The sequence below is a fragment of the Gymnodraco acuticeps genome, unplaced genomic scaffold (genome assembly GCF_902827175.1).
Source record: "Gymnodraco acuticeps unplaced genomic scaffold, fGymAcu1.1, whole genome shotgun sequence".
In the NCBI taxonomy this organism is placed as follows: Eukaryota; Metazoa; Chordata; class Actinopteri; order Perciformes; family Bathydraconidae; genus Gymnodraco; species Gymnodraco acuticeps.
Window position 1 is genome coordinate 157472 of NW_022990612.1, and position 144179 is coordinate 301650.

At 40.8% G+C, this 144179-nt stretch overlaps 2 protein-coding genes and 1 long non-coding RNA gene across 3 annotated transcripts; 1 reads left to right on the forward strand and 2 right to left on the reverse strand.

Annotated features, from left to right (window-relative positions):
• The first annotated feature begins 45769 nt into the window (after nucleotides 1-45769).
• On the forward strand, nucleotides 45770-51025 carry abraa (actin binding Rho activating protein a). The gene is made up of 2 exons (XM_034228970.1): nucleotides 45770-46719; nucleotides 49919-51025. The coding sequence occupies exons 1-2, from the start codon at nucleotides 46117-46119 to the stop codon at nucleotides 50354-50356; spliced, it is 1041 nt and encodes a 346-aa protein (XP_034084861.1). The 5' UTR covers nucleotides 45770-46116; the 3' UTR covers nucleotides 50357-51025.
• A 5993-nt stretch (nucleotides 51026-57018) lies between these two features.
• rims4 (regulating synaptic membrane exocytosis 4) lies at nucleotides 57019-115659 on the reverse strand. Its single transcript, XM_034228971.1, has 5 exons — nucleotides 115402-115659; nucleotides 76649-76761; nucleotides 73329-73430; nucleotides 70380-70519; nucleotides 57019-61820 (listed from the first exon to the last, which is right to left on the reverse strand). Exons 1-5 carry the CDS (start codon nucleotides 115572-115574, stop codon nucleotides 61602-61604), a joined length of 747 nt encoding a protein of 248 aa, XP_034084862.1. The 5' UTR covers nucleotides 115575-115659; the 3' UTR covers nucleotides 57019-61601.
• LOC117554544 lies at nucleotides 98346-100284 on the reverse strand. The gene is made up of 3 exons (XR_004570282.1): nucleotides 100224-100284; nucleotides 99161-99250; nucleotides 98346-98620 (listed from the first exon to the last, which is right to left on the reverse strand). It is a non-coding gene; the product is annotated as an uncharacterized LOC117554544 (long non-coding RNA).
• Nucleotides 115660-144179: the final 28520 nt, after the last annotated feature.

The following is a 144179-nucleotide window of genomic DNA, read 5'->3' on the forward strand; positions in this document are numbered from 1 at the left end:
GCTTTCAAATGTTTTATTCTTCCCCATTCAGGCTTTAACAGATGGTGGCAACTCCACACATTCCATGATCACAGCAGTAAAAGGTATTTTTACACACTACACAATTCCTCTCTGATCGTTTGTATTTTTTCTATGAGCAGCGGCGTAAGAGCTTTATGTTAAAGAGCCCATGTCATGCTTTTCCGGTTCTTACCCGTCCCCTTGTGTGATGAAGATTTTTCTGCATGTAAACGGTCTGCAGAGTCACAAACCCTTAAAGTACACCCTGTAGCGAGTAAAACTCTAACACAGAAAATACCTCCCCAAAACGCCTCGTTGGAGATTTCTAATTTTCCAATTTTTTCTTCCTGGCCGTTATGACGTGTGAACACCCAGTTGCCCCACCCAGAGCCTTGACGTGCATAGAGCTCCGTGAGCGCTGACAGACGAGTTGGAATCTCACAGCGTTTATCAACCTTTTTCTTACTCAATATCAAGCCACACTTATTGTTTTTACTTCGGCTGTGAGTGTTTGTGTGTGCTCAGGATGAGTTTGGCTGTGTTTAGGTGTGTATCGCCAATCAGAAAACCACACCGCCACGGAGAGCACACTGCAGCTCAGACTGCAGCTGGGAGCTTCTCAACGTCCCGACCAATCAGGGCACACTGGGCTCACAGGGAGGGGAGGGGGGGGGGAGCTTTAGGACAGAGTGAAATTCAGTGAATACACGTAGTTTAGAGATGCTGTATGAGAAACCAATGTGATTTTGGAACATTGCACAATATAAATCTATTCTAGTAGACCTTAACAATGGAATTATGTGGAAATGGCCATGACATGGGCCCTTTAACATCACTAGAATTTGATCACAACAATAGCATGGATGCAATTTAGTCCTCTTCTCATTTTCACTTATTTCATAATACACGTTTTGCATTCTAAATCAGGTAAATACAACACTGTCGTTTCTAAATTGCTGTATATGTGATGTTTGATTATTTTTTATTGGTTTGTCGTTCTTGATTTTCAGATTTGCCAAGCAGATCGAAAACCTTCGATGCAGTGGACCTGTAAGTTCTGCTCATTTTTCATTATCATAACATTTGGCAAATATTATTGTTCTAATTTTTTGATCGACTAATCAATTAGTAAACAAAACGTTGCAGCAATAAATCAAAACAATATTATATTAATTATAGAGGCCTGAAATCTCAGCATACAATATTATATTGTTGATGGCTAGACGTGTACCCTGCCTTTCTATCTAAGCCATAGTGGTTGCCTGCTTGCACAATTGTTATGATTTAAACTAATGTCTTCCTAATGTGCTGGCTTTCCATCTCCTACCCCACCCCCTTCTCTACTTTTTCAGGTATTTGCCGAATTTAATCGGATTACCAGTCGGAACCTCGAGGCAGACTTCTTTGAGGCTCTGGGCCAGCACACCCCACGTTTCATCCAACTGTTCAAGTCAAAAAAAGGATCGGTGGGACAGAAACTGCAGAGCATCAACTGGCCGGTAAGTAATATAACTTAGCAACTTTTTGTCACATACATTGATGACGATATGGTACTACTTCAAAAGCCTTCTAAAATAATTAAAACAACCCCTCCAAAAGATGGAAAAGGCCAAAATGTTTCATCTTGTGAGTTTGTCATTTAACCTTTATCTTCTTTATCTCTATCATTAGACACCGGACGTGACTGAACAGCGCTCTGTTGTCCTCAAAGGCATTCCGATTGTTCTTGGCGACGACTCCAAGGATTTCTTTAAGACATGCTTTGTAAGTACTTGGACACAAAAAAACTGTTTGATTTGCATTTATTGAAAAGTCATATCCCTTATTTACACAAACTTGCAACCAAAAGATTTAATTTGGTGTGTTCAAAATACTGTACACTAAATTCCATGACCAGGAGTCTAGATTAGAAATGAGGTGTAAAATAAATGCACGTTCCTAGCTGTATTTGCATCCATAGCATTAGTTTCCTCATACCACATTTACAGAACCTTTTTGGATATAATGTTACAACGCAGTTTGAGTGTGTACTTCAGCTACATTTTTTAGCGAAGACTTTAATGCAAATGCAACATGAATGTTTTCATAGGAAGACCTACTCTAATAGGTAGCGATGATAGTCTAAATAACGTGTTTTTCTTTTCAGGATACAACGAGAGATGAGGCCCTATCATCCGTCACTGTTGGTGTGCTGACTGTTCTCAGCGAAGACAGTCCTCAGGAGGGTCCGAGCTCAATGCAACTCGAGCCCATCTCCACTGACATTGTGCTTGAGGGAGGTATTGTCATGGAAAAGATCAAAAACTTTCCACAGGCCTGTTATTTGGCCTGATATATATTTTGCATTTAGATCACCCAAAATGCATGGCAAATACTCTGAGGTTCGTTCAAACAGTGATGCTTGGACTGGGAACCAAAGCTCTCTCACCTAAACTATTAACTTTGAGAAACGCTCTACTGGATTAGACCTTAGTCAAGATAGTCATCAGCTATCAGATAGAACTTGGCGCTTAAAAAAGTTGCACCGTTAAACGTTATGACAAAAGTTTGTTACTCTGGGGAAACTGTTATAACTCTGTCAATTGTTGAGAGCAAAGTACAATGTACTCTTCTTCATAGTGATCATTATATATTTTTTATTTTTACAATTGGTGTGTTGTGCACTGCTGTTTTTATTAAGATAAGGGTTTTGAGTACTTAAAAAGCACTGTTTGTTGGCACTTGAAAATAAATGTTATATTGCAATTGAATCAATTTGTGTTTTTAATGCATTATCTTTGGAGATTGTTGGAGTTTACACAACGTGTTTAGAGATTTGTTGTAGTACAATTATCTTAGTTAGCAGGAATTAGTTTGTTTAATTTAATAGTAAACCTTAGAAATTACGAGTTAGTAGAATTTAAAAGGGTTAAGTTCTGGTGATTTGTATATTTAAGTAGGGTTTAATTTGTTCATTGAGTTCACACAAATAAAAAAAAATAGGTTAATGCAAAGCATGCCTTTTAAGTTTACATAACTTAGTTTACATAAGTTGGCATAACTTAGTTTACATAAGTTTACATAACTTAGTTTACATAAGTTTACATAACTTAAAAGGTTTGTGTCAGCTGTACTTCTCAAAATTAATTGAAGCACACTTAGAATACACAAGTTGTTCATACTCACCATTCTAAGTTAAGTTAACTTACTTATTGTGAGGCAACGAGTTTGCATACTTTTTCTAAGTTGGAGTTGGACTTATTAAGTTTTACAGTGAAAAAACTCCATCACGATATTTCCAGTAATATGGGGAATTCTAAGCTGCAGCTTAGAATTCCCCATATTACTGGAAATATCGTGATGGAGTTTTTTCACTTCAGTCAGAATATTCATGTGTATGCTGCTTTCGACACAAAGATGCATTACATCTACAAACAGAGTATACAATGAGAGCACATGATACACTTTCGATGTTTGTTTCATTTCTGAGATAATGTTACAGAATGTTTCGGAACATGAAGATTCCAGGACCACTTTAAATGTTTCGTTTACAATCGTTTCCCAATGACCCGGAATAGTACTGCCAGAACGAACGATATCCAAAATGTCTTCCAGTTTACAAACTTCAGCCATTCTTTTTACACTGGGGTCACTACTCGTTCTGTTTTCAATCGTCCTCATCACTACACTTATTAAAAGGGTATTGACTACATTCTGATCAATATATACAGAGCGTTTTGCATAGTAGTTTCCCATTTTTATTTTACTTTAAAGAAAAAGTCTTCCTTACCAAGTACTTCATATTATACCCTTTTGTTAAGTGTTGCGTACATCAAGGTGTATCTTAAAGTATCTTGGTAGCAGAAAATAACTAAAATATGTAAGGTTATCAGAAAAGAAAAAACCTTGTTTAACTGAACAAGTGTTGCATACGCCAAAAGTGTGTCTAAAAGTATCTTAGTAACACAGTGTATAGCCTTTGTTGTCTAATTCTTTGATCTCGCATGCTGTCTGCGTTTTCTTTGCTTTTTACTGCAAATATCTTATGTCACCATATGTGACGTATGAGGCCCCGGTTGTAGAGCGTCCCGAATGGCCGTATTGAAGCGAATGAACGCCAAGTTGTTGATTCCCCTGGAGACTCGGATGGAGTAGATGGAGGTTGATACATATCAATGTCAGCCATATCAATGTCAGTCATAGCGCAAGCATTGATGTTAACAAAAACTGGACTGTTCCACTGAAATAACAAATAAATAATTTCAAAAAGTGCGCTTAAAAAAGAAAAAATGTATTCAGATAAAGTATTTTGTTAGACTATTAAGTCCAAGATGGTTACATTTACCCCCTAAACCATTTGTATTATATTTTTGTTTTCCTAATAAAGACAGAGTCACCTGAATTAATTTAGTCTCCAGACCTTTTATTTTTATTTTTTACATTTTGTAACAATCTTAAAACATTTGTAGAGAACAAACACTGTGGTTAAAATGAGTGTCTTTATGACGTCTCTCACACAGTTGGTATTTTTCACAAAATTCATTTTTAAACACATCATCTTGATACAGAGATAACACATTTTCGTAAGACAACCCCCGACGCTCTTTTTACATTGGTAACACACTGCTTTTCTTTGAGGGGTTCTTAGTTTTAAATGATCTGGTGAGGAGGGTGTGACTTGTTATGTTGATTGGGAGGCGGAGTCCTCTGCAAAAGTGAGAGTCTTTTTCACCAGTATAATGTCAATCGATGTCTGACTCTGTTTAAAAAGTTCTTTAAGCTTTGTAGCTTTTCCATCAATCATTTTCAGCCAAGCAGTCAGAGGCACCCACAAGGATGTCTGAAAAACCCCGCATGTAGAGTTGAAATACTCCAAAACAAAATCATCAGAGGGGTCCTTCCCCAGCGTCACAATACGGCTTGCGCGGTAATACCATCGCCCCGATGGTCCGCTTTTAGTTTCCCAGACGGTGCTTGTCAGGACTCTTCTCACTTCTGGCGGCGGGGAAATATCTCCTTCTTCTTCCTCCACCTTGAGGGGTAGCGGTGAAAACTCTTCTTTGATCTCGCATGCTGTCTGCGTTTCTTTGCTTTTCTTTGCAAATATCTTGTACACCGCTGGTTCCACGCCTGTTTCTTGATGCACTACTTCTTCCGATACAGTGGTTGCTTGGAGATCTCTGGAGGACACCAGAGTTAACACAGCCCAATCTGTTGAGGTCAGTGTCGCTTTAACACTACGGGGTCCATACGTTTCTCCATTCTTCAGATTGTAGAAATGCAGTTCATTCGCCATATAGTTGAATACATAACCCCAAACATCGCCATTTTTCAGAGTCCATTCTTCATGAAGTTCTTCAGCTGGAGGCGTCTGAACCCGGCCCAGATACTGCATTCGTTTCTTGATTGGCGCTCAGGACGGGTGGCGGTAAGTTGTCACAGGCGTCTCACTGATTAAACCCATATCGAGGCTTCTCTTGGCCATTTTTCTTTTTTGAAAGGTGACTTGATGAGTGGAAATGACTGGCTTGTATTTAGTTTGAGCGTATTTATTTTTTCATCTATTTCCATCCCCTTACTTTTAAATGATCTGGTGAGGAGGGCGGGACTTGTTATGTTGAGGGGGAGGCGGAGCCCTCTGTAAAAGCTGGAGCCGCCAATGTGTGTGTGTGTGTGTGTGTGTGTGTGTGTGTGTGTTAATTGTTCTTAAAGTAGGGGGGTAGGTCATTTTGGAGAAAGTGAGAGTCTTTTGCAGTCAAACCGGGGGGGAAATCTGCCACTTCCTCACAGAGCCCCTCCTCCAACACACATGAACGTGTGCATGACCAAAAGAGGTCACGAGATAAGTTTGTGCACAGGCTATAGGCGTCTGACCCCCGCACTGCTGCTGCATTCGTTTCTTGACTGACGGACGCCATCTACGGACGGATGGCGGTAAGTTGTCACAGGCTGATTAAACCCCATTCGAGGCGTCTCTTGCCATTTTTCCTTTTTGAAAAGGTGACTGGGTAAATGGAATTGCTGTCTTGTTATTTAGTTTGAGCATATTTCTATCTTCACCTAATTCCACCCCCCACTATCTGCTTACGTCATAGCCCCAGGAAGGGGGTAGAAAAGGGGGGAGAGGCTGGGAGGGGGGCTGGGTAGACAGTCTCACACATAACTTCAAAGAGACACCTAGATTAACATCAAAGGTTTATAGCACACCAGTGTGACTTCACACCGGCCTGTTATAACACCTCACATCAAAGGGCAAACACCAAAGGCTAATTAGATTAGACATCATAATTAGATTAGACATCATAACTTCAAAGAGTCTGCCTTAATCAACACATCAAAGAATTAGACTACAAAAGGGCTCTGAGGGGGGCCATACAATACAACTTCAAAGAGACTTAATCAACACATCAAAGAATTAGACAACAAAGGCGCTAGCCAGGGGGCTTTTCACATAACACACATCAAAAGGATCTCGAACAAAGGCGCTACACAGGAGGGCATTTCACCCCTACGGGTGATGACCCCTCACCCCCACATCAAAGGATCTCGAACAATGGGAGGCGGGACTTAGCTCATTTGCATAATTGGGGGCGTGTCCATCTGTCACTTTGTATGCATACTAATGAGACGAAAGCGGCATGTGTACTACTACTTACAGTATTTATTTTTGGCCAGAAGGAAGTGAAAACTAAAGGAAACTAATGTGAGGAAAACTTCTGTGCAGAAAGGATAGAAGCTGGATTCGCCTTAGCCAAAACACTGAAAGTTTATTAAAGAGTACGAAAATACGGCCGGAGAGATCACAGAGTATCTCACACTTTCTTTATGAGACACTAAGCAAACTCTCGAGACAAAGGACCACAGCACAGACATACATTAAAAGAGGAGGGATCTATATTCCCGCCTTTTCCCTAATCAGTACCAGACATCGGAACAAAGGCACCTTTGTGTTGCAACTTCTCATGTCCCCAAACCCCTCACCCCACAGGAAGTCAGATGACCTCTTGACCTGTCCTCCTGTAGGTTACACGCAGGATCACATTACAGGCAGGAGTATATGCGGTTTAACGAAAAGCATTACTTTGTGATTAACAGTTTTCCAGAAAGACTGAGAACCTCTAAATACACAGATTGGATTAAAAATATTCTCTCACAACTAACACTATGTTTACATTGGGTAAAAAGGAAAAAAACTAACATCAAATAAAAAGGTACACATTTCCAGTAAATGCAGCTTTTTAGGGCAAAATTACTATTTATTTACAGTTGTATAATTTTGCAAAAAGTATAAGTTTAAGATAATAATGTGCATGCAGCATCTTTATGGTCATAAGCTTTGAAGCATTGAATTTTGATAGCATGTTTGTCGTAGTGTATTTATTTTGCTCATTGTTCATTATGCTGTTGCGATGGACCCTTCTGCAGGGATAATGCTGTAAAATAAAAATGTTTCCTGTATGCATAAAGTCAGTATAATGAGCCCCGAGCATGACATTTGGGTTGAGTTTAGTATGTGAGATTTTCAGAAATTGCTATTGAGTAGTAAACACAAAGCACACTATGTTGCAAATGTATTATCTTTTCAATTTACACACGGCATCTATTGCACGTCTGTCCGTCCTGGGAGAGGGATCCCTCCTCTGTTGCTCTCCCTGAGGTTTCTCCCATTTTTCCCTTTAAACTGTGGGTTTTCTCTGGAAGTTTTTCCTTGTATGATGTGAGGGTCTAAGGACAGAGGGTGTCGTATTGTCATACTGATATGCTGTACAAACTGTGAAGTCCACTGAGACAAATGTAACATTTGTGATATTGGGCTATATAAATAAACATTGATTGATTGATTGATTGACACCTCAGGCCGATGGGAATTTCATTAGTTTTGCAAAACCAAAGTCCTGTGCAAAGGGATTATTTTAAGTGACTACAGTATGGTGCTGTGTGACGGTTATTTTGTCGCCAAAGGTTATCCTGACTGGTATATTTTCTGGCTCTCCATCCAGAAACGCCATCAAAGTCAATAGGATTCATCCTCTGGGATCATGAATGTCTGTACACATTTTAGAACAATCCATCCAATAGAGTGGTGCACTGATGACATCTTTTTTGTAGGCTGGCCAGGAAGTTGTCTCTCCACAAAATGTTGGTATATGGCAGAAAATGAAGTTGTGGCAAACAAGGTTTACGATTCTTAACACATTTTGTTCAGCAAATCGATAATCTCCACACATGAAGTCAGTAGTAGAAGTAAAAAGCTAATGTAATGCGATAAGCAAACTACATCACAGTCGCGTGGCTGTGCATCACCATTGCTAAGCTAAAGCCATCTTGTGTCAGCGTGATTATGTCAAAACGAGAAAATCTCTTCAGCTTGTGTTAACCACAGGTCTTAATTCAGGCTTCTAACCATAAACACGTTAAAAAAAAACATTGTCTTCAAGACAAAGGAACGAGACCACTATAGTTGTTGACCAAAGTTGTGCACTTCTATTGCCATCCAAAATGCCAAAGTTGTCTAAAAACACCCTTTACTTCTCATCTGACAACAGCAATATATCAAACAACAAATTACAGAAGCACTATTTTTCTATTGATGTTAACAAAGTCATCATTTATCTCAGAGCTTGTTAAATGTAGCCCATCTTGCAACCAAACAATGAGGCACCCTGATCCAGAAGACCTGATCTCTGACTTATATGATTCTGTTTTCTTCAAGGTTGTGTCTTCCTGGTCGAATGTACTTATTGTAAGTCGCTTTGGATAAAAGCGTCAGCCAAATGCAATGTAATGTAATGACATGAGCTCCTTATTATAACTGAGAGATGGTAACCAATAAGTACCACCAACAAAAAAGAGGCTTCACATCACCGTGGTGGCTGCACATGATGAATATATTAAAAGCAGATTTGACAGCAGCAATATTTTTCTGTGCAGTGGAGCTTGTTGCATAATGAAGGGGTAATTTATTACACAGCTTGAGCAGTTTTTCTACTATCCGCCATGCGTGTAATTAGCATATTTGTGGTAAAAGTGTTGTATACTGTGAGCCACAGCAGACATTTTCAAGTGTGCAAATGTCCTGCATTATAGGCCAACACATTTAAATTAAAGAGAAAGGTAGGCCGCAGCTGTGGGAAGACGATGAGTCAGCCTTCTTTCTTGCTTTTTACCAATTTCTGTCAGCTTTTCAAAGAAAATGCAATGGTAAGATGTTTTGAATTGAACTAACATTGAAATATAGTAGATGCTTTTGTGGTGCAGTGTCAGGGAAATGTATTCAATCCATATATTCCACATAGTGGAAAGGAAGTGGAGCAAAGGGCATTATCTGCTCCATCACCATATTAGCACCATTATCTAATGGACTCGGATATGACTGCACTGCTGCCAAAACACTGTGTGTCATTAAATATCTTCCGCCATTACACACTCACTTATTGGGTTGATTATCACAATGGAAGAAGGGAAGAAACTAGAGAATGCAATTCCTGAAGAAATTGCTAGTGGGAATGCTTTATGCTGAAAAGCTGACGCTAAACTGCTATGCTGAAATGTAATGTGTAAGAAGAAAGTGAAGAATTTAGATTGAAATGATACATGAACACTGGGGGCTTGAATGTGATAAGAGAAGAAAATAAAGTAAAAAGGCTTGGAAAAGCAGCAGACTATTTGAACTGCAATCTTTTGAACTAACTTGATGGCGAATGATCTGTCGCCATGGCAACGGTATTTGATGACACCCCATAATACGCTTAGATGTGTTGATGGCTGCATCGTTACCAAACCTGTGAAGTTTTGGGCCATTTGGAGCATTTTCACTGAAGTTATGAGAAAACCGTGTTTCATGGCGAGCATTGTGTTGCCATGGCAACGGCATTTGAAGAAATCTGAAAACTGTCATGTAGATGTCTTCACGGCTGAACTGTTAGCACACATGTGAAGTTTGAGCACTTTTTGAACATTTTCATAGGAGTTATAGCAATATCGTGTTTTATGGCGACGGATGTGTTGCTCTGGCAACAGCTTTTGAGGAAAACTCAATAATCTTCCCTAACTGATTGATATATATATTAAAAAAAAAAACTGAATTAGAACACAGATGTTCTATAGTCAACCATGATTAACATGTATCTCGACCTTGTCATGTTTTTTTTGTTTTTTTTAATGTGTGCTGTGTTTTCAACCACCTGTTTGTTTATTATTTAAAAATATTTTTGTACAATTAATCTTGTCTTATTCTGTAGGGGGGTGGGGTTAACAAAAAAAAAATCTGCCTTCAGCCTCAGCATATCAAACACCTCCCCCAACACTCCTGGCTCCAGTTTGACGTGCTGCATCCTCCTCTGAATGGTACGGTGGCCCTGAAGTGCAAGACACCACAGCATTTCACAAAACACAACAGCATTTCACAAAACACAACAGCATTTCACAAAACGCCACAGCATTTCACAAAACACAACAGCATTTCACAAAACACAACAGCATTTCACAAAACGCCACAGCATTTCAGAAAACACAACAGCATTTCAGAAAACACAACAGCATTTCACAAAACGCCGCAGCTTTTCACAAAACGCCGCAGCTTTTCACAAAACACCACAGCATTTCACAAAATGCCGCAGCATTTCAGAAAACACAACAGCATTTATAGCTCGCTGTTGAAATAAAAAAAATAATTACAATTACAAAATAATTATATCTACAGCCCCTAAACACACAAACACACCGCTTTCATAAATAACACACTTGTTCTGCAATAATATGTTTTATGTTTCCTGTCATTTTTGTTAGGAAAGGACATGCCTGAAAGACACGACATGTTCTCCTTCTCTGAGGGTCAAGAAGAACATCCAAGAGGAACATTAAAAGCTGATGTTATGAGATTTTAAGACCAGTACAGGACATTCACTAAGAAACTACTTTTATTGTGAAAACGCAGTCAGCTGATCGAATGCAGCTATTTCCACATCTACACTCCATCAGCTGATTATTTCTATTTGCCTCGCTTTATGAGCTTCACATCACCTGTACCTTGTACCGCAGAGTTTGCAACGTCACAAATAAATGGGGCCAATCTTCAGTCAGATGTGAATGTGTAATCTAACATTTTCAACACATTTAGTCAAATAACGTGACAGACTAGGCCTGTGCAGTTGGTATCAGCTGTGCCCAGCATGGGCTCCTCCATCAGGCCTGGTCCTCCTCGCTGAGGAAAGACCCTCAGTCCTCTCCAAACCAACAGACAGGACGTCCATCTCACGGAGGTTTCTCCCTGAAGTCTCTGCAGCTCTCTGGACACCATGCTGTCTCAATCCGTCCACACTGAATATGAGAGGGGGAAAAAATGAAAATAATAAATGCTTTAGACAATAAGAAATATAAAGTTGACTGTTGAGTTGCTCAGTTTTTTTAGATTGTCGATACTATTACTGTATAACTAATATCTCAGGTTAAGAGGCACATTCAAATAAAGATTGGTCTTTAAATACATGTTGTCTTTTGAATTGTTTGTCTAAAGTCAAGGATCTGGTTATTATGCTGTTTGGAGGAGGCCTCACAGGTAAGAGCACTAACTAGCTACCATCACATGTACCGTAGCTTGACTTGAATGTATTAAACGTATAATTAAGTGATATCAAAATATAAATAACTAATGTCATGCAAACATATTAATATGTGCTTGATTCCAGTGTTGAATTTAGCACAATTGCATACAAACGTTAAGGGATTTTAAGATTCTGAAGTATTATGCTAAAAACTCAATAACTTAGATTATTATTTATAGTTTTGCTGAATAGTTTAATGTCCGCTTACCTTATAAACGTAAAATGCCATGGCAGTGTGCAGATGGGGAGCATGTTAGCTTAGCTTGGTAGCTTCAGCTAGCTCTGGAACTTCCAGCTCGGTGGCAGCAGGTCCCGCCTCAGCTCCGCCTCTTTGTCCTTATTTGGAGCAGGCGGGAGTTGAACTCTGACGTCACTGTCGAGCCGTCAGTGGCCGACTCCGCCTACTAAGGGCTTCTCTGCAACTCTGCAGAATCCTATGGGTGACGTCACGGACCCTACGTCCATTTATATATACAGTCTATGGTCTGAACAGATCACAAGAGAGCACGCTCGTGAACTGTCAACGGGGGGGGGGGGGGGGCGGTGTTATGCCGTGTGTGCATGCACCTCGCGGGAGCGCGCACAGCGTAAAGCAAAACCTCTCAGACATGTATTGATCTGTACGGCAAAGTACGGTTTGGAAACTATATCATTTCCTTTTGGAGGGCATGCATAACTCGTCATAACACCAGAGCCTCGCTGTGGGGAAACGTTGGCGCTGTTCCGAGTTTGTTCTAATCTGTCAAAATGACGGACTGCTTTCAGATTTTTCCGTCATTGTTAAATAAAATATTCGGTTAACGCGACCACTGCTTTCCCAGCAATATGGAGTCAGATTTGGGTCAATATTCTAGCGCGTAAAACAAGCTACTCACGAGCGGGAAATGTGCTTTTACACGCGCATAAAATGACCCTCGCACGCAGATTAAACCAGGTTTAAGAGAGACAGCCCTCTTGCTCGCGGAGTCTGTCTGTATACGCGCGTGAAAAGTTTCTGGCACTTTGGGGCGGAGCCACTGGACTTTGATTGACAGCTGCAAGGAAGCCCGTAGTTGCCAGGTTTGATAAATGCCTGAACTACCAAGAGCCGAGGAGTGACAGCTGCAAGATCAGTTGGACGAGATTGAATGGTAAAGTTGTCCATAAAAAACTAATATATTCGTAAAGTGTACAGCTAATATATATATATATTAATTAATTTTATATAAAACAATATATTTTTGAGTGGGCTGTATCTGTCGAAAACTGCTAGCTACTGTCTGCTGTATGCACCTCCCTTATGAAATGAACTATAGTATTACTATAGTATACTATAAGAGTTGTATAGTATCCTATAGTAAGTTTGTAGTGTTCTGTAGTATTTTTCACCAGCTATTGTATTACTATAGTTTTTTCTGTAGTGCCATTTTATTAGCTATAGTAGCCCTATAATATTTCAATAGTAATACTATGTATCTAGATCTTTGTAGTATTCCTATATTATTTTAAATAGTATAACTATAGTATACCGAACTGCACCACTGCTTTTTGCAGATGATGTGGTTCTAATGGCTTCATCGGTCTGCAACCTTCAGTACTCACTGGATCGGTTCGCAACCGAGTGTGAAGCGGCTGGGATGAGGATCAGCACCTCCAAATCTGAGGCCATGGTTCTCAGCAGGAAACCGATGGACTGTCCACTCCAAGTAGGGAATGAGTCCTTACCCCAAGTGAAGGAGTTCAAGTATCTCGGGGTCTTGTTCTCGAGTGAGGGAACAATGGAGCGTGAGATGGGCCGCAGAATCGGAGCAGCGGGAGCGGTACTGCAGTCGCTTTACCGCACCGTTGTGACGAAAAGGGAGCTGAGCCAGAAGGCAAAGCTCTCTGTCTTCCGGGCCATCTTCGTTCCTACCCTCACCTATGGTCATGAAGGATGGGTCATGACCGAAAGAACGAGATCGTGGATACAAGCGGCCGAGATGGGTTTTCTCCGCAGGGTGGCTGGTGTCTCCCTTAGGGATAAGGTGAGAAGTTCGGTCATCAGGGAGGGACTCGGAGTTGAGCCGCTCCTCCTTCGCGTCGAAAGGAGCCAGTTGAGGTGGTTCGGGCACCTAGTTAGGATGCCACCTGGGCGCCTCCCTAGGGAGGTGTTCCAGGCACGTCCAGCTGGGAAGAGACCAAGGGGTAGACCTAGGACCAGGTGGAGGGATTATATCTCTTCGCTGGCCTGGGAGCGCCTTGGGATCCCCCAGGCAGAGCTGGTTGATGTCGCCAGGGAAAAGAAAGTTTGGGGCTCTCTGCTGGAACTGCTACCCCTGCGACCCGACCACGGATAAGCGGGAGAAGATGGATGGATGGATGAACTATAGTATAATATATAGTGTTTCAGTAGTTGTTTATAGAACACTCCTAATAGCATGATATTGTCATAGTGAATGCATATTATTACTATAGTGTTTGTAAAAGTATTACTATAGTGTTTTTGTTGGTGTTTCCGTATTAAGACTATATTATTTTAAATAGTACTACTATAGTATAATATATAGTGTTTCTGTAGTTCTATTTTTAACACACTATAGAACACTCCTATAGTAATAGTATGATATTGTCATAATGAATGCATATTATTACTATAGTGTTTGTAAAAGTATTGCACTCCTAGAATTAATGTGTCATTTATTTTATATCAAATTAATTGATATATAAATATATATATATATATATATATATTAGCTGTACACTTTACGAATATATTAGTTTTTTATGGACAACTTTACCATTCAATCTCGTCCAACTGATCTTGCAGCTGTCACTCCTCGGCTCTTGGTAGTTCAGGCATTTATCAAACCTGGCAACTCCGGGCTTCCTGGCAGCTGTCAATCAAAGTCCAGTGGCTCCGCCCCAAAGTGTCAGAAACTTTTCACGCGCGCGTAGACAGACTCCGCGAGCAAGTGAGGCTGACACTCCCGCGAGGGAGCAAGAGGGCTGTCTCTCTCGCTCGCGAGCGCATAGTCGCTCGCGGGGGTTTAATCTGCGTGCAAGGGTCATTTCATGCGCGTGTAAAAGCACATTTTCTGCTCGTGAGTAGCTTGTTTTACGCGCTAGAATATTGACCCAAATCTGACTCCATACAGCAACATCAGTACCAAGCGAGAGAGTTTTTTCCAGAGCAGGGGATATTGTAAATGCCCAAACATCCCAGCTTATAAATACCTGGAAATGTGGACATTCTCATATTTCTAAAAACCTGTCTGATGATGCTGAGTGAGTGACTAGTGAGTTTGAGTTGAGTTACTTGAAAAACTAAAGTGAAACTTGATTTATTTTATTGCAGGGTCTGATTATTAAATGTCCTTGTTTATTTGTGAGATGCAGTGGCACAAAGAAAATGCCTACTTTGTTTGTTAGTACTAGTAGCCTAGGTACAAACACACTGGTTTTCTTGTTCCAGTCTGTTACTGTCACTTTGTTTTTGACACTTTAAAATACTGCTATCCTACTAAAATGCTGTACAAATCAGATTTATTATTTAATAAAGAAACATTTTCCGAGTAAAAAAATTTTTTTCCCCCCCCTTTATTATTCAATATCGCGATAAATACCGTACCGTGGACTTGTTATCGCGATATTATCGTACCGTGAGCTTTTGGTATCGTTACATCCCTAATGCCTACAGTTCCTACCTACATAATAAAATATCTCTCTAAGTTACAAGGATGACCTTATTTTATCAACCTCAAACAGAAGCCGTTTGTTGTACAGTATTATCCCACTTAACGCTTAACACTTGTCTATTTCGTTTTAACCTTTATATATATAGTCTATGATTTTAACTTCGAGGCTACTATTAGCATAGTTAGCACCGATGTAGCTACCACTCGCTTACACGCTAACCCAAGCCTTAACATTCATTACGTAGCTGATTAAAATCATTAACACATAAATAAAGTACTCACATTTCACTTACCACAAAACCGCATTCATGCACTGTCTGTTTTAACCGCAGAGCGAGTCATAATAGTCCGATATATAAGCATGAAGAACAAACAACCACGGCCGGCTTCAAGTTGTGTTCCCTGGATGAACCGAGCAGGAAGAGTCCCTGTAGCTAGGTTCACGGAGCAGGTAGCAGAGAGACAAGAAGCTAACAGCAGCAGTCACTTGACAGAGCTGTCACTCAATGTGACCACGCCCTAATAATTGAGGAATTGAGGGAAAACTCAAGTAACTTGAAAGTTTGAAGTGAAAGTTTGATACAGCGTATTTTTGGTATATTCATCTTAATGTCCCCTGATATATAAGAAGTGTGTTTTTATATATTCATGTGCGTACTTAATTACTTTGTATTTAATAATAGCAGTCTGTGTAAACAAAAGCTGGAAATATGAGAAATGAAATGATTATCTTTGTGAGCAAGGGGATATTCTTTGGACACAGCTCAGGCCTCTAGAATGCTGCAGAAAAGGGTGTGTGTGAAAGTCTATGTAAGAATGTGAAGATAACGGACACCAGATGTATTTTGCTACCACCTCAGAGACACTTGTTTATTATCTGGCTGGCTCGCGCTGATTCGCTAAGAGACGCCATCTTTTTACATCTCCCAATGAGATAACCTTACCACAGCTCCTCCTGTTTTGTTTTTTGCATGTAAGCCTGTTCTGTCTTTGGGTCGGTCTCTTTTTCTCCTGCCGTCAAGATGACAAGGTTCTCCCGGCATTTGGACCAGAGCAGGGGTTGGGCCCACTGTTAGTGTATTCTAGAACCCTGAAGGCAGGAGAGACTGAAAAGAGTCAAGGGAAGCTTATAAAAGTTAACAGCATTTAATTACACAAAAGATGCGGTGGTGTACAAATGAAATGTGCGAGTGGAGGAGCTCTCCTCATCCGACCGGTCAGTCCAGGTCAGCAGGTGGAAGAGGTCAATTATTGGCTTTATCTTCCTGTTGTCATCTGAGGTCTTCTCCTATTGGCCGGCGTCGTCGGGGGCGGGTCCAATGCAATTCCTGCCTTTTTCTGTTGTTAAATTATATCATTCAGGTGGCTGTGGTTATTTAAACATTCCCTAATAAACGTTATTCAGCGGTAATAAATGAGTGGTAAACCCAGTGTGCTCAGTGTACAACATCACATGTCATTTCACCTTTGATTCACGGTTTGAAAATGCAGCATTTCGCCCCATGCTAATGCTAACCGGAAGTGAATCATTTTCAGAATAAAAGTATTAAGTTAATAGTTAGTGAACTTCCGGTTTTTCAGAATAAAACTGATTTAAATTAAATAGTGTATTTAATTCAAATTACGCCATATCAACATTGATTTTAATTTCTAACAATCCCTCCTTACATACCCTTTAAGGTATGTAAATCATATTGAAATCAATTAGTTCTTCATCCGAACATTGCATGGTACATAACTCATAAAAGTAAAAAAAATACAAATAAGAATACATATTCATCATAAATATGAAGTTTTTCATTTGTGCATAACTTCTAGCTTAAACCTTTAATGTCACTTTGTAAAATAGCAGCAATTAGCTTGGTATGTATGGAAAACGTCTAACTCCCTCCTTTCACATCATAAATCATCTTCTTACTGTATCTGGTGTAAAGGCACTTGTTCTTTTACAAAGTATAAGAAGGATTAAACTATCTGAAAATAGCTAAATATTACTCTTTATTTACTTGTACTGTGTCTCTGGTGTAATTTATGAATCTCTGCTGGTTCTAGTAGATATAGTTCTCCCCATCCACATGCTTGTTGGTTGTGGGACAGAGGAATAATAATTCAGAACCTGCTGATATTTGAATCTTACTACTGGGCATATGTTACAAACAAAAAACATCTTCATGGTGAACTAAATAAAAACCTTGTAATCTTTCTCAAATCTAAATATAACAATGAACTATTCCTGTTTGTGGTAAAGACACACTAACGTTATGTAATACAATTTCATTATGGATTCAAAAACAACTAAAGTCATGATGCTGTCAGAGTGAATGATTTCCTGAGTGTATCTGTCCTGTAAGGTACGTCATTCTCTGCTTGGATCGTGTGCAGAAATCCCATGGATTGCACCTGGCAATACGGCTTCGACCTGTCTATTATCAAGCTGAAAAATGAATACAGAATTCCAACATACTGTCATCAAATATCTTTCTATTATGAATTTAAATTAAATGTATATCCCCATAATTAACTAAACAATAAAGTCTATGGCTTTTACTTCTAATTCTTTAACAGGCTAGTTACAATATGTTGTCTAAATTAAATTCGGTCTCATTACATTACTATGTTTTAGTTTAACTTAACTGTAATATGTTCTTTCTACATTTCAAACCTCAGTTACTCTAATGTCTGTTAAAATATTACAAAATGGTTTCATTATCACAGGTCAACTTCTTCAGTATTCTATTCTGGAATTACATCTCTCACAGTAGCCCCTTGGCCACTGCTTCTGCATATGTGTTACCTGTTATAATTCAATCAATATTTAGAAACATGTCAACATTCATCAAACAGTATCTTATCCCCAGGTTAATTATAAAACTATCATTCAATGCTCAGTTTGAACATCTGGGTTGGGGCGGAAGGTTTCTGTCAATCCTTAAAAGAAAAATTGTAATTGTGAATTTTACAGACATGTTGACATTATACACACTCCCCCCTTTTTACACATGAACTCATGTGTAACAAAACCCTGTAATGGGGAGGGGGGAAAAAACTGTCAGGTTTGGTTAGGGACATAACGAACATTATTTACAATTTTACATCCATTATCATTATTTCCACAATAAACACTTCAGTGAAAATAAGTGTTTCTCTCTGTCCTTCAGATTTTAGTTTGAGTTTTACATTTGCAAACCGCCAACTCCTGTGGGAGTAAAATATCAAGTGGATTAGAAACGGGTCACATGTGCGGTTTCCATTTTTGTGGAATTTTTAGGAAACCTCTCGTTTCCCTTGGAGCTCCAAAATAATATGTTAGTCCAAAAACATGCTTGGTTAGTTATTGTTTTAGAATCATGCAGTTACACTGATCACATGCCGGCATTCATTCACACTCACACTGTCTGGTTGTCTGGTTTGTCAGGTTTGGTCAGGTACACCCCAGAGTCAGTCATGGACAGTGCTTTTGTCACACTGTCAGTCAGGGTCAAAGGTCATTTGGTCTCGGTCTTTTGGCCATGTCGTGCTCTGCAGAGTCTTTTCGGAGGTAATTCAGCATAGGCGGGTACCTTTTATCTACAAAAATATGTCATATGCGGAGCGCCATTCCTTATTCATTCACGATTTCAACTATGATTTTCAAGATGATTCTAACTTTTCATTGGGACTTCTGCCTCCCACCTTTCCTTAAACTTGGTACAAAACTCACTTCCTTATAGTACTACAACTGCAATTCATTTAGTATTAAAGTAGTATTAAAATGTCTAATAGATCTATTTCAGAAACTTGTGTACATCACTATTATCTTGTGTCAAAACATTACTAGGATCTGTGTAGCTCTGCTATGCATTTCATAGCTCATCTTCAATTCTGGTCCACCAAAAAAACAATGTTAAACTCTTTAGCAGTGTGTGGAACCTTGGGTGTCCGAACATGCAACAATTACTCCCTCCTTTATCAAGGATTTAAAACAGAAGTCATTTTATATTTCCATCTTAAAGCCCTCCTATGGTAATAACTATGCTACAATGGGGAAATCAATACTTTAGATTGGAATTTTATATGTGGCTTGGCACCAGCTCTCCCTTTAACATTGTTAGTCATATAGAGTGGTTCCTAAAACTATCCTTTTAATGGTGATCAATATTGTAACAAATGAGATCACTACTTTATTCACACGTGAATAAAAATCTCTTAAAGAATGATTTGTGAAATGAAATATTGAAGAATATGGTTCTACTCTGTCATGTCTCCCCCTTTATCCCTCAGTGTGTTTAGGATGATTCTCATTTTACTTTAATAGTTTCCTCTTTACTGCTATTTTTTATTTACCAATTGATTGATTCATGGTTAATAAATCTTTCTGTCTTTACATATTTATGAAGTTAATTCAAGTTATTTAAATGTGCGTTTTGTGAATAAGTGTGTTTATGTGTAAACTCACTCATTCCCGTTCTCCTTTTCTCCTCCCCTGGTTTTCTCAAGCCGTGACCCCGGCCTCCTCACTTCTAATCGACCATGCCAACTCCTCTGATTCTGTCTTCTCTTCAGTCCATCAGCTGTTGAATCCATCCGCTGTAACTCTTTTAGGCAGCCATTGGCCCAGTCACATCTGCAGCCCCCATCATGCCACTGTTGTTGCACTGCTATGCATTTCATCTCCTCCTTTACAGTCTCTCTGCTGTTCTTATGGAGGGCGGATTCCGCTCTCATGTCCCACACCTTGCTCTTGTGCCAAATCTCGTGGCTCAGCTTGGAACTTCATGCCCTGTCTGAGGGACTGATGAGAGTATCTCTCTGTATGTCAGCATGCTGTTTGGTTCTGGATGCCACAGGTGGAGATAGTTCTGGCTGCAGTTCTGGATGTAGTCTTGTTGTTGTTGTTGTTGTTGTTGTTGTTGTTGTTGTTTCAGCTCTGATTCTCTGTCTGTTCGATGGAGAAGGAGGAGTCTCCTGTTGGGTTAGGTATTTTGTCTGCTTGGAGGGTCGGGATCATAGCCTTTCTAACTCAGAGGGGGAGTCCAGGTCTCGGGACACATTACCTATAAGAAGTCTAGCACACTGAGGTTAAATAAATCCAACCCTTTCCACTCTGTCTCTTTCTAATCATACTTTCTGTCTTAGTTGTTAAATGCCATCTAAACAACATAATTAATGTCTACTAATGATATTACAAAAACTCACTCTAAAAATTGTTTCATCCATTGCTACATATTTACCCAACACAACTCTGAAATACTTACATGTTTACAGCATCACATATTCCACACACTACGAAAGAACATCTCCATATTTTCTCCAATATTTTAAATCCCACTGTTATTTAGAACAATAGTAAACCTGCAGAGCACACCAATCGGATCACAGTAATGACATTTGAATCAAGTGTAGGCCTATGTCTACTTTCCATTATACTTATTACTTGTGCTGAACATTTATTTATATTGTCTAAATTCCTTGTCTATGATGTGCAAACAGTTTGAGTGTAAAATGTGTTTCTCAATGTATTTACACTCTACAGATTCTTGAGTTTACTCATCTCCTGGTGCTGTCGTTGTAAAAAATGTTCAATTCCTTATTGTTTTGTACTAGTTTTCCAAAATCAGTTCTAACTGCCGTGCCGTTTCAGGAAAGGTGGCGGTACGGCTACACAATGTGTAAGTGGGTGCTGATGTGGAATATTTTCCAAGGCCCATAACTTTGACCCAGTGTATCAGTTCAAACTGTCCTGACTGAGCACAGGCACCTGTAACCTTGGCTGCTGTGCTCTCAGTGTTTTGTCTCCCTGTTCCTGCCTGTTGGCGTCAGCTGATAGAGGTGTTATCATTCTATCTTGTTATGCAGCATGTTGATGATGCTCTCTGAACTAGCTAAATACATGGGTCTGGGGTAGAGTTCTTCAGAATTGACGTGGCAACTCTACCGTGGAGTCAGAACCTCTGACTCTTGGACTTGTGATGTGAATCCTCCGGCCGTAACTCCAAATAAACCATCATGTGTTTGACATCAAAGCTACTGCTCCTACCGTGTCTCCTTCCTGAGTCGGTGACTCCCACTGCATAGCTACACAGAAGTTTCCTCTACAGGTGCCAACATGTTCCTTTTTTAACTTTGATCCGGAGTGCATCTGCAGTGCGTTCTACAACTTCCCATGGTCCACTCCATACAGGTTGCAACAAGTTAATCTTGTGGTCTTTTACATTTACCCAATCACCTGATCCAACAGAAATATTCGTCATGGCCCTGGCATATTTTTCCGCCTCAATATTTCTAATATCTAACACTGGTTCTCCTCTGTATTGTGAGGCACTACCTTGTGGTGGATATTGCTGAGTGGGGCAATCTCTGGCCAGATGTCTACAATCTCCACATATGAAAGAGCCATCATCCCTTCTTCCTCTCCATTGTCCCTTTTGTTGATGCTGTATGGGAGTGTATACCTGTGCTTGCGGCTGTACTTGCGTAGGAAGATACACAGGTGTCTGCTGAACCTGGTTTTGTGGACATACACTTCCTCCTCCGCTTTGTTGAACTGTTGGAGGTGTCCGCCCTGCCTTCTCTGCTAGTATGGCCATCTGCTTTGTTGATTTCTTGTTTTTATTAGCTTTGGCATCTTTCTCAGCTACTTGTATCTTCAAAAGTCTTAGTTGTAGTGTTTTAATTTCTTCGTCATTTTCCCACTTTGTTGCCTGGTATTTCATATCGTGGTGAATGAGATGTAGTCTCCATTCTTCAATGGGTTTAGCGACTAATCCCACCACGTCTCCCAGGCCTGCCTGCACTGATCGGGGAAGGGCTTTAATGACCGCATCCTTCCACAACATTACAACAGCCGGAGAAACGTCATGCCGTTCTCCAGTGTAGTCCTCCCACACTCCTTCACATCTCTTCAAGAAGGCATGCATGTCTTCCCCCAGTTCTTTTCTCAGGCTGTTGAGGGCATGTAAACTGCGTGTTGTCGGGTAGATGTGACGAATAGCAGCCCAATAATTCGACCTGATATTGTTGAATGAAGTTTAATCTGGGTCGTGCGTGCAATTGGCCTCGGAATCTACTGCTCTTGCCTCTAGTATTCCTTCTATCCGTCCAAGCAGGGCTCTCATGTCTCCCAAGCACAGGTGGTCTTGGACAGTGTTCTTCTCCAGATCATTCACCCACTTCTGACCTCCTTTCGTGAGTGGAGGTAGCTTTGACACTAATGCTTCCATGTCCCTGTGAGTCCATGATTGGTATTGAAATCCTCCTCTTCCAGCCGCTATCAATGGCATGCAGGTATGTGCACCGGTCTTGGTTCTTTTAGTTGTCTTGGTTCTTCTAGTTTTGGGGCATGTCCCAGGGTAATGTTGCTTGTTTTCGTCGCTACTATTATTCTCAGGAGGAGATGCAAAACTGCGTTGTTGCTGTGACTGTTCATGGTATGGGGAGTGTCTACTGGTTTCAGACTGTGTACCGCCGTCGTCATCTTCATCTCCCCGTCCTTTGGAATAATCAGGAGAGTAGTTTGTTCGGCGTGCTCTTTGAGTTCTTTGTTCTTCTCTCCTTTGTCTATCTGCCATCATGTCCTGGAATCTTACATCAGCTTGTCGTCTCTCCGTCAGAAGTTGTTGGTATTTATCTTCCTCCCTTTGTCTTTCTGCAATAATGTCATTATGGGCTTCAACTGCCTTCCGTCTTTCTTCAATAATGTCATTATGGGCTTCATCTGCCTTTCGTCTCTCTTCCATTCCTCTGATGAGTTCTGCTTCCATTCTTCTGTTGAGCTCCTCTTCCATTCTTCTGTCGAGTTCTTCCATTCTTCTGTTGAGTTCTTCCATTCTTCTGTCGAGTTCTTCCTGTCTTCTGCCGAGTTCTGCTTCCATTCTTCTGCTGAGTGCTTCCTCTCTTCTGCCGAGTTCTGCTTCCATTCTTCTGCTGAGTTCTTCCATTACTGGCAGTTCTTCTGCTGCTACCACATGTAAGCTGTTTGTCAATCCCTGGCTGGTGTACAAAATGAAATGTGCGAGTGGAGGCGCTCTCCTCATCCGACCGGTCAGTCCAGGTCAGCAGGTCGAAGAGGTCAATTATTGGCTTGCTCTTCCTGTTGTCATCTGAGGTCTTCTCCTATTGGCCGGCGTCGTCGGGGGCGGGTCCAATGCAATTCCTGCCTTTTTCTGTTGTTAAATTATATCATTCTGGTGTCTGTGGTTATTTAAACATTCCCTAATAAACGTTATTCAGCGGTAATACATGAGTGATAAACCCAGTGTGCTCAGTGTACAACATCACATGTCATTTCACCTTTGATTCACGGTTTGAAAATGCAGCATTTCGCCACATGCTAATGCTAACCGGAAGTGAATAATTTTCAGAATAAAAGTATTAAGTTAATAGTTAGTGAACTTCCGGTTTTTCAGAATAAAACTGATTTAAATTAAATAGTGTATTTAATTCAAATTACGCCATATCAACATTGATTTTCATTTCTAACACCACCCCTTTGAAAGTGTAATGTATTCTTACCGTTTATCATTAAAACAGATTATTGTTTAACCCCTATCCTGGTTGTTTTGAGTTTTCCTTCTTTTAAAGCAAACTCATATAGGATCGGCGCGGAGCAGAGATATCTGCTGCAACAATATGCAACAACTTTAAGACCTAATATAAATAAAAGGGTCGCGTTAGAAAACTATTCACTCACAGGTCCATAATCATGAAGGTGGAATCTAACTATATGCATAATAATATTTATTGCAGCCAGGGGTAGAAACATGTTTTTTTCTGCTGTAAAGTTGGGCATTTTAACATGGGGTCTATGGAAATGGCTCCTTTCTGCAGTCATGGCCTATCGGCCAATATATGAACTGCAGTGTGTGGCACTTCCGTATTGGCGTCCCGGCTCTTCCCCAGATCGCTTGCTCTCAACCCATGCTCTCAACATGGGGGGGGCGGCTTCCGTCTAACTTCAGCGTGGTGCTGTGGTTAACAGACATATTCATTATTGTAGCGAATACACATAACTGTAAGTACAGAAAGATATTGGAAACAAAGATTATGCCTCAACTTCATTTTAACGCGATACAGAAGGAGACAGTTAAACTTCTAATAAAGTGACTCTTGTCCCAGTAGTCTTCCTGGTTCACCCTTTTCCTTTAGACTGCAGTGAAACAGGCCGCATCACAGACTGGCCCACAGAGGCAGTGAATGTGACATACCCTTTTTTTAGGAATCTGGTGCCGCTATCTGTCTCAGTGTACACAGGAAATAAAAGCACACATGTGCATCACACACAGTCGGATGCATGTGAGTGAATTGACTTGACTCCCACAGTAAAGGAAAACTCAGTTTGGCACCACACTGCTTAACTACAGAGCAGCATTTGAAAATGTAGCACGAACACCACCAACAAAAAAACTCTTCTGAACTACTTGCCCCACTGCCACATGTTTTATTCAAAACGGTGAATTTCGCCAGCTGTTAACTAATTTGAATCAACTACTAAACCACTAAGTATTACATGTTGTGTGTAGGGGTGCAACAACTAATCGACTTAATCAATTAAAATCGATGACCGAATTAGTTGCCAACTAATTCAGTCGTCGATTCGTTGGTGACGTCATCACGTGTGTTTTACGCGCCGTTAAGCTCCAACGTTATCGGTCTTTTTATCGGTACTGGAGACATTTAAAAAATATGTCATATGTATTATTGCTACATAAACATTATCTCACAGTCTTAGTGTCGCCAACTCGTTTCTAAAATGCAAAAAGACAAACAAAATCGTCTATGGTGTATTTTCGATCTTTCCAATCGAGAAGAGATCTCTCTCCCCCGTCTGTGTGCGAGGGGGGCGGGGCAGTTTACACACACGCAGCTGCTACATGCAGCAACACACGGCGGGGATGGCGGAGAGAAGCGCTCCAAGGTGTGGTTAAATGTTACCCGTCTTGAGGTGGACAATGCTCGTTGCCAAAAGTGCAATAAGAGTTTAGCATGTAAGGGCGGTAACACGAGCAATTTGTCTAAACATTTATCAAAAGTGCACCACATTCAGACGGAGGAATGCACCGGGTTCCACTGTCTTTCTAGTAGCGCTGTAGCCCCGTCCACGAGTAACGTTTCCACGTCAGGTGTTATGTATGCTAGCAGCAACACACGGAGTTAGCTCAATGATACAAACATGGGTTAATGATTAGAGTTATTTATTTTGTTAAAGTTTCAGCTATTCTGTTTACAATTATGTTATCACATTATACGATTTGTTAAAACATTGTTGTTTCTTTTGTTTTCTTTTGAAATATTATTTATTTTTATTTAAATATTATGTATTTAATTTAAATAAAAAGCTATGTTAATTTTGTTCACAATTTGTTTAGTTTAATAATATATATTTTTGAATCAAGTATTCATCTTTATTGTCTTCATTGTTAGTTTCCACATGCCTAAAACAACCTCAAGCTAAATCTAAAAGTTGATGGCTAAATAAGAGCGTTTGAGAAATTGTGCAAGGCATAATAGTCCGAATAGTCGATTAATCGTTTCATTAATCGATAGATTAATCGATTATCAAATTAGTCGTTTGTTGCAGCCCTAGTTGTGTGTGCCTCGTCCATGAAAGCAGGCTACATTTGCTAGCACGCTAACTAGCTAAATTGCTAAGCTTAAACACTGACGTTAGCTAACGTTTGTTTGATATCCACATTAAGCTGACAAGCTAACAGGGGTTAATAAAGTACAAAAATATACTTACATGATTCAAAATCCACGAGTATTCATATTAGACGAGGGTCCATGCTCTCTCTTCTCTTCAACTGTAACCGTCTGCTTTTTTTTCAAATGTCTGTACCTTGCGCAAACTCCTCTGACGTCATCGGGGGGGTCGCCCACCTTTACTCACATTGCCCAGGTATATTTTACTTGTTTTTCACAGGTTGTAGGTCAACCCATTACTTTAGTTACCATTTACTTGGTGCTATGATTTAGATGTACAAATCAAAATGAAGATACAAAATTACTTGCAAATTCAAGTAACACATTAAATAAAAGGAGAGATTTGGAGTAAAAGAAAATTATTAGTAATTTCTTGTATAATTTAAACACGTAATCCTAGCATCATCTGATATCGTTTTTATTAGTGTGTATTTTTTGTACATAAATTAATAATTTATCTAATTTGTCCAATGTTAGACCTGAAAGTATAGAATTACGTATGTGTTTGAGAATGTGTGTGACTGAGTAAGTGTTTGAGTGTGTGTGTGAGTATGTGTGTAAGTGTGTGTGTGTCACAGGCTGTGTGTTTCTCACTCTGCCAGGACTGGCACTCGGTCCAGCCAATAATGAGATCACTCCTGGCTCGCTCTGCTGCAGCAATGGCGTCAGCAGACACAGAAAAAGACATCCTCCAGTACACAAATATATCTATTATGTAGAGATGGAAGAAGTACTCAGATCTTGTACTTACAGTAATTAAAGTTAAAGTACCAGAGTGTAGGAATACTCTGTTACAAGTAAAAGTCCTGCATTCAAAATGTTACTCAAGTAAAAGTAAAAAGTATTGGCATTTAAATGTACTTTAAGTACCAAAAGTAAAGTACTCATTATGCAGATTGGTGCATTTCAGAGTCATATATTCTTTATGTTTTGGTTATAATTATTGATGTATTGTTGTGTTTATCAAACTGGTAAAACTAGAACTCATTTCAATCACTTTATGTGAAGTCAATCCAGGTATTGATCTTAATGTTTATCATTAAGCTATATCTGCAAAGTAAATAAATGTAGTAGAGTAAAAGTACAATATTGACCTAAATATATTGAATATACCCTAACCCTAACCCTCAGATAAAAGAAGATACAAGTTTACTGGCATGTTAATAAAAAATCATCAAAAGATCACAGTAGAGGAATATTATACCCAGGCCTGTGGAGTATGAGATGTACGGAGCCCCTAAAGGTTTATGGAGAAAAAAAAAAGTATCTTGTGCGCACAATATACTTTCTCGTTCGCACGAAATACTATTTTGTGCGCACGAGATAGTATTTCGTTGAAGTTACCAGTGCGCCAAGTAGGAAGTGGAGCACAGAGGAGACAACCGTTTAATTCCAGACTGTTATGTTTATATGGAGAAATGGCAGTGTATACATTATTTGAGATATATTTCAAACTCAGACTTCATTTCGGGACATTTTGGCCAGGGGTGTAGAGCTATTTGTTTAAGCACCGGATTCGCAAAACAGAAGAGTCTGTAAACCAGTCTGCTTTGATCTATGAATTCCTGTCCGTGACTCTCACAGTATCTGCTGCCCACAGCTGTTTTATAGAAGGAAAACCTCCTTCACTGTACTATGAAGCAGGATTTGTTATTTACTATTCATTCATGAAGTATGATGATGCGCTGTCAACACGCTTCTCCATGTTTGTGATTGGTCAAATGTTAATAACCCCGTCCCTTTCACATGAACGCGCTCTCAGCCGGACAGAGATTTACTGAGTTGATAACCAGCTTCGTAGGACCGCTTAGCGACATCGCGTTGTTTGTTAGGGTTAGTTAAGCCGGGTAACTCAAACATATCCAGGGTCTGTTGAACTGGCTTCGTCGTACAGGGCACTGGAGGCAGTAACGTGTAACTCACCTCATCAGTATTCAACTGCCTACTGTAACTCCCTCATGTCATTTTTTAATGACAAAATAGAAAACATTCACCAGCAACTAACTCCTAACACCACCTGCAGTATATCTCTCCCTGTTTTCACCGACCATCTCTCTCATTCTCTTTCAAGTTTCACACTTCCCTCTGCTGTTGTAATATCTGACCTCATCAGTAAATCCAAGCCATCTACCTGTCAGTTAGACCCTCTTCCTACCCCATTGGTAAAAGCCTGTCTACCTTCATTGTCCTCCCTTATAACTGTCATCATACACTCTGTTACGCTCCCTATTGGGCTAGGGGAACCAAAAGGGAAGCGACACAACCAGATTGGAATTGGTAATAATCATAAATGGGTTTATTATAAAGCAAGGTGAACAAAAATGGCAGGCAAGCAGCCTGAACAAACAAAAAGACCAAAAGGGCACCGGTTGACAATAACCGAACAAAAGGAGAACTCAAAAGGAGTCTAACGGATTATACAGAGTAATAGTTAAATAAAAGGGAAACAAAACCTCACGTTAACGTGGTACATGTAATTGAAAGGGCTCTGCAAAAACCACAGCTGCTGGTGATTGACAGGTGCTAATCACCTGGGTCCAACCAATACTCATACAAGTGCTGATCTACAGGCGCTAAGCTAACCTGGGTCTAAGCCATACACACACACACCCTATACTAAACACAAAACACTACGACACACTGCTAATCAGTGTACTAAACACAGAAACTCTACTCAACACACTGCTGGGCAGTCTACGAGTCACAGAATATGGCAATAACAGAATGAGAGGCTTGAGGCGTCTGTCCCACAATACAGAGCCTCTCGAATGATGTCCTTGCCCGGCCTTTGTACTCCTCCCCCGGGTGACGTGGCAGAAGCGGGCAGGGATTAGATGACGTCAGTCCAATCACCGCGGATGTTGCGAGGGCGGGAAGGCCAATAACAGCCGATGAACTGCACAGCTCATTCACATATACACACAAAACAGAGTTAACGGCACAAGGTAAACAGCGGCTGTAACACACTCCTCCCTTACCTCTGGTCTTGTTCCCTCACTTTTCAAATCAGCCGCCATCACGCCCATACTGAAGAAACCTGGTGCAGACCCCAACAATTTTAATAACTACCGTCCCATATCTAACCTACCATTTCTCTCAAAAATCCTGGAAAAAACTGTTGCATCCCAGATCCATACCCACTTGTCTGACAATAACCTGTACGAACAATTTCAATCTGGTTTCCGCCCCCATCACAGCACAGAAACAGCACTGGTGAAAATCACTAACGACCTCCTCATAGCAGCTGAATCCGGACTATTAACTATCCTCATCCTCCTTGATCTTAGTGCAGCTTTTGACACCATTTCCCACAGCATCCTCATTGACAGACTGACCTCCATCGGGATCACTGACACACCGCTCCTCTGGTTTAAATCATATATCTCTGGCCGCACTCAGTTCATCCAACTCAAAACCTTCAACTCACAGCCACTTCCAGTCACGACCGGTGTTCCCCAGGGCTCTGTCCTGGGGCCTCTTCTTTTTATCATCTATTTACTTCCTCTTGGCAATGTCTTCCGTAAATACAACATCCACTTTCATTGCTACGTGGATGACACCCAGCTCTACTTGTCCTCCACACCAACCACCATCCTCCCTCCATCCTCCCTGTCTGACTGCTTACAGGACATCAAATCCTGGTTCTCCTCTAACTTTCTCAAACTTAACGACAGTAAAACCGAGGTTCTCCTCATTGGCACAAAATCCACCCTAACCAAACCTGACAGTTTCTCCATTACTATAGACAACTCTTCAGTCTCCCCCTCCCCTCAGGTTAAGAGTCTGGGTGCTGGGTGTCATCCTCGACGGCACACTTTCATTCAAATCTCACATCAGTAATATCACTCGGTCTGCCTATTTCCATCTACGCAACATCAACCGCCTCCGCCCGTCCCTTAACCCTAAGACCACCGCCATTCTTGTTCACACCCTGGTCACTTCCCGCATCGACTACTGCAACTCCCTTCTCTTTGGTCTCCCTCTCAAATCCATCCACAGACTTCAACTGGTCCAGAACTCTGCCGCCCGCATCATCACCAGAACCCCCTCCATTAACCACATCACTCCTGTTCTTCAGCAGCTTCACTGGCTCCCCGTCAAATCCTGTATCGTTTTTAAGATTCTGCTCCTCGCCTTTAAGGCCATCCATAACCTCACTACTCTGTACCTCTCCGACCTCCTCCACATCAACACACCCATATATTTAATATATAGTAATAGTATTGTAAACGAAACATTTAAAGTGTATCATGTGCTCTCATTGTATGCTACATCTAAAAAGCATACAATGAGAGCACATGATACACTTTAAATGTCGGTTAGCGGTAGATGATCTATAAGATTATTATGATCCGGTAATGGCTCTACAACACCATCAGCATCCTCTAGTTTACATTTCTTCACTTTGTTCCTTTTTCTTTTCACCTTCCTTCTTTTTGTCTTTTTGGTTTTCCGTCCTATGGTCCCTTTTCTTTTCATTCGCATTCTACGTTTGCTTTTCATTTTTCTTCTCCTTTTCATTTTTCCTTTTCTTCGTTTTTCTTTACTTTTTCTTTTCTTTTCTGCTAATTGTCGTTTGCGATCTTGGCGAGTGGTATGAGATATACTGTTTCTATAAAGGTTATCTATAATACCATCTTTTAAAGAAAGATATTCTTCATATGTCATGTTATCATGGTCCTCTTTTGTCCTAAAGACCTTACATGGATATGATATAGAGGAGAGCTCTTCTTCGGGAACATCCTCTCCCCTACTTTGTAACATCCAGTCATTAAGCCCATATCCGTTATCCTGGTGATAATAAGGGGAGGCTACATCAGACTTGGTTTTTCTCAGATTCATGGCTAGTTTTCAACGGTCGTCTTAGTGGGGGTCCTTAGTTTTATATGATTTGCTGAGTGGGGTGGGACTTATTGCGTTGAGTGGGAGGAGTCATCTGTAGAAAGTACTCTGTTTTATTAGATTTCGTAAAGCATCTGACTCTTAATGGCAGTTTGTGATTTTGAGGCTATTTCAGTGAAACAAGGCAGTTTTGAACATTTGACAGATTTACACTTAATTCTCTCAAAAAGATACTGAAAGATACACTTTTATGTTTAAAAGCTGACCACTACCATGAAAGCACTCTGTTTTATTAGATTTCGTCAAGCATCTGACTCTTAATGGCAGTTTGTGATTTTGAGGCTATTTCAGTGAAACAAGGCTGTTTTGAACATTTGACAGATTTACGCTTAATTCTCTGAGAAAGTTACTGAAAGATACACTTTGTGTATAAAAAAGCTGACCACTACCATGAAGTACTCTGTTTGAGTAGATTTCGTTAGGATTCTGACTCTTAATGGTCCTCTCTAAATTTGATTCAGGGTTTGTTTTAAATGATTTGTGCTTTGTGTGTACAGACACACAGAAAACACTGAAAAACACAAAAAGAAGGACTGTAATACACATGTATCAGACACGCTCCCCTTGCTATAATGAAGACAACAGTTTTTAAATGTAAAAAACCACTTTTTTTATTTTTTCACACACAAAAATCAAATAGTTATACTGATTGCAACATCCCCAGGACCGTCTCCAGCTTAGAATTCCCCATATTACTGGAGATATCGTGATGGAGTTTTTTCACTTCAGTCAGAATATTCATGTGTATGCTGCTTTCGACACAAAGATGCATTACATCTACAAACAGAGCATACAATGAGAGCACATGATACACTTTTGATGTTTGTTTCATTTCTGAGATAATGTTACAGAATGTTTCGGAAAATGAAGATTCCAGGACCACTTTAAATGTTTCGTTTACAATCGTTTCCCAATGACCCGGAATAGTACTGCCAGAATGAACGATATCCAAAATGTCTTCCAGTTTACAAACTTCAGCCATTCTTTTTACACAGGGGTCACTACTCGTTCTGTTTTCAATCGTCCTCATCACCACACTTATTAAAAGGGTATTGACTACATTCTGATCAATATATACAGAGCGTTTTGCATAGTAGTTTCCCATTTTTATTTTACTTTAAAGAAAAAAGTCAATGTATCGAACAAGTCCCTGGCTTCAGTCAACTGCTGGTTATTAGTCTTCTTCTTCTCCATCCAACTTGGCATGGATCTTTTCAAGTCTCTCCTTGAGGCGTCTGCAATTTTTGAGATTGTGAAGAAAAGCCTCCGAATCGCCTTGGATCCTCCAATCATCCGTGAAAATGTCTTTATCAATAAGAGTCTGGTCGATCTCAGTAATGAAGTCGGTGAGCCAGAGTCTTTTCATGAACGCGTTGTAATTGTTTCTGAAGTAAAAATCGGACATGTCATTCAGAAAATCGTGTTGCCTCTGGCCGGGGTGACTGACTCGGCACGTTTTGGCCCAAGGAGCAAAATCAGCAGCAGTAGTATTGCAAGATTCGGGTGTCCAAAATGGTGGTGATGATGGTAGTCCAGGAGTCTGTTCCTGGCTGCAACTCGTGGGGGGAGTCTTGGTTTTTCTCAGCTCCATGGCTAGTTTACAACGGTCGTCTTAGTGGGGTCCTTCGTTTTAGATGATTTGCTGAGTGGAGGGTGGGGCTTATTGCGTTGAATGGGGGTAGTCATTTATAGAATTGAGAGTTTTAAAAAAAAAGTTCTTTAAGCGTTGTAGCTTTTTCATCTATCATCTCCAACCAAGCAGCAATAGGTCAACATTTAAGAATAAGTAATAGTTTGTCAAGATTTTACGGAAAAAGTCAAAAAAGTATAGTTTGTCAGAAATATGGAAAAGTCATTGTGTACAAATAGTATGTTGAAGATCAAAATAAAGAAAACTCAATTCATTACAAATTAATGAATATTTTACCCTGTTCGAAAGTTTTGCACCCCTTAAAGAAAAACCCATTCCTTACCAAGTACTTCATATTATATCCTTTTGTTAAGTGTTGCGTACATCAAGGTGTATCTTAAAGTATCTTGGTAGCAGAAAATAACTAAAAATGTAAGGTTATCAGAAAAGAAAAAACCTTGTTTAACTGAACAAGTGTTGCATACGCCAAAGTGTGTCTAAAAGTATCTTAGTAACACACGAAAAGAGAAAAAAGCATTGATGTTAACAAAAACTGGATTGTTCCACTGAAATAACAAAATAAATAATTTCAAAAAGTGCGCTTAAAAAGAAAAAATGTATTCAGATAAAGTATTTTGTTAGACTATTAAGTCCAAGATGGTTACATTTACCCCTAAACCATTTGTATTATATTTTTGTTTTCCTAATAAAGACAGAGTCACCTGAATTAATTTAGTCTCCAGACCTTTTTATTTTTATTTTTTACATTTTGTAACAATCTTTAAACATTTGTAGAGAACAAAACACTGTGGTTAAAATGAGTGTCTTTATGACGTCTCTCACACAGTTGGTATTTTTCACAAAATTCATTTTTAAACACATCATCTTGATACAGAGATAACACATTTTCGTAAGACAACCCCGACACTCTTTTTACATTGGTAGAAAACACAATGCTTTTCTTTGAGGGGTCCTTAGTTTTAAATGATCTGGTGAGGAGGGTGTGACTTGTTATGTTGATTGGGAGGCGGAGTCCTCTGCAAAAGTGAGAGTCTTTTTCACCAGTATAATGTCGATCGATGTCTGACTCTGTTTAAAAAGTTATTTAAGCTTTGTAGCTTTTCCATCAATCATTTTCAGCCAAGCAGTCAGAGGCACCCACAAGGATGTCTGAAAAACCCCGCATGTAGAGTTGAAATACTCCAAAACAAAATCATCAGAGGGGTCCTTCCCCAGCGTCACCATACGGCTTGCGCGGTAATACCATCGCCCCGATGGTCAGCTTTTAGTTTCCCAGACGGTGCTTGTCAGGACTCTTCTCACTTCTGGCGGCAGGGAAATATCTCCTTCTTCTTCCTCCACCTTGAGGGGCAGCGGTGCAAACTCTTCTTTGATCTCGCATGCTGTCTGCGTTTCTTTGCTTTTCTTTGCAAATATCTTGAACACCGCGGGTTCCACGCCTGTTTCTTGATGCACTACTTCTTCCGATACAGTGGTTGCGTGGAGATCTCTGGAGGACACCAGAGTTAACACAGCCCAATCTGTTGAGGTCAGTGTCGCTTTAACACTACAGGGTCCATACGTTTCTCCATTCTTCAGATTGTAGAAATGCAGTTCATTCGCCATATAGTTGAATACATAACCCCAAACATCGCCATTTTTCAGAGTCCATTCTTCATGAAGTTCTTCGGCTGGAGGCGTCTGAACCCGGCCCAGATACTGCATTCGTTTCTTGATTGGCGCTCCGGACGGATGGCGGTAAGTTGTCACAGGCGTCTCACTGATTAAACCTATATCGAGGTGTCTCTTGGCCATTTTTCTTTTTTAAAAAGGTGACTTGGCGAGTGGAAATGACTGTCTTTTTATTTAGTTTGAGCGTATTTCTTTTTTTCATCTATTTCCATCCCCTTACTTTTAAATGATCTGGTGAGGAGGGCGGGACTTATTATGTTGAGGGGGAGGCGGAGTCATGCTGAGTGGGATGATGACGATGAGGAGGAGGAGGAAGAGCTAGGATTGGGAGGATTAAGACGCATTTCTAAGATTCCTAGTTCAAGAGATTTAAGAATGATTGACAGCATACCCTTTGACAGATCACCCATTAAAAGAAAGAAAAAGACCCCTCCCAAAGTCCCAATAAGGACGAGTTCGATTCCTTCGGACAAAAGATTTAGATTGAGCGTATTTCCTCACAGAGCCCCTCCTCCAACACACATGAAACGCGCGCACATGATCAAAAGAGGGGACGAGATAAGTTTGTGCACAGGCTGGAGGCATCTGAACCCGGCCCAGATACTGCAATCGTTTCTTGATTGGCGCTCCGAACGGATGGCGGTAAGTTGTCACAGGCTGATTAAACCCAATTCGAGGCGTCTCTTGGCCATTTTTCTTTTTTAAAAAGGTGACTTGGTAAGTGGAAATGACTGTCTTTTTATTTAGTTTGAGCATATTTCTATCTTCACCTAATTCCACCCCCCACTATCTGCTGGCGTCATAGCCACATGAAGCGGTGGAGAAAAGGGGGGAGAGGCCTGGGCTGGGAGGGGGCGGGTAGACAGTCTCACGCATAACTTCAAAGAGATTAACATCAAAGGCTTATAACACACCAGTGTGAAGTCACACCTGCCTGTTATAACACCTCACATCAAAAGGGCAAACACCAAAGGCTAATTAGATTAGACAACAAAGGGCTCTGAGGGGCAGGGGCCATACATCATAACTTCAAAGAGTCTGCCTTAATCAACACCTAGATTAACATCAAAGGCGTATATCACACCTACCTGCTATAACACCTCCCATCAAAGGACTAGACTACAAAGGCACTACACAGGGGGGCATTTCACACCTATGTGTGATGACCCCTCACATCAGAGGATCTCACACCTACGTGTGAATTCACACCTAGGTGTGACATCCACCTCGAACAAAAGGAGGCGGGACTTAGCTCATTAACATAAGTAGGGAGAGGTGTGACCTGTCACACCACCTGTCACTTTTCATGCATACTAATGTAATTGAAACAGCATCCTTATAACTACTTGTGTGTTTGTGCTCAGCTCCGCTCTGTGTGTGTTCGGTGTGTTTGTGTGTGTCCGACACCACCGGCATTTGTTTTCAAATGACCATGAACACATCTGGTTCTCCATAGTTATATGTGTATTCCCAAGTAAAAGAAATTAGTTTAATCTTAATCTCAATGTAGTGCTATAGTCCTGCCGGAGTGCACCGAACGACACTATCATAAACAAATGCCCACACACACACACACACACACACACACACACACACACACACACACACACACACACACACACACACACACACACACACACAGGCGACCGGACATATTCTTCATAAAACTATTATGGCGTAATAATCGAGCAGTTCGATGTGTTTTACCATAAGAGAGTATCTTGTGCGCGTGACCTCGTTTTATTTAAATGGAGGACACAAATTACATCTCATGCGCACAAATTAATAAAACGTGGCCTCGTTTTATTTATTTTTCTCTCTATGAACCCTCCAGGGCTCTGTAGAGATGACATGTAATGACAAAATGTAATAAGAGGAGGCAAATCCTACTTTGATTGAGCTAAGTATCGTTGGCGTTTTTAATTTTTACTTTTGTTGTTTAGCCCCTCATGCTATAATCATGTGTATTTTCTCCATTCCTGTTCATGTGTCTTCTCGCAATTATCACTGGCCCCGTGTATCTCGTAATCAATATAACCGGCCTGCTCTCGTCTATCCCACGTGCTCCACTGAGATCCAACATCTAGTTTCAGGTGGCCTGTGGAACTGCCAGTCAGCTGTTCCTAAGGCTGACTTCATCTCTGGCTACACCTCCCTGCAGTCTCTGGATTTCCTTGCTCTCACTGAGACCTGGATTACTCCATCCAACACATCCACCCCAGCAGCTCTCTCCACTGCATATTCCTTCTCCCATACACCCAGACCCACTGGCAGAGGAGGTGGCACTGGTCTCCTGCTCTCTCCCAAATGGAGCTTTTCCCTCTTCAAGCTACCTAACTTTACTCCTTCCACCTTTGAGTTCCATGCCGTCACAGTAACCCATCCTATACAGTTAACCATTGTTGTTCTCTACCGTCCACCAGGCGCCTTGGGGGACTTCTTGGAGGAATTAGATCATCTCCTCTCACACATCCCTGAAACTGGCCCTCCCGCTGTACTTCTCGGAGACTTCAACCTCCAGATGGGGAAGATAGACGAACTAACATCTCTGTTAACCGCCTTTGCTTTCTCACTCTCTCCGTCCCCACCGACTCATAAAGCTGGCAATGTCCTTGATCTCATATTCTCAAGGAACTGCGCTACTTCTAACCTCTCTGTAAACCCGCTCCACACATCCGATCACTTCTTCATTTCATTCTCTCTATCCCTTTCCAAACATAACAAACTAATCTCTTCCCATCCTACACTTGTCCGCCGTAACCTTCGCTCCCTCTCTCCCTCTACCTTTGCCTCGTCGGTGCTCTCAGCCCTCCCTTCCTCTGATTCGTTCCAACTACTGCCTCCAAACTCTGCTGCAGAAACTCTCCTCTCTACTCTCTCATCCACTCTGGACTCGCTCTGTCCTCTGACATCTCGGCAGGCTCGTCAGTCCCCTCCGGCTCCCTGGCTAAATGATGCACTGCGTGCTAATAGAACCGTCCTTAGGGCAGCAGAGCGGAAATGGTGGAAATCCAAACACCGTGACGACCCTCCTAACCTATCAAGCTCTCCTCTCCTCTTTCTCTGCTTCGATCTCTCAGGCAAAAAGCACTTTCTTTCAAGATAAGATCCAATCTTCCTATTCCAATCCTAAAAAACTATTTCCATCTTCTCCACCCTCTTGGACCCTCCAAAAGCTCCTCCCCCCTCCTCACTTCTGTCAAGCGACTTTGTTACCCACTTTGAAAAAAAGGTTAATGATATTCGCTCTTCTTTTTCTGACTCACCTTTACTCACCGCTGGGTCACCAGACCTTCCTTCCACCAACACACTAACCTCCTTTTCCCCTCTCTCTCCAAGTGAGGTTCTTACCCTCATTACCTCTGCCCCGCCCTACCACCTGTCCTCTGGACCCTATCCCTTCAAACCTCCTTCAGACTATCGCTCCTGATATTCTACCGTTTCTCACCCATTTCATCAACACTTCTCTAACTTCTGGTCACTTTCCAAACAGTCTCAAGGAGGCAAGAGTAAACCCTCTCCTAAAGAAACCCACTCTCAACCCGTCTGATGTTATAAACTACAGGCCTGTCTCTCTCCTCCCGTTCCTGTCTAAATCACTTGAACGCGCTGTCTTTAAACAACTCTCCTGTTATCTCAATCAGAACAACCTTCTGGATCCGCACCAGTCTGGTTTCAAGGCAGGTCACTCCACAGAAACTGCTCTCATTGCTGTCACGGAGGAACTGCACACTGCCAAAACTGCATCCCTCTCCTCTGTCATCATCCTGTTGGACCTGTCTGCTGCATTCGACACGGTGAATCATCAGATCCTCCTTCGCACTCTCCAAAAACTTGGAGTTTCAGGCTCTGCACTTTCCCTCCTCACCTCATACCTGAAAGACCGTACCTACAGGGTGACTTGGAGAGGGTCTGAGTCCGACCCTTGTCAATTAACTACGGGGGTCCCTCAGGGCTCTGTTCTTGGTCCCCTCCTCTTCTCCTTGTACACAAACTCGCTCGGATCAGTCATTAGCCCGCATGGTTTTTCTTACCACTGCTACGCTGACGACACCCAATTAATTCTGTCCTTTCCCCGCTCAGAGACCCAGGTCGTCGCACGCATCTCTGCTTGTCTAGCTGACATCTCTCAGTGGATGTCTGCTCACCACCTCAAGCTCAACCTTGACAAGACTGAGCTGCTCTTCCTCCCGGGAAAAGATTGTCCAACTCTTGACCTGACAATCAACATCGGCACCTCAGTTGTTTCCCCGACTCAGACTGCAAGGAATCTGGGTGTGACCCTAGATAACAACCTGTCCTTCACTGCAAACATCGCTGCTACAACCCGCTGCTGCAGATACACGCTTTACAACATCAGGAAGATACGTCCCCAGCTGACTCAGAAAGCGACTCAGGTTCTGGTCCAGGCTCTCGTCATCTCACGCCTAGACTACTGCAACTCCCTCCTGGCTGGTCTACCTGCATGTGCCATCCGACCTCTGCAGCTCATCCAGAATGCAGCGGCTCGTCTGGTTTTCAACCTTCCTAAATTCTCCCACACCACTCCGCTCCTCCGCTCCCTTCACTGGCTTCCGGTAACTGCTAGAATCCACTTCAAGACACTGGTACTTGCTTACCGTGCTGCGAATGGATCTGGCCCTTCCTACATCCAGGACATGGTTAAACCGTACACCCCAGCGCGTGCACTACGCTCTGCATCAGCCAAACTACTCGTTGCGCCCTCGCTGCGAGGGGGACCCAAGTTCCCATCGGCGAAAACACGTGGGTTTGCTATCCTGGCTCCAAGATGGTGGAATGAGCTCCCCATTGACATCAGGACGGCAGATAGCTTGCACATCTTCCGGCGCAAACTGAAAACTCATCTCTTTCGACTCCACTTCGAGCGTTAGAACGATTAACGAAGCACTTTTATACCAATAAAGGACTGGATTACCTAAAGCCAGTTGAGTAGCACTTGAAATGTTTGGCTCTATGAAGCCTGATGTACTTATATGATTCTGTTTTCTTCAAGGTTGTGTCTTCCTGGTCGAATGTACTTATTGTAAGTCGCTTTGGACAAAAGCGTCAGCTAAATGCAATGTAATGTAATGTAATGTAATGTAATAAGGATAACAAATAAAAAAACTGTATTCGATTACAATTACATTTAAAAAATAAGTAATCAGATTACTGTTATATTCATTAAAAAAAAGATGATATATTGCATTTAGAATTGCTTGGGAGTCATGAGTTTTCACTGTAGCTTAGAACCCTTAGATGCATAAGTGGGTCTTTGTGGACCCGGTGTGGTGGTTTTCTTGAAGTATCTTTGTAATTAAAATGTGTTATCATTTCGTATTCCAGCTATTCCTCAAAAAACATGTTTTGGATATCATGCCATTCACATTTTTAATTTACATTTTAAGAAATTGTAGTTTTTGTATTACTACCCCAAGCTTCCATAAGTGGGTCAAAAATGACCCGCATGCATTTTCTATGGAATCCTCTGGGAACCTTTGATTCTTATCACCTGTGGCTGTCAGGACTACATTCACTGTAGACCACACAGACGACATCACAAGTGACACCTCTCAGGAAGATTATTTTACACAGCAAGATCTGATACCTGTCAGTATAATAATAATAATAATTATAATAATACATTATATTTGTATAGGGCTTTTCAAGGACTCAAAATCGCTTTACAATATAAGGGAAGGTTAGGGTGGGGGGTATGGGACTATCAAACTTGATCAACTGGCATGGATTGATGGGGGGGGGCTATGAGCAGACAGAGAAGAGATGAGTTTTGAAAAGGGACTGGAATACTGTGAGGGTCTCAGAATAGGGTCTCAGAATAGCGGAGATCTTTGGGACAATATGTTCAAAACGTTTTTTTTCTAAATGTAAAACAAATGTCTAAAATTATAAATTGTGAAAAATTAAATATAAAATATTTCTAATGTGTACCAAAATATAATAGTAAATATTATACAAGTGATTTTTCTCAACCAAACATTTCATAAAAACACATATTATTCTAATACGGGTCCTTTAGACCCACTTATGGACGAGTTAAAACAAGTCCATTTTTGAGATTCCATGTGATCCGAACAATGTCCCAAAAAACTATCTCAGATGTTTTATTTACATTATTGGAGAAAGATCCTGTTTTTCCTGTTAATTGAGATTTTTGAACCTGCACAGTTTTCCATCACAGGCTCGTTTCTGACTCCACAGTAACATGAAAAAAGGGTTAGTATTTTTTCAATTGTATATTCACATTTAGGATCTAGACATTTCTTAAAAATGAAACGCATTATGTCCAGAGAGAGACTGCAGAGGGCCTTCACATACTTTTCACATCTCGATATTTATTCATTTATGTAGAGAAAACCTCATTAAATCTCATCAATCCATCTCTAAAAACTTCAAATTCTGCAAACTACAGAGAATAACTGACACTTTTAACGTTTTATTTGCAATAAATGTTGTTTTACTTGTTATGTACAGTTTATCGTCATGAGTCTGACCAGAGGAGGCTCTGAGAGATTAGATCAACAGAAACACTTTAAATGAAACACAGATTTTAAATATTATATTATTCTCTTTACAAAATAAACTTTGATGTCATTTCATTATTACAGACAAGTCTGCAGACTGTGCATAAAGATGATGATCAGTAGAAAAGTGGATTACAATCTCAATCAAACAAATGTGAACATTAAATGGACTTTGCAGCCACAATAGTTATTCAACTCCCTAAATCAATAGGCTTGAATTGCAAAAGAAAAATAACGTTAATTTAAAACTATGAAGTGAGGTCTGTATGGCATTTAAAGGTACCCTATTATGCAAAATGCACTTTTGTATGTCTTTTATACATGAACATGTGTCCCCGGTGTGTCAGGGAACTCACAAAGTGTCAGAAAAGAAAACCCTCTCTCTTTTCCTCCGTTCCCAAATCTCTAAAAACGGGGGTACAACGGGGCTGATCCAGATTTGCGGCTAACATGACGTGATATCTGAAATGTGGGCTGGCTTTACGCCCACGGCCCTATCAGAAACGTCACTATCAGAAACAATGCGCTACGTTTTTTGGAAGTAATATGGTCTTTGTTTACATCAGCAAGCATCGCTAACACTCAGAGCTAACCTGTACTGGAGAGAGTATGTGTAAAAAAGCAAGATATAAAAAGTAACTCATCTTGTAGTAAACCCGCACGAGAAAAAGCATTTGAGCTCCATACTGTTTCAGAAATAATGCTTGATGTGGTTTGGAACATGATATGGCGTTTAATCACGGCAGCGTTTAGCTGAGTATCTGGGTAGAATTCTCCTGCATGAGCTCTGTCTTCTTTTTTTAAAGCTACGGACCCAGAATCAGCACTTCTCTAACAGGGCTGAAATAGAGGGGTATGAGGGATGTCTAGAATGGGTGATGACTTCAGAGACATGTTATTTATATATCTGAGACCTATAATATATGCCTAAAAATAGTATAATAGGAGACTTGTCTATCCCCTTTATGTAGTCATGGTAGATAATATATTTGTTTATGAGCACAGTGGGAGAAATTGCGTTTATTTTTATTTTCTAAATACATATATTCATGTATTTATGTTATAATATTGCTCCTGGGACAATTTATTTAAGATTTGTTGGGGTTACTTTGTTACCGAAATCCAAAACTAACTAAGATAGTCCTAATTTCAGTATGCTTACAAAAGCAGGAATCAGCATTATTATCCATGAAGTAGCTCATGACTCACAAACCTAAAGTATAAGAAGTATTTCCTCTGATGAAGTCATGTATAAATACTTATCGTTACTCTCTGTGCGTACACCTTCATCACAGCTTTCAAGTGCCGCCATGTCTATTTCTGTGCAAGCCTGCCGTGCACAGTGAGCTGTGGGAGCGTGCACGCGAGGCAGCGGCTGGCATGAGGTCGGGAAACTGAAACGCACGCACGCACGCACGCACGCACGCACGCACGCACGCACGCACACACACACCAGGAACCTGAGCTGGTGACTGCTTGGCCCCTGCTTGGTCGGTTATTTTAGTCCTCAGACATGCAGAACACTCATTGGGCTTTATCTATCTGCGACACAGATACAAATGTTTAAGCAAGACTGATAATTCACTCTCACGAACAGCATCATACTCAACATTTTCTATAATTATGCTTTGGTTTATCAGATAAATCTATAGCACCTAAAAGGATAATCTTTAGGATGCATTATATGTCTGATGCTGATGCAATAAGGTCAAAGGAAATGTCATAAACAACACCAAACGCTTTATGTTATTATATTTCATTTATGTTTTTATATTTTAATATGGCTTGAAAAACTCCCCAGCCCTGTACATGAAAGAGAAAGGATTAAGTGTTATTATGGGCGTAAGAAATATAACAATAAGTTCTCACATTGGGTAAAAGCATAAAGTGAAGCCTTATTTAGTGACTGCGTATATTTTGGCTTTTGGGTTGTTGCTTTTTTTGGTTTGTGTTGTCTTTAGAGTAGGTGTTTGTAATGTATAATCTTGTTTGTTGAAAATAAAAAGAATATTAAAACAGATGTGTTTTGGCTTTACATGAATATCAAAATGTTTCAGCTATATTTACTTTTAAGGAGGAATATATGTGGAAGTATTCAGAACTCTTACTTATAGCAAAGTATAATATCAAACCTCAAAAATATCAAGACTTGCATTCAAACTTACTATGGCCCATTTGAGAATAATATATATGACAGGATTGTATTATAATTATTGGTGAATTAATGTGTTCATCACATCTCCTACAGAAATATTTTATTTCTTTGATTACTCTTTATGTGAAGCGTCATTTTTGAATGTTACTAATGTGGCAATAGTTGTATCTTACCTATGAAATACAACAACAAACAAATGTTGATTATATTTTGCATAAACGAATGTGAATATTTAAATAAACTACAGCTGTTAAATGAAAATGTACAATATGTACAGATCAAGAAGAAATACCACTCAATCTTAAAGCTCTACATCTCTACATGTGTGGCAGCGATTCTATTCCAGTGTCTGTTGAATTCCAACACAGAGAAATGTTGTCAGTAGTTTGTAGAATAAATAAAAATTCATTTTACTCCAACACATACCGATAAATAGGAGATCCAGAGAAACTGATACTGCTGCGGTGGTCTTTTTATTTTTTAATTAACATGACTTAGTATTGTGTGTATATATGTATAATGACAACAGCAGCAATAACAAAGAATTAAAGAGATTACAGTAGAACCATAGTTTAATGACACAACCTAATACAATATGAACACTAATAACTGCATGTGGTTTATTAATCATTCATTGCACCATAAATCTCTCCGTCAATCTGTCACTCAATCCATATTAATGTTGCTGTTTTTAACACACTTTCCCCTGTGCTCATTATAATGACTGTCGCTAATGAGTTCTTCCAAGGAGAAACTTAGATCGCCATTTACATATTATGTAACAAGCCGTATGAGAGCAAATCTCTGGGGTATGTGCTGAAAAATAAATCATTAGTTCATTAGATTTATGGAAAAGTATAGCTTCTTTGTTCATTACAAACGCAAACAAACTAATTTCACATTAACATAGAGATGCAGTCAGTTTATTAAAATAACAGTAGAGATGCGTCTGATTATCTACTGGGAGAAATGCACTATTTGAGATAACTTGAATACAAAATCTTTGAAAACATGTTGAAAAGTCTGAATATTCAGGGATTTAACAATCAATAGTAACAGGATTTTTTTTATTTACCATGTTCATGATTTAGCTCAGAAAGTGTATTGTAAATATGGATGATGCTCAAAGACTTATTTTAGTATTATTATAAGAAACATTTAATTTTGCCGGTACTTTTAAAACCATGGGAGATGAGATAATACAACTTTATAAAGATAAACCTAAGGCCAATAGCTTTTTTTTTTTTCCCCCTGCTGTTTATTGTCCAACCTTCTACGGGGGCCGACACGTGCAAAAGCGCCACAACGGCCCAAAACACTTACATTAGGAGAAACGCGCTGCAGTTTCAAAAACGATGCAAATATAAAAACACAAATGTGCCATACAAATTGCAAATGAAGAAACATCTTCATAACCCCTGGAATAAAAGCGCTGCATTAACAAAACGCTACAAATGAAAAAACGCTGCAAGAAGCTCAAAACACAACGGTAACCAGGGGACACTAAAAAGCTGTGGCGAACCGTCAGGGCCTTCAAGGTATTCAGAGAATACCCTGGAACACTCAGATAAAACAAACAATGTGGGGTGTGTGTGTCTACAGAAGGTCCAGCCACTGCTAAAAAGTGACGCACAAAGCTAGGACCGGAGCGCTTATTGACGTTCGGGGGCTTTAAAGTTGGCCAACTGTCCCTGTTGGCAGAGTCAGTCTGTTACATATTTTATAACTAAGTATTTTGTCAGTTTATTTGAAATAACTAGTTTAGCTACAATAGCTAGCAGATCTGCAATCATATCATAAGGAATCATGTGATCACATTGTTAAATAAGCCGATAAGACATTTTAAATACGTTTTCAGTGACAGAGATTGTTGTGCAGCGTGTTTCTACCGATGTCAGTGTTTTAGGCCATTGTAGCGCGTTTGCCCGTGATGGCCACCATCATTATTTGATCTTTAGCCCATTGAAATGTAGTTTTAAAGTTATCATCAGCATGTAATAATAGGCTAAATTAAATGTTAAATGTATTCATTTTTGAATGATGTGTATTGGCAATGATTGCCGTTATATTAAATAATAATAATAATGTGGCATGGGCCAAATGCTCAGCATGACACATAAGTAAAAAATAATAACTGATTGATGACATGGCAAATAATATACCAAGACCCCAGCAAAACAATATTCAGTGAAACCAGCCAACAAGCAACACAAATATAATTAATGAAAAAAATGAGCTACGTCGTATTCAGATAAGGGCTGAGAGCAAATGAGTAATTTTGCTTTTGAAGCCAATATTGAGTCACTTTAATTGCATCCATCACCGAGAGCCATGAGCCAGAATGTCTCACTCACATACTCACAGATAAACACAGACTGAACGCTTCACATGCATACACACACACACACACACACACACACACACACACACACACACACACACACACACACACACACACACACACACACACACACACGCACACACACACACACACACACACACACACACACACACACACACACACACACACACACACACACACACATTTCATGTGACCCGCAATCTAGAAATTCACACTGACAATGCCATCAAAGTGATTAAAGTATTTTTTCGTTCCATAAAGGAAAATTGCATATTTGAATGAAAACATCGCTATATATACATAATGAACACACACACACTCTGACTCAGAGCAAAAGCCTGTTTGACAGAAACCCCAGTCGCTAAAAACACTGGCACCTGTTCCCTGGGAGAAATTCCACTCCTCAGTGTGTGTGTGTGTGTGTGTGTGTGTGTGTGTGGGAACTTGTGAGAATGTTGACACTGGACTTTCCTGTCTCACGTGGCCATGGTGCAGCATCACTTCCTTTACGACCCTCACCCTATTTAAAGGCCGGTGTTGGGCTTCAGCGGGGATTAAAGTCAAAGTCTTTGCACTCTTCACACCAGCAGCTCACCCACTGACCGACTGACAATCTGGAAAGGGTCGTGGAGCTTCTGTGGACGTCCACAACGGTTTTAAAGGCTACGTTTTTGTCTGTGATCACCTGGAAGTTTCAAGCGATGAGTTTCCAATATTGAAGTCTTCATTTGGAACCAATAACTGAGTATTTGCTCAGAGAAAAGCAAGATTTACGTCAACTATTTTCACCCAAAAGAGATTCAAAAACTTTGAAGACAACTCCAGGAATTGCCACAATACCCCCTGCAAGACTTTACCAATCGGAAAAACACCAAGAGAAATACCAATTTCTGGAAGCTCTTCTGGTATCCTGTCACAATGAGCAGCGGTGGGACCAGCACAGTTTCCCCACAGGAGCCCCAGGCTTTCAAAAGGGCCGTACGGAAAATAAAATGTGCCGCTATGGTGGCCAACTTAGCTAAGAGTTGGCAGGGCTGGGCCACCGAACACTCCGACATACAGGACGCCATCCCCAGCGGCTGGATGCCGGACTCTGTCGAAGGGGTTGACGAAAAAGCGCGCAGCCGGGAGGTCAAGCTCACCAACCCTCCTCGAGTGTTCACAGCCGATGCTAGCGACAGCAGTGGTATCCGGACCGGTTCTGTGGCCAAGTCCGTGCAGCCGAAACGCAGCGAGTGCAGCAGCAGCTCCGTGGTAAACGCCATCCGAGGGAAGATGGAAGCAGGGCCTGAAGAAAGCAAGCCTTTCCTGGGTAATGAGTCGCCGACAAGGAGGCGCCAGATGAGGGCGCTGCAGACCGCTGCTGACGGAAGCATCCGGGACAAGAAACTGGGGTCGAGGAGCAGCAGTTTGGACACGGAGGACAGCGGGCTGGGAGAGGAGGCGGGGCTCAGCGACAACAACGAATCAAAAACTGAGCTGGGCGACATCCTGAGCAAGAAACAGACCAACAGGCCCAAGGTAGAGTGCTTAATCACAAAGATTGGAAAGTGGATGCAAACACATTACCAAAGTTACCAAATATCAAGCTACCAAAATAATTCAACATTGAAATGTAAAACTGCACCAAGCATTGTTTTTGATATTAACCATGGATCGTCTAAGGAGAAGGGGTCCCTCACAGTAATGAACAGATCATATAAACCCATCTTTTAGCCCCTGTTATCCTATTGTTTTAGGTAAACAGTCTCTACAATTTAAACCAAGTCTTCAGCAAGTTGTATACAAATGTTCCTGCCCAGTATAGTTAGCCGAACATAATGGAGAAATTAGCCACTTAAACCAAAACATCAGTGAATTGAAAACATACAACGAATGTTGGAATACAATGTGTCAGGTAACAAAAACCCAACTCCAATATAAATGTATGGTATTCCCGTAGCAAGATTGGCAGTTGTTTGCTTACACATTAACAACTTTTAAAAGTGATGAATATCTGGGTCAAAGCTGCTAGAGGTCCCTTCTCCAGGTTTGTGCAGAAAATAACATGAATACAGGCAGATTGTGGAAAAGACCACACACTTCAATATCTCTGGCCAACACATAAACCTATTATTTTGTGATAGAGGTCGTGAGAGAATTGGTCATTTGCACATGTTATTGTTGTTGGTGACAGGCTTGTATAAAACCTTATAAGAGCAGATTACAGTTGTACTAACCTTTAATTAAACCCTTACGAGTTTATCCTGCCTGCATTTCATACAACCACAATGTTCCTGTCCCTGAATAAAATACAAAGTGGAGGACCAATACCCTAAAATTAGAGCGTACATGTTCCCACACAAGTCCCACAGCGTGAATAAACAAGTTTAAGCAGAGATCGCATTGATGTCAAGACATCCGACTCCCTCATGGACACCAAACTGAAAAACAGTTGCATAACTCTGATGCTAAACATCTTTCCTATAAAGGGCAAAGGAGGCGGCCCGAGGCTCCCTTGACTTGTTGAGGGGGCCGCCAGAGAGTGCGGCCAACCCATAAAAACACAAGCTGGAACACTGCGCAATGGAATATATGAAAAATAATTATAGTCATGCTCTGCAACGTGCTACCTGACCTTCAGGTCTGAAGAGCCGGGGAGGGGGAAATGAGGTGAAGGGACACGGAGAGAAGTGAGAGGCACACACTGTTACACAAACATTAAGAGAACAATTATAAATGAGACAGAGAGAAAAGATTTGATTTCAATAACTGTATTGATCTTTATTTGGATTAATTGGCAATGGTCATGTAATGTCAATTCCAACTGAATTAAACTAGTTTGATTTTATTTATTTTTTTGTTACAGGAAAACTGATATGTTGGTTGAATGCAGATTTGCACTGAAAAACTGAAACGTTAACTTTAATTAAATGTATTATGTCAACACATTTTACATTACTGCATTAGGTTAGTTGAAAGCAATAATATAAGTTGAACCTAATATTTTTATTTTAGTTAATATTATTGCTTTTAAAAAATAATTATTATCACTCTAAGGGTTCACATGGTTTTGTAAAAGATCCCTCTGTGACACATCTTTACTTTTCATAGCGCAAATACCAAAGAGATATGGTGACACTGATCTGAAGGCCTGGCAATCTGAGGAACACACAGGGAGGAGGAGGGAGGTGGGGGGGGGGGGGGGGGGAGTCAGGGTAGGACAACAGATGAAAGATTAGGGGGAACAAATTGTGATGAAGAAAGTATAGCGAAAGAAAGTATGACAATAACAACTAAAAAAGAAGGAACGGAGGAAAAAGAAGAGATGAAGTGTTTAAAGTTTATATGTGTTAATAACATCTATTTTGTTTTACAAATCTCTATAGCCAAAATGTTGCAGATAGTATACCATGATAAACCAGGATATGAACCACAAAAGTATTATAAATCAGCTTATAAGCCTTTCAATCTCCAAGAGAATAGGTTTGAGAACCTTCACTTGATCCTCGCGGTTAAATGAAATGTTTGTGCATGCCGGTTTATATGAGCATACACACAGCTAGCAAAGGCCAAGCAGCGGATCAATTACACCTTCTAGAGAAGAGGTTATTTTAAGGCATTGTTAACATTTACATATAGACACAGATGGGGTCTGATGCAAAAATGTTAAGCAGGTCTAAAGGACAGGAAGCGAAAAAAGGAAAAGTTGACCAAATGTTAACAAAAGCTTAAACACTAGCAAAATAGCCAAACATATGGGAATAGCATGCACGGGAGGCTGAGAGGTCCTGACTGGAAGGTTCCAGTATGGGTCAACGCTGGATCCTATATTTCCCAAAGTGAAACTCATTAGAATCTTGCATTAGACCTGCTGCCTTGTAAAAGCCTTTTTGTCAAACTCCACATTCTCAGAAATGCAGATTTTGTATATTTAAGTGTTGGGGTATCAAGGCCGATTACATTTTTAAGTCATCAGGGTTATTTTCCTTCCAAAAGAAGAGTTTACCTAAAAAGAATATAAATCATGTGTAGTACTCTTCTTCCTGGAATTTCAATGGTCCTAGAAAAATATTTTCCATAGAATGTTACATTTGCCGAACAGAAACAATTGAAAAATGTAATCTAGTGCTAATATCAGTGCTAACCGACTTCAATAGTGGCTGAACATTGCTTGGTCTTAGACCTGGTCTTGACTTGTAAATATGCAAGTCCAGGGGATAAGTCCACACAAAATTAATTAGACTTTGTTGGAATGAAAGTCAGCAGAAAATGTTGTAAAATGTCCATAAAACTTAAAATTCCAGCAGCATTGGCCAAGAGTTTCTCTTAAATCATGGTCTTTTGGTAGACAAACACAACTATTACTACAAATGTTGTTAATAAACACACATGCTCCACTCCCCTGAATAACATTTTGAAATAAAACAATTGTTCTTGGACCATAGAGAGCTGGGGAGGTGACGTTTAGAGACATCTCCATCCAATATTTTGTATCAGGATCGATTCAGGCGTTTTATAACTGGTATTCTTATGAATTGCTTTATTGAGATGTTGAGCCTGATCCATCCGTTGTTGTACATCAGCTGTAGCACATGTGTTTTTATTGTTATTCAGTAGGACTAACTTCGATGAGGAATCTTTAAAATGTAGGTGCCTTTTTAATGGACAACATTATTTATACATACGTTTCCCTTTGTTGGAGTCCGAAGTTAACTTGCCTGCCCTCTTTGATCTCCAGATTAAAATCACAACTACAGGTGATATCAAGAACCGCTGGCAGCAGTGGTCTCAGCAGCACATTGTGGGCCAGAAGCTCAACCCCTTCAGTGAGGAGTTCGACCCTGAGTACGCCATGGCTCAGCGGGTCCGCAAGGGCGAGGACGGATACGGGCGACCCAAAGACGGATCCAAGACGGCGGAGAGGGGCGACCGGGCCCAGAAACACGTCCACAGGGAGATGGAGGAGATGGTGTGGATTATCAAAGACATGGGCATTAAAGACAAGGAGGGGAGAACCATCATAACCTTCGGCCGCCTCTTCGACCGCTACGTGAAGATCTCAGATAAGGTGGTGGGCATCGCTCTGCGCTGCCGCAAACACAAGATGCTGGACTTTGAGGGGGAGATGCTGTGGAAAGGACAGGACGATGATGTGATTATTACAGTGAGAGACTGAGGACAGACCCAGTGTTTTACAAACTGTTACACACATGCTAACACACCTACAAATGTCACCGCTCATCTAGAGAAATAACGCTACTCATGTTAGCGGCATGTGCTACATCATGTGCACAAAAAACATTGAGGAATATTTGGAAGAGACCAACAAATATTAAAGTATGATAACTAAGTGTGTCAACCAATTAGTATCACTCACTTCAATTTGATTCAGGATAAGACTCCAGATTAAGTCAAAATTGCCGCTAATCTCAGGATCTACTCGACTCCGAGGAGAGCTAATAAAGGTAGTAATATCATAATGGAAGTTTAAAGTGTTAAAAATATTATTGAGTTTTTGTTTTTAGGAAAGTTATACCAACTGATTGCAATAATGTTAACACACAAAGGCAAACATTTTATATTTGTTCAACTGTAATGTGTTGGTTACATTTAATATGCTAGCATTCTAAATTGTAAATATTTAATTTTAAACTATAAGAATAACATTTTTTGAATTAAAATACACACTGGGTTAAAATGATAATTTCAGTGATCAGCAAAATAAATTCAAAGAGACAAACTCTTGCACATTTCTATTTTAACATTATGCCTTTGATAAAAGGTATATAAGTGTAAACATGGAAGCCACACACACACACACACACACACACACACACACACACACACACACACACACACACACACACACACACACACACACACACACAACACATTAGATCTTCTCATCTACCTGACAGTCGTCCGGTGAAGGGAAGCTATCTTTAGCATGCTAACCATGCTCGCCTCACTAACTATGCTGTTGCTACATACCCTGAGACCCAACTATCCACCACAATGCCAGAAAAACTAAGAAAGCTACTCAGAAACTTTGATTGATTTAAATTACTCACCCAAAGTATTTGTGTTATTCTCCTCCTCTTAAGTTTATTCAGTTAAAACAAGACAACATAAAGCGTAGAATAACGTTAGCATTGATGTAGAATATGTGTAGACTGTTAGGTGTATCATGCAGCCCTAATGACAGAACATTGAGAGTTGCAAAGAAATGTGAACAAATGTATATTTCGACCGATCTTGCTCTCCGGGGCCTGAAGTCAATGACAAAACTGCAAAATTGTGCTACAATCCATATTATAGTACAGCAAGAAAATGTATTGGTGTGATAAACAAAAACTCAGTTCATTCACACAACTCACGTGTTTCTTGATATGTTTATTAGAAGCAGCATATAGTTTGAGTTTGGCGTCTAGGCTCGGGCCTCATCACTCCACAGATTTACAAAGAACATTGAGTGATGGTTAGATAACTATCCCCCGAGCCTACAGGTGGAAGCTGGGGTGGTGGAGGGGCAGGCGAGCAGCAGCAACTTGAAACACAGCAGCAGGAACATGAACGTAGCATTAGCAAGTGAACACAGCAGCAGTGGCAGCATCAGCATAGCGAGGCAGAGGCAGGAAGACCTGGCAGCTTCAATAGAGCAGCATGTTTAGGAGAATGTGTTTGGTTGGTTGAAAGAGGGACGAGCCGCGTCACGTGTTCATGTATCATTGGTGCTCCAGTTGACTGCCTGAACTAGCTCGCAGGCTTTGCCCCATTTAGCATTCGATTTTTTTATCAGGTCATTATTATTATTATTATTAAATGTGCATTTTGTATGGTATTTAAATGTACAACGTTTACCTAAAATATTTCCCCTGTCACTGAAAGATTTGGTGAATGAATGTGGAGGAACCTTGAGTTTTCTGGACCACACTTAATATCTGTGAACTGTAAACTGACAAACAAACAATCTCATTATAGTGACATGAGTACAGAAAACTCATGATCCGTTTCAGAAATCTTAACTTTGAACTTATATGTTTGAAAAAGACTTGTCTTTTGACTGAATGTTTAGTGTACGTAAACATATTGTACAATGAAGTGTGTTTAACCTAATTTTAACATTTAGGACGTTTACTGTTGAATTGAGATAAATGAAAAGCAGACGTGTTTTAAAATGTTAAACCTTTCTTCTTTCAAAGTGAAAGCCTGTGAGTCTTCTTACAGAAGTACAAAGACTGTGCAGTTGGGTGTATCACGCACGGATTAAGATGAATGTAAATGTACATATATACCTTACATTCGGACACCCAATAAATATTCAGACTGTGAAGTTGTCAGAGTGTTAGTTTAGGCCACATTGAGGTCAATGATGATAACACAATTGGAAAGCTGATTTCCAGTTTTCCTTTAATGATCTGGATACTGTGCAATACTAAGCTACTTAGCAAATATCAGCAGGACACAAACGTTATTACTGTTATTTCATCATTAGTATTGTGAGGACATCAACAGCTCTTTTTGAAGGATTAGGTTCTATACTTTTCCAAAATGGAAACTTAACAAGAAACATTAAGCCAAAATGACAGAGGGTAAAACTGCAAGCTGCTGACTGTTTACTTCAAGTGTAAAAAAAAATCACAAAACTACAGTACAGTTACACAAAGTAGTCCACAGGGATTTAAAACATAACAGAAATGTTGAAGGATATATTTGGCAGCGGACGTAATAAAAGGGTTGATGATGTATTTTAAGTACATTTCAGGTGAGAATATTTCCTCATCAATTAATCCACTAGCCAGACACAGTGATCATACTGAGAGGCAGGAGACGTGGGTCCAATTCATACAAGTATTACATTTTATTACAAAATGTCAACAACAACACTTTCACACAGGGCAGTGATAACAAAAGGGGGGCCTAATCAGGAGCTGAGGCTTAGCACGGTGGAATGGGTCGATGGAGAGAGGGATTCCAAATCAAAAATAAGACCCAGTCACACTTGAGCAACATGCACACAGACACACTTAAGAAGAAAACCAAGACCTGGGGGAGCACAGTACACTAAAAGGGGGAGACCACCCCCCAGGACACCAGCACCCCCACCATATTCAGCTCTCAGCAACTGAAATTCCATTAGCCGGGTTGAATCCAAAAGGATTCATGTTCAAATAAACCCACCATGTCCAAGAAAACAGAATCAGCCGGCACAGGCACTCAATACAGCAAAAGTGAAATCATCAACTAACATAATTCAATTACGGTAAATGAAACAAAACACAAATTTATCAATTACGAAAATACATAAACACCTGAACCAAAATAAACAAGAGATGAACAACATTTAATTAATTGTATTACATTTCAATCAATGGGTTTAAAACAGTCAAACATATATGTATATCACTAGAATCTAAAGATGACACACTATAGGAAATGAGGACACTCAAAGGGAGTTAACCCCACAGTTCGTTTCCGATGTGGCCCAAGCAAAAAAAAGGGGTATCGAATATCAGCTCTTCGTCCCACAGCTTGGTTGTAAAAAGACTCTTTCTGAGGATTAATAAGACAGTCAACCTCCAGAAATCCCCTCCTCACAAAGAACCTTACGATATAGGAAAAGGTTATTTATGGCTGTGTTTTTCACTTTATATGTATACAGGGTAATCCTGATGTGCTCACATTTACAGATGACACTGTTGCTATGAATTATGGGCTATTCAGTCTAAAAAGTCTACGGGGTTGCAGACTTGCTAAAAATCCTTGGGGAAGTCTCCAGAAGTTCATGCCAGAGCCTTTAATCCCTGCTGATACTGCAGTGAGACAGTCCTGAGCCTGGTGGACTGATCCAGGCCCTGTTAGGAAGTCACAGGGCGTTTATTCATCTTCCTCACCTCCACCATCACTCCCTCTTCTGCTGCCAGGGTGTCCTTTGAATGAGGCAATGGAAGAAAAGGAGTCGAGTAAAAGAGAGGCTTTTGGAAAGACCAGACAGCTTGCTCTCACTTCAAGGCCGTCCTGACGCTTGGACATTGTGCATTGCTGTCTTGATACCAACAAAATGTCCAATGAGACCTGTTGGAATCATGTTTCACCTGCATTCACCTTTTACCAGAGAAGAGCAAATCAGTTCTTAACGCTTTTTATTCTTAAGATTCCTAGAGATGCTGGATGTTCAGTTATTGCCACAAAAGAAAATCCTGGCCTCCGGGATAAGCTAACATATCTCACAAAAATGAAGTGCTGACTGACGCGAACATGCAGGTCGCAGATTGACATCATTCTTGCTAATGAAAAAGTTAGCAGGAATCGAGAAGTGGTGGAGGTCAGCGCAATACGCTCTGGTCCATAGCATTATTACACTGTATCAATTTATATGTACATGTTATTGTATTTCTTTTTGACGACCAATGATGGTAAAAGGAGGAGAAAATAGATAAGAAGAGGTATTGGAGTAATTAGTGTTATTTGCCCAAAGGAGTATTGAGTGGAGGAAATGAATACACTGGGGGATGGTGGCAAATCACATATCTGGAGATGTGAAATTAAACCCTTTGACAAAAAATCCAGCCATTCGTAAATTGATTTAATTCTTCCTTTCTATAAAAAAACAAAACCTCACAATATCACTCTACAAAACAGTAGCACAGCAGGGGGCGCTACAGTGACAGCGTCAGAGTAAACTCTTCCCTACAAAAAATGATTTATGTCTCAATTTGCCTTCGCACCATTTAAGGCATTCCTACTGGTTCATCCAATTTTTGTGGGCAAATGTCTTTCCTCTCTTTGTGCATGCAAGTTACGCTATATCACTTTTGTGTGTGTGTTTGTGTGTGTGGTGTGAGTGTGGGATGCTGTGTATTCTCTGTCTGTCAGTCTGCGCATGTGCATGCAAGTCATGCCTTTGCCTCCCTGTGTGTGTGTGTGTGTGTGTGTGTGTGTGTGTGTGTGTGTGTGTGTGTGTGTGTGTGTGTGTGTGTGTGTGTGTGTTAGTCTGCCTAGTGTGACCTGCCTTGCTGTCACACAATTGCTTTTTGTGAGAGAGAGAGAGAGAGAGAGAGAGAGAGAGAGAGAGAGAGAGGAGAGAGGAGAATTGACGAGAGAAGGATGAGCGAGAGAGAGAGAGAGAGAGAGAGAGAGAGAGAGAGAGAGAGAGAGAGAGAGAGCTGATGGGTTTTGTCGGCAGGGAGTCTGGACGTTTGCCTGAGAGGGAGACAGGGAGGGAGAAACAGAGAGGGAGATGTTGGGAGAAGGGTTGAGAGGAGCACGAGAGATCCTAAAAGAGAGAAACAGGAGCGTAGGGAGGTACAAAGCTAGTGGAGCGTATCCACACAGGAAGGGTAAGGCTTTATCCTTCCTCACTGACTGTCAGACTGAATGAATCCTTGGTCTTCTCTGCCTCTCTCGGTCTTATTATTGTCTCCTCCCCTGTGTCCTTGTTTCCTCTCATCTGTTTGCACAAGAGGTTAGCAGGTTATTGCAGTAGCGTGGCGTGGGGGAAAATGTAGGGGAAGCCCATTTTTTGGGTCGGGGGGCGGTCAATAACGTAACCAGATGAGTGATTACAGCGCCCGGTATCATTTTACACACATTTGTATCACACAGATGCAGGACTTGCACACGCCTGTTATCTAACCGACAGGTCCGCACGCACTCTCCAGCTGAAACTCTCTTCTTATTAATTTAAGCATTTTACTTATTAATGTATGCAAACAATCACACAATCTATGTGATTTTTGGATTTACCGTGCCTCTCAATTGCCCGTGACAGGTTGGCAAGGTCGATGAATCCTGAAGTTGCCCAAGTATTGTTCAGGGAGCACGAATCCTTGTCAAAAAGAAGACATGGCCAGCCAAATAGACGCTGAAGTTTAGCGCTTCCAGTTAGCCACTCTGTGCGGACATAATTGTCCTCATTGAACGTCCGATTATCTCCCTTTTTCCTCTGTGTACACACAGCTCGAGTACGGGCATTGGCCTGTCATCTGATTTAATTTTTAGTTGCTGCTGTAGCGGAAGTTTAGTAAAGTTATGTTTGATTAAGTACGCCAAATCTCCACCCTCCATAATGCTTCATTTGCTTGATAATTTCTAACGGCGGTGATGACAGTTACAGTATTAAAACTGATGTTGATGTGATTTGATTGGATGGCAGTGTCCAATCAAATCGCCAGCCGCCAGCCGCCCCTGAAGGGAAGCTAGAGGCGGCTGGCTTCCCTTGGCATGGCCCTGACCAATCACAGGTTGGCAGGGGCATCACGTGGGCCTCATCTGATTGGTCAATCCCTCCATTTTTTTTCACCAAAGGAAGCCAGATTCGGCTGGCCTCCTCTCGCAACAGTGAGTGCAATCTACTGTTTCACCATGACATCTAGAGGGGCGCTGTTTGTTTCACTCTTTGTAAAATACTCAATGAGAATGGGGGAGAGACGGGCCGGCAGCAACACACAGTAAAGGAGAATTATCGAAACAAAACAAAGTGTTTTTATTTATTTATTTAAATTATAACTACAATCCGAAAAAACAGAGGAAGCCTGGCTTCCCTTGGCCTCCGGGAGAAAACGCCACTGGGTTATTGAGGTTCAGGAACGTTTTTTCGGAAATCTAGCCATCGGTCAGTTTACCTCTTCATTTGTGAAAACAGACAGCTGATACTTGCTTTCAACTACACACAAATGATAACAACAACAATGCCAGAGGTTTGGAAACATCTTACATTGAGAAGAGAAGGCTGTGGGGAAGACAGTGTTACTTGAAACAAAGGAGATGTAGTCTCTGTTCTCTCTTACATGTTTCATCAATGAAACAAATACTTGAATAAAGACAGATGAAACACGATGGAGTTAAACTATTTTATTGACAGTTGGAATAGAATAACAATACACAAATTGTGCATTTACTCAACACTATAACAGTTTGCCAAAGAATCTGCAAATACACTTTTTACGAGTGTTTTAAATGACAGTGCGGTGAAATGAAAAAAGTTACACCACTTGGTCTCTTTCAATAACACTCAGGTCCTCAAGGCAGTAATACATGAGCAACAAATGGAAAGCAACGCAGATGAGCATTTGCTGCTTAACGCTTTGCTAAGATTAGCTTATGCTAGCATATTTTGAGGTTCATCTAGCGATGTGACGATTGGTATTTAACAATTAAAAAACATTACATTATACTTGTAAATGGGATTTTGCAATCCTTAAATGGCTTTGTAAATAAGTCAATGAGTTATAATTTGCTCCGATAAAGTTACACGATGGATCAATGTGTTAAACCAAAGAAATGGTCATAATTAACAAAGATGTTGTTGGAAAAAGCTTCCCTTGTAACATTGGTTTTCCATCAGCATTGCCTCCAAAGGTTGCTCATTTCACACGTTCCTGACAGCATGAGAAGGCCTGTCAGGAACTTTCTCATCTAGTATCCCAGAACCAAACATCACCTTTTTAGTATTTTAGGAGCCTTTCGGATGGCTTATAGAAGTTAAGGCTGTGAATGCTGTAGATAAAATGATCATCAACACAGAAAAGGAAGATTTGTTTTTGAAGATTTGGGGATGAAGACTAATTGAGTTGACACTATAATGACCAGCAACGCATATGTGAGAGGCCATTTAACCCGGAATGGTGTTGAGAAACAGAAGTTACAAAACCCCATGTCACTTCAAGTCACACCGGTGTCGCTCAACCTGAAAATGTATTCACTGGAGGTAATGTGGGACACTTTGAATGAGAGAGTACCAGATGGCGTGTGGGTTGGGTTGGGGACGGCCTCTGAGCGGGAACGTTCGGGAGCAGACTGGAGGAGGTGGATTGCTTTTGGGATCCAGTAGCCACCATTTCCTAACAGAGAATCTGCTTCCACCCTTTCATCCTCCCACTCTTCCTCCACCTCTTCCCCAAGAGAGGACATGTTATGATATGTATGTCTAGGAATGTACACAATGTCACTCTCAAAGAAAAAGACACAAATAGTGCTCTTCCTTTCTTGTAAGTAGAACTGTTGTACTTAAAGGATACAAATAAAGAGACATTTAACTCAGGTAACATTTTTAAAGAAATGTTTGGACTTCTACTTAGATTGCTTTTCATGTTGATTTTATGCAAAAACATTCAGAAAAAAAAGCCTCTGGGAAACATTTGGAAGGTCTAACAAAGTCTATCTGTAAATGAGTATGGGACCCAATTGGTGGAAGCCAGAGACATCTCAACAGACATTTTAGTGATACAGCAACTTTCATTGGAATAATTAGGATTCCATCTAAAGAAATCTATGAAGAAAATATTTTATAATTAAATTATTTCTCATTTTCAAAGAGGTTACTTAGAGACCACATGAAACTCCTGGTGTAATAGTGAGAACACTTGAATGGTTCAAATGACACATCTTCACAAGTGATTTTTTCTTTCTGCCTTCAGATTCTTCAAGCTATTTTCAAGGTTTTAAAATCATAAAAATCCTGGCTCCTTAAAGCTTTGAACAGCAGGAAGAAATGACTTTAGCGATAACAGTTTTTGGAATCACAAAAGTCCTGATATATACATCACACAGAATGCAACAAGATAACAAGATAACCTACATTGTCAAACGTTTGACTGCAATGAACACTGTGCAACTAGAACATGGCAATGACTGGATGTTTTTGATTATTGCTTTACAGAATGTAGCTGATTTGTTTGAAAATGAATACAGTATTAATATCCCTGCAACACTGCTACTGGCAACATGAGGCCACTTTTGCACAAAAAAAGTCAAATTACTCCAAATTGTATTGTTTAGTTAAAATGTTGTTGACTTGCAAACATTTACGTAGAATTACTCAAAATGGTGTGTTATATTTCAAACGTGTGTTGATAAGCATTAGACTAATTCAATTTTGTTCAGAATGTTTGCTTCCAAGTAAAAAGAAAACAAACCTTTTTTCTTTTAGTAATTATACAGCATCAGTAAAAAGCCCAAAAGGAAATGTAGTAAACTTTTAATCTGAAATAAATTGCTACATATAAATGTATTCCTCAATTCATGTTGGTTCTCAACCTATGCTGTATTTCGTTTCACCTCTTTCTGTGTGGCGTGTAGCTCATGCTTAATCTTATCAAGTAGTCTGCTAATTATTTATTAGTTTTAATCAGTCATGCGGATGCTACCAGCTAATGCTACAATCTTACGGTAACTAGCAAGATGTCCCTTCACTCCCTCAAAGATTTAACATTATTAACTAAGTTATTATAGATACACTTTGGCTCACTCCAAAAGACACTAACAACCATAATATTTACACATAAAAAAGACATTAGGAATCATAAAGTGCCCAAAAGAAATACATATACTTTTGTTATTTTTCTCTACAGTGTGCACATTGTGTTCCCTTTAAATTCATCCTATGTTTGTGTCCTTTTAAAAAAATCTGTAGAACCTGACGTGAGTCCAGGCAGATCTTTTGTTTGGATGATGCAAAGTACATTTCATGCTTCCTTCCTCTCTCTTTCCCTTTCCTCCCCTCTCCTCCTCTCTCCTCCTCTCTCCACACTGAGTCATTGCATGGCTAATCACCAGTTGCCTAGTGGATTAGGCCTGTAATTTAGAATAGAAGGGATGCTTCTCTGTGCAGCCTGAACACTGCTGTCAGATCTTGTGAGGGCTTGTTTCTGTTCCTCCCTCACAATAGCACATGCTGCAAGGTAATTGAGGAAGAGGAAGGAGAAGACACTTGCTGGTGGAAATTGGCACAGTAGAAACTGTTATTAGCCAAAGCTAAAAAAATAAATTAAAAAAAGAGAGGAGGAATCTTCAAATCTACTTGTAGACTTTATCTTAAGAGTATTCCAAACTACATTTAAACTGCGATATACAACACCTTTTCAGCCACAGAGGGACAATACCTCCCCCTGCTCTGATGTGTCCTGCACTACCAGGTGGATGTGAACATTAAGAACAACAAAGAACATATTAGAACATAATGAGGACAAAGCACCCTCAACATGTCAGACCCATTTGACTGTTTCATGCCAGTTGTTTCCAGATAAGGATCAACCACATTGCATTTGGACGTAAAAGTCACTTGCATCTTCAAATACAATGTGTTGCATGCATATGTATCTGCCATTGTATCTGCTTTGAGGAATGGCAATGCACTAAGAAGGCTTCTGGTGACAAGAAACCAATTATTTTACGATATCCTCTGTGAGTTCGGATATCAAACTGTTTGTGATAAGCTGGACATTTGTAGAAGCAAGCAATCATTCAGATTCAAGAAATAACCAAGTAAAATGGGTTTGTCAATCAATATTTCTCAAAACCTACAAAGCTGCTGTTCTCATTCCTACCAAACACAACACTGGCTGATTTATCTAAAAAGCACCTTCAACAAGAGATGGCAAAATAATCAGTAAAATCAGCAAATGTTGCGATTGATTGTAACGAAAATGTACAGGCATCATGATCTTTGAGAACTTAGAACGTGCTAATGTTGTTTAAAAACATGTATATCCACTCAGGGACCAATTTAGACCTGGCACTAAAGGTCAATGTATTTATCTGAAGTCCTTACTAACTGGTAAAGAAAGAAACTCAGCAGTACTCTGGATCCCCAAGATCCTTCCAGAAGATTCCACCATTCACAAACACATATACTGAATGAAGTGAACATTGAAGGGCCAGATGTGTGACACAATAAACAAAAAACAGCTCAACTTGAGTGTTTGAAACCAAGACATCTTGGTTGGTTACAACAAATAAGTTATCTATAGCTATAAAGCTATATATATTATACTTTTTTAAAGTTCTTTGTAGTCCTGATCCATTCCCCTCGATTCTCGAGCAAAATGAGCGGCTGGTGTCTCCATCAGTCTGAGGGCCGTCTCACTTCCTCTCAGACTCGTGGATGGACATATAGCCAGCTCCTTAGCAGAGAAGCAGAAAGACAACAAGCAGTCCTGGGATTAAGAACCCATTGTAGGCTGTGAAGGCGCGTAGCTGAAGCAAAGCTGAGCCTGCAGTGCATTGTGGTCCCAATAGGATGTGATCGATGTCGGCATACCGAGCCCTCCTTTGAAGTATCCTCATTAAGAAGGGTTTTGTTTTCTCGTCATAGACATTTTCCTGTGAGTCTGAGAGGCTGTCGGTTGCAACCACAGAGAGATGTGCTTCCTGTGAGTCCCAGGAAACCCTGATACCATATCAAGAGAATTACACTACCAATGAGTGTTAGTTAGTAGTCAGTTCCATATCAGGGGATGGGTCCATCCCATGTGTGGTTGGACCTGTGAAAGTGCTCTTAATAAGATACTTTACACCTATCAGCTCCAGCGGCAGTACCACCTGGCTGACCCAGGTGCAGGGCTACATGCTATTTGAAAAAGTGTCTTAGGATTCGGTCGCAACAGAGCCGCAACAACAAAGCTTGATCATTTCCTTTAGTCTTAGGATCGCTCACAGCAGGGCCCAATGGTGCTCTCTAGGGACATCTGGGAGGAGTGGCGAATGAGGGGCGCCATCGTTGGGTCCACCATGGAGGACGTAGGGAAGAGCTTGTACCAGCCAATCACCATCGTGCTGAGGTCCAGCTCCTCCAATAGGATTCGAGCAACGCCCATGAAGCATTTGCGGTCCATACGTCCATAGTTGCCCCAAACGATCACCTACAGAAGAGGGTGGCAAGATATCAATTAGTGATGTGTTTAGAGAATATAACCAAAATATTACATTTTTGCATTACCAATTTGCGGTTGTCATAGTAGAATTATAATATGTAAGAATAAATGCTTTTTTAGTACACTTTCTTTTAGCTCATAAACTAAATGCTCATGCTATTAATGATAGTGTTGAAGTTTAGCAGGTATAAAGTAATTTGTACCCTCTCTGTTTACTATGCAAACATTTGCTAGTTAGCTGTAAATGCAATATACAGCTGAGGCTAATGGGAATGTCATGAGTCTTAAACCAAAGTTGTGGGACTTTACTTTTGAGTTAAACATTTGACCAATGTTAATTTAATATTATGTTTTATTGACAAAGATATGACAACATCCTTGAATAAAAGGTATCGATCATCAAAGTATTGTCCAATTGTTAAATGTACTGAAAGAGGCACTATTGTGCTATTTGGAGCTCCCCCTTTCCTGTAGTGTGTTAAAAAGGTTATTTTGCATGTAAATGGTCTGCAACGGTTAAAATCCAAAAGTTTCTCTCCCACACACAACAAATCATTTAATCATTTAAATGTATCTAGTTCTTTAACATGGTTTAAGATAATGTTGAATCATGCACATCCTGAAGGTTATGAGGACTTGATGTTATGATACATATGATAAGGTTAATACAGTGGAATTAATTAGCATGAATAAATATTGTTTGGATATCAGTTTTTAAGTACTGTATCCTGACAGTTGTCCTCTCTGTTACAGAAGCAAAGATCTGGCTGTGGTTTCTATTGGCGTAAAGAAGAGGGATTGTGTTTGAGGCAGGGAGAGTAGAACATGATGGTGGTATGTGCTTAGGGACCTGTGTGTTGTGTACGAATGGTCTCTGACACCCCGATAACATCAGGGCTCATCTCAGACAGCCACATCTGGTCAAGCAGCAGACAAAACAAATCAATATCCGTTTGTGTGTCCTCTTGTGTGTCTGAGCATGCCTGCATACCAATTTGTTTGGTATAAGTGTGTCTGCATGTGATTTCCACAGAGACTGAGCGCCAGAGTCTGCCTCAATATTTTCCCTGAATCTTTAAAAAAGGAGAAACTTTACCTCATGTTGTGTCTGCCTGCCATCAGTTCTCCAAACAGGAAACCTGGCTTCAACCATTACAACAGAGACATCTTATAAATGATACATTTATAGTAGAACATGAAAGACTGGCTGAGTGTTTTGTACAGGCAATGAGAAATACAGTGTCCTACATTTGTTTCTGGTCCACTTTCTAGAAAGTGGAGCAAAAAGACAAAAGGGACGAAATAAACCCAGCATGTTGCAGTTTGGGATAAACTGGAATTGGAAGAAAGGGTGCTGTAAGAGCAACACCAAACAGTTAGACAGCAAACTTCAATTGTGCTAGTGTTCATATTCTAAGCAGTTATAAGTCTTTCTTCAAATGTTTTTTATATTTAGTCACCCTAATCCTGTTTTTATCTAGTCATTTTACTTGGCTCGACTGTGGCTGTGAGGTGGTGTAGTCGTCTAAAAACAAGAACGTTTGGTTTCATTCCCAGCCCCCGCCGTCAACATGTCGATGTCGATCCTTGGGCAAGACAATTCGCCCCAAGTTTCCTAACCTAACTTTGCAAAAATGTTCGGTTACTCTACTGTAAATTCATTAAAGAGCACATATTCTGCTCATTTTCAGGTTCATGCATGTTGTGTCTCTACTGGGACATGCCTCCATGCTTTAAGGTTCAAAAAGCTCTTTATTTTCCTCACACTGCCTGTGCTGCAGCACCTCTTTTCACCCTCTGTCTGAAACCAGAGCCCAGTCTGCTCTGATTGGTTAGCTGGCTGTCTCTGTTTTGATCACAAAAGCTAAACTACTGCACAGATTACCCTTGCCAGTGGGAGCAAATATTTAGATTTTATTTAAATGGTTTAAATTCAGAAATAATTGTTGCTGTTAAACCGTAAAGGCTGGTGTGGCTGAGCCTAGAGTAGACTATAGAATCGATAGAGACTACTTCATATTCTCTGCATGTCTCTATCTGAGCCACTCACTTTTGAAACCAGAAACTGCCTCTGGTTAGAAGAGACCGAATAATATAGAATGATGAGAAAGAGATGTAATAGTGACACATTTTGAAAAAAAGGAATGCAATAAACCCTGGATTTGCAGCTTTTCCCAGCACTGAAAATATACTTATGTGGACGAAGAATTTCAACGGCTGTCCCACATTGAGGGAAAACATGGTCCATAATGACATGGTTACTAATGCTTAGTGGAATACTTAAATCTGATTACCTCAGATATCAGGATAAGCAAACATTGAACTCACACAAAGCTCAGAAAACACAAACCAAACACTTAAAATATATATTTTTTAAAACAAAAAGGATATGCCTGCCTGTTGTCAGAGAGGATGAGATACAAGAGAAAATGATATGATGAGGGGAAGGTGGCAGAAAGTGTAGAGCGGAGGATCAAGACGGACAGCCGACAATTAGAAAGGAGGCGTTCAGTGACTAATTACGCAGTGACAGCAGCTTCAGGCTGACAGTGAAAACCTGCAACCTTCAGAACCCACTGACATGACCTCTGTTTACCACACACACGCAGGCACGGCAATTGTATGTGTTAGTTGCTCATGATAGACAACATTTCCTGGAAATAGGACTTTAACTTTGATCTTTAAAAACCCCAAGTCCACTCAATGACACAAAGTCACACTGACCTGAATGCAAATGACTGTTCCCGCCAGCAACCCAGTTTTTCTATAAGCCGTTTGTTGGTAGTTTCACCTTGTGATATATCCATTTCACCTCTTTTCACCCTCCCTCTGAAACCAGAGCCCAGTTAGCTGGCCGGCTCTGTTGATGTCCCACCCCTTAGCCTATCACGTACAATGTGTTGGAGCGCTAGCCAATACATGCACACGTGTTTCATATTGATGTCACTATGTTATGGAAGTTAACAAAGGAGTCCAATTAAGGAGTTTCAGCCAGGGTGTGGGAGAGAAACTCCCTCTGGATGGAAAACAGGGATATTGGCCTTTGCACACCATTTACATGCACAAAAACCTATGTAACACACTATGGGAAAGGGAAAACCCCAAAGAGCATAAAAGGGCCTCTTTAAAAGCAAAACCAGGAAGTATAAAGAGTGAAGAAGTCAACTGAAGGAGGAGGTTTGGTTAGACAAGTTGGTCAAAAAACAACAGACCATCACTTAGGAGACCATGTCTCTGTCCAGTGAAACCATTTTTTTGTCATATCACTTCTGTACCTTATTAAAAACGCTTTATTTTTACCCCAAACAGTGACTTATTTGTCAGGTAATTTACATATGTATTCAAAATCAAAAACAATTTCAAAACCTAACCAAAACCTAAACAAGTTTTTGTAAAAACAGAGGTTTATTGAAATACTGTTTGTATGTGAAGTGTATCTTGACACATGATTCTGGATACTGATTGTATTAAAATGACTAATAACCTTTGTAAGATGTCTGAGGATACACTGTCTATTTGGATGAGCACGTCGGTTTTCTCACATGAAAGCTTGAGACTCAGTTGATGAAGGATTCTGAATGAATGTTCTGTGTGTACTTAGGGAGCACTCTGCTGTGCTAAACCAGGACGTGACAGATTGAAAGGCGCTGCTGATTTCAGCGGTTTTCATTATTGTGAATGAGTTTGATGGAACTCGGAGGACAGCAACGCAGACAGCAAATAATTACGAGGGAGGCGTTTAGAGGCTAATTACACAGGAGCAGAGCTGCAGGCCTCCACTGAAAACAGGACACCACTGTGCACCTGCAGAGCCCTGAGGAACTTGAAATACTATACAAGTTCTAACATATGTCCATGTTATGAAGGTAGATATGGTGCACAATGCGAGAGCTTGTAAAATGTGATGTGAGCACTTTCAGAAAAAAAATCTGAGCTTGTGTGCATACATTTACACTTGGATAAAATATCCACGTAACTGTGAACCAAATTTGAAGTCAGAGAAGAAAAAAAAATGTTTTGTAGCTTGTAGAAAAAAATGAACTTAGTGATGAAATGTTCAATTGTAGAAAAATATAAATTTTTTAATATATTTTCCATTACAACTGCAACTTGGTTATTCCAACCTCTCAAATCAGTCATCACAACTTCACGAATCTGCTCTGTGGATATAAATCCACAAATATGCGGTCTTGACTTTTGCTACACTTCTTGCGATAAATGTGTCGCTAAAGCAGTGGTTCCCTGGGGGGCGCAGAGGCATGCCAGGGGGGGGTGAGAGACCAGGAGGAAAAATGGTTATAAAAAAAAGAAAAAAAAATCATAATATGAAAAATTATTGATTAGAAAATAATATGATGCAGTACTATTACGTCTGGGTCTCTGTGTTTCATTAAAGCTCGGCTCTGTGTGTGTGTGTGTGTGTGTGTGTGTGTGTGTGTGTGTGTGTGTGTGTGTGTGTGTGTGTGTGTGTGTGTGTGGTGTGTGTGTGTGTGTGTGTGTGTGTGTGTGTGTGTGTGTGTGTGTGTGTGTGTGTGTGTGTGTGTGTGTGTGTGTGTGTGTGTGTGTGTGTGTGTGTGGAACGAGCCATTTTGTGTGCGCGAGAGAGAGAGCGCACCGGTACCGGAGATCGTTGTTGTTAGTTTCTGGTGCTAGCGAGCTACGCTAATGGATATAAGGAGTTTTTTCAACAACAAAGTGGAGGAGAGTCCTCTCCTGTCAGACTGAGAGGCTCAGTGAACTAAAGGACTCTCTTAGTGTTATCTCAGTGGGTCTCAAACGTTTTGGTCACCATTAATGTAAACAATTATTTCCGAGGCACACGTTTATATGATCATTATAGTTATAAAAAAATAAGAGAATAAATGAAAAACAGATATGAAATACTATATGATAGTAAAACAAGAATAAAGTTTAAAAGGGTGATTTGTGTAAAATATCCATAAAGAAATAGTAAATCTGTTTACAGTTCTGTTTCAAATGGGTGTTGAGAGATGTATCCATAGATCTCTTCATGTTGCTCTCAAAGTGCACCAGATTGATGCTTTTAACTTCAATATTTAAAAAAAAATCTTCCCGGGGGAGCTTGCCCCCGGACCCCCCTATGTGAGGTCCACACATAAAAATAGCACTTGATCCCTGCTTACACCTATATGCTGTGAGCTGATTATCGAGCCTTCATTGTAACGGTCGCGGGTACACTGTGTATATGCGTGGGGAGTGTTGCAGTAGAACATTCCACTGTAGCGCCCGGTACATTAATGGGAAACCCTAAATGTTTGAGCACCCTCTATGAAACGTCAAGCTACCCCACAGCACCCCCAAAATAAATCTCTGGCGCCGCCACTGAGCCTGACTTGTGTTGGGGGGGCCCGACTTTTTTTTCTCCAAAGGGGGGGCCTGACAGAAAAAGTTTGAGAACCACTGCGCTAAAGTAATTTTCACCTGTAGATGTGGGGGAGGGAGGGGGGTTGGAGCGAAGGGGAGGAGCTATCAGAATGACGAGGCGCAAGCTCGGGTCAGTCACACACAAGTGACTACTGTTGCCCCTTTCACACCAACGCAGCTCCCGTTCTAGGTCCGTGCTTCGCTCACAACAACAACAACAACAATGGTCGTCGGGTCGATAATCGTGTTACTTTTAATCATATGAAGCCAGATTAAATTAAATAACTACTTCTCCAACCTTGTACTTTTCTCCAGAGTGCCGTGGTTCATTGTTTATTAATGTGTTACAGCGGCATGTACCGACCGCTGCAGTGCTGCTCGTCCACCGGAGTCACAGCAGTGGCTGCTGTAAAGTATTCACTGTCTGGCTGTCACACAAGCAGCTGATACATATCCCCAATTCCCCATAAGTGAATGTGTGTCAGTCTGAATTGACGCTGTTTGGCATCACAACGCTGTTATTAAAGCTTCTCTGGTATAAAATGGGTGATGTTAGCATAGCAACCAAAGCTAAACTGACTATAGGCTATTGACTAGGCTACTTGTTGCTTGTTGCTATAACTTGTGGCATAAGCCGTTTTCTACATTTTACCGGCGTATTTTTCATTATGATTCTACTTGGTATTGATTCCATCCGATAGCTGCTATAATACAAAACAAAACGTCTGCCTCTCTCCACAATGATCAATAACAGCAAACGGATGGTCAAAGTAAGGTACAAATAAACAGAATCACACGAAGCCTGGTTAGTGTTGCCTGACTTTATAAAGTGTGTTTGTTTTTTTAGAAGTGTGTGGTTGCGTTCTAGTCACTTTGCTCAGCGCTACTGCTTGTTTCAACTTGTATTTGCCGTACTCGCCATAAACTGTTAGTTCAGGTTCATCTCGCCCCCCTCCGACGTAAGCATGACGTATGCGGTTCTTGCCTCTAGACCAGTGTTTCTCAAACTTTTTCATACCAAGGACCACTTAACCAATAAAAAAACACTCGAGGACCACCTAACTCCACAAATATCCAAAAACACATCGTTTTTTACAAATCGCCTGACAATGGTACCAACAAGTGGCAACATGTGTGATGAAGGTGTTTATCTGGGCTATATCATGCAATCGAAAGTGAAACTTAAGCTCGCTCCATTGCGGAGATATTCCCGCGAGAGTGCGAACAACTTTTATTTATTTATTTATTTCAAATGTGTAATTTTACCAATATACTCACGGACCACTAGGGGGCGCTCACGGACCACCAGTGGTCCGCGGACCACACTTTGAGAAGCACTGCCTAGACCGACACTTTTTTCGAGCTTGGCAAGAACCGGTTTTCGGGGAAAAGAGCTGGCTCCGCTGCGGCATGAACAGGAAAAAACGGTGCTTATCAGGCACAAGCTCCGAACCGGCCCTGTAACCGCGTTGGTGTGAAAGGGGCAACATGCAGGGCCCCGCAGTCATCCGGTTCGACGTGACATGGCTGTGTGACCATTGTGTGACTGACCCGAGCTTGCACCTCCTCGTTCTGATAGCTCCGCCCCTTCGCTCCAACCCCCCTCCCTCCCCCCACATCTACAGGTGGAAATTACTTTAGCGACACATTCATCACAAGAAGTGTAGCAAAAGTCAAGACCGCAGATTCGTCGATTTATACTGCCACAGAGCAGATTCGTCAAGTTGTGATGACTGATTTGAGAGGTTGTAATAACCAAGTTGCAGTTGTAATGGAAAATGTATTTTAAAAATATATTTTTTTCTTTAATTGAACATTTCATCACTAAGTTCATTTTTTTCTACAAGCTACAAAACTTTTTTTTTTCTTCTGTGACTTCAAATTTGGTTCACAGTTACGTGGATATTTTATCCAAGTGTAAATGTATGCACACAAGCTCAAATTTTCTGAGCGCTCACATCAGGTTTTACACGCTCTCGCATTTTGCACCATATCTACCTTCATACATGTTGGCGTTAAGTTATCTTTTTTAGTAATCTTGTAGAGTCAGAAAGTACAAAATGTATGTCAAAGACTCGAAAGATAAAGAATGGAAGAGGAAGACAGAACATTGAGCACTTAGGAATTAATTGAAAGACAAAAAGGATGCAAGGTGGTACAAAAGGAAAGAGGGATGGATAGTCCTACTGTTAATCCACCAAGATAAACATGTGTCTGCAGAAGCCAAATGGTAGCAGCACTTAGTGGGTTTGTCTTTTGGGAAAGGAGTTTAAGAGAGCAAAAAGTAGAAGGGAGAAAGTACAAAAGAAGCAATGAAAAGCATAGTAAAGGAAGGAAAAAAGGGTATTTAAAGAAAAGAGTGCCAGGGAAATAAGAGAAAGTAGAAAAGGAGAGGAAAGAAGTTAAAGAGCTCAGAATCCGCTGTAATGGTCAATCTCTTTGTGACTCTTTTGTGACCTTTGTGATCCTGAGAGTAGCTGAAGCTCAAACAGCTGAAAGAATCAAATCAGCTCAAACCGCCTCCTGGTCCCTCAGGTCACATTCTCAGTGTAAATGTCAAACTCCTCTTCTGCTGTGATGGCTCCATACCTCCTGAACTTGATCTACTGTCACACAAAGACAGCCGAGACTAATCTATAACATTCATTGTTCAGCATTATTGTGCTGAAACTCCTCCTTTTGATCATCTATGGCGATGATCTGGTGAGATTGGTTAGAGATTGTTTTTATGAACCCTTTGTGTCCAACTATGGATGACAATGTAACCCTGTCGGTCCGTCCAATTTGATAGACTCCACATCTCTTTGATGTAGTGCCATGTTCCCCAGATGATTAGTCATTATGAAGTGTTCACTCACCGTACTCCATCCAGCTCCACTATGAGGGCAAAAGTGTATTTACTGTAGTATTTGTGGCTAATTAGTAAATACTTGCAATCAAACATTACCACTACAGCCTCAGATCTAATTTGTGTCTACTGCTTGGTAGCAGATGTAAGCATGCTAACAACACTGTAAAATAACTTGGTACACACAATTGCCTTAATAATGTAATGTAAAACAAACAGGGCTAACACCTGAAAACAAGTTTAAAATATGTTTTATTTCATAACCATCTACTTTCTGGTTAGTCTTTGTTGTGAATCAGTGAGCCTTATCTCACCTGCACCACTTTCCCCTGTGGGCTCTCGGAGAAGACCAGGGCCTGGTTGTAGAGAGGGTCCAGAGACTTCCGCACTGACTTGGTCTTCTTCTTGGCCACACAATTCCCGTTCTCCAGGAGGTAAACCTTGATGTAGGCCGCTGAAACGACAGCAGTCCGAAAGGTTAAACCTCAACTTACCCCTTCAGAGTTTTCTGCGACGCCCTTACACATTGAGTCATCAGCAACTTTAGAGGTTTATTCTGTCAGGTTTAGAGCTGGTTTGTTTGAGATTGCAGTAGAGTAGAACACGGTACAGTTCATTTTTATTTCTCTTTTTCCCGCTTAGTTCAGTATAAAAGAGTAAAATGCACAAGGTCAGTAGGAGACTAGAATAGAGAGGAAACTCTTGAGGGAGTGATTCAACCTGCAAGGTGAGGGTCATGTGACGGATGGGGGCTTCTTTCTGGTACCCTGGCTGGCTGTTCTGCAGGGTTATGATGGTTGTGGTACAAACCTTGTAGCTTGCACTCCAGAATTAAGTGAAGAGGTACAATACAAGACTGTCCTTTAAACAAGGGTGAACATGTCTGTTAATGCAAAAGGGAACTGTTAGCCACAGATTATAAGACAAATACAAAAGAAGACTAAGCTAACCTTCCGCTACAAAAATCGAATTTGACCCACAAGTATTTATGCAAACTTTCACAAAATTAAATATACACAGTTCCTTTTAAAACCTCCGCTAAGGACATTATGTTATTGGCTCTCTATGCGTTTGTCTGTTTTTTTTGTTTGTATTTAATTTATGTCAGAGAGGATTTTGGTGCACTTGATGAAACAAAGTCCATTTGAAACCATTAGTTTCTCTGGTTATGTGTGCAGAAAACCCTCAATGCCCAAGAAGACATCAGACTAAAATGAAAGTAAAAATGAAAAACGGACTTTATGCAAACGATGGCTGTCAGCATCAGGTGTTGTACTACGAAAAGGGTTCGCTCCCTCCACAGATACAAAGCCTTTCCTAGATAGTTTTTTTTTTAAAACTGCATTTATGATTAAATGTCCCAGTATGAAACATTGTTGCTAGGTAACAGAAGCCAAAACTATATTAGAGGCCAGACTTCTGACTTTGACTGACACACACACACACACACACACCCACACACACACACACACACACACACACACACACACACACACACACACACACACACACACACAAACACACACACACACACACACACACACACACACACACACACACACTCCAAAGCTTTTTGTCCCTTCTTTCAGATAACAATATTACAAAGAAATATGGAGCAAGGTTGTCCTTTGTTTTAAGAGAATATATGAACTTCATTTAATCTCTTTGTATCTCTCTGTTTCTCTTCAATGTTTCACACTTATTTGCGCCGTCCGTTTCTCTCTCCTCCGACTTTTGTTTGTGCTTTGCTCTGTTTATCATCCTCTTATCTTTTATCGCTCTCTCATAGTTGTTCCCAGATGTTTTTTTGATGTTCCTTATTTGCTGACATTGTTTGTGTTCTTATGTAATTAGGATCAATGAATGGTTTAATATTATGCAAGCGAGTGGAGCTATAATCAGATTAATAGCTTGTTGTTACACAATACAACTTGCAGCATGATAAAGATTTTAAAAAAGAACAACCATGAAGACATCATGCCTTCATGCTTCAATTGTTGTTGGCCATTGCACATCACTCACAGAGTAGAAAGAGATAAAGGTTAACTGAACAATTAATTAACTTGCTTATTGCTTGCTTGATCGATTTAGTGCCAGGGTGATTTATTGCTGGGCGGACAACTCATATTAACAGCTCAAGTACAATGTGATTATGATGTATTTAAGGTGCACTGATGCACAAAGCTGAGAGTTAGATGTAGTTCGTATGGGCCGGTGTCCACGTAGCGCCTTTTGTTCGCAGCACCCACCATCCTTTTTCTAAACGCGCCACCTTTTTTGCGCGGCTGGTCTGAGCGCTCCATGTTGAAATATTTAAACTTTCCAAAAAAAACTGATAGAAGTTGCATGAAAAGCTTGTTTGGGCCTTGTCGGTCCGACAAAAACAAACAACAATCATAACAAAGACAAAAAGGTTTTTTGGACTAAATCGGACGGGTGGACACCGGATGTTGCTGCCGGTGAGTTTGTGTCTTTTATCGTCCCCTTCCCTCACTATATGGCTGTCAGACAGAGCAGTGACAAACTCATACATACAAAAAAAAAGCTATTTCCTGATTGTTGTACGATCAATTTTTAAAACACACTCCTGACCGCCATTATGTAACCTAGCTGATAGGACATTTTTAAGATACAGATACTACAGAGCAGCATATACAAATCAGAGCAACATGCTGCCTGTTTCTCTGCAGTAATGTAGATCTTACTTATTCATCAGATCACCTCCTTCTGCTCGGTGTGTTAACTCCCTGAACACTGGAAACTCCTTTACACTCATGCATCTTTTATATCATAACTGTGTTTTTGTAGGATATATCCCAATAGGTTTTAAATGTCAGCTGCAGGCGGGTCTGTTTGTCAGGAGCTGATGCTATTTGCTGTCTTGTGGTGCATTCATGTTCTGTGGAAACCTTGATTACCTAAGACATAGACTGGATGAACAATAGGGTAAGACACCAAATGTAATTTGGTGCTTGGAGCATCTGACGTTTTGAGGAAGAAAAGTGACTTCCTGTAGAAAACAATGCTTTTGATTTCTCTGAAAACACCATTACAGTTTATTACAACACTTATATGTATTTTTGTTATTACTGGCTGCTACTTAAATACTTTTGTGTGCTTAATTATACTGCTACTTGTTTTGTTTATCCATGTATAATGTATTGCATTATATCTGCACTGTGCCTTCGCCGTAACAATGTACATGTCCCAGCTTCGGGACGGATAAAGGGTTTCTGATTGTGATTCTGATGGTGGTGTGTTACCTGGAGGTCCCTTTGAACCTGGTTTCATGGTGAGTCCTCTGGCCTGGATGACCTCCACCTCCAGACCTCCGTTCCTCTCCAGCAGACCGATCTCTATGTCACCTGGATGGATTAAAACAAAGTTGCACTTTAAAAATGATGTTTTAGGGAGCTGAATGTGTTTATCTATCTTTATTCAAAATGCATGACCTCATTTTTCCTCATATAAGTGTGTGAAAAACAGTAGTATGCTGGCATTATAAACCAATAACCCGTTTCCATACATGCGTTTTTGCGTCAGAGCCTTGTTAATTCAAAGAACAAGCAACTAAATATGCAACCGCTTCTTCAACAAATTCCATCACTGGAAATAATTCAGATTTGAAGGAAAAAGGTTTGGATGAGTTTCTATGAAAGGTTTTAGAACTAGACAAATCTGTTCGTGTGATACTCATTAAGTACGAGATGTGGCTCCACCTGGGCTTTTGAACACTTAACAATGATTTTAATAATGAGTGACAGTATTTGAACTTAAGAATACATCCTTCAAGTTGTTTTCTGCAGACTGCAGAGACCTTTTTGAGATGGACAGGAAAAGAGCAAATGTTGACAACTAGAGAAGTCAAAGATGTCACAGTACTGTCTAGAGAGCACATGGCACTTAGTTGTTGCAACCTTGAAGCACTTCAATGTCTGTCTATAGTTTTTGAATTAACAAGACGAAATTAATAATACAACATAACCCTTTCTTTGTTGCGCGTCTCTCTCAGGTACGTGTATTGATACATTAACATCACGTGAGTCTTGGTTTAATTAACTTTAGCCTGCTTAAAATAAATAGGAGTTTGTCATTCAAAATTAGCATTTTAGCCTCTTTTGGCTCATCGTTTTCATTTCATCTTAACTGCAGAAAGTAGAATGGACATTGCCATTTCAATTCAACTTGTTCAAGAGAAAGTGACAATTGTTTGGTGAAAAAAAGTTAAAGTTATCGCACGGCTACAATTGTAAAACTTCCAATGGCAGATTTTTATAAAATGGCGGCCACTTCCTCTTTTGATTATATTGGAATTCTACACAATTCTATTTTCATGTGGTCTCAACACACACTAAGAAATTGAAGGGTTGACTTTTATTAAATGTACTATGTCAAGATTAATTGTTTTTATTATTATGTTAGTTGTAAGCAATAATAATAATTTGAACCTAATATTTAGTATTTAAACTTAATATTATTGCTTTCAACTAACCTAATAAAATGATGTGTAATCTGTTTACATAAAACATTTAATTAAAGTCAACATTTCATTTTTGTTCGGTCCACCTTTGTTTCCAGCTGCATTACGATTACGATTATTATGAACTGTACTAAAGAACAAAGTTAAAAGGTTGCAGGTAAAGAGAGTAGTGTGCTATTTTCCACTCACTAGAAAGTTTTCAGCAAAACATTTCCAGAATGACGATTGCATTTCTTTGAAAGTGACAGATGACAGCCAAGTTATTCTTGGTCCTCTGACATCAGATAAAGTGGGCCTGGACAGCAGGTTTGGAGCTGAGCGGGTCCAGCCAGTGCCACTGTTGTCAGGCCAAGGACACTCTCTGGCTGCCAGCGAGGAAACTGACCCACTTACAGTAGATCACTGCTTTGGAGGACGGGCTGTATACAATAAATCCACTATACGGCCTGGATATGAATGAGTCAGTGACGTGCGGTGAGGTTCATGGCTGGTGAGGCACTGACTCTTTCAGAGTCAGATTTACAAATATTATATTTTGACCTTAATCGAAATATTCTGTTATTTTCAAAAGCTTTTTTAGTCTGATGCTTCGATTCATTTTAAACAGACTGTTCAACAAAATGATACCCAAAATCTAAATATTGGATTGTTCTTTCTTAGTAAGATCCTATTTTCATTACAATTGGGGTCTTACCTTGACTTGAAGATATAGTTAGTATAATAGGTTTATTTTTCCGCTACTTCCCCCCCCCCCACCCCCTTAACCTGTCTGCCTTTTTTCCCCTACTCCCCCCCCCTACCCGACTTGTAAAGCGACCTTGGGTTTCCTGAAAGGCGCTATAAAAATATTATATATTATTTATTATTATTATTGAAGATGAAGTCCATGCTATCCTTCTGGACAACAATCTCGTACTTTTTTGTAAAAGTCCTCCTTATCTTCCTCTAGTTTCAAAAGTCTAGTTTGTTGAACCTTCTCTGCGTAGAATAACAGTAGCAACAAGAACCTGTGGGCTCACTTGCGCCCCCTTTAGTGCGGCAGAGGTTATGGCTGCCTCCCCTGGTGCTTTTTTCATTGCCGTTGTATGATGAGACCAGCGAGCCTAAATATCATATATACGTGAAATAAGTTATTTAGAGACTATGGATGGCGAGGATAAATGTAATAAAGGGATCTACAAACATTACATTGGTGACATACAGTGAGATGGTGCAGGCATGCGCTTAGGGCCCGCTTTCCAGCCAGTTTCTGTGGGGTGACGCATTCTGAGGTGAGGCAGAGCTCATCTGTGCCTCACCTCACCCCAGAGTAACTGGCTTGAGCGCGCTCACAAAATAAGTGCCCGCGTTGAATTAGTGCCCGCGCTCCAGCCAGTTACTGTGGGCTTACGTGAGGCAGAGCTCGTCCCTGCCTCACTTCTCATCGCTACCCGTAGTTGTAGCGGAGCTCGGTAAATTTGCTGATTTTGACTATAAAAAGCGATTGGAATCATACATAAATCACACTTACAACACAGATCAGTGGAGACATTTTATTATTATTACTATTTAGTTTTTCTTTAGTTGTTTTTCCGTTACATTGGAGTATGACAGGTGAGGCTCTGCCTCCCCGGACTGCACTGACTGCACGTCGCTGGAATAAGTGCAGGGGTCAATGAGAAACACCCTGAGGTGGAACACAGCTCTGATTTACGAGGCACTTTTTCTTCCAGTGTGCAATGATTTCAGCAGTTTTATGCGGAAATAAGCGGTTTTCTTTTCAATTTAAAAACGTGTTTTTATGGGTAGAGTTTGAGAGGATTTTACAAAATAGAGGTTATCGTTGTGACCCCAGAATGTGAGTAATTTCCTTCCTTACTTAGAGATATAAAATAAAGACAGATGGATTAAGTTTTTGCGGAAGCATCAGAGATGAACTGCGTTGTTGCTCGAAGGCAAAAAAGGCTTTGCAAAATGTTTGTAACAAAGATATTCCTTTTCTAGAAAACACAACATTTGCGAGATATAATGTGACTTCCAGTGTAAAGGGCCACTTACGGTCTTCTGTCCGAATATGGATAACATGTTTTGTTGAACTGGTACAGACCTCTAGTCTTTTCTCACCCATGGATGTTGTTGCCAGCGTCTGTCGACCAACAAACTGAGCCGGTCCCATCCCATCCAGGAAGTCGCTGAACTGTGCATCCGACGCCAAACACATGCCACTGTAGTTCAGGCTGCAGAGAGAGAAGGAGGAAGAGACAGACGGTTAACATGACCAGACAATTGACTCAAATGTTAGCTAGAGAAGGTGAAAAGCCAAATTAAAAACAGTCTGGAGGAATAAGAAGATAAAAACAGGAAGTGTACAATTGTGTTAAACCCCGAAAATTCGAATTGGCTCCCCAAACCCAGACTGTTGGCTTCAGAGTTTGACCCCCTGTGTCCTTGTTTTGTGTGTGTTTGTGTGTGTAGGCATAGAAATCAGCGCTGAGTGCTTTGGTGGAAGATTGCCAGGGATACTACAACTGTTGTAGTAAGGTAAAGTGTGTGTGTGTGTGTGTGTGTGTGTGTGTGTGTGTGTGTGTGTGTGTGTGTGTGTGTGTGTGTGTGTGTGTGTGTGTGTGTGTGTGTGTGTGTGTGTGTGTGTGTGTGTGTGTTTAGAGACTTGTATGTCTGTTTGAAGCCACAATCCTAAAAAGTGTGTAAATGTCCGATTATATGTGCAGATTTTCAACGGAAGGACAAATCCACCCTGACATGTTCTGATGCTGATGTATATCGTCAATCTGTGATGCTCAACATGTATCTGAACCAAGATGGCACCCACTCACGGTAGATTACTGTTTACATTTGGAGCTTTGCGTTCTGCTTAACAGGAACTTCAACCAAGGTTTACACTAGTTCAGCTCGTTAGACTTCCTTTCAGGGTGTGTGTGACGTGATGGATTAAATGGCATACACCATAGTTATACATGCAGTATACCTCACTTGTTCCTTTCACTTGTTGATTCTGTCTGTACTTGAAAGAAAGGGGGCGGGGACAGGTGAAAGTGATTGACACATTAAGGAGGCTGCTGTACAAGCTGCCCAAACTATGCCAATTATTTCAAATTTATTTAGCAAGTTCTGTATGCACATTCTGTGCCTTAAAATGAATCAGCTCTCATCTAGTGTGCAGAAAAGAGGAGGAAACAGGTTAATGTGGAGTTGGATAACACGTAAGGTCCATGTCACGATCTGTCTGTCTGCGTTGTGTTTTGTCTTGTCTAGATCTGTCTTTGGTTTTCTGTCTGCGTTGTGTTTTGTCTTGTCTAGATCTGTCTTTGGTTTTCTGTCTGCGTTGTGTTTTGTCTTGTCTAGATCTGTCTTTGGTTTTCTGTCTGCGTTGTGTTTTGTCTTGTCTAGATCTGTCTTTGGTTTCCTGTTTGTGGCTGCAGTCCAATAGTCCAAAAATCAGCTCCTAAGTTCTAACCCTATCTCCTATTCCTTGACCTCTGAGTGAAACGTCACGGGGTTAGTGGATAGGAGAATTCAAAAGGACTTAGGAGACGAGGCTGCGGTACTTTAGAGAATCCGACTGCACTTTCACTATCCAACGTGTTTATGATGCTCCAGCGGACGTCATGAATGTGCGTCTGCTGCTGTGGGGAAACTATGGAAACTACAGTTTTCTATACAGCGGACTACAACATGGATGTTTAATAAGAACGAGGAACTACTGTAAACTCATCTAGAGACTTTGCACCGTGCTCTGATGCTGTTGCTTTATGCTTTATGAACGTGGACAACAGAGAAACATATTCTTCATGACCAAAGTTGGAATTGAAATAAAAAAGGAAAGTGAAACTTATGCTCGTCACCCTCTCCCTCCGGTCCACATTAATACAAATGATCCCAATACGTATGATTGTATGAACTATGAAAATATCTTAAAATCAATACAAATGTATTTATTATAAACGTTAGTCCTTAACATCTATCACTGTGTATATCACCATTCAAACATCTTTTAAAAGTTGAACAAACTCCACACAGCTCAGTAAAGACTGTGAGATGTTGACTTTATTTGATCATTTCAGTAAAAACTAACGTTCATATTTCTCTTTTTGATTATAATACTGATGAACGTTCAAAACAAAGCACTTTGGCAACTTACCACATACGTTTTAAAATGCTTAATAAGCACCGTAACTTTCATGACATCATTTCTCGGTCATAATCGGTTGTTTCCGTGAACGGCCGACTGTTGAGTGACGGCAAATGCTGCGGCTGCAATGCATTGTGGGGCAGCATTTTCTCCTCTCCTTTCGGTAAGGGAGGTCCAGTGGTTCCTAAGCTAAAGGAGGTTATAAAGGAGGTTTGAAACCTCCTTTCCTATCATCTAGAGAATTGGAACGGCACTTATCATGGCTGCCACTGAGGGACTTCCGGGTCATTTCACTCCGTTAGGAAGGTTCCCAAGCTAAATGGACTATTCGACTGCAGCCTGTAGAGGCTTCTCAATACTCAAATGTCCCCTCCTCGACTGCTCGACTCCTCAGTCCTCCGGTAGTGACCCGGAAATGAATTTCAGCGCGCCATTTTGAAGGACGTCTCATTTCTCTAAATGCACACCGAGGACCGAGCATCGAGCGTCGAGGAGGCTCTCTGGAGGAGCTATAACCGAGGATACACTGATGGTTCCTCCACGGCTCCTCCACGGATGCATTTCCGGGAACGGTGGAGGCGTGACGCACGGCTGGACTTATCTCAGCCAATGACAGCTATGCATGCATCCCCTGGATATTATTTTAGAAACTGCTTTCATCGCGTCGCGGTGTTTCCAGAGAGAACAGCTGTAAGGTCCATGCAGAAAGCAGAGCAGTGTGTATAATATATATCACTCAGTATAACAGGCCTACTCTCTTTATTTGCTTTAGTTTAGTAGATATCTACAAACAAGACCATTGCTTCACATAATAAAATACACAACGGCTTATGATTTAGGAGCTGTAAGTGTGTGTGGTACAGTGTGTAGGTGTGTGCGTAAATGCGGCGGACAGACGGGTCTCAGTTGGTTTGGTGTCCTCTGCTTACTTTTAATAGGCCTACTTGTAAATACAACTTTTGGCCCGTAATTTCAATTCCCCATTTCAGCGACCAGAGAGGGGGGGGGGATAGGCCTATATCCAGTCTCTGATTGTGTTACGTTATTATGAGAGTGCTCTCATACTTTAAATTGTATATATTTATATAAATATATTTGTGTGTGTGTGTCCGCATCTGTAGCCTGTTATTGTCTCATTATACCGCACTCTCAATGAATTCAAAGTAAATATGTGGGGGAACAATGTTCAGCTGATCTAACAGAGATACAGCGCTATGACAAAACACTCGACAGCTGATGCAGCTGTTGCCACGTAATAATGAACAGACGTCTCTTTAAAATGACCGCTCAGAGGAGAGGAGTTCTCATTTCTTTAAACGTCTGCTGCTTCCCTCCTCTCCTCGGTTCCCCTCCTCGGTCCTCCGCTCGCATCTCCTGTGGGCGGGTCTAAGTCTCGAGGAGGGGAACCGAGGAGGGGAGTCGAGGAGGGGAAATTTGAGTATTGAGAAGCCTCTTGTGTGTTCCCTCCTCCCTCCTCACCTGTCTCTTGTTTCCTCGATTAGTCCTGTGTGTATTTTAGTTCTGGTTTTTCTGTCTGTCTTTGTTAGATCGTTGTTTGTCTGTGACTGTGTTCACAGGGTAGTGTTCTGTTTTGTCACCTAAACCTTGAAATAAAGGTATTTTTCTGTTCAATCTGCATTTGGGTCCTGCCTGCTTCACTCACCCTAACAGTCTAACAGCCAATGCCAATGCATTGTGTTCAAGTTTGGCCCCCAGCCAGAACACAAGGCTAATCAGCTTAAGTGTTCTCCATTGCTTGGGGTGCCTGGATGTTGTGACTTTAGATGTATGAAAATAACTTTATACAGCATTGTAGGTGGGGCCCTGTTTATTCCACTAATGTTTTCCTTCAACAACATCTTTTCAATATGTCAGCACTCATTTAAAGGAACGTAAAACAGGAAATTACCCTTAAATGGGCTAGTAGTGGATTTAATCACTTATGGAATTACGGGCCATTCAAGTGTCCATACTCGGAAATTGATTTAGCTTAAAACTAATATTTGCTATTGGTTTCAAAGCCCAGCGTTGATCCTAGGGGCTTGGTAGTAACATGTGCTCCACACAAATTGCATAGTAGCTGTCAGTTGTTTGACTAAAGTCAATCATACAAACAACTGTTGAATAAACTGTGGAAATGTAGCAATCCTACTTCTGATGTTAGTAACTGGCTGCTAGCAAGACAGCTGGCTGGGCAAAAGGTTGCTACTCGCTACACTTGCATTCTTTGTAGCTAGTGTAGCAGGATAAACTGTTCAGTCCTATCACCACACGGGGCAACCTTTATAAAGAGGGGTAAGTGTCGCTCTTGCTCCCTCTTGCTCTTTGGGTTCCGCTGACGTGCTTTCTCCGCTGGCACCAATCCCCCAGGAAGTGCGCCGGACTCTGATTAAAATATTCGTTGTGGCCAAACGGCGGTACTACACTTCCGTTAGGTTGCTGGTCCCGGAAACACTTTTTCCCATTGACTTAGATTGGGAAAGAGACGTCTATAAATCGTTGAATAGTTTTTTTAAACTAAATAAACTGCCCAGTATGAACGTTTGTATAGCCCTTATTAAAAACATTCGTTCCACATGTTGTAAAAATGTGCTAATAATGTTATTCTGAGAGTTATTTCCCTCTGCATTATGAACGCGCATCTAACCCACGGGACCGCGCTGCCCGGCACGTTCATGTTACGTGTTCAGTACTACATGCGTTTTTCCTTTACCCATGGAGCTGTAATAATGGATACATTGCACATGTTTGCTGTAATTCATCATTTGTAAAATATTATACTACATGGGCTGTATGATGTCAATCTTGTACCGTAAATGTTGTATTAAATAAAGTTAATATTACCGACTTAGATTAACGTCCCTGTAGCTTCTTATTGCACTTGCAATATACCATTTAAAGGAGTTGAACGTAGCTGTTTGCTATTACTATATAATACCACGCAGGGATAAGCCAGAGCGTACAACCTTTGCATGTGGGCACAACACGTTTTGACCATAGACTGTAGGGTTTTGACCCAGTTTGATTAATTCGCGATACCATATGATATCGCCCGGGGAAGTCCTCATAGCCTACTTATACATATATAAATAAAGATATATGTGTCAAAGCTCTAATCAAATTAACAGTTGTATTAATTGTATTAATTATAATTGTATATGTATACATATATATATGTATATAGCCTGTGTTGTATATTTATACACACAATTTAACAACCTTTGTTGTCAAAAAACAAATAACAAGTAGTATTGTAGTGTTTATTTTAGTGTTGTTTTATGCTTATCCACATTTTGATTTCAGAGCACAGGACAGGATAATGCTGGGCACAACATAAAGCTCAACAGTGAAGCTGGCAATGCTGAACAAAACCATCTAGAGTTATAATATTTATTCAGCTGAAAAAGTCAAAGCTCTACGAAAATGTAATTAAAAATGTATTGCACATGTTTGGTATTTAACAACAAGGGGTGTTATAGTCTGTATTGTAGTGTGTGCTATTGGTATGTATTAGGGATGTAACGATACCAACAACTCACGGTACGATAATATCGCGATAAAAAGTCCACGGTACGATATTTATCGCAATATTGAAAAATAAAGGGAAACAAATGTTAATTTTTTTTTTTTTTTACTTGATTTTGTTTTTCTTTATTATCTGATTTGTACAGCATTTTAGTAGGATAGTAGTATTTTAAAGTGTCAACAATATAATAATCAGACCCGGCAATAGAATAAATCAAGTTTCACTTTAGTTTTTCAAGTAACTCAACTCTAACTCACTAACTCACTCACTCAGCATCATCAAAGTTATCTTTTAGGAATATGAGCATGTCCACATTTCCAGGTAGAAGCTGGGATGTTTGGGCGTTTACAATATCCCCTGCTGTGGAAAAAACTCTCTTGCTTGGTACTGATGTTGCTGCGACAGAGAGATATGCTTTGGCCATGGGTGACAGCAGTGGGTAAAACTGTGCATTGTCTCTCCACCACTTCAAAAATAATACAGTTTTTGCCAAGAAGGTGAGGCTTATTGACAGGAGATATAAATATAGGCTACTGTTGGTACTTGTCAATGTCTCTAGGTATGTACTGTACATGTAGCCCTGTAAATAAGTCCTTTTGTGTTGTCCTTGCTGCCATATTGGACAGGTCTCCCTTGAAAAAGAGATCGATGATCTCAATGGGACTATCTGGTTGAATAAAGTTTTTTATTTATTAAATTATTAAAAAAAATAATTTAAAAACATTATTTAAAAAATAAAATAAAAAATTGCGGTAGATTTTGTCAGTCTCACGACGGTATTGAGACGTTTATTTACCGCGATATCGCGATATTCGATATATCGTTACATCCCTAGTATTTATTGAAACATTTTACACCTTTCCTTCACTATACGTTTTAGTTACTTGTGGGCAGGGTTGGGTTGTAACGGAATACATGTAACGGCGTTACGTAATCAGAATAAAAAAATCAAGTAACTGTATGGCTCGCGTTACATTTGAAAAACGAGTAATCTGATTACAGTTACTTTCGTAAACCTGAAGTGAATACATTTTGGATTACTTATTGGAATTATTGGTGGAAAGATTTCCTCACAACATGTAATATTCATTACTAAAGGTACAGCCGAATCATCACAGCGCACAAAACCTATTACCGCTGCAGATGGACCAAAAAAGCGTTTGAAAAAAAATCGCGGGTCCGCTTAGTGAAACGATAACAACGAAACATGGAGGAACAAAAGTCTGCGTTTAAATCTCGTGTGTGTGTGTGTGTGTGTGTGTGTGTGTGTGTGTGTGTGTGTGTGTGTGTGTGTGTGTGTGTGTGTGTGTGTGTGTGTGTGTGTGTGTGTGTGTGTGTGTAGAGGTGTGTGTGGTTAAAACACATCAGCCTGCGGTCGCTCTTTAGCCTTACTAATGATTCTGAAGGTATACACAGTGAAGGCGGTGCGTGAAAGGCACGGCGCGCTCGTCTTCTCAGAGGTTGAGTTAACCCTCCCGCTGCCTCCTGGCGCTGCAGAGATTTCATGAAGTGAAGGAGGTGTTCCTTCTATAAAACAGCTGTGGGCAGCAGATACTGTTAGTGTCACGGACATGAATTCATAGATCAAGGCAGACTGGTGCACACACTCTCCTGTTTTGCCAATCCGGTGCTTAAAGAAATATAGCTCTACACCCCTGGCCAAAATGTCCTTAAAATGAAGTCTGAGTTTGACATTTTAATTCATGTCCTGCCAACACTGGCAGGACAGAAGGCGACACGCTCGTTCTAAGCCGTGTCCCTCACTCCTCACATCCCAAGCTGCATCCCCAAAAAGTTTATTATGTTGTTGCATCGTTTCAGATGTGATGTTTCAGTTGTGCTCTTGATAAGCCATTAAAACAGTAAAAACACGTTCAGTTTCCTTTTGCTTTTTGTGTCTCCTGTTCACCAAAACATACCCATCTGTGATGGAAAAAGAAAGTAATCCAAAAGTAATCTGATTACGTTACTTTTTTAAGACACTTAACTGTAACTGTATTTGGATTACTTTCAGAGCCATGTATTCAGTAATCAGTAACTGATTACATTTACAAAGTAACCCTCCCAACCCTGCTTGTGGGGTAGCCAACATGAATAATCACAGTTACTATCCTTTTACTCCATCACATTTCAAAGAGAAATAGGCTATTGTTATTTTAACTCCACCACAGTAATCCATCATCAGCTTAACTTTTTAGATAAAGATTTAAATCACAAGTGATCATAACTCAAAATACATTTGTATATTACCAAGTGGTTTCATGTACAACCCACAAAAGTATCATGCTAAATTAAGCTCTGTTGCTGGGATATCACTAGATCCTGTTATCAGCGTAATATAAAAGTACATAACGATTTATGGCACATTAGCATAATTACTAGCTAGCCGCTAGCTGCTAACTGCCAGCTTGATGCTTGTTGTGAACGAGCCTTTTGGGGGGCGTGGTTAAAGTTGCGCATGCTCTATGAGCGCACATACGGGTACTTCTCAGGCATGAGGGGTAATCTGTGACGTTATGCTCTTTCAAAAAATTGGGCCATTTTATCTTCATGTGCCAATGAGCAGCTCTCATAGGAATGAATTAGGCGCCGCCTCCCACGCTGTATCCGGTTCTTATTATACATCCATGGCTGGCACCGGTGAGTTTGCAGTGGCTGCCGTTTGTTGTACACTTAGCATGACAATTAGCCTAAATACTAAATGCATCGCTGGTTGTAGACCATTGCAAGGATCCTGCTGTGTGTTTGTCTGAACTTGGCCTTATCGGTAGGTAAACCTTCTGCTTGTCTCATTCTTCCTGAATAATCTTAATCTAGTATTATTATCGTAACATCACCTTAAATGTCTGCTAGGCTCTGCGCTGGAAGCGTGATAAAGACGGACTGCTGTTTTGCCTCTACGTCTGTGTTGCGTCCACGACTGCTCTACTTCTACGAGTGTCTTGCCTGCCTGACTGAGGCCGTTTCTCAATCGCGAGTAATACTGCTGCAGAGCAACTATTTCAAGTATACTACGTCATCGAGTGGCGCCGACGGACTGTTTAAATGTATGTTAAATGCCCAGCATTCTGCGCCACTCTATGACGTAGTATAATAGTGGCTCTGCAGCATGTGTACTCGACATTGAGAAACGGCCTGAGTGTTGCCTGGACGGCTGTGTCTGTCTGCACAGCTGGCTTGCCTGCCCTACTGTGCTTCACCGCTACACTACTGCCTAGCGGGTGTTGCTCTTGGCCTGCATTGTCTGCATTGCCTCTTGGTGTCATTGTGCCTTTGTGTCACCTTGCCCTTCACTACAGGGCCATATTTTAAACATTGTTATCGCGGACTGTTCGATTAATCTCTGTTTATGATTAGTTATTTAATTGAGTTAAGTTTGTTTTGTTTATTTAATTCAAGATTAAGTAGACTGTTAGGTTGATTTCCATTTCTTTGGTTTAGTTGTTTTCGACCCTGTTGCTCTAAATTAGTTTTGTTTATTTCAGTTAATATCAGTTAATTGAAATCAGTGAACTGATCAGTATTTCGTAGTATTATTGACTTTTTATTGTCTTTATACTTATCTTATGTGTTGGTCTCTGTATTAATTTGTGTTGACTGTTTACCCCAGTAATTGTGTCTTGTTTGCCCCTCTTTAGTTGCTGAGAGCCAAAGGTGTGGTGCTGGTGGCCCCGGTGGCGGCTTCCCCCTTTTTGTGTGTCATGCTCCCCCTGATTTTGGTGTTCCTTCGTGTGAGTGAGTGTGTAGTGATCACGGGTGCCTTAATTCACTTTGTTGGGATCCCTCTCACCCCTCGTCACCTCCATCCCTGAATTAAGATTTCCCCCTTTATTTCCAGTGTGTATGTTTTTCTTACTGTGTTTTTAATTATTTTTTAATACATGAAATAAAACATTTGATGAATTGGAACCACGTCTCCTGCCCCTCAGTATTACGAACCTGAGTTCCTTATTGGTAATTTGAATAATTATTTCCTTGGGTGAAATTCCCAAGGTGGCGTTGTCTGGCTTTTAGTTAAATAGGATTTCAAACAAACACTCCCACGTGCCGCCACACTAGCTATAGTGTTTTCCAAGCTAATAAGCTAACCAACGAGCCCTTCAAGTTGTCAATCAGTCACCAAACAACCAGCAGCAACTCATCTGTACCACCTCCTATGATGACCAGGCTAGTCACATTCATGCTATCAATCTGCACCAAGACTTTTAAATCCAATATTTTTACTCTGGTGAGTATATACAGTGGGGCAAAAAAGTATTTAGTCAGCCACCAATTGTGCAAGTTCTCCCACTTAAAAAGATGAGAGAGGCTGGTAATTTTCATCCTAGGTATACTTCAACTATGAGAGACAAAATGAGAAGAAAAAAAATCCAGAAAATCACACGAGATCTGGAGACTGGCTAGGCCACTCCAGGACCTTGAAATGCTTCTTACGAAGCCACTCCTTCGTTGCCCGGGCGGTGTGTTTGGGATCATTGTCATGATGAAAGACCCAGCCACGTTTGATCTTCAATGCCCTTGCTGATGGAAGGAGGTTGTCACTCAAAATCTCACGATACATGGCCCCATTCATTCTTTCCTTTACGCGGATCAGTCGTCCTGGTCCCTTTGCAGAACAACAGCCCCAAAGCATGATGTTTCCACCCCCATGTTTCACAGTAGGTATGGTGTTCTTTGGATGCAACTCAGCATTCTTTCTCCTCCAAACACGTCTAGTTGAGTTTTTACCAAAAAGTTCTATTTTGGTTTCATCTGACCATATGACATTTTCCCAATCCTCTTCTGGATCATGTAAATGCTCTCTAGCAAACTTCAGACGGGCCTGGACATGTACTGGCTTAAGCAGGGGGACACGTCTGGCACTGCAGGATTTGAGTCCCTGGCGACGTAGTGTGTTACTGATGGTAGCCTTTGTTACTTTGGTCCCAGCTCTCTGCAGGTCATTGACTAGGTCCCCCCGTGTGGTTCTGGGATTTTTGCTCACCGTTCTTGTGATCATTTTGACCCCACGGGGTGAGATCTTGCGTGGAGCCCCAGATCGAGGGAGATTATCAGTGGTCTTGTATGTCTTCCATTTTCTAATAATTGCTCCCACAGTTGATTTCTTCACACCAAGCTGCTTACCTATTGCAGATTCAGTCTTCCCAGCCTGGTGCAGGTCTACAATTTAGTTTCTGGTGTCCTTTGACAGCTCTTTGGTCTTGGCCATAGTGGAGTTTGGAGTGTGACTGTTTGAGGTTGTGGACAGGTGTCTTTTATACTGATAACGAGTTCAAACAGGTGCCATTAATACAGTTAACAAGTGGAGGACAGAGGAGGCTCTTAAAGAAGAAGTTACAGGTCTGTGAGAGCCAGAAATCTTGTTTGTTTGTAGGTGACCAAATACTTATTTTACCGAGGAATTTACCAATTAATTCATTAAAAATCCTACAATGTGATTTCCTGGATTCTTTCCCCCCATCCTGTCTCTCATAGTTGAAGTGTACCTAGGATGACAATTACAGGCCTCTCTCATCTTTTTAAGTGGCTGACTAAATACTTTTTTGCCCCACTGTATTCTATTCATTGTCTTCTTCTCTCCTTCCTTTAACCTTCATCTCACTCCTTGTCTCTTCTTTCATATTTCATTCTTGTTTACGGATGCACAGTCTTTATTCCTCCCCGCTCCAATGAGTGTACTTTAGATTCACATTTAAGGAAATAGGTGTACCAGAAGTCCTTCCACAAGGAATACGACCTACTCAACAGCTTTGTCTTCATTGTTAAATGAAGGGGAAACAGTCTTAAAATATTTAATGGGTTGTTCCAACAAAGTCACACAAAGGCTCACATCACAATAACAGTCCTTACACAATTATTAACAAGGCGGTCTATTCCAATATGATAAAGACACAAATTCACTAGATTTGTCATTTGTGCAGACGTTAGCAAACATTAAATAATTGTCAATTTATTCTCCTGATATTAAGTTGTGTTCTTTTGTTGACGTGTGTTTCTGACTTTCTACATATTTAAATGTTTTTATGTTTTTGGTTTGCAAGTGCTGCACTACATCAATAATATGGACCTTATAAATCAACAAAACTAAGATTGAAAGACATTATAAGGAGGTAAACCCTGTGTGTGTGTGTGTGTGTGTGTGTGTGTGTGTGTGTGTGTGTGTGTGTGTGTGTGTGTGTGTGTGTGTGTGTGTGTGTGTGTGTGTGTGTGTGTGTGTGTGTGTGTGTGTGTTGTGTGTGTGTGTGTGTGTGTGTGCTGATATGCTATAAATCAAGCAACATTAGCCGAGTGGGTATTACTGGGTGATAAAATCCAGAGCTTTAGATTATAATATTGGTGTGTGTGAGACACATCTGGGGATTACGCAGCAGTTTCAAAGAAATATGACGCGCAATGTAAACTGCAGGCAGATCACCAACTGGAAATATTCAGTTTCCTATATAATTTTGTATGTACATGATCAATTATGTTTTGTTTATGATTGTTTTCAAAAAGGGGTATTTTTTTTCTCATACTGCCTGTGCTGCATAACCTCTTTTCTCCAACCTCTTTTCTTTTGATCAATCACAACAGCTAACCAATCAGATCAGACTGGGCTCTGGTTTGAGCCCAGTCTGATCTGATTGGTTAGCTGATCAGCCGCTTAGGGGTGTCCCGCCTATCATGTACACTGTGTTTGAGCACCTGCCAATAGAAGAGCGAGTGTTACATAATCATGTCATTATGTTACTGAAGCAAACAAGGGAGTCCAATGGAGGCGTTTTGTGACTTTGACCTTTGCAGACCATTTACATGCACACAAACCTATAGAACACCCTACAGCAGGGGTCGGCAACAGGCGGACCGTGGTCCGGATCCGGACCCAGACACCGACCTATACGGACCCGGACCTATAATCAATACATTAATAGGGGATTTCAATTTTCACGGGGCGATTATATTTTAACCACGGCCGACAGGGGGCGAAAGAGAAGGGTGAGCGATACAGGGAGAGAAACACAGAAGAAGAGACGAGAGAGCGGCAGAGAGAAGCGGAGAGGAAAGTGAGTGAAGAGAATAATTAGCAATACAGGGAGAGAAGCAGAGAGGAGAGTGAACAGGCGTTAGCGGCAGACAGGGAGAGACAAATAATTACACATGGCACATTGAATTTTTGTTGAATACCCCTGCCCGACAGGAAAGGAAAACCCCCAAAAAGCATAATAGAGCCTACTTAATTAAGGCATCATATTGTAGGGGGAAAATTTAACACATTTTAAGTGTCAAATACAGAAGGAGCATTACGTTTTATTTGCCATTGCAATATGTAAGTACATAAAAGAGATTTATGAGACCATGTTGCAAAATGCCAGCATTTCCAGAAGGCTACGTACAAAAAATGGAATGACTCAAACTAAATGAAATGTCCACACTGTCTGAAATTATGCATACTTTAAAGTCATATGACCTCTCCGGAGAGAATGATGTGAAATGCAAAATTGTCATCGTTCCCCTATGCAACCATAGCCAACCATTCCGCCACACACACACACACACACACACACACACACACACACACACACACACACACACACACACACACACACACACACACACACACACACACACACACACACACACACACACACACACACACACACACACACACACACACACACACACACACACACACACACACACACACACACACACACACACACACACACACACACACACACACACACACACACACACACACACACACACACACACACACACACACACACACACACACACACACACACACACACACACACACGTCCTAAATTAACCAATAAATCAATAAGCTCATAAGTGTGATTGGATGGTGTGAGTGCTTATTCACGGTGGTGCATATGCAGGCAGTTGGCTTTTCAATCAGCAGCCTGAGCCAAACAGCTGATGAGAGGGAGGAATGCTGCAGTTTGCTCTAATGATTTAAATAATGATGTGGTGGAGCTTTCTTTAATGATTCAACTGTTATTTTTCTCAATGTAATGCTGCTTGTCGCTTAGAGAATATAAACAGGATTACATTTTGAGCAGGATCAAGAGATATAAATTGACTATGAAATAAAGTATGAGTTTGTCCTAACTTTTCAAAGTCTTTGGTTAAGGCCATTATTCTGGTGTGTCCCAGAAAAACTAAAATGGCTTAAGGAAAACTTTTCCCTGAAATGTTTATCTTGCAATAATGCTTTACCCGCTTAAAGTTTGCAGGGTCACATGGATCCAACTGCAAGTTAAGTTTTTAGACAAATTACAGTGGTTAAACAGTTAATATAAAAATGTAACGATTTAGGTATAAAATATAATTTGACCTCCTCAATGAGCATTTCAACAGCCAGGTGTCATTCACTACCCTTACGCAAATACTGGGATATGTATGGGATTAGTTTTGTTTCATAACGATAAAGCAACACTTTCTCAGAATCAAGCAAAACTAAGAGTTTAAGAGAAAAAAAACTGAGTCAAGCAAAATACATTTAATTTCATTACATTACATTACATTTAGCTGACGCTTTTATCCAAAGCGACTTACAATAAGTACATTCGACCAGGAAGACACAACCTTGAAGAAAACAGAATCATATAAGTACATCAGGTTTCATAGAGCCAAAACATTTCAAGTGCTACTCAACTGGCTTTAGATAAGCCAGTCCTTTCAAAAATAAAACTATAAGTTGCAAACAAATCATTTGTGTAATCATGCAGGGGTCGGCAAGTACGTTTTTTTCTGAGCCACTAGATGGCGGGCCGCAACATAATCAAAGGCTTATTTAAGTAATTGATTGTTAAAACATGTGACACGTTCGAATGCTTGGGGGTGTGCTAGTGAACTGTCAACTGTCAACTGGGGGGGGAGCCTCGCTGCGGTGCCGCTGCAGTGCCGTTGTGTGAATCTCCAGATTCTACAGATGGCCAGTCCGCCCCTACTCACAAGCGTATTAAGATCCAAAGCTTTAGTGCGTTTTGAATCAATGCTGAGTACAGCCAAACTTGACAGTCTCTTCTCTGTCATTGTAGACCGAATGCTTCTCGTTTTGCACCGTCCCGTTCAAATGACAATCACATTTCCACGCTCGCGCCAGGGCTGGGGGATGGGTTACAAGGCTCGCGTCTTGTGCTGCATTCACTTACACTCGGACCTTAGGGATTTTCTCTCATAAATGTCAGATGAGCCAAAACTTTTCTTTCTTTTCTTCTGCCAACTGGGGTGGCAGCATATGCACCACCACCCCTCGCCCTCCATGATCAAGCGGCTTCTCCGATTTTGTTGTCAATGTTTTGACTGAACTTTGTTACTGTTCACATATAAGTAAACATTACGTTTAAATGATTTAGTGAACTGGTGTTATTTTTTTTAAAACCACAAACCGTATGTTGGCGTCAGTGCACCCCGCTGCCAGATTGTGCCTGTGCTCAGTGGCGGAGCTGGGGGGTAGCAGCTGAATACTGGCCACCCCAAACTATTTTAGAACATTAAGAAAAAAGTGTTTAAAGGGGACCTATCATGCAAAATGCACCTTTGTACGTATTTTATACATGAATATGTGTCCCCGGTGTTCCAGGGAACTCACCAAGTGTCAGAAAACACAACCCTCTCTATTTTCCTCCTTAGCCAAATCTCTAAAAAAAAGGGGCTGCAACGGATCTGAAAAAAACGGATCCAGATTTCAATACTTTTCTACGTCACAAAGACGTGCTCCGCTTATTGGTCAACTCTCCACCTATCAGGGGAATGAGCCACGGCCACGTGCATTGCCAAACCTCTCATTCGCATAGGCTATCGGCAGGCTAAATCAACCCCAGTCACATTGTGCTGTTGTTGGCTGCAAGACTCGAGAAAGGGGACTGCATGCAATGCCATCAGTGGAAAAAGAAAATAATCTGTGGCTAGACTTCATTTTCAAGGGACATGTGCCAGAAGACCACGGCAGATTTCTGTTGGTGTGTTTCAAACATTTTACGACGGACATGTTTATGAACTTCTCTCAAGTCCAACACGGATATGCCTCCAAACTAATGCTAAACCCGGGATCAATACCAACCATCCGGGACCAGGCCAGTGAGGACACATCCAATTTTGAAGCTGTACGTTTTTATTTAGCGGTGTTTTTCCTGATAAAGCTATCTCTAGCTTGTAGTATGTAGCATGTAGCATGTAGCTTCGCCGTATCAATGTCGCCTCAAACCCAAATAGTAATCGGTTAGGTGTTTATATGTTTTTGTAACATTTTATTTTGTACGCTCCGCAGTCTTTGCTTTGTCTTTTATTTTAATTATCAGGCATTTGCTAACATGTTCAGACATACTGCCATAATGGCGATCTGTGTGAAGGCTGTAAAGCCACGCCCTAGCCGATAACACAAGTATTTATTCTCCTATTTATTAGTATTTTGTATCCTCTAAAATCATATTGAGTAAGTTATAATAACAAACGTAATCTTCTGTAGGTAAGTGCCGTTTTTTCCAGCGTTATATGTAAAAGCTTTTGTGATTGTAGTCTGTAAGAACGATCAGATATCATCGATCTGTAAGCTACGCTACGCTAATGAGACATGCCGTTTTTTGCAGCGTTATTTGTAAAAGCTTTTGTGTGTTTACTTGTTTGCGCACATGAATATAAATGGGGGTGTGTTAGGATACAACACTGTGTGTATGTATGCGAGGGGGACACACACACCACGAGTAAAACGGAGCTAAAGCCCCGTTGGTCTGTTGTTGTTGACGAGGCCTTACCTCTAGCAACAGGCTAATTAGTGGCTAGCACTCATTACAGTCAGTCTACTGAGCTCAGCCCCTCTCTAACATATCATCTGTATTGAGTCAGAAACTAAGCATGCACGTTACGGTTCAAAACTAACTCAGATTGGAAAAGGCTAAGCAAAGAGCTTTGCTAAATAAAGAGTTTTAAGCCCCATCTTTTGGGATTTCAGACTATATTTATCCAAATAGTATTTTCTCACCCTGAATACTAAATTGAGATGATTTTGTTCTAACTATGTTTTCTTCTTTACAGGCCAGCACCTCACATACTTACTAATTTTTTTTTATCATGGCGGAAATGAAAGACTGTACCTGGCAGCCCTGCACTACAATGAAAACGCTGAGCGTGCACAAGCCAACATCCACTGGAAAGCCTCTGTATAAACTGCAGTTCCCAAAGGCCAGGAAGGGAGAATGCAGAGCAAAACCAGTAAAGACTGACCCCACATTCCGTAAGTGTTTAAAATATTTATTATACAACTATTTACAAATATAAAAAAAAAAAATTAGAAAGAACTTTCAGCTTTTTACATGCATATACCACATTTTTTGTTGTGCTTTTTTTTTAACATTGCACAGGCTACGTGGCCAACTTGATGGACCTCATCTTCGACCAAGTCTTTGTGGACCCTGCACCATTATGAGCGACCTGACAGGGAGGAGGTCATCGCCGGGTATGCTACACGGTTCAATTTGGCTGCTGTCTGAACCCAACATAGACATTTCGCGGATCAGGAAACTCCTGCCTCCCTGAGGACAACGCAGGCCGGAATCACCACTCTGATCCTGCGTCCAAGGAAGCCCCAGCACCAGCTCACAAAGCTTCTGTAGGCTAGATACCTGTGACGCCTGAAATCATTAAAAATAATATTTAGTGTCATTTATACAAAATACAAGTACATTTAGTTTTTTTTTTATGGGTTCAAAGAACCGTTGATTTTGACAATAAAGTTCCGAGTTGATATCAAATGTGTCGTGATTATTCATGTTTGGATGGGTAAAGAATATTCTGATTTCAAAAGCATAAGGTTGTGTGTGGACTTTTGTTGTCGTACACATGGGTGTGTTATGCCATTGCTGTGTAGTATATAATAGTACATGTACAATGACAGAATGAAAGATTGCATAAAGCCATATATTTCCATGAACAATATTAGCATCCGTTTTACAATTTCAGTCAAAACAAACAAACCACTCACTGCTCTATTTGCCTCAACTGTAGTCCACCATGTTCAGCTCTGTAAATATTCAATGCATTCTGCAGTGAGAACACATTTAGGCTCCAATCCAGGATGGTCCACCATACAGGTTACAGAGTCCTCAAGTTCCTGCATCCGTCTTGACACCTAGTGTGATAAACATATATTGAATGACATGTTAAAAATGTATTCTCTAAACAGACAACTTAGTGAAGCTATCAAAAATGTTACCTGTGGTATCTCCATGCAGCACACATTCTCCGTTCAGAAGGCATCGTGGCGCAATTTGCACATGTACACATGTAGAAAGAAGTCAATAACTGAGCTTTTAAAAACACATGAAACTGCACACATTGCTGACAACTGAGGTGTTGTTGGAGTTATACCTTTTATCACCCTAAGTTATTGAACTTTCCAACGGTTGTTGCACGATGTTGGAAGAAAAGGACTGTAAACTATTAAACGCAATGAGGCCATTGTATATATGCTGAAAATATGAATGTCTCCCTTTATAAATATATATATGTATCGCTGTTTTTGCGATATAAACTGTACACATTGCATTCTTGCTAATTAGCCAAAATATGAACGGAATAAGTAGCAAGCATCGTAACAAACAGAGTAAAATAAATAGGGACAACAGCTTGTCAACTAACCATTCAGAAACGTCCTGCTGCAACCGAGATCTTTGCACCTCCACCAAAACCTCCGCTGCTTCAGGGTCAGTCTCTGGATCAAATTGATAATATGCTTGAACACATGCATTGCTCTGAGATGACATGTTTATTCCACACTCGTAATCACAGCAAGCATGTTAACGTGACTCTCACCGGCTCATGCCCCGCTCTTCTGCAGGGGGGCGTGGTCAGCTGCTGCTCAGAATTTTCAAAGACAGGCTTGGAATAGAGCGAAAATGAGCAAAATGAGCGAAACGAGGCATGGCTAAAAAATGATCTGTTTGGTATTTTGAAAAATAAAATGTATAAATATACCTTATATAGATATGGTCATACACTATATCATTTAAATATAGCATGATAGGTCTCCTTTAAGTAACCTTTCATCATTCATCAATAATTAACATTAATATAACGTTATATTGATAATGTACTCACTAAACTTACAATTAATTTAACTTATTTTCTTCCAAAAGTTAATTATCCAAAGCCTCTGTACACCCCCTTCTATTTACATGTAATGGTTTGGTCCTGCCTCCGCCTCCAAACGGCACTTTCTAGCAGAGAGTGAGAGCATGTTAGGAGCAGGGATGCTAGTACTTACGTGTGAACCATGTCTCAACGACTAACAAAGTCAGGCTTTCAAAAAGAAAAGAAAGGAGAGAAAGAAAAGAGAGAGGGACTAAAGGGCGACAGTATGTCACCCAGTTTTTCAAGAGAAAAGGTGGGTGTGGTCAATGAGTGGTGGAAATTAGTCTGTTAGCTACGCGTAGTCCATTGTAAATAAGGGTTAGGGTTAGTATTTGTATGTTTTTTTTTTTACTAAGCTGGCATTAAGTACTGTTTATATATATATATAGAAAATGCAGAGTTTTTAATTTCACTGCTCTTTTAGCTGACATTTAATAAATGCAGGTAGATTTTTAGCAGCTATTCATACTAAATCAGTTGTCCCTCCCCCTGGTGCCAGAACCAACAGATCCACCTCTAGGCTCAGCAGCCCTGTCCCCCCATAATGCTGAACCTGAACCAGCTTTTCTCCCAACTGAAGGAGGTGAGCAGCATTGTGTTGAATGCCACTTAACATATCTGAAGGGAGACTGGAATACAAAATATATATTTATCAAAACAAAAAGCTAACATCTCATTTAAATTATACATTTCAAACACAGTATTTTTCCACATATTTAAGTTATATTTATTTGGATTTATGCATTCATGTTGAGAATGTTCCATTCAAAAATGTTATTATTAAAAATGCATTTACACCATAAAAGATGACTGTTGAGATCTATTGTCAGGAATGTTAGTCTTATATGTATGGCCAGAGGGCAGGACCTATAACACATTTACTACCCAATAGCATTGTGAGGCTGAAGAAAAGGACCTTTTGACTATGTAAATGTAGTCTTTTAAAAAAACAAAAACATTTACTGACTTTTATGGATATAGCTTAAAATAATGTTGTAAAAAATTACAACCGGGGGCCTTACAGGGTTAAGGGCTATTGTTTATTGTTATTTACTTTAAGATGTTTATTCTTAACCAATAATTTAATTAAAAACTCTTATTTAAATGATGTGTGTGTCTCTGTATTCCTGATGATACACTGAGAGAATGAGCTCATAGTGCTGCTGATCACCATAACCTAAACAGTCTGTATATTGCACTACATTTGTATAATGTAAGCTTCGTTGATACTTTGAATAAGAAACAAATAGTTAGATATACTGAATATTATTTGATCTATTGCACCACTAGCTTAATCCCAAATAATGTAGAGGTGTGTTGTAAGTAGGGATGTAACGATATACCGAATATCGCGGTAAATAAACGTCCCAATACCGTCGTGAGACTGACAAAATCTACCGCGATTCTTTTTTTAAATTAATTAATTATTTTATTTTTTTAAACACTTTTTTTTTTTAAACCTTTATTTAACCAGGTGGTCCCATTGAGATCATCGATCTCTTTTTCAAGAGAGACCTGTCCAACATGGCAGCAAGTAGGTTACAACATGAACATAAAACAACAGATAACACAAAAGGACATTGTATTTACAGGGCTACATTTACACACCTAGAGACATTGACAAGTACCAACAGCATATTTATATCTCGCCCTGTCAATAAGCCTTGCCTTCTTGGCAAACACTGTATTGTTTTTGAAGTGGTGGAGAGACAATGCACAATTTGACCCGCCACTGCTGTCACCCATGGCCAAAGCATATCTCTCCGTCCCACTGAGGTGGCGTTGGACTTTTTCGCTGTCCGTCATTTTGACAGACAGGATCGTAAAATGTCCGTCATAATCCCTTATTACCCGTCGGGTCTGAACAGTTCACAAGAGAGCACGCTCGTGATCTGTCAAGTGGGGGGGGGGGGGGGGAGGGGGGGTGTTATGCCGTGTGTGCATGCACCTCGCGGGAGCGCGCACAGCGTAAAGCAAAACCTCCCAGACATGTGTTGATCTGTACGGCAAAGTACGGTTTGGAAACTATATCATTTCCTTTTGGAGGGCATGCATAACACGGCATAACACCAGAGCCTCGCTGCGGGGAAACGTTGGCGCTGTTCCGAGTTTGTTCTAATCTGTCAAAATGACAGACTGCTTTCAGATTTTTCCGTCATTGATAAATAAAATATTCGGTTAACGCGACCACTGCTGTCCCAGCAACATCAGTACCAAGCGAGAGAGTTTTTTCCAGAGCAGGGGATATTGTAAATGCCCAAACATCCCAGCTTATAAATACCTGGAAATGTGGACATTCTCATATTCCTAAAAACCTGTCTGATGATGCTGAGTGAGTGACTAGTGAGTTTGAGTTGAGTTACTTGAAAAACAAAGTGAAACTTGATTTATTTTATTGCAGGGTCTGATTATTAAATGTCCTTGTTTATTTGTGAGATGCAGTGGCACAAAGAAAATGCCTACTTTGTTTGGTAGTACTATAGGTACAAAAACACTGGTTTTCTTGCTCCAGTCTGTTACTGTCACTTTGTTTTTGACACTTTAAAATACTGCTATCCTACTAAAATGCTGTACAAATCAGATTTATTATGTAATAAAGAAACATTTTCCAAGTAAAAAATGTTTTTATTGAAAATAAATAATTATTCAATATCGCGATAAATACAGTACTGTGGACTTGTATATTGAATGAATATTAAACACAACAACCTCTGAACATTACAAATATTCGCCTCAATTCAAACTGGAACCTCTCTCATACAATAATACAATACAAATGGGGTGTGTGTGTGTGTGTGTGTGTGTGTGTGTGTGTGTGTGTGTGTGTGTGTGTGTGTGTGTGTGTGTGTGTGTGTGTGTGTGTGTGTGTGTGTGTCTGCATCTGTAGCCTGTTATTGTCTCATTATACCGCACTGTGAATGAATCAAAGTAAATATATAAGTCGTCATGAACACATCTGTCCATCAGACAGAGGGCTGCTGTGCCTCCTGTCATCATTAATGGACGTCTCTTTAAAATGACCGCTCAGCGGAGAGGAGTTCTCATTTCTCTTCCCCTCCTCTCTCCTCGGTTCCCCTCCTTGGCTCCTCCGCTCACATCTCCTGTGGGCGGGACTAAGTCTCGAGGAGGGGAATTAGTGAAAGGGCCTAAGTGTCTCTTAGTTAATGTCCTGTACTGCTCTTAAATCTCATCACATCAGCTTTTCCTTTCCCTCTTGGATGTTCTTCTGGACCCTCAGAGAAAGAGAAAATGGTGAAGCAGTCCTGTCTCTCAGGCCTGTCCTTTCCTAACAGACATATCAAAAACACATATTATTGCAGAGCAAGTGTGTTATTTAAGAAAGAGGTGTGTTTGTTTGTTCAGGGGCTATAAATATAATGATGTTTTTATTTGAATGTGTTTTTTTAAATCCAACAGTGTACTACAAAGATAATCAGATTATGAATAAACCGTTCTAAATTCAACAACATTGAAATAAATGTATTATTAAAATAATATTTAACTGTTATCAAAACTTAGTGCAACTGTAGAAGCTTGCTCTGTCCGGTTGTCTCACTGAAAGAATCACTTTTAACATGTTTTTTACAGTCAGTATGCAGAGACAAAGGGTCGTAGTTCTCAATAATATTTGCCTTAAATACATTGAAATTTGAACAAAAAAGTTATGTTGCTTGGTAAAATGTAAATGTAACCTTTTGCTAAGAAAGTACACTCAACATCACTGATGTGTAGGTGATCTAGTATTCAGTCATGTTTAATGGCATGTATATCAGTGTATTAGAGTCATTACTTTATGCATTCTTTGTAAAGTATGAAAAAGGTGTACCTTGGAATCCGTGCTGAAGTTCTCTGCTGTTAGGAGTCCAGATATGTCTCTCATCCTCTGATCCAGCCTGTCTGGATCACCTTGAGGACACTTTGAACAAACAGATGTAAAGTTACAGACTTCTTTACATGCAAACAACTTTTTATCTTCTTTTAAAAACAGGTCATAATCTTATTGTTATACTTAAGAAATGGCTGGATATCACAGTCCTTATACTGTATCAGTTTGATTGAGTATTATTGTGTAGGCTAGGTCCTTTTTATTTTACTGTTATTTTGGATGAGTTTTTCATGAGTCAGTCAAATTAATTTGTTTTCATATGTATCACACACGTAAGGGTAAGACACAAACCTATTGAACAAATGCAATAGCTTAATTTTCAATGAAGTCACAGATAACGTCATATCTAATATTTAAACAAATCATTTCCTTGTCACTAAAGCATTGACTACGCTATTCATCGTCCTTAAATGCAGGCATTAAGTTACATGTTCCGTTCTACAGCCACGATAAGGCTGTTTCTCAAGTGTGAGGATAATACAATTAAAAGAGGCATTGGTAATAATATTAAAAACGACAATGTTTGGGTCGTTCGTCGGATAGGCGGTTAGCTGCAATAAATAACTCCAGTTCAGGGAGCGTTATTTCTGGACCATCTTGAAATGTGACGTTCATACTTTAAAGATACACACATTTCATTGTGAGGTTGATTTAATATACACTAAGCCTCTCTTCAACAATACTTTGACGTTAGCTAGTCTATTTTATGCTATAGTAGAGCATAGCTAATTGAAACGAACCTTAACAATGCATACAGTAACCTAATTAGCAAACTAACTATCTAACGTACAAGGATGACCTTATTTTAGCAACCTCGCACAGAAGCCTTCTGGTATACAGTAGCATCCCACTTAATGTTATACACTCTTGGATGCTACGCATAGCATCGTTAGCACAGATGAAGCTACGATTGTTCAAATGCTAACCCAACTCTAAACATTCATTAACGTTAGCTTAATAAAAACACCAGTAACATAACATAAAGTACGCAGGGTTGACTTACCGAAGAAACTGCATTCATGGACGGTCTGTTTCAACCGCAGATAAATCCTATATTTGCAGGACGAATAGTCCACCAGGAACCGACACAACAAACACGGCCGAGTTCAAGTAGTGTTCTCCTCATGAGCTGAGCCGCTGTAGCATCACGGAGCTAGCAGTGAGACAGAGGAGCTAGGAGCAGCAGTCCTGTTGTCATGAAGGGGGAATCTATACAGAATATGTTTTTGTGGATCCAGGCTAGAAACATGTTCATTTTCTGATGTTAAGTTGGACATTTTAACATAGGGTTTACGGGAATTGCTCCCATCTGCATCCATCGCCTACAGTCTGCAGCATTGGGCTTCACCGCACTGTCCCCCAGAAGTCGGTTTGATTGCATTCGGGCTCGATTGCTTATCCTGTCTGAGTAGCCCGGATGATGCTGCATCGCAATTTTTGAGATGGGTCTGGCTGCAGACCGCAGCAAGGAGGCGGATCGTATAGGGGCGTTTCCTAACTTTTTTTATCCAATAGAATAATGACACTCAGCAGAAATACATACTGTAGGTGGCAGTAATGCAATTTAAGGGATTCCAGCTGCTTTTATAAATCCTCGCAGAATAAGTCATTCGTTCTTTCACGATGGCCGAACAACAAGTTGAAACAGCGGTAATAGTATTTTCCAGAGATGCATGTTTATATTTATTGTAATGTCATTTTTCTTAACACACAATTGTCTCGTTATCAAAGTACAACATCAACTGTCCAACCTCGTTAATAAAGTAAATAATAGTTGTATGTGGTAAAAATGTTTGTGGTATTAAATGCTAACTTAGCATGATGTTATAAACACGTTGGCCTATAGTCCCGTTTGCAACCAGGCCTACTCTACTGTTGTAATAACGTTAAGCTCAGATAGGTCAATAGATTATCAGGCTCGGTAACAATACTGATTTGTGTTACCAAAGCTGATCATCTAATTGACCTAAGGTTAGCGTATATGCTGTGATGCTAACCAGCACTTAGCATGATGCTAGTGTACTGTTGTGTACTGTTGTATTATCTTGGAAATATAAGTAGGCCTGCCCTACATACTGTAACTTAATCAAATAATATGGTATGGATTCGGATAGACCACATGGCTAGCTTGGTTGGTTGAATTGAGTAATAAGATGTGCGGTACTGATTAAGGTTGTAACTGTAACAGTTTGTAACTACTAGTTGTAATGAACCAGACGAGAGACGGACGCATCCTTTCAGTAAATGTCGGCTGCTAATCAATATGTAAAAATAACACTTCGGATGTGTCTTCTATAATTATGTAACATTAGTTATGGCATCATCAGAAAAGATGAGCTGGCAGGATTCTGCAGCATTGACTGTTTCTATGATGCTGGAGGCACCTTCCAAGAATAAAATGTTTGTTTAATAAAGACTTTCCTCTTTGTATGTACTGTATATATTTTGTATTTTTTTATTAATCTTACCACCAGACACAACATGAACAAATGAATGATACACATCAGGACAGTAACTTAAACTTCAGTATTTTAGGTGTACAGAAACCTCTACTCATGTTGTTAAATTATATACAGCAATATCTTCCATAAAACGTAGTTGATTGATTTGAATAATAATTACTACCACTGCACAAACAGTGAAAAATGATATGCCTACAATTTATGAATTTGTCTTCTCTGTGGGTTGTATACTCTTCATTCTTTATGCAAATTAATTATTATTATTTTTCAAAGTTCGTTTATGATTCATTCAAAGCGTTAAAATAAATGAGAAACAGAGCGTCATATACCTTTAAGAAATACGTGGGGGCGGGGTTCATAACCCTTTAGGAAACGCCCCTATACGATCCGCAGCAATCGTAGAGGGGACAGCATTAGATCCTAGGAGGGGGGCATGAAGAAAGAACTGCACCAGCTTCATCCACGGTGGGCGTTACTGTTATCACTGGCTCAGTGTCATTTCATTTGACCAAATGTCTTTACATATACATTTAATAGATGTTATCATTATCCACCTTTTTGTTTTATGTCCTTTTATTTCAAACATTCTTTGAGACTTCTTCTGGTTACAATTTCAATAAATGTAATTTGTATAATCACTCTTTTGTCTTTATTCTACATGAAAATGTTAGAGATTCCATTCAAATCTGTTGATTATTCAGATCTTCCTCAGGCTAGGAATAGTAGAATGTGCTAAATGTATATCATTTTCTCACAGGATATATAATGAGACAACACAGTTTGTATCCATTGTGTATGAATGCTTCAGCTCTTCAGACCAACATAGTAAGATGTGAGCATGTTCCTAATTGTGTTGGTATGCAGCCTAGGTTTCATAAAGCAAATCTGCCACTTTTATATTGCAGAATTTGTTAAATTAAAGCAGTCTTTAATTGTTTGTCCTAAACATAGCCATATATGCTTTTGAAATGTAACATGTCTTTGAAAAATAATAGTATATAGTTTACATTGTGTATCATCTTTAGCTTGAAAATACATAGATGTGTTTTATTAATCTATAAAATAAATAGACAGACACTTTATCAATCCCAAATTGGAAATTATTTAACAGCAGCAGTGTGTTCAGGTATTACAATATTTAAAGTTGGAATAAAGTATAAACTACACAACACAAGTATAATGCACTGCAATCCATAAGATAAGTCTGATATGTTCATGAAACTCCTCAGGGGACTAACGTGGCCGAGTGGACTCCGGAGTTTGCTGCATGAGTTGCACTGTATGATCTGTGGTGTAGTGGGCTGTCACTCAAAAACTGAGTAGCCAATGAGGACACACCCCTGAAAGTCCGGCCCACCTGGGATGTTTGTGTCAAAATCGAAAACAAAAAATGAGAGAGCGCAAACGAGAAGAGCTGCAGCGAGAGCAAAACTCTGATCATTGAGAAAGAAGCAAAGAGAACTGCAAACAAAAACCTATGTTAAAACAAAGAAAAAAGACTTATAGTTTACATGATTACACAAATGATTTGTTTGCAACTTATAGTTTTATTTTTGAAATTTATTTTTATTTTGCTTGTTTTTTTCTCTCTCTTAAACTCTTAGTTTTGCTTGATTCTGAGAAAGTGTTGCTTTCTCTTTATGAAACAAAACTATAGGTTACTTACGTAACCCCAGTTCTCAGAGTAACATGAAGTGAGATGTCTCACTATGGGATGCGCCTCATCGCGGAGCAAACAGAAGCATCAATCTCATTACGCCAATCCTGATTGGCTGGTGATCTTGACGTCAGCGTCAGGGAATTCACCCCCTATAAGTAGCTTGCGCCACGACGCATGCGTCATTCAAAATAAGCACCTCTTCTCGCTTCACCATAGCAAGGAGGGCCGTCTGGTGAGACATCTCACTTCATGTTACTCTGAGAACTGGGGTTACGTAAGTAACCTATAGTTCTCATTCATAACACTCCGTTCGATGTCTCACTATGGGAAATTGTAGCTCCCGTATTGTCAGACGAGCTTATCTCGAAAATCACCAAACCAACCAGAACTTAACAGGTAGAGTCCCGACTCAACCAGGTGCCCTGCACTGCTTGAGTCACACTGGGAGCAGAGACGTCCAGCCTGTTAAGAGGCGGACAAAAGTGAGCGGCGAGGACCAGCTCGCCGCTGCAACAATGTCTTGGATGGGAGACATCCTGGACAGAGCCCAGGATGCAGCCAGACCCTGAGTCGAAAGAGCTCGCGGACCCGAGGGTGCCTGCGAACTCTGACTCATATGAGCCCCAAAGCAATTGCTTCCACAAACCAGTGGGAGAGCCGTTGCTTAGTAACAGGCTTGCCCTTATAAGGGTTAGCCCAGGACACAAGGGGTTGGTCATTATGACGAAGCACCCTTCTTGATCTGTCCCTGTACGTGCGTGCAGCACGGGCTGGACACGGCAAATCCGGCCGCTGTTCCCCGGAGGATTACAGTGGCGGGGAGGGTGCCTCACTGTCAAATGTGGTACCTGAACCAACCGCCTTAAGATAAAGGCAGGGTTGGGCTTCAACCACACTCTGTTTGCCCTGGGGCGAACTGAGTGCATGAAGACTGTACAGATAGTGCATGAGTGCCACTGGCTCGCTTGGCAGCTGCCAGGGTCAGCTTCATGTCACACTGTATTCAGATTGTACCACTCACGGGCCAGGCCCATTGAGCCAAGCGCTCTGGGTGTGGGTGAAAGATCGCCCCCCCCCGCTTGGGACAGTATGTCCCTGCGTAGTGGGAGCTGCCATGGCTGCCCGCACAGCAGCTGATATATCTCCGCTAGCCAGTACATTGCAGGCCAGTGCGGAGCTATCAGGATAAGTGTGTGGCGTTGCTCTCTCACTCTGGCCAGAGTTGGGGGTATCAGAGCCAGGGGTGGGAACGCGTACAGAAGGCCCGGGGGCCAATCGTGCGCGAGTGCATCCACGCCTAACGGTGCATTTAGATCGCGCATCGAAAAGAACAGCTGACACTGAGCGTTGTCTTTCGATGCGAACAGATCCACCGCGGCTCTGCCGTAACGCACCCACAGCTGGCTCACAATCCTTGGATGTAGAGTCCAGTCTGCATAAAGTGGTATACCTCTGGACAGTAGATCTGCCCCGAGGTTCATCACTCTCGGGACGTGCGTCGCTCTCAGAGAGAGGAGACGTCTACCGCTCCATAGGATCAGTTTGCGCGCCAGTGTGTGTAACTGGAGAGAACGCAAACCCCCTTGGCGGTTAATATACGATATTGTGGTCGTATTGTCTGTCCTCACAAGGACGTGATGTCCCCTGAGGAAAGGCAGAAAGCGTTTTAGGGTGAGAAACACCGCTAAAAGCTCCAGGTAATTTATGTGCGCCCGCTGGAGGTCTCTGCTCCAGAGACCCCTCACCGGGCGACCTTCATAAATACCTCCCCAACCTGTCAGACATGCGTCCGTGGTGACCACTTTCCGTGAAAGGACAGCACCCATAAGCACACCTCGTACTAGAAAAGTCGGGTGCAGCCAGTGGCGCAGTGCCATTACGCATTTCACAGTAACCGGGTTTAGTTTTAGGGCGGCCACCCAGTGCTGAAACTCCCTCATGTGTAAGCGTCCCAGTTGTACGACCAGGATGGCTGACGCCATGAGCCCCAGCAATCGCAGGCATGATCTGAAGAGAACATGTTTGCGCAGCTGGAAAAGAGCGAGACAAGCTCTGAAAGCTTTCACTCTTTCCGCTGACAAGCGAGCTGAAAAGGGCACCGAGTTCAGGCGTAAACCCAGGAAGAGTATAGTCTGCGCGGGGCACAACATGCTCTTCTCTATGTTTATTATGAAACCCAGGTTGAGCAGGTGCTTTACGAGGACATTTGTCTGCGTAACAGCCTCCTGCTCCGACTGTGCGAGAAGCAGCCAGTCGTCCAGGTAGGTCGCCAGGCGAATACCCTGTTGTCTTAACGGGGCTATCGCGGCTTCCGTACAACGTACAAACACCCTTGGACTGAGAGACAGACCGAAGGGGAGTACTCTGTATTCATAACAGATCCCCTGAAATGCGAATCTCAGATATTTCCTGTGTGGGTAATATACTGGGATGTGAAAATACGCATCTTTCAGGTCGACTGATGTAAACCAGTCGTCTTGTCGCACGAGCCGCAGCAGAGATGTGTGAGTGAGCATTCTGAACTTATATCTTTTAGATATTTGTTCAGAGCCCTCAAATCAAGTATTGGCCGAATTCCGTTCCCTCCCCGTTTGGGAACGAGGAAGTACTTGGAATAGAAGCCGCCCAGATTCTGCTCGGCGGGTACAATAGATATAGCCCTCTTTTCTAGGAGAGAGAGAATCTCTCTCTCCAGAATATAGGCTGACTCTCCTCGGGCCTGCGAATGCAGAATGCCCGAGAAGCGAGGGGGGGTGACAGCGAATTGGAGTCTGTAGCCCCGTGTTACTGTCTTGAAAACCCAAGCAGATGATGTGAGCATCTTCCACTGCATGCTCCTTAGAGCCAGTGGAGATGTCACGTCTCTTCCCCTCTGAGTCTCTATTTGTTGTGTTATGGGGCCCTCTAGTGTCTGAACACAGTGGTGCCCCTTTTCGACAATCCCCACCGACACTGCGCATGACGGTGGTGCCTTCACAACCCCAGCCGGCACTGCGCATGCGCGTGGCGGTGGTGCCTTTAAAGCCCCAGCCGGCACTGCACATGCGCGTGGCGGTGGTGCCTTCACAGACCCGCCTGTAATCCGCCTTTTGAGAGATGCCGTAGCTGCTCTCAGAAGGGGAACAGTTGACGGGCTGTTTATTGGTTTTATTGTTTTTCTTTTCATTTTTTTGAGCTGCGCCCTCGGCCTGAATCCTGGATGCGTCAGCGGCAAATGTTTTATGACAGAAAAATCAACAAATGTGTGACATGTGTTTGTGCGGACTTGAGGATGGTGTTGAGGCATCTCTCGAGGCGGCGGGAACACATTTAGAGCTGGGGAACCGTGGACTTCCAGCTCTGTCACAGAGGGGAGAAGGAGGGGCTGTCACGCCGCTCGCTTCTTCTTCCTCGACTGCTGGCCGAAATTCTGGGTTGGCTGCGCCTGAGCTGCAGCCGGAACCGGAGATTTTCTAGGCCAGCTCGCCCTCGTCTCCAGCCTGGGCTGGGGACTCGGGGCGGGCTGCGACCTCTGCGTCTTCGGTGTTTTAAACCGAGCAGGGTTCGAGGCAGCTTGGGCGAAGGACTGCTGCTGCGAAGGCAGCGGCTGGACCCTTCGAGGGAGGCAGAGGTGGAGTGCCTCGTCCTCCTTCTTTTTCGACTCACACCTCCTTTGCATGGAAGCAAGAGCGGAGCCGAAAATTCCCTCGGGAACGATGGGCATATCCAGCACATCCTCCTTTTCCCGGTCTGGGAGGTTGGTGAGGTTGAGCCATCTCGCTCTTTCCTGCACCACCATGATCCCCATTGCCTTGCCCCGTGGCCTGGACGGCGCAGCGTTGGACACGAAGACAAATGTCCGTGACCGCTGCCATCTCGTCCAGAGTGGCTGCCCCCGGGTTACCCGACAGGTCCTCGCAGAGCTCCGCTTGGTAAGCGGTTAGCAGCGAGGACACATTCAGGGCCCTGGCGGACAACGCTGCGGCTTTGTAGGACCGTTCAGTCATTGTCGACTGAAATCGGTCCGACTTTGCTGGCAGCGTGGGGTTCCTGCTTGGTGACGGGCCCATCCTCGGTAGGAGGTGGGCCGCTACCAGCGGTTCCATGGGCGGTATGCGGAGCAGGCCGAGCTTCTCCATTCCGTCACAGTCTAGGGAGGAGGCACCCTGGATTGGGACCTTGTTGCTGAAGGGCCGGTCTCTCCATGAGACCGACACCTCATCCAACATCTCCCGGAAGACCGGAAGGAGTTGCCTCTTTGTCCACGCTGCTTGGGGAAAATGTTTCCCTTCGTAGCGGGACCTGGAGGTCTCCTTGGCCATTTCAGGCCACGGGATGTCGAGTCTGGCCGCGGCGCGTTTACACACGGCCTGCAGGTCCATGCTCAGACAGGGCGAAGCTGGTGTGCTATCGCCCGGGAGAGCAGCCCTCGCTCCAGGTTTTGCAGCCTGAGCCGATAACATGAAGATGTCTTCTTCATGTTCATCCGACTCGGACAGGAGGAACACCGAGGCGTCCTCTTCGTCCTCATCGTAGTCCAGCTCGAGGACATCCTCCGCGGGTGAGACCATGGTGAGGTCTAACCGGGAGCCCCAGCTCGGTAAAGCGTGGGGTCCCGTTCCCGCGTGTCTTGCCGTCACCGGGTCCCGGCCTGCCAGGGCGCGGGTTTCCGGTTCTGCAGCCATCGCAGATAATGAGCCCCAGACCGACACGGAGAGGGGTTCACTCTCTGCGGCGGACGCCCCCGCGTCTTGACTGCCGGCCGGCAGGTCAGTGGACATGGGGGGGGGGGTCCTGCTCCGACAGGCTAGCTTGGCGTGCTAGCCGTCGGCGGAGGCTCTTCACGGTGAAGCGGACACAATGTCCGCACGAGCCGGGGTTGTCGATAGCGCCTCGGGCGTGTTCCAGCCCGAGGCAGGACGAGCAGACCTGGTGTGTGTCTGTGCCCGAGATCTTCAACCCGCAGCCACAGAGTCGAGCCACCGAGTCCCTGACTCCTCTGGTGTGAGGGAGAGAGGCGTCCATCTTGTTCGCCTCGTGGCGTGGAGAGGACCCGCTCTCAACAGGTAGGTTGGGAGAAAAAAGGTGTTACCACCCTGTCCTTAATCCGGAGAAAAGGACGGTGTGGGTCTTTTATTCCCGGAGAATACTGACTGGTGTGACAGTATGCTCCTTTAATCCTTTCCTTCTCCGTGGGGAAGAGAAAAGAAAAAACGTCCTCGCTACCGTGGTGTCGATAGTGAGGGAGCGAGCTAACGCTAGCTTGAAAAAAATCAGACCTACCTTACTTTCCGGGGAAAGAGAACGGCGAGGTCGATTTCAATACTAACTGGCGTTAGTATTACCGTCTTCCTGCGAAGCAGAAGGAGTAGCCGGCGAGCGCCCGGCGACCGAAATGGTTATTTGGGTTCAGTCTGTGGACCGTTAAGCTTGTCCGGCTACTATAGAGATGTGCTCTGAAGCGAGAAGAGGTGTTTGAATGACGCATGCGTCGTGGCGCAAACTACTTATAGTGGGTGAATTCCCTGACGCTGACGTCAAGATCACCAGCCAATCAGGATTGGCGTAATGAGATTGATGCTTCTGTTTGTCCGCGATGAGGCGCATCCCATAGTGAGACATCGAAGGGAGTGTTATGAACAGTGTTGTGCTAGTTACTGAAAACCAGTAACTAGTTACCATTACTAGTTACTTCATGTCAAAAGTAACTCAGTTACTTTACTAGTTACTTACACCCAAAAGTAATGCGTTACTGTGAAAAGTAACGTTTTCGTTACTTGAAAAAAGGGCTCCCATTAATGCCCTTATAGCCTTCATTTCAGTACTGTTATTGCATTGGAGAATAATACAATCTGTTGATCAACTTGACATGCATTATATGCAATCTGGATTGCATCGATATTAGCTGGCTTTCCATTTTTGTATATTCTTTCTCCAGGTAGTTGGAAAAAGTTTTCCGTCCCATATGCCGTGTGCCGCCCGGACATGGTATCATGCTAACTAGCTCCCTGAAAGCGGGTGACTCCACTGTAGCAATAGCCTGCATGTGTTCTACAACATACCGTGCAATGGCTTTATCGACTTTTCCCTGGATAACAGTCCTTTGGTTAAAATCCAGCCGCTGTTGCTTAGGTGGAGGTGGAGTGGCGTCGGCTGAGTCTGGGTCTGTGCCGGTCTTAGTTACTAGCTTCGTCCCAGCATGTTGTTTTTGCAGATGTTTTAAGATATTTGAATTACTGGTTTGGGCAGTAGATAGGATCTTTGACCCGCCAAGACACAACTTACATTTAACTAAAACGTTATTTTCTTTGTGCTCGACAAAAGTGAAATAGTGAGAATATCTCCAGGTGGAGAAACTAGACTTGAGCTCCGCCGCCGCCATGATAGTCTTGTTAGTAAACAACACAAACACGCCCACAGCCCGTCTCCGCATGTGACACAGGAAGTATCAAAGTACATTTACTCAAGTACTGTACTTAAGTACAGTTCTCATCTCTGTTCGCCTGGCTGTTGACTATATAAAAAAAACTAACGCAGTAACGGAGTAACGCACCATGTAGTAACGGTAACGGAGTTACTGAATTTAAAAAGTAATGCATTAGAGTACTAGTTACTGCCAAAAATAACGGCAGTGTTTCCTCTGACCAAGGCTGACCTCATTTTGTATGTTGATGGGTCTGCCTCTCGCGACCAAGGGGGCACTAATCGGGTGGGGTGTTTTCCTGTTGTTTCAGATTCTGCTGTACTCCGTTCCGGACCAATCCCATGTCTCAGCACAAGCAGCAGAGCTCATCGCACTAACTGAAGCCTGCACGTTTGCAGAAGGCAAAACCGTGACTATTTACACTGACTCACGCTATGCTTTTGGGGTAGTGCACGATTTTGTGGCTATTTGGAAGTGTAGACAATTTCTGCAAGCAGTACAGACCCAGTTTCCCTAAGAAATTGGGTCTGCTAATTTATCTGCTGACTCAGCCGCAAAGGAAGAGTCTGATTCCTCTCGCACCTCACGCACCTTACACTCATTTGTTAGAATGCCTGTCTCCTCCTTCACTGACAACATGTCGTCACTTCAGCAGCTAGCTACACCAGTTGAGAAGGCTCGGTGGAAGGCTGTTGGGGCTGTTTTTGACACATGGGTTGGACAATGTGTAAAAAGGGGGGATGTTAGAGGCTATAAATCAGATGTTAGAGGCTATAAATCAGGAGTGGTTCTGAAGGGGGGTGAAGGGGGGTAATTTGCATTAAGCAAAATTCATTTAGCACCTAATGCTGGATTTCATTGAGCTTAGCCCATCAGAGAACATCTTAAATTAGAACAACGGTTCACATTTTGCTAAAGAGAGAACGGCACAATCAAAAACAAACTAGCAAAATGCTGTGCAGACACAGGTCTGTCATGGACACAAGCTCTGTCCATTGTGCTGATGTACATGAGGATGTGGGAACGAACACGGGGCCAACTCAGCCATTTGAAATCCTTTTTGGGGCTCCTCCACAGATTGGACTCAAGGCTCCAGGATGTCCTCTTCCCTCCACAACTTTGTGTGAGGATGCTATGTTGCTATGTTGTATGTTAACCTGTCATCCACTTTAGCGACTGCCACTGGTCCACTTAACCATCTCCAACCCGGCGACTTCGTGCTGGTCAAGGATTTCCGGAGAAAGAGCTGGAAATCCAATCGTTGGCCCCTACCTGCGTCTGGTCAACCAGACAGCGGTCAAGGTCGCCGAGAGAGAGCTACGTGGGTCCACGCCAGCCACTGCAAGGTCGTAGTCACAGGAAAGGAGAAACGGTAGAAGCAGAAGACAACAAGTGACGTGTCCTAGTCACCAACAAAAGTAGATGACAACAAGTGATGTGTCCTAGTCACCAACAAAAGTAGATGACAACAAGTGATGTGTCCTAATCACCAACAGAAGTAGATGACAACAAGTGATGTGTCCTAATCACCAACAGAAGTAGATGACAACAAGTGATGTGTCCTAATCACCAACAGAAGTAGATGACAACAAGTGATGTGTCCTAATCACCAATTTGCTCTTGACCTGTGTCATATTATATGTCTGTTTGATTATCCCAATACTGAAGAAGTGCGTTTCCAGCATGGTATCCTCAGCTTTCGTTCAGTGTACTGCTATTCCATTACAAGACAATCCTTTGCGCCACAGTGAGATAGACCAGCTCTTATCAGAAGAGTCTGATTCCGACACTACAAAATAATCAATATAATCATGTGAACCGAGTGTACTCTCCTCTTATGCTTACATTATATCGGAGTCTGTCCTCCACACAAACATCCAGTTTTCTATGATATATTTGTGATGTGTTTACTTAAACCAGCGATGGAGTGTATTCATTGATGTGTTATATCAGTCTATCCTGTCATTTGTTTTTATTGATCAAGTATGATCAAAAGTGGGGAATGTAGTGGAAATGTTATTCTATCCTGATATGTTCAAAGTAAACAAATGCTTCTCATTTGGTTACTGTGCTGTTTTCCTCTATCTTCTCTACTTCAAGGCCACAGAGCTGTTTTGGCTACTGAGTTGACTCACACAAAGTCACACGAGAACTTCTACAGCTCAAGGCCAGGTGTCTAATAACAATGTGACCGTGTGAAGATTTCTTCTCCTCCCCACCTTTTTACTCTCTCTTTATATTGCTTTGCTATTATTCAACTGGGCACACTCGCGCAGACTATCCTATACTCTGTGAGACCTGTGTCTATATTTTATTGTATCTGATGTTTGTTTGAGGCCTCGAATAAACATCACCAGAAAGACAACTCCGTTGGATTCACCATTTATTTGTTTTCTGACTTGTACTCTACAGTATTGGGGTTTTTAGATTTCCATAACAATTGGCATTGTGCTACATTGCAGTAGCGAACGTGACATTATTTAAAAAGCACTGCTCTAATGGTAAGAATTGGACTTATGGCCATTTGCTTTTAAAGTTTGAGTTACATCCAGTATGTCATGTATCGTTTTTGTTACAATATTTCAATAAAGTTGCATCAAGTCTCAAGGATTTGGGTTAGGATGCTCAAGGATGCTTCTTACTTCTTTTGCTCTAATATAATAAGATATCATGGGTAGTAAGCCACCTCTTCAAGATGAGAATAGTAACAATGATTGATTATGTTTTAATTCTAACTCCTCTCTTTCTGTTCAAAAGAGGACTCTTAATTATGTCTGTCCTAGTGTCCTTGCAACTTAATATATTGGCAAAATTAGACAGTATTTTACCAAAGTGGAAAACCTGGCCCTAACAAGATGCAAGTTTTAGCAGGCTTTAGTTTTCACAAGCAGGGAAACTAATGAACTACATCGTCAGTAAACATGTAGCTGACTTGATTCATTATGGTAATGAACAACATAATCTGGGTGTCCTTATGTTTCTTTCAAAGCATATTTGAAGTTGCAAATTAGAAATATATAAATCTAATGCATAAGAGAGGGGACAGAATAATGAATTGGAACAAACAATGTGGAATCTCCATAAGGTAAACTAAACAAGCTCAATGCGAAAACACAGAGTACACTTTCCCTTCCTGCTGCACTTTCTCAATCTTTCGCTCTTTTTGCATCTGACTCATAACATCACTTTTCTGTCAAACCGTTAATAGAGGTTTCGTGAGAACAAACTAGCTATATTTCAGCTGACATACAGAGGGTTACTTACAAAATATATTCCGTTACAATAATTACCTGTAAAATTAAATGTAATCAGTAACCTAATCTAAGTATCTAAATATAAAAGTAACGTAACCTGATTTCTTTTAGTTACTTATTGTTACTTCAATATCACAGAAAATGCTCTATTTAGTTTAATACATACAGTTGAACTCACACACACACTATTTTATGAACATATAGGTTTAATTACAAAAATAACAAATGAACCAAAGAAAGACCATAAAGCAGATACAGGCAGTAGAATATATAGAATCAAACTTAAAGTATTAGCTTACAGAACAGTGTATCTTTCAGAGAAGAGATAACATCTGATCCTTTTACAACAAACAATATATGCTCCTTTTAGTTTTCTAGTTTGTAATCCTGATATAAATTCACAATTTTTTGAAATGTAACAGTAATCTGATTACTTACTTTTTTTATGTAACTGTTATGGAATACATTAAAACATTTTTTGTATTTCTGATAATGTTATCCCGTTACATGTTATCCGTTACTCCCCAAGCATGCTGACACTTCTTTTGGAATACAGGCTATATAAAATGTTCATGCTTGACTTTTGATTGCCAGAACGACAATGTAGCAATTGTGCATTACAATAAGCCTTCCAAGTATGAAGGAAAATAAATATGCACATTAATGCGCTTAATAACGCTCTCTCTGAGTCTCTACCTCTCCTCTTGCTCCTCTGGGTGTCTTTAAACCTTTCTGCCTCCATCAGTCTGCCAGTCTGCCTCGTACCGTTATGTAACTTCAGATATCTAAGCGAGCCTTATCTGCTGTGTGTGTGTGTGTGTGTGTGTGTGTGTGTGTGTGTGTGTGTGTGTGTGTGTGTTCAGTAGTACTACACTAGCATAGCTGATGTCATTTTCCACTGGGCTTTAAAGTAGAGTGTCTTCCTGTGTGTGCCATCACCCCTGCTAATAGTTCATATTATATGTAAAGCCAAGACCTACGACCAGGAGAACTTAGGGAGAAAATACAATTACATTTCCAAGTGTGGAACATCTAAACATTCCTAAAGAATCCTGCAAAATTAATGGGAATTTGTTCTGTAATTGTAAAGGAAAAAGAAGATACCTAAGAGGAGCAAACAAAAAGCCAGACAAACACAAAAGAAGTAGTACAAATCACACCACCTTGATTCTGTTCCTTATTCATTTTTTACTGGCTTGTTCCAACAAAGTCATACAAAGGCACATCGGCTCTCATCACAACAACAGTCCGTACAAAATTATTAACAAGGCAGTAACTCTCCAGTATAATTAACACACAAAATCACTTAGCCCAGTCATTTATGCAGACGTTAGCAAACGTTTAATTATTGAGGGTAATTTTGTATAGTAAATAGGCATTTTATATGGTTCAGCTAGCAAAACCTTTAAATACAATTGTGTTTATGAATGTAATGCCTTTTCCCCAAGATTTAAACCTTAAGACTTCAAGCCAAATTGTAACCTAAATCAGAATTAAAAATGTAATTCATTACATAATTGATTTTCCTGCTGGCATGACTGCAACAACAACTAGACTGCTTAAATATAAATGTATATTGATATGTATATTGACTTAGTTATGTCCAACAGAAAACATTCAAAGGGGGAAATATATTCAGAAAATATCTTCCAGCCTTAAACATAGTAGTGAGACCAACTATACAAATTGTAGATAAACAATAGTTAATTCTGATTGCATGCCTCAATTAAACTGATCTTATAATGTAAGCATGTTTATTTTATATGTAGGTAGTTTGTGAATGTTGAGCTTGCTGAAGTGTGTGCTGGTACGGATTGTGATTTATTCTGTGTCTTATTTTAGATACTTTCTGTTAGTTCACTGCCATGTCGTACATATTGAAATCTTGCGTGTGTGATTTTCCACCGTGTACCGTATTGTCAAAGTGCACACGGCTGCTTTGCCCTCATTGGAAGTGAAGTTGGCCACTGTTAGTTAGCTAGCTAGTCAGCTAATGAGCTAGCTAGCAACGTTACTGTTCACAGTAGCAAATTAGTACAGACTTCTCAAGTAAACCAATTAAAGGTGGCTTCTTTTCAACACCAATGAGGTAGGTGTACTACATTGTACACCTACAGTTATTGTGATGTATGACTTTTATTTATTGCGGTGTTCACCAGAACAACTGCAATCACGGTGGGTCCTGCAACTTTGTGACCTAGCAATGATGGCCGGCATTGAGGATGAAAAATGTCCAGCGTTCCACACATGACTTTTGGACAGTTATGAGTGCACTCATAGTGACTTTGGTCATACTTTGCATTGGGACACACTTATACCCTAAAAACAGCAAATGTAAGTATACAAATGTAGGCAAATTGAGACAGCATGTGTATATGAACCAGTCCGGATGAGTTACTTACTTTCCCTCGGAGCCGTAGCTGTTCATGCTGTCCTCTATGGACTCGTGGCTGGCCTGTCGGACGGTCCGGCTCGGCATCTCCACAGCCAGACCCGTCTCCGTGCTCCTCTGGATGCCTCCCTTCAACTTCCTTCCCTCTGTATCCACTGCAGGGGAACACACAGACACACACATTCATTCAGCTGCTTTACACACGCATGTAGTACTGGGTTTTTTTCCACTCAAGTATCAGCAATGGCAAATCAGTTCGCTGCTCCTTCACTGCAAGTGGGACCTTTCGACCCACCAGCAAAAAAACACCGGTATGATATCCTAGCTACAAAATGGTGGCACTAGCTCCTCATTGATATCAGGAGTGCAGAACGATTAAAAATATTCTGTTAAAGACTGCAAACCTGTCGATTTCTACTGCACCTTGGCCAATAACATATGGAAAAAAACGTAATTTCTGTATGTAGCACTTATTGAAAGCTAATGCAAAGCTAATGTAAGTCGCTTTGAATAAAAGCAGCAGCTAAATGTAATGTTATGTAGAAAGTAAATCAAATATATAAGAGAAAACTGTTCTGGTAATGCAAGTGTAGAGCCAGCTGAGGATGGTAGCCAATTAAAATAAATTAAAGAAAGTTTTGATGCTCTGAATTATTGAAAATAATCCCCAGGTTTCTTTCAGTTGAAGCTGTTTTCGTGTTTTTCCTGCTTTGACTTTATTAGCGTCAGAGGAAGGACGACCGCATTGATGGGGAAGCTCTTTAACGAGGCCAAGGACAAAAGCACTACATTTCACCTCGGAGCACAGACATACGTCTTGTTGCAAAATAGACCACAAAATCAATGCACCGCACACTTTATGGGACCTGTGTGTGTGTGTGTGTGTGTGTGTGTGTGTGTGTGTGTGTGTGTGTGTGTGTGTGTGTGTGTGTGTGTGTGTGTGTGTGTGTGTGTGTGTGTGTGTGTGCGTGCGTACGTACGTACGTGCGTGCGTACGTACGTGCGTGCGTACGTACGTGCGTGCGTACGTACGTGTGTGTGATGGATGGAGGTTACATTTATAATTAAGCTATCTGGTACGAGGTCTTTGACCTTGTTTTCAGGACAGGACAGGAAAGTAGTTTTCTTTTAATAGTGAGGACACACACAGGGACACACATTAATTTTGTAAAATGGAATCATTTTTATAATGGAGCTTTGTTGTTCGTCTTACTGCAAGCCTTTTGCCTAAAATAAATGCTAAAACCCACCAAATTAATGTATTAAAAGTAAATTCAATCAAATGGAATACATGTATTTCTGCCCCTCCCCCGCAACAGCTTCCGATCAAATCCTGACGAGGTTGTTCTCTCTCTTTCTCCACAGACAGTTTCAATTACCTTAATGGAAATACAAATGATTTAGGAAGCCTTGCACACACATACAAACACACACCATGAAGTTAGTGCTGCAGTTATTAAACAGTGACCTAGAATGATGCTATTTATATCGTTCACATGGGACGCTGTCAGATTTGGGTTACTGCTTCTGTTTCTGACTGATCCATATGATCAGTTTTCTCTGCCGTCAGTCTGTGAGCAGACACAGCAGCACTGTTACATATACAGAAGTGGGGGAAGATCATTAACTTAAGTCCTGATAGAAATTATATGGTCCTAAAATTCCATATTACATATTAAAGTCCCAAATTCTAAAATGTTTCTTAAGTAATGGTGCAGAAATATGATCAACTAAATGCCGTTAAAGAATCAAAAGTAAAAGTGTTAAAAATGCAGATTTGCTGTATTCAAAGTATTATAATATCCTATAATATTATTTTATCCTGTTTTTATCACTTAAGTTAAGTGTAATGCAGTGCTGCCTTATTTCATATAAACATATCATGTTTTTATATATAAAGCGTAATCAATAACTGTGTTAAATAAAGTAAAAGTATGGTATTTGCCTCTTAAATGTAGTACAAATTGTATGTACTTGAGTAAATATAATTTCCACCATTGCACACATCAACACTAATGTCAGAGCAGACCAGTAAAAGTGTCAGACTTATGTTACCTGGGATATTCAAAATAGCACACCTGATTTTTTCATTTCAGCCTTCAAGTCACAAGCAGAAAACTCCTCGGATTACAAGCAATACAGATTAGGTCAGGAGGCACTTTTAATACTATGAGATCCGGTTAGGAGCCGGAACAGCCATGAAAAAAGGTTTGTAGTTGTATAACACATTTCATAAACCCTAATCTTGCCCTGTGTCTGGATTTACGAGCAACCAAATCTGCTTTATTTTATTCCAGCAGTCCAATGGGCACTATGGAGGTAAAATCAGTCAAGAGTCACTCTATTCCAGATTCACACAAAGACACAGATATGACAATGTTCTGCAAACTCTGTCAAGCCACAAAAACCCCAAGATAATAATTGTTTTGATTCAGGGATTCAAATAAAACTTGTTGTGTTTCGCACAGATTGCGTTCCGAGTTTCAAAAGCTCACTATGCGCCTCCTCATACTGGTAGAAGAGGGATCTCAAGGTACAATACATTTAGAAGTCAATATCAATACTAATGCAATTCCTGGATTTGATATACCCAGTTGATACCAAGGTAAAGAAAATACACATTATGTAGTATTCACAAAAATTCCAACACGAAAATGGAACAAAGATACAGATACATTTTATTATTTTCTTAATTAGAATGTGAGTGTGAGAGAGTTGGTATTTATCACTTTTTGGGGACATTATTCTGTTTACACAGTCACGTCATTGGGACCTCGGCAGTTTTAGGGACATATAGGCACACACAGAGACGATTTCAGTTGTATCTGCTAAAGTTTTTTATCGTATATACAATCATTTCCTGAATCGATGATGCCATAGCCCCGCCTCTCCCCACCTCTCCTGCTCATCCCCGCGTTATTGCTGATGCATTTCGCCAACAACAACAACAATGGCATTAATATAATAATAATAATAATAATAATAATAATAATAACTAGAGAATGCAATTTCTGAAGAAATTGCTAGTGGGAATGCTTTATGCTGAAAAGCTGACGCTAAACTGCTATGCTGAAATGTAATGTGTAAGAAGAAAGTGAAGAATTTAGATTGAAATGATACATGAACACTGGGTGCTTGAATGTGTGATGAGAGAAGAAAAGAAAGTAAAAAGGCTTGGAAAAGCAGCAGAATATTTGAACTGCAAACTTTTTAACTAATTTGATGGTGAATGATCTGTCGCCATGCCAACGGCATTTGATGACATCCCATAATATGCTTAGATGCGTTGATGGCTGCATCGTTACCAAAGTTATGAGAAAACCGTGTTTCATGGCGAGCATTTGAAGAAATCTCAAAACTGTCCCGTAGATGTCTTCATGGCTGGACTGTTAGCACACATGTGAAGTTTGAGCACTTTTTAAACATTTTCATAGGAGTTATAGCGACATCGTCTTTTCCATGGAAACGGCATATGATGAAACCCCATAATTGACGTAGAGCTGTTGAGGGCTGGACCGTTACCATTATCTGAAGTGTGGTGCTGTTTTGACCCTTTTCATAGGCGTTACGACAACATCGTGTTTTATGGCGAGGGATGCGTTTCCATGGAAACGGCATATGGTGAGATGTCAGATTTGACGTAGAGCTGTTGAGGCATGGAGAGGTGATATACAGGTGAAGATTGTGGGACGACCGGACCGTGTCCATTGGAGCTACAGCGACATCGTATTTTATGGCGAGGGATTCGTTTCCATGGCAACAGCCTATGGTGAGATCTCAGATGGGGTTTAATGGAGACATGTTGAAAGTTTTTGTCACTTCATGCCCTCAAGAGGCATTTAGCAATTTTTTTTTTTTTTTCAAGCTACGAGATGTTTTCCTACGTTTCTCATGAAAAATGATGTCTGTGATTTAAAAGTTGATTTACACGAATAATGTCAGAAAGATGTGTAACATTTAAAGTTGGAATGAGGTTTCTGAGTGAAAGTATGAATGAACAGTTAGCAGTTGAAGTTGCATGAAGATTGTTCAAGTCTGAAGAGTTTCTCCATTAACTTCCATGTTAAACATTTGATGAATTATGGGATGTATCTCTGGAATTATGAAAGTTATGAATGAGAAAAGTAATAGCCATCGATTCCCGACCGAGCAGAACGTTTTGATGTTTGAACGGAGTTTCTGCGATGTGGAATGTGGGAGAAGAAGAGGTGCAAAATAATAAAGAATTTCGTGCGTAACATAACAGATAGTGGGAATGCTGTATCACTATGCCTGGCATATGTACTACAGCAGGGGTGGCCAACCCGCGGCTCTCGAGCCGCATGCGGCTCTTTGCCTAGTTTCATGCGGCTCTTCAGTTCATATCGAATTTTATATGTGTGAGTTTGGGGGAGAGACACTGACTCCTGACTAGTGTTGCACGGTGTACCGATACTTGAAAGGTACCGCGATACCCTGTCGTTAAAAACGTTACGATTCCCCCGTTTCATTAGTATCGGTACTTTAAGAATGACGGAGAAACTCCGGTGAGAAAGCGCTGTTTAATAAGAGCCGTGTGTGTTCAGCGCTCTGCTTCCACTCCCTGCACTGCAGCCGTGCCTGCAGTCCCGCCCCTCTCAAGCACGCTCTAAGTCCCTCCCCTCTCTCGTGCACGCGCTAGCTGCCAGAGCATGTGAGAAAACGAGAAGCATGGCTGCAAGTGGTAACTTGCCGCTGCGCCTCGGCCTGTCTGTAAGACATGTATTAATTTTATTTAATACGAATTCTTGTCATTTATTTTATTTATTGTTCTCATTGTTTAAAAGTTTGTGTTATGGTTATGGTTCTGGTGTGAAATAAAGCACAATAAATTACATTTAAGACTGTTTCCCTTTTTTTAAGAAAAGAATCGGAATCGCAATTCTTGACTTGGTATCAAAACCAAAATGTTGGTACCGTGACAACACTACTCCTCAGAGTTAAACCTAATATTTAGTAGATCTGTTAAGTATCGAATGCTGATAATTCTGATGTAAATTGGCCGGTCAAAGTTGTTTGGGCTCGGATAAAATCGCTCCGTTACTTTCGTCCCGTGTTACTTTCGTCCCGGCTCTCCCTACGTGTGTATGTGTGGTGTCAGTATGAGAGGATGCCAGCGCGTCTAATTTTGATGTGGCCCAAGAGCCAATCACAATAATACCTGCGATGCAGTGAACCAATCACCTTTGAGGGGGGGAAAACCTATCGTTGATTAAACACTATCCAGTGTTTCCCATACCATTGTCTTGGAGGGGCGCTGCGCCCCGCCAACGGAGCCCCTCGCACCCCCTGAAATTCAAGGTGTTTAAAAAATATATATAATTTTTTTTTTTTAAATATATTATATAGCACCAAATTGCAAATAATCTATAACTACTGTCACTTTTCACATTGAACATGTGCTCTTTTATTAAATAAACTAAACACTTTCATTTCAAGTTGTGAGTTTAGTGTTTTTGACCCTAAGAAACACTGATGCATTAATCAATAACAATAATCCACAGCTCCTCTCTCTGCTCCAGAGGATTTAAAAAATATATATCCCAATGCCACAAAAATGCATCAGTGACGTGGTTGAAATCTTGTCTCCAGAAAACTAAAAACTGAAACAAGCGGTATCAGTGACTGTGTGTTTGATGTGGCTCTTTGCAGTAACATAGAAAAAATGTGGCTCTTAACCTCTGACTGGTTGGCCACCCCTGTACTACAGCGTCTCCAGCGGTTTCGAGCGGTTTTGTTTGGACGGACACATTTCTTGAGTCGATTCCGTGTGGACGGAAGACTTTTTTGAAATCGACTTCGGTTAGAAATCGGTTCCGTCTCTGTGTGGACGGGGCCATAATCAAGTCCCCAAAAGGAAATCTATTTATTTGTTAATGCTGGGGTGATTCTTAAGGTGCCTCTGAAGTGTTTATCTTTGGCCCACTCAGGATGTGTTCGGTTTGCATATTTGTGAAAGCAGTGGCGCCACCTAAGGAATGACCATGCCAGTGCAGTTGCTGGTGTTTGTGTGTGTGTAACCTGCTGTCACCTCTTGTCTCTGGTGGTGACTGAGGCAGAGTAGAGTTACACAACTAATAGAAAGTGGATAATGGCTCGAGACACATCAGCCTCTCTGCTTGGCGGTGACCCTTTCACGGCGCTGATGGGATATTATCTCACTTCAGCTCGATACAATCAACATGCTTTGTGTGTAGCCGAGGGACAGACAATCTCAACTTGCAATCCACATAAAAGACAGCAATTTAAAAGATTGACAGTTTTCCTTATTTACAACATTTCTGCCTAGATTCCACATACAATTAGACCCAATGCTTTCTCTTTTTCCTCCCTGTCTGCATATTTGCATCTCTTTCTACTTCTGTATTGTAAGCTGCATTCAGAATCCAGTATTTGCTGTGATACCAGTCTGTTAGTCAAAAACAAAAAGTGCAGCACTTTTTATTCTTTTAGAAAGCAGATATTTTCTCTCAGTCAGAAGTGGTACGAGCTAAACATCTGATACAATGAAAGGTCTGGACTCATGGAACAAAAGACTAAAAACATTGCAGCCCCAGGCCAACTTTAATATCTTCTCATTGAAGATGGTTGTGGATAATCAGGTTACACACCTGTTCACATTGCATTCCCAATACAGTGCACCTGCTCTACTTTCTTGCTTCATACAATCTTTTTTGTCCGTCTCAATGTGTCTCCTGAAATTATACTCAAATGCAAACATAAGATTTGAATGAGAAAAAAGTCACAACACAAAAATCTGAGTTTGTAATCACTCTCAAATAGTAATCATCAAGAAACATCCTCCGACAAATAAAAAACAATATATCCACAGTAATTTTCTGAATATGGTAATGGTTAACTTGTATAATGTGAAATAAAATAGCTTTATATTAAACAACTATACCAAACAAATATCAATATATGCAAACATAAACCATCATATAAAGAAGTGGTCAAAACATTGTGAATAGACATTACATTGTGTCATTTATTCAATTTTATACAATAAAGGATAAGTGGCGCAGAAACTCAAATGATTACAAGTGAAAGAAGACAGTTTTTCTTGGAAAGCTAAGCTGGTAAACTTTTCCCACTTTGACCAGCTGGTTTTGATTATTTGTGTCCGGTTGTTTGGTGTCTTTTAGCCATATGAACATCCGGTAGCTCAATGTGTCACAGGAATATCCAAGTTGGGTTTGGTCCACTCTTTCAACCTGATTCCACCCCTTTCTTTCACCAGAGCCACGACTCTGATCCATGCCATGTCCGTTAAGGCTCAGTGTCCTATAAAGGATACACATCTTTGAGGAATACATTATTAACAGAATTTTAACAGAATCGCAATTTTGCTAAAATGTTTCAAGTGGTTATGAGGTGGAATGTGTAAATGTGTGTTTGTGTGTGCATATGCATGAACGTGTGGATACGTGGATGCTGCTATTGCAAATTGTGTTTAAATATGAGCATGAGCATTTCTCCCAATATGTTTTCTGTGCACTGAAAAAGTAAAACGCCCACTGCGTTCACCGTGATGTAGAGCAACCAGTGTGATGTAGAGCAACCAGTGTGATGTAGCACAACAAGTGTCTGATGTGACGCATACAAGTTGTGATGTAGCAATCAGCGAGCCAGGACTCATTAGATTGTCTCCCAGCAGAGAGATATTAATGAAAGCAGAACAGACGCAAAAATAGCTGCTCCCCATTCTGCCAATTTATCTGGCCAACACACTTACTGACAGACAGATAGGCTGATGTGGCCTACAAGACTTAAAACACAGATACAGCCCCAAGAACAACCAATATGTTCCCTTTAGAGTATTCAAATAATCAAAATGTCTAAGAATTACACCAGATACACCCATGCTAGAGCTTGTGGTGCTCTATCCACTATAAATGAAAAGTATGATGACACTTTAAGTAGGTCATTGTGACACTGAAGAGTATTTTATAGTTGTATCTCTATTATCTCCACTCTGATGGGCAGGAATCGATTGGGGCCACTAAAAGCACATGATTTGTGCATCACTTGCAACAACTAACTGCCCAGTCCATGAATCTAAATCACAAAAATAATTGCATTAATGGTATTACAGCATGAACATATCCATCACATTTTACATCTGAGTTCAATTTGCCCATTATTTGCCTTATTTATTATCAAAACACCACATAGATAAACCATTTCAATGTATTTTTCATGACAAAACTTTCATTGCATTCCAAAATAAATGAGTGTGCGTGGACTACTCATCATGAATGGGCTTCATTTAACACCAACTCTCTGCAAATTATAATAATTTCACTTTAAATGCATTTGGCGATTAGCACTGATCTTTGTGCTCATTTGCATACAAAGTGCTACATTTATCTCTAAATGTATTTATTTTACTTTCATGAAATATGTGCTAATAGGAACATTTAGGTGCTATTGATAAGATGCGCATTTAGGGGTGCATTGTAACCCTTTGCAAGGGCTGTTGGCAGCACTTTGTGCAGGTTTATCGGCCACACAAGCTGGACACCCCTTTCTGGATTTGTAGCTAGAGTTTTTGACATGAACAAACTCTTGGGGTTCTGATGTAAATAGCCAGCAGAATCGTTTAGCAAACAAGTCTGTTTTACCTGCGTATGTTAGTTTCTACCTTGTATATGTCCACTGAGATTAAAAACAAATTAAGCCGTGTCTAGCTTATTACGAAAACAGTGAACCTTGATGGGAAAGTAGTTCTTAAAGTTAACCTAGAGGGCTTTAGTGCAGATATTAAGGGTCTCCATGAAGATGTTAATACAATGTTTCTTCCCTTTTTTACTTCAGTGCTGATGATTTTGCATGAGAGCCATATATTTCAAGAATGTGTACAAAATGAAACCCTCAAATAATGCTTTAGTTCACACACTCTCCTCTTGTACAATCCTCGTTGTAACACACGTGACTTGCATCATTCCTTGGCTTTGGTGGACGTGCATTTGGATTGTTTTTGATCAATTCACAAGATTTAGAATCTATGCAGTAGGAATAAATATACCATAAACCTTTGACTCCCCTGATCATAAACACATCCTGATGTATGTGCTGTCTGGTCTATTTAACCAATCAAATGACTCTTGCAGCAATCAACCCATGACTCACACCTCAGTCACATGAACTCGTAGCCGCAGAGAAAACATCCTTGCTGAGATAGAGAGACTGAAAGGAGAAAAAGAAGGAAAGAGAATGGAGAATTGAAGTGAGTTGACTCTCACGTGTTGAGGAAGATGGGCAGATTTTGCTCGGGATAGCTGTTTTCCACACAATATCCAAAAAGATATATTTGTTCTAACTCTATTCATCCATCTAGATGGTGTTGCTGGTATATCACCCGTAGAGATGTTTGCAGTATCACCGTGCAACAGTGTGCTTCTTGTCATAGCTAGAGAGAATGATTTGAACACTAATGGTGTCCTCTTCAGCTGAGTGGATGCATGCTTTCTTTCTGCATTGGGATACCGTAGAAGGAAATAGTTTGACTCCTCAAAACAAGTCTTGTGGATTTTCTTTTCTGGAAAGTGACATTAATGTTGAGAGTTTCTTTTGGCGCTTTGAGCTTTTAGGGAAGTACAATCTAGTTCCGTTATGTTCTATTAAAGACAGACATATCTATTGCCAATATCTACAACACTCATAAAACAAGCATGTAGATTAATAAAAAGCACAGCAGGTCAAAGGAGAAATGTGTATTTTGGATTTTGGGGTGATAGTTTAAATGTGGTCATCCTCTATGTATTCCACATCTCTGCTTAAACAACAACCCTTACCCAGAACCAGCATGATTTGATCAAAACCTCCTGAAAGCACTGCAAATACATCCACTTCCAGCCCAGTGGGGGGGGGGGGGGGTACAGAGAGGCAATCAAATGTCCCAGCCCTGTCAGTGTTAGTGCTGCACTCTATACCATGCACTGCAGCACTGTAGGCTCCCTACTGTTTCCTCAGGATGCCTTTTCCTTTTTTTCCCTCTTGAACCTTTTATAAAGTTTCAAAACTCTGAACTTGACGCACAGCTGAGGCTCTATTTGTCTCTGCTGCCATGTTGAGAGCTTGTGATGTGTCCCCTTCTCCCAACCACCCTCCTGTACCTCCGCCCTGAGTCCGTCATACAAGTTTAGGGACATATTCTTCTCTGGATGATGTAAGAATTTTTTTTTTATAAAACATCATGTTGCATTTTAGCTTGGCCTAATATCATATGCTGAGTCTATGGGAGAAAAAGGTTGATGTCTTCTCCTACCGTATCCTAACCACTATTCCTTAGCGCCTGGGAGAAATGTGAAAGGGTTAAGGAAAGACTGAAAACTCATCTCTTTCGACTCCACTTCGAGCGATAGAATTACTAACAAAGAACTGCTAACAGAGCACTTATATACTAATAAAGGACTGGCTTACCTAAAGCCAGTTGAGTAGCACTTGAAATGTTTGGCTCTATGAAACCTGATGTACTTATATGATTCTGTTTTCTTCAAGGTTGTGTCTTCCTGGTCGAATGTACTTATTGTAAGTCTCTTTGGTTAAAAGCGTCAGCTAAATGCAATGTAATGTAATGTACTGAAAGATGATAGGGGAAATGATGAAGAATCAGGAAAAGAGACTGCAAAGCTTTTTTGAGACTATAGCTACAATAGTGGACTACTATAAAGCGCACCTAGCTACTTTATCGCGTGTGCTCTAAATGTGTTGTTTTATGCTGGTTTTATGAACGTGGACAACAGTGACAAATATATTCATTACCATGGTTGGAATTTAAATAAAAGTGAATCTTATGGTAGCTCGCACTCATCCACACCCCCCTGTCAACACGTATTAATCTGATACGTATGAGTGTATACAAATAATTTAAATGAACAATTGAATGCACTATATTCGCATAACTTGGGCCTTCACATCTATCACTGTGCATATCACCATTCAAACTTTTTTTAAAAGCTTAAGAAACCCCCTATAACTCAGTGAACACTACTGTTGACTAAACTGTTGACTGTTTATTTGATCATTTTAGAGTAATAAACGTTCATTGGCAATTTACAGCATAAATTGTAGAATGTAACGTTCACGATCGGTTGGTTCTGTGAACGGCCGAATGTTGTGTCGCGGTTGCCACCGCAAGGTATTGTGGGACAGCTGTTTCTCCTTTACTTTTGACCAGTGTATCATAAGCTAAAGGAGTTAATAAAGGAGGTGTTGAATCTCCTTTACTCTAATCTAGAGACTGTTAACAGCTCCTATCACTGACGTACTTCCGTATCATTCCTCTCCGTTAGGAACCTTCATAAGCTAAATTGACAATTTGACTGAAACCAAAGTCTAAAATGCCTCGAGGGAGGAGATACTACTTTGTAGGATTGCCCTAAATCAATAAAGAGACCAGCTGCTAGCATTGCCCCTGCTTCTATCTATCCGTTCTCCAGACAAGATTTGTATCCACAACCTTTTGTATCTGTCATTTCTCCAAGCAGCCTCCATCCCTTGTATCATCATCGGCTGAAAAACCTTTAATCCATTTTATAAAGTCAAAATAAAGCAACACTGTGCTGGTAAATGGCAAGGTAATACTGCACATCCTAACCGCCATGGATGAATAAATGGTTAAATTAAATTAAATGGATGTACTGCAATATCCAGTGGTTGAAATTGCTCTGTCACCGCCAGCCCATTCATTAGAGAAGAGAGATAATCTGGCAGAAGGTGCTTGTCGGAGCAGAATAGAGGAGAAAGAGGATCCTGGGAGGCACATAAAGAGTTGCATTCATTTGAAAAATGACTTTCCTGTAGAGGTGCTACAGCCGATGAAGGAGTGATAACTAAAGCTGAAGATGAGTAAGAAGCTCCTTTTAAAACCTCTTGGCACCACAAACGGTGGACAAAGCATAACGGTGTGGCCGAGTTAATTACTTTATTGGTAGATAAGCATTTGTTAACCTTTCTCCAAATGAAGGGTTTTGCTGAGTACACCGTGCTATTTTTAAACACCTGGGAGCTACTGTACCAATTATAGTTGCAGACATGTAGAGGAAAAGCCAGGGTTTGGATGCCTCGCTCAAAGATGTACTGTATGAAGAAGTTTTCAATATTTCAGATCAAATGCACAATGGTGGCAGAACATCTACCGTATGTCCGGTGCAGGAAAGTAATTCAAGATTAAGTACTTTGTAATTATCCCAAATGTCTGTATGATTGTTCAGATCAGTTTATTATGGTGTGTCCATGCCAAGTGCAAAGTGACATTTGAACATGATCAATCAGAATGCACTGCCGTCCTAAAATTGAGAAAAATTGCCATTCTCTACAATAACACCTCATTTTTGTCCAGAGCGCCGACAAAAAATGTAGGTGTATAAACCTTAGACTGTCTTTAGTAACAATAATATGTTTTGCTGCTGTATTTATGCATGAATTACCTTCATTTGAGTTTGAATTGAGGAGCTAGATTGTTAGCTTAACCTAGCCCTAATCAAATCAATCCAAATTATTCAGATAACACACATTATAAAAGTGTTTCGCTTTAACTGATACGTCAGTTAATTTTGGGATCAACCAAATGAATTCTGCTAAGGTAATGTTGGGTATCCCTTCTATAACATTTATATCAGCAAAAGCTTTGGTTGACAAAAGCTTTTATCTCTACTGTTATATATGAAGTGAGAAATATGGTTTGTCTTTGCATTAGTGTTTTCATTGTATTTCCAGTACACTGCTATATAGCAGACAGTTATGTAGAACAATGGTTACAAATTATTTTATTTGACATCCAGCAGGGACATACTGACAACAAGCAGCAGTATATCCCAGTAACAAATCGTCATGAACTGGTGGGGAGAGGTTTGTGGGAGTGGGAGAGTAATCTCCCATGCTGGTCAAGCAGCAGCAATTTGGCACTAATCAAAGAGACAGACCACTAAGAATCGACACTTACATAATCTATATGTATCTGTTTGAGGCGAGTGTTTTTCTTTAGTCAGTGTGTATGTGTTTTTGTGGGCATTACTGCATGATGGATTGCCTTCCCTTCATCCCTTGTTCCTCCTTACGGCCTCAGAACATTTCACTGGTAAATTGGATGGAGTTGAATTTCTCCGTTGTCTCCACTCCTGGGCCTGCAGCTGCCAATACTCCACTTAAACGTATGTATTCATTTGACATTTGTGTCATACCTTCTGCACCTAGTTTGACCTTTCGTGTGCTTTGAACACACGCATGGCACTGATTTTATTTTTCCGCCTGCGATGACAAGATTATGGCTCTTATGTTATATACAACATACATTTGCTCGGATAAACCATGAAATAAATGCAGTGAAATGAAAATGTCAAGCTGGATTACAGCTAATAGGATCAACATATAATCTGATTAGCAAATGTAATCTACAAATGATTGAATACGGTTCATGCTGATGTGTAGAAGCTTTACTGCGACCCATGTTCACCTACATCTACATACAGTATATAGTGTGTCAGGATGCTTCCATTGGCTAAGTAGCATCAAACGCAAAGTACATCTGAGGCTGATGGGAATGTCATTTGTGTGGGGGAAACTTCTGAAGCAATTGGAGTCAGGACTCAGAGAGACACGAGGAGAGCTGGAGCTTTGATGGCAAACACTGACGGGTTATTTGGAGCTTCGGACGGAGAATTCACAAGACATGTCACGGGCCACAATCTGACCACACGGTTGAGATGCCACCATCAATTCTGAAGAACTCTAGCCCAGACCCATGTAGCTAGTTCTGAGAGAATAATCAACATTGTGCCTAACAAGATCATAACACCTCTATCAGCTGACGCCAACAGGCAGGAACAGGGAGACAGAACACTGAGAGCACAGCAGCCCAGGTTGCAGGTGCCTGTGCTCGGTCAGGACAGTTTGAACTGATACACTGGGTCAGATTTATGGGCCCTGGGAAATATTTCCCCAACAATTTCTACACTCAGAAATCGTGTTATTAGACACATTTCTTTTTTTTAGCTACCAATAGTTAGGGATTTTATTCAAAACAACGAATGTCAAGGAAATATGTCAGGATTATCTCAATTGTTAGGATGTATTGTATGGGAATCGTGAATATATAAATCCAATTGTGTGCAAATCCATCCAGCAGATATTGAGATATTGAAGTGAAAACTCTGACCTGCTAGAGATGCACTATATTAGAAGTCATGGATCCATCCTCTGTGCACTATGAATATCTGCACCATGTTGCAATATTGGCTTTTAATAATTAGGGCAGATAATAAACCGTAGACTGTTTAAAAGATGCAGACATAAGTGACACACAACCCAAGCTAAGTACAATCAATGTTTAGGGGAGAGAAATGTTACAGTTTACATTCATGGGTAAAAACACACTGTTAAAGACAGCCAAAGACAACCTGGAGTCGTCCTGTCAATTACAAGGTAGCCCCGCACTAAAGTATGTACGTTTCTTTATTGTCTCTTTTATTTTAAATTGGTCCCTCAATAACGAAATGCACATCATGCTTTATTGAAGAACATTTGAAAATAGAGTTAAGGCCATAATATTGTCAGGACAATGTGTACTTAGGATATGAATCAATTGCAAAGTCAGATAATTCCACTTCTATACAAACTGCCCAGTGGGTCGACAGTTTGCAGGTATTATGCATTTCAGCATTGGCTTCACTTTAAAACTAAGTGCTGCTATCCACTTCCGGCGCAGACTGAAAACTCATCTCTTTCGACTCCACTTCGAGCGATAGAACTATTAACAAAGCACTTATATACTAATAGAGGACTGGCTTATCTAAAGCCAGTTGAGCAGCACTTTAAATGTTTTTGCTCTATGAAACCTGATGTACTTATATGATTCTGTTTTCTTCAAGTTTGTATTTTGTTGGTCGAACGCACTTATTGTAAGTCGCTTTGGATAAAAGCGTCAGCTAAATGCAATGTAATGTAATGTAATGTAAAGGGTAACACATTAAATGTAACCAGTCATAAATGTGTAACAGTGTGAGGAAGCTGATGGGACATTAGTCCCTGAGTCCATTGGGGACGTGTTCTGTACGGTGGCAGCAGGATATGAGGACGCTGACGTCAGGACTTTTAATACATTATTCACTTACACAGGCTTACATATCTGCAGTGCATATGATTTCCATACAAATTGGTGTGTCATATTAAAAGTTCTATAAATGCAATAAGAGATTGTGGTCTGATATGGATATGGACTGTATAATGTGTTATCATGTTTGTAAAACACATTGATTCATTTGAAGAAATGATGGGGATGTGCTGAGTAGAGACAAGAAAATATAGGAAAGACAGAAGAGGGAAAGAAAAAAGGAAGGGAGGGACTCCTTAAAGAAATCTTTCAAGACATAAAAAGACAAGGCAGCAGAAAGAAAATGAACGAGACAGCATGAGCGACAGGAACAGGGGATAGAAAGAATAGGTAGAGATCAATAAGAGGCTGACAGCTTCACCAAAGTGCCATGATAAACAGGAGGAAATAAAGATCACATATTCTGCTCCTGACAACGCCAATATTCATCTCTCTGATGATACAGATCAGACCTCATCAAATAAACTGTTCACTATTTGTTGTAAAGCAAAGACGTCTTAAATTGGCAATTTTTTCAGCATTCAAATGAATTCTCAAGAGCTGCTCTCAATGAACACTCTGATGAAGTGGGAGTCAGGAAACACAAAGTACTTTGAAGCAATAGTCTGAATCAGGGTAAATATATACCTTTGCTATTGTTTCTATTTTCATGGTTCATTTTCACATTTACCAAATTCAAGTGGCCAACATATAAGAGGTTTTTGCAGGAAATGACTCGATCTCATGATTTACTCTGACTAGGTAATGTTATGTATTTAGCATATGTCTGTTTGTTCTCTTCTGCAGAAGTTCAAGTCAGTCCTCCATCTCCATTAACCTTTATCCATAACAACAATACTCATGCAGGCAGCCCATAATCCTGCGTTTTTCTGTATTATTCTTATTTTATCAATGCAATTGAACAGCACCAGAGTCCATGAAAACTGACCTACTGTAATGTTGGCTGGTAAAAGCGCCCTAAATCAACTCAAGAGATATTTGTTTTGTACTACATTTTCAGAGACTCAACCCACATGTTACAATGAAAATTGTTTGGATACAAATTTGCTCAAAATATTTTCCTTTGTTTCTTCATTCACTCTTTTCTACTGGGAAGCAATGACTGGAGACTTTTACCTTTTTGCTAAAGGGAGAGCATGGGGAACTTCTGTTGCTTCCATTAAAATACATTTAACACACACACACACGCACAACAAACAACAAAGATCTCTAGCCTCTATTATAGCTGGCACTTTTGTGATTGGTTCCCGCCAAGATTTGTACTGAGACTGAAGGCAGTAAGGAGGCATAACTGTTCCAAAATGGAAGAACATGCTCCAAGTAAAAAATCAAGAAATAATGTGGTGACATTGTTGAAGAAACATCAAATAACATCATATTACATTACTTTAGCATTTTGCTAATATGAAATCAATGACATTATGTGTCATACTTCCGGACAATACTCCCACTGCACAGCTCTCTGCCTTTTGAATTCAACTTCCACATATTTTTCACATCATTTGTTATCATTTCATTGTATTTCCTTGTTTGCATCTTATATCTTTTACCAGTTTTAAGACTAGTTTGTATAATATTTATTTATTTTCTTTTTACACACTTGCCTGTTTGCACCATTATACACAAAAGCAAATTCCTTGTATCTGTGTGAACCTGATTCAGTGAGTGTATCCTTAAACAAAGCAACAATGTTAAATCTCTTGCTCTTGAACGCCCCCCAAACACTCATAAGCAGCACTGGAGAGGCAGCAGTCAGCTATAAAGAGCCGCATGTTGAGAGAAGTGTCTTTTTTACTGCTGGCCCCTTGTTTCAGTCAGTGCAGCTTTATGCCTCAACAAAAACACACCTAACAGTCCTCACATTCACTTTCCAATTCAGTAACATCTTAAAGCGAGTGGAAATGCTCTAGAGATTGTTTAACTCCATTGCAAGCACTTTTCCACATGATAATCACATCAAGAAATTACACAGGATATTAAATTAGAGCTAATGTGCATCTTCACACTCAATTATTAAGCAACACTGCAGCAAATAAAAGGAACATCTGATGCTCCACCAACTGCAGGCTCATCACCAGGTAATAGAAGTGTAATGTGTTAACAGGACACCAGATGTTTACACAAACTTAATTACATTAGCACTTCTCTGTATTTTCATTCTAATGTAATTAGAAGCATGAAACTTAAGAGTGGAACACAGGTTTTAGTACTGCTAAATAGCAAACAATTATCTATTATATGTATATTTTCATTGATAGATCATGAAAAACAATCATTAAAAGACAGAGACTTGCTCTCTTTGATTTGCAGTGATGCACAAGTGAAACAAGTGGCGGAGGAAAGGTGTGGATTTGAAACCTTTATGTACTGTAGGTCTGTGATGCCGTCACGGCTTTTTGCGGACATTTTTGCATCAAAAAGTGCATGCATATGATAAAACCTCTGATTTCACACCAGTAACTGTGTTCCGACTTCCGAGTGTCTGGAATTCAACCCAATCCCTTACAAATGACATTTATACATTGCAGGGATGTGTGACTTTGGTAAATCGCATGTGTGTCACTGGAGGAGTGTTGATGATCGGGGATACAGTACAGAGCGAAGGACACTTGGCTATGAAAACATCGGTTTAAAGGTCAGAATTTTAGAAAATATGTTTTTTCTGAAGGAGAGTTAAATGTGAAGACAAACCCACTTCAATAGCTGTATAACTTAGTACAAAAGCTTGCCTGGCGCTGTCCAAAGGTAATAAGATTCGACTACCAGCATTCTGTTTTTTATGAGAAAATGAAGGACACTGAAAAGAAAAACTGTCCATGGCAATACAAAACTTTTATGTAGAACAGACATTCATATCAGAACGATTTCCACGCTGCCCGAGCAGGAAGGGAGGATTTAACCTGTCATCACGGACAATGGGAAATCACAGCATGGCGGATCAACACATTCAAATTGCCTCTCAGTGATTTTCTGTCATTACCACATGAAGCACGGCTGTTAACCGGCTGCAACATTAACAATGAAATCACACTATCCATCGTTGTGTAATGCTTTGTTTGAAGAGGCGTCGCAGAACTCGTCTCCACGTGACAACTTGACTTCCTGCTCTCAGTCTGGCACAAAGCAGCCTGTCAAGGCAGTCCGGCTGTTACAATTATTCAAACTTTTGTCCTGTCTTCTGGCTATTTTCAGATTCCACAGCCTCTCAGCCTTCTCCTTCATCTTTATTATTTGTCTTAATTTCTTCTTACTTTCTTCATTCAGATCTCCATGTTTTGTTACCATCATCACTGGAGAAACATTTGTTTTTTGATGTTATCAGTAAAGTGCAGGAAAAATGGCTAATAGATGCCAAATCATGTTGATGCTAAGTTGCCTTTCTCACAATCTCAACCCCCAATTCACCATATGCTTTGCATGTTCTTGGCCACAATGCCTTATTATGTGTCTAACCATACGGTGTTAAATAATAATAATAATAATAAGTTAAACTACAAGAGCCACCAATTTGGCAATAGCTAGCTAAATAGCTTCCATACGCAAGCTAGCTAGATAGTTTAATTGGGAAGTTAATCTAAGCTAACTAGGTAGATAGATAGCGAACGTCCATCTTAGTTCCTACCCACACCTATAGTCACGAAGGATGGGTCATGACCGAAAGAACAAGATCGCGGACACAAGCGGCCAAAAGTTCTCTCCGTAGGGTGGCTGGCATCTCCGTTAGGGATAAGGTGAGAAGTTTAGTCATGCGGGAGGGACTCAGAGTTGAACCGCTGTTCCTTCACGTTAAAAGGAGCCATTTGAGGTGGTTCAGGCACCTATAAGGATGCCACCTGGGTGCCTTCCTAGGGAGGTGTTCCAGGCACTTCCAGCTGGGAGGAGACCGAGGGGCAGACCTAGGACCAGGTGAAGGGATTATACTCTCTACTAGTTTGGGGCCCTCTGCTGGAAATGCTACCTCCGAGTCGAAAAAGCGGTAGAAGATGGATGGAGATATCAAATGTAAGCTAGCTAGCTTGTTAGAGGGGTAGCTCATGTGAGCCAGCTAACTAGGTAGATATCTATCGAATGTTAGCCAGCTTTTAAGTAGGTAGCTACATTTCGCTAGCTTGTTAAGTAGACAGCTAGAGTATTGTAAATATAAAGTGCTAAACCAGAAGAACTCACACATCTTTGAACAGGAAGGGGGAGAAGGGACTTAGCAACATAAAGGGAATATTGCAGCTTTGGCAGCTACAGACGTAACATTACATGACATAGCTCCATCTAAAGAAGCTCAACACGGTTCTCACGGGACACGAACCCAAGGGTGCTTTGTCTTCATTCTGAACACCCAGGGTTTGTTCAGTAACATTTAACCATTGTCTTGCCAGAGCTCTTTTGGATCTGCATTTGGCAAAGATGAACAGTCTGTCTGACGTCATTAAACATGTTAAACGTTTGGTAATTAAATGCTAATTTATCAAGCTCTCGCTAACATCTGCTGCATATGTGCAGCTTTTTTGCATCCTGGTGGGAAACACATTTAGTTTAACAAATGAACACCTGCACATCCTCCTCCTCCTCCTCCTCCTCCTCCTCCTCCTCCTCCTCCTCCTCCTCCTCCTCCTCCTCCTCCTCCTCCTCCTCCTCCTCCTCCTCCTCCTCCTCCTCCTCCTCCCTATAGAATAGACCTCCTTTTCCTAGCAGTCCATTTTGTTCTCCTGACTTTTCTGGGTCATCTCTCCAACTCAGAGGCACACCAGAGACTTCTCTCCTCCTCCTTTCTCCTCTATAACTCAAATCTTTGACATGGACTCCATGCATCTTGCTATGCATTATTATATCCACTTTTTTAGATCAGAATACTTTATTTATCCGGGAATATAAATTAATGAATATATATATATATATATGTATACAATGTAAGACAAAGGGTAAGAATGTAAAATCAAAAAAACCAAATAAAAGATCTTAATACAATAAAATAAACAAAAGGAAAATAATTGTGTAAACATAAAAAGGCAAAGTAATAATAACAACTTACTAAAGTATATAATATGTATGCTGCAACAAGTTCAGTGTTTTGTTCATATTAATATATGAATATTGAAAATAAATATCAATACTTTGTTTTATTATGCCACTTCATTCTTAAACTCCACTACAATTCCAAGGTAAATATTATAATTACCTTAACTTAATCTATTTTAAACCATTAGAATAAAAAAAAAAGAAATATTTTATTTTATAACACATTTAATTAATTTACCAGAACAGCTTAGTTGATTAATCAAGTAGCCGATTGGGAGATAATTATAGGCATGTATAAACATACTTAACAGATTTTCTAATTGATATTATATTTTATTTTTACTTGAGAAACATATTAAATGCAGAACTTTTTCCTGTAACACATTATTATAACAGTGTATTCTTAGCTGTTTTACTTAAGTAAAAGTTCTAAATACTTCTCCCACAGTGCCTGCAGGTAGAAATCCTTTCACATCATAGTTTTCACTTAGTCCTAGAGTTATAAGGTTAACCTTGACTTTTCTTTTATCCCTATTGTGAGCAGACAGCATAAACATAAATGAAAAGATAAAGGGATGAAATAAGGGAAAGCAGATGAGGAAAGAAACAATCAAAGGGAAGGGACAAGGGGAAAATATAAAAAGGGTAACGAGCATTGAGGGAAAAAGAGACGTATTCATTCTCAATTCTCTCCTCCTCCCTCCCCTCCTGTCTTTTAACCTCAATTACTCCCCCCAGCTCCCTTTCTCCCCCCCTCATCTCCCCCTCCATGCATGTGACCCCTGATTGATGTATGGGTGATGCTGCTTTCTTCCCTTCATATCCTACCTTCCTCTCTCCATCCCTTCTTCATCCTCCTTTCTTTATTGGCTCCTTCCACCTCTGCTCCTACATCCATCAGTCCCAACTCTATTAGCTTTTCTCTCATCACTCTTTCCTTCCCTTTCGCTATTTTTTCATCCGTCCTCTGATTCGTTGAAGGCTAATGTTCCAGATACTCCCACAATGAGTGACATCTCATTACCTTCGCTGCTATAATATCTGATGCATGCCCATACTTGACTCAAATTAGGCTCTCATTCAGAAGTTTAGTCAAAACTTTCAGTCAAAACTTTCAGTCAACTCTCTCAACGCAGGAACCAACACAAGATAAACCTAGAAATCGGAGGATGAGGACAAATGGAGGACTTTAGATTTAAACCTCTAAAAAAGACTGGTTCAGGAATGAATCCTAAAACCAGGTAATTAATGAGCATTTTAACACTTTGATCAGTAAACACCCCACTTGTGGACGTCTGAAGCTTCTGTGTTTTCAAATGGTAAAATAGTCACACCAAACATTACGGTGGTGATGTGAAGTAATGCAAACAGCCTAACGTTTTAGCCTAATGTTAGCTTTATGGTTCTACAAATTGCTTAACTTAAGCCCCAAGTCTGTTTTTCAGGTTTCAGGCTCGAAAATGACATTCCCAGAACAAATGACCATATCTTCCCTTCTAAAAGGGTTAAATTAATAATCTTTTTTCTCAAAGTAATGGTAAACCTGTGAGTTGGATGTAGAAAAGTCAGAATCAATATAGATGTTTTTTATTTTAAAGAAAATTCAGATTGAACATGGTAAAAAACTGTAAATGATAGTGTCCGTCCAACAAATATTTTGTATTTATAGTGAAAAGTAACCTTGGATGATGGGTTAGTATACTAAAAGCTTTAGGAATCCAAAGTACAACATATAATAAGTACCCTGTATCAAGATTGATGCAAAACAAGTGATATTTGACCTTTTTAGACAGATTTAGCAAAGAAAACCTCTTCTGGGGCCATTTGGGTGGATTTTCCATATCTCTTGACCCCCTTCCTCGATTTTGACATGTGACATCTCTTTCTGACCGTTAGAGCCAATAGAATCGAAGGAAAATCGTCCCGCACCCACTCATGTTAAAAAAAGGTGACGTCTTCGTGCATTCAATGAAGCTACAGAGCGTAGGAATGGCCTGCTCTACTATTTTAAAACGGAATTGCAGTTTTATTGCTTATAGATTATCAGAACATTTCAAAGGGGACACAGCCACATTGGATATTAACCTATGGAATAACTACATCTAGTGATGGCAAAATGAAGCTTTGAATGAAGCGTCGAACCACTTGGACAATTGTGTCGGAAATAGGTTAATTTCTCGAAGCTTCAGTTACAGCGACCTCTCCTGGCGAAGTGCAAGGCTGCAGTGGGTTTAACGTATCTTTGCCTTGAAAAATATTCGACACACACACACACACACACACACACACACGCACACACACACAGAATATCATGTTCTATTTGCAATTAAAGATTGATAATTGTGTGTATTGGGTTATTGAGAAGAGACTAGAGAGTGCAAGACATGTTTTTGGGCGGAGAGGGCCTTTTATCAGTTATTAAAGTATTAAAGTTGAAAAGCAATGATTACAAATGTAACTATTCCGGGCTTTGAACCAGGTGCGAGGAGGACATCGCTGCATCCTGGCCGCCGGCTCTATCCACTGGGCTATCTATTCCTTTGACTATTTAAGTGTTTTCATATTACTCATTTTCTTTTTGTTCCCAGCTTCTCCACATTTCGAAGTGTTTCACGAGCCATAACGACATATCTTTCTTCCTGGCTTGCTCTATAATGATCCAATTCAAATGCAATGCCAACAGCAACAACGCAAACTACGACAACAACCCACACATTGCGCATTGTTTAGAGCAGTTATAAAGTGTTGAAGCGCTCAAATTTGAAACTGTTTCAACCTGTCACCTGTCAGAATCGAGACGAGGCAGTGCATTGAATCCATAGACTGTATATATAAACCAGTGAGTTGATTCATTCAGGAAATGAAGCAGTTGCTGCTTCGGACGTCACATGTCACGTGATTTGAAGCAGTTACTGCTTCGGACGTCACATGTCACGTGATTTGAAGCAAGCTTCGAAGCACTGCTTCTCTATGGAATAGGAGTCCAGGGTTGAAGCTCCGTTCGAAGCTTCAGTGTCAAACTGCCATCACTAACTACATCATCGTTGTTATCGTTTGAATGCCATTGAAGACCAGTTTAGACCAGACAAAGACGAAGGTAAGCCATGTTAGCGTTGTGGGCTACCTAGCGCCACTTGTTTTGATGTACGTTCTTGTTGATAACGTCAGTTTGTATCTTTCAGTGTTGAGGTGGGCACCGTTAGATTCTGTGTCTCCTTGCGATCATAAACGATGTGTTGGATGTGCAGCTAGGATAAGTAATAAGGGAGCTAGGAGTGATTTTCGATGCAGTAATAGATTAGCATTTTTCGCTCGGGGCTAATTCAGAGGCTCACTGTTAGCATTGTGTGTTTGTTTGTTTTTTTAAATGAAAAAGATCAGTTAAATGAGTTTTTTCCCGTTATATGGATATAAAATATTCATAGTTTATTAAATATTAAGGTTCCTTAGACGTTGTTTCCTACAAATGACGCGATTTCGTTAAGAGGTTAGCCAGGGTTGACAACTCTCACGCATCTGGCGTGTGACACACGCTTTCACTCTCAATGTCACGCTCTCACGCTGCCCAAACTATTCTCACAACATGAACCGGCGATCGTTTTTGGTTGGTTATTTACAATGTTGAGTTGACAGCTGCTCAAGCTGTCGAACCGCTCCCTCCCTTCCCCCACCACTCTTAAAGGAATGGTATGCTCATGACACTCATTTTTAAATAATTATCATCCGATAAAACAGACCAGTCTCTGCCAGTCTTTTTTTAATTTTTTTAATCCGATGACATTATCAGTGATTTTAAACTGATTAATTACCGAAATAACATCAACACTGTGGGCGGCGCCATTTTACCGGACGTGACGTAAACCATGCGTTTGGTTTCGAGGACACGTTGATGTTCATGTTATTTACTGTAGTTACTCTCTTCAAATATGCCTCATTGTATCGCGAAACATTACCACAATTCTGATAGGAACAATCCACGGAATGCTCGGTTCCATCTGTTGCCAAAAGGTAAGCGTAGGAAGTACGTTCGGAGGCAGTGGCTAGCGAAATGTGGCCGGCCCGAACCGAAAGATCCACAGGCGCATGTATGCAGCGAACATTTCAAGTTTCCGGACGACTACTCTGAGAGTATGATAAAACATAACATGGGATTTATTGAACAACCATTACTTAATGGAGATGCAGTACCATCGTTCTTTCTGGTGTCATCACCGACCAGGACACCAGTTCGGCCAGTTGAGAAATCGCCCTCTGCAAGTGTGAAGCGACGGAGGACCAGAAGTAGTGCTCGGAGTAAGAATAAGGTATGTTATAGCGCATTTCCATTGCAGTGGGTAGCCCCGTTTAAACGTCCTTTATCGTCCAGGCCAGGCCAGTTTTTGGTGGCCTTTCCATACAGCGTAGTACCGGCTAGTGGGTATTTTCCCCCAGTTTTTCCGGCCCCATAAAATCGTGGTTCTAGGGCCAGGGACAACGAGGCTGAGTATGCTAAACTAGAGAGGGAATCGCTAGCAAGGGTGGTACTACATGCATACATATCTAGTAATCAAAATAATTGTATCTACTAAGTAGTACTAAGTAGGCTCGAACCTGTATGGCTGAATTCCCCCTTCCAATCTCTTCATATTGCTCAAAACTTCGCCATGTTTTCGTGTGTTTACAAAGTGAACGCATGGATGACGTCACGACCATCACGTGACTACTGAAAATGGGCAAAATGGCAGTGGCCTGACGGAATATACAGGTTTTGATAAAAAAGAGCTATAAAATCATTATTTACCGGGGAATATCGCTGATTTCTTCAGGGTATGGTTTAAACATAATGTTTCACTAAATACTGAAGTTTTGATTAATTATCTAATGAGTGGAGCATTCCTTTAACAATGTTAACAGACAGCAGAGCCGGTTGGTCAATCCCCGACCCGTATTGCGCATGCGCAGATCTAAGATCCAGTAGAAATGATAAAAAGTAAAAGTCTGCTGCTTATATTTGGCAGTTTGTAGTAAGTCTGTAGATTTGTTTGTGTGTGTGTTTCATGTATAGGCCTCTCACGATAATTAATTTAGTTGGATACATTTTCCCAGAAATTATTGCGATAAACGATAATATTGTCGGCACCGTTGTATGACCATTTTAGACCAATGACATAATGATAATATATAATAATAATTCAAGTACATCCTTTCAAACTGCTAGTCACATCCTCATATAAATGGCAATTTATCGAGGTCAGAAAAGTTATGGAGTTTTTTTTAATTTATCGTACGATAAGTCAATTAATTGCTTACCGCGACAGGCCTATCTATGCACACAATAAAACAGTGGAAACAAACATGTTTGATTTTCATTAGTGAATGAAACGTTGTGCCCTTTATAGACTGTGTCCAATATTGTGTATTTGTATATATTGTATATATATATATATATATATGTATATGCTAAGGTCTCGCTACTGACAGGATAGCAGTCATTTAGTGCGCATATGTATAATTAAACCCATGATATCAAAATATCACTCCAGCCAGGTACCCAAAGTTGGCAACCCTGGGTTAGCTCCAATAATCATAAAGAGGTGTTGATACAGTGCCAAACAACTTTTTATGCAATATCCTGAAAACTAATGTAGAAATCCCCATTGGCTTTTTGTTGCGGGAGCACCTGTGATGCTAGCTTACAGGTCGAAAAAATATGTGAAAGCAACTTGTAAACAGAACACATTCTCACATAAATAAATATAGACTCAATTAGTCTCCCTGTGCAGCGGGAGCAGATTATGTTCGGTTTCTATATTAGAGATTTGTTTTTCTCCAACTGATTAATGGGAAGATCAGAATGAACAAGCCGGAGAGGAAAAATAAACACTTGCACTATTACTTCTTTAAAAAAAAGCTTTGGGCAGTGTATCTTTGTTTTTTCTGCTTTTAAGTGTGAAGTTATGTATTTGTGTTTTGTTATCAATAACATGGCCCTTGTCCTTTCTGGAATTGGATTGTCAAATAAAGTGATTTGCAAAAGTGTTACGTTCTCTTACTACAACCATAGTGTATATCAAATGTGATATATAAATAGGATATAGTTGCAAATTTGAATGTGCAGTATGCTATGTCTCAACTTATTCCACCTTGATATTATCAAGGTAGAATAAGTACAGTTGAGCAGGGCTGCCCCTCCCTACAGGCCAATCACGCAGGCTGCATGGGGCCCCGCCTTGCGCAGGGGGCCCCGCCCAGAGCGCCTCAGCTGCTGTGCGCAGTTCTCCGCTCAGTTCTCCGCGCACCCCCCGCGAGAGTGAGAGGTGACAAAGGGAGCACGTCTGTAACCCGACACCGTTGCAATGAATTGACATCTGACCAATCACGGCTTTGATACGGCCACTAGTGCAGGTGAAGAGATGTCGGTGAAAAGACAGTTTCAGTCCGGCACAAGCAAGAGGGAAAAAAAACTAAACATGAAGAAACTAGAGCATCACTCGAAGGTGGGTTATTGTATGAGTCAAATGTACAACTTGCGAATGTTGTATAAGTCAAATTGCCATATTAAAACATCAGCTGCAATTCACGACATGAAGAAGGCAGTCTCTGCATAGCATATAGGCTAATGGAGATGCAGTTATTTCCAGCATTCTTTATTTACCATTCATTCAAGTATGTTATGCCTTTTATCTGCTAATGTACAGGAGGAAGAGTGATACACTGTCTTTCTAGTTGGCTTACATAACAGTTAAAGTTTACAGCCTAAAAAACATGGAGCATTTTTCCCCCTTTTATTGATTTTTATGTCAATTTACACATTTCATGGTGATGCTCAGCCTCTCCCCTTAACTCCTAACAGTCATCATCATGTCAACCACAACACAGAGAAATACTGATAGAAATGTGTGAGTAGTTGTTGATACATTGCTGACAGAGGGAACTACATTTGAATACAGATTTATTATCTCACAATGTCGCTTGGGGCCCCAAGTTGGCCAGGGGCGGCCCTGCAGTTGAGACACAGCATACTGCGCATAAAAATAAAATAAAAATGTGGCATATCTTTTTTGCATTATCAAGTTGATAATGCAAAAAAGATATTCCACATTTTTTTTTTTCAAAGTTGCCATTTTGTACCAACGTTTAGCAACCATCCAGGAACGATCATAGAAGAGTCCCACAATTCAATGTCAACACAAACAAGAGACTACAATGCAGTGATTGCTTTTGAGTAAATTCATAAACTTTACAGAAGATGTGGTCATAGTCACTTTACTCGACCTTGAGGATATCGCTTGAGTTCAAAGTGCAGAACATATTGCTGACTTCGAAAACCTGTCACTTTTATTTAAATACCTTTCTTCACTGTCATTAAATAACGCAGACAACACCTTGTCAAGAACACTTCCTCGGACCTGTAGAGTACATTTGAAGGACTTCGTCAAAATGAAGACTTTTAGGGAGGAAAAGCTTGCAGCACTGGTCGTGGTGGCGGCTTAGCAATAATACATAGAAATGAACTGGAACTGTCCCCCCTGCCTCTGCCTGTACTATCATAATTTGAATGCCTTGGATTTAAATGTAAACCCCCCCTCCCACTGACAATACTTCTCATCTACCGGCCACTCAAACCCAACTCTGCTTTCATCCCAGAGATGCACAACCTTCTCAGTACACTCTGCGCTACCTCTGCCAACATTATAATACTAGGAGACATAAATATTCACGTTGACACCCCCTCCTGTCACTATGCAGCCGAGTTCCTACACCTTCTGGACTGCCTCAACCTAACACAACATGTTGATGTCCCCACACACACACTAGGGGACAGACACTGGACCTTGTAATCACAAACTCTGCCCCCATTAGTAAACGATCAGTTTACGATCTAGGTGTGTCGGATCACAAGGCCATCTCAATGGAGCTGCCACTGCCACTGCACTGTTTTGTGCCGCTGCTACCCCACACCAAACCCAAGCGTCAAATCCGTTTCAGAAATCTGAAAAACATCAACCCGGACACCATGACCTCGGATCTCCAGCATCTCTCCACAATAACTCCTACATCAGTCAATGTCTGTGGATTTTTACAATACATTTCTGAGCAGTCTCCTGGATCTCCACGCCCCTGTCAAAATCAGAACAGTCACTTTCTCACGCTCAGCCTCCTGGTACACCTGCGAGCTGAGGAAAATGAAGACAGCAGGGTGTGTCCTCGAGTGGCGCCTCAAGGCTTCAGGACTCTCTGTTCACAGACAGGCATACTGGGACCACCAAAAGGCCTACACAAAGCCCCTCAGAGACATGCGGTCAAAATTCTAGTCCACTATCATCAACAATAGCCCTGGCAGCTCCAAGCTACTTTTTTCCACCATAAACCATCTCCTTTAACCTCAGACTCCCCTAAGACACCACAGAGGAGCAGTGTGATCATTTCATCACATTCTTCAGGAAAAAAGTAGAGACCATCCGCTCTCTCCTCTCAAACTCCGCTGCTCTGCCAGTCCTGACCGTCAACCCCCAGCCCGGATCTACCCAGCCTCTTTGCTGCTTCACTGTCATCTCGCAGCATGAAGTTGAGGCCATCATCAAAAAGATGAAACCCTCCACCTGTGCCCTGGACCTCTTTCCCACAGCTTTGGTTAAATATAACATTGGTGCCATAAGTCC

Excerpts from the sequence above, each read along its gene's own strand:
- abraa (XM_034228970.1), top strand. The coding sequence starts at position 46,117 with ATGAGCAGCGGTGGGACCAGCACAGTTTCCCCACAGGAGCCCCAGGCT. Across the intron at positions 46,720-49,918 it reads AACAGACCAACAGGCCCAAG|ATTAAAATCACAACTACAGG; the intron begins GTAGAGTGCTTA and ends TTTGATCTCCAG.
- rims4 (XM_034228971.1), bottom strand. The coding sequence starts at position 115,574 with ATGTGTGTGTCTGTGTGTTCCCCTGCAGTGGATACAGAGGGAAGGAAG. Across the intron at positions 70,520-73,328 it reads AGGTTCAAAGGGACCTCCAG|CGGCCTACATCAAGGTTTAC; the intron begins GTAACACACCAC and ends CTGTCGTTTCAG. Across the intron at positions 61,821-70,379 it reads CACAGGGGAAAGTGGTGCAG|GTGATCGTTTGGGGCAACTA; the intron begins GTGAGATAAGGC and ends CCTCTTCTGTAG.